A 122121-nucleotide genomic window follows, 5' to 3' on the forward strand; every position below is an offset into this window, starting at 1 on the left:
ATTCTTCCTGTAACAGTCTTAGGAATATACCCAAAAGATGCCCCACCGTGCCACAGGGCACGTGTTACACTAATGTTCATAGTGGCCTTATTTGTGATAACCAGAAGCTGGAAACAACCCAGATGTCCCATGACAAAAGAATGGATACAGAAAATGTGGTTCATCTATACAATGGAATACTACTCAGCTATTAAGAACGAGGACATCCTGAGTTTTGCAGGCAAATGGATGGAACTAGAAAATACCATCCTGAGTGAGGCAACTCAGACTCAAAAAGATATGCCCGGTATGTTCTCACTAATAAGTTGATATTAGTGGGGATTTGGGGGAGTACAGAATACCCAACTTCACAGAGCTCAAAAAGGTCAACAAGCTGAAGGGCCCAAGTGAGGATGCCTCAGTCCCACTTGGGAGGGAGAAGAAAGCAACCAAAACGGGGAGGGAGGGAGGGAGGGAGGGAGGGAGGGAGGGAAGGACCTTGAAGGGAAAGGGGACAGGGAGAGGGGAAGAGAGGGGAACATGATCTTGTATTGGGTGGGGGAAAAGGACTGAAGCCCTGAGGGCCAGCAGGAAGAATGGAAACAGGCAACCTCAGGACATAGGAGGTTCAGAGAGCCCTCTAGAATGTATCAGAGACCTGGGAGGAGTGAGACTCTCAGGACTCAAAGGGAGGGACCCTAGATGAAATGCCTGACAGTGGGGAGAGGGATCTTGTAGAACCCACCTCCAGCAGAAAGACAGGGCATCAAGTGAGGGATGGGGTTACTATCCCACAGTCAAAACTCTGACCCATGATTGTTCCTATCTCAAAGAATGGCAAGAATGGAAATGGAGAAGAATCTAAGGAAAAGAAGGTCCAGGGACAGGCCCAAAGTGGGATCCAGCTCAAGGGAAGGCCCCAAGACCTGACACCATTACTGAAGTTATGGGTGCTCACAAAAAGGAACCTATCATGACTGCCCTCCGAAAAACCCAGCAAGCAGCTGTAGGAGTCAAATGTAGATATTTACACCCAACCAATGAACAGAAACTGCTGACCACTGTGTAGGGAAAAGCTGGAAGAAGCTGAGGAGGAGGGTGACCCTGTAGGAGAACCTGTAGTCTCAATTAACCTGGACCTCCGAGATCTCTCAGACACCAGATCACCAACCAGGCAACATACACCAGCTGTTATGAGGCCCCCAACACATATACAGCAGAAGACTGCCAGGACTGGGTTCAGTCAGAGAAGATACACCTAACCCTCAAGAGACTGGAGGTGCCAGGGAGTTTAGAAGTCTGGAGGAGTCGGGGGCATCCTTGTGGAGATGGGGGGCTGCGAGAGTGCGGGGAGGAGGTATGGGATGTGGATCAGTCAGAGGGTGGACTGGGAGGGGAATAAAATCTGGAGTGTAAAAAAAAGAAAGAAAAAGAAATTTTATTGTTGTTGTTGTTAATTATAAAAGAAAATAAATTTATAGGCTAGAGATATGGTTCAGTGTTTAAGAGCACTGACTCCTTTTCCAGAGGTCCTGAGTTCAATTCGCAGCAACCACATGGTTGCTCACAATCATCTGTAATGGGATCCAATGTCCTCTTCTGGTGTGTCTGAAGACAGGAACAGTGTACTCACATATATAAAATAAATAAATCTTTAAAAAGACAAGAGCAAAAACCAACTTATAAAAAATAAATTTTATTTACATATACTGTATCTATACATTTCTTATTCTTGGAGGTCCTGTTCCTTTCTCAGGATCTCTCTCTCTCTTTCTCTCTCTCTCTCTCTCTCTCTCTCTCTCTCTCTCTCTCTCTGTTTTTTTCTCTCTCACCTTCTCTTCCTCCATTCTCCCTGTGAATGTGTGTGAACAGTACTGCCCCTGGGTAGGTGGTCCTGGCTTTGTATAAGAAAGCAGGCTGGTATTTCATTCTTGGGCATATACCTAGAGCAGTGGTTCTCAACCTATGGGCTATGACCCCCTTGGGTTCACAAATTAGATATCTTGCATATCAGATATTCACATTATGATTCATAACAGTAGCAAAATTACAGTTATGAAGTAGCAACAAAAATAATTATATGGTTGTGGGTCCCCACAACAAGAGGAACTGTACTAAAAGGTTGCAGCATTAGGAAGATTGAGAGTCATTGACCTAGAGGATGCATCATCCTACTATGGAAACACTTGCTCAACCATGTTTATTGTTGTTCTTTTATAATATTCAGATACTGGAAACAATCTATATGGATATGGTCATCAGTGAATAAATGAACAATGAAAGTACATTTACACATGGAATATTACTCAGCTGTTAAAAATTGAAATCATGAAATCCATAAGCAAACAAGTGGACCTAGAAAATATGTCATTCTGAATGAGGTAATTTAGAGAAAGACAAATATGGTATGTATTCATTAATATGTGGCTATTAGCTATTAAGACATTGATTGACAAGTTACAACCCATAGAACCACAAAGGTTAAGTAAGGAGTAAGGGGCTATGGAGGAGGGATGGATCTCCCTAGGAAGAGGAAACAGAACAGATAGTTATGGAAGGGGGCTGGAAAGGGAAACTCAAGCGATGGGGGGGGGTAGAAATGGGGGAAGGGAGGGAATTTGAAGACAGACAGATAAAACTAAAGGTCATTTGCGGAGCTGTATTAGAAGTTTCCTAAAATATATGCATATATGAAAGTGATCTAAATGAAATCACCAAATAACTGGGGAGACAGATGTTCATCTAGAAATTCCTTGTCGCCAGATGAAGCTTCCAGTATAGGGAATGCAATGTATCTAATCAGGTGGCTGGCCAAGGAGGTCCTGTGGGAATCTACAAACAACCCAGGCCATTGACCAGGCTGATGTCTCCACGAACTGGCAGTAATGGCCCTGTTGTTGAAGACAAAATCTACTCGACCCATTGAACAGGAAGAAGTCTAGCTGGTGTCTACTTAGAGTCTTCACTCCTTTGGACTAGTTAGTGTTCATGGTCCTGGAAGCCACTGTCTAGGAAACAGGTAAACAGCAACCAGCTACAAACCCTTTGATCTACAGTGGCGATCTACCTGTAGGATGCACCAGTGAAGTACGGGCAAGGAGTTCAGAGGAGTACTCAACCAATGGCTGATTTAACTTAAGGCCCACTCAGTGAGATGGAACCCACACCTGACAGTGCTTGGGTATCCAAGAACCCGAGATCAGACAAGCCAGCAACACAGTGGTGGGGGGTGGGGAGACAGACTAAACGCTACTATGCTGCTGAAGGAACACAGCATTAAAGTGACTCCTGATGAGATTCTGTTATACTCAGACCTCCGTGTCTTGTTTGGCCATCATCAGAAAAGCTTCCTCAGCAGATGGGAATATATACAAAGACCCACAGACAGACAAGATGCAGAGAGTGAGAGATCGCAGAATACTCATCCCTAATTGGGACGTCTTCATCAAATCCCTTCCCTCAGGACTCAGGGAACTCTGCAGAAGAGGAGGCTGAAAGAGTGTAAGGGCCAGAGGGGATGGAGGGCACCAGGGAAACAAGGTCTTCTAAATACAGCAGGATCCACACACATAAGAACTCACAGGGACTGTGGTAGCGCGCACACGGCCTGTTCAGGTCTGCACTAGATGAGGTCCTAGAGCTGAGAGGAGAGATGGACACATGTCCACCCCGAACTCTAAAGCTATCTCCAATTGATGACCACTTGCAAATAAAAAAAAAGGTTTTCTTCACTGGGGAAATGAACCTCTCTTAAGAGTAGTCTTGCTTGAGGGCACTGCTTGTTCAGCAATAAATGCACAACACAAAGAACTAAAATGGCTTCCTTGGAGGTTCTTTGTCTCATAATGTTCTGTCAGGAATTTTTTTCAAATCTTACAGTTCTTTGCATATACATCATGGCTTCTGGTTTTGTGTTTTTATGGGATTCCTATGTGTATGTACTTGTGTCTATATGTGCTTCCTGTGCTTTTTTGGGGGGGGGGGGCTCCTTTTCCTTCAACTTCCCTTTGTTTTATCTTATGCTATTTCATTATTATTCCTTAGCCTCCTATCTATTTTCTGAGAAGAGACAGGGTACAGCTCTGGATGGGAAGGGAAGTAGGGAGGAGCAGAGAGGAGTCAGGGGAGGGAGAGGAGTCAGGGGAGGGGAGACCAACCATAATCAGAATATATTACACGACAACAATCTAATTCTCAACAAAATAAAATATTTAAAAAAAAAGAAAGAAGGAAGGGAAAGAAAGGGAAGGGTAAGGTAGGGAGGGGAAGAGAGGAGAGGGGAGGGAAGAGAAGGGAAGGGAGGAAAGGGAAGGGAGGGAAGGGAAGGAAGCTGAGTTGTTAGGGGGAAAAGTGATTCAGCAGCCGTCCTCCGTGGACTCTGCTTCGGTGTCTGCCTTGGCTTCCTTAAGTAGGAACAGAAACCCCTCTGACAGCAGTCCAATGTAACAGTTATTAGCTCTAGTCGCTGTCTTAGGCAGTAGGTCTCTTGAATTCATCTTATACAGCTGGGAGTTTTTTTTTTTTTAAAGAAAGTTTCATTTATTTTTTAATATGTGTATTACAGGAAACAAAACACAAGAGGGCAAGAACAAAGTCACCCAGTCACAAGCAGCTCATACAGCTGGGAGTTTAATCCTTACACCAACATCTTCCCAATCCCTGCTCCAGAACCCCCAGGCGCCATCATTTTCCTCTCTGCTTCTATGAGTTCAGCTTCTTTATGCTCTTTGATTATTTGTCACAGGGTTGGAACTCAAACTCGGGGCCTTGTATACATTAGGAAATGCCCTACCATACAGCTGTAGTATGAATCGTATCTATAAAATGTCATGTGGGCTTTGTGCTTGTTGAGTGTAGATTCTGGGAGCAAGGAGATGCAGTCATTGAAGACTTGATTTTGTTTATTTCAACCGTCCTCCAAAATTTCCTGTACTTATTCAGGCTGGCTCCTTGGCTCTGTAACAGAGAGGGGGGAAACTCCATTAAAAACACTGTGCCCGGGGCTGGGGATTTAGCTCAGTGGTAGAGCGCTTACCTAGGAAGTGCAAGGCCCTGGGTTCGGTCCCCAGCTCCGAAAAAAAGAACCAAAAAAAAAAAAAAAAAAAAAAAAAAAAAAAAAAAACCACTGTGCCCTTGGGAACAGTTAGAGGGGCAATCCTTTTTTAACAAACATCATTTTTGTACATCCCATAATATTAAAATGATTTAGTGGGAACAAGGGGACAATGGAGAGACCACTGTGCTTGGCCAGAATTCTATTACAATTCATTTTACTGTCCTGGAGAGTATGCCCAGGACCTCACTTATGCCAGGCAAAACCCTGCTACTCAACTGTGTCTCCAGTTCCCATTTCGTTATACAAGATTCTTTTATATGCTTTCATGTTTCCATGTATTTTCTGAGTTTGGTCTTCCATCACTACCACCACCACCACCACCACCACCACACACACACACACACACACACACACACACACACACACACACACACACACACACACAGAGGGGGGGGAGAGAGAGGGAGAGGGAGAAAGAGAATTTTATGGGGTTTTTGTTTTTGTTTCTTTGTTGTTTGTTTTTTAAAATTCTGCTGTTGAGCTTGAAGCACAACCTAAGCTCCTTTGTACTTGGGTTACAAAAAGCAGTGAATTCTGGATGAATGTCTGGTGCCTTTAAAATGACAATAAAGACTTCTAGGTAAATTTCTAATTTAAGGAGTCAGGTCCGTGATCTGGTTTCTAAATGAGTTTTCTTTAGCCTGAATGAACACCTGTAGCATTCCAAGCTACCCAAAATATAAACATGTTAATACAACTGGACCGATCAGCCAGCCAGCCAAGGGACTAGTTTGAATCAGACATCTTAGGAAGGCAAGTTCACCTTGTACCACCCTGAAGAGACAGGAGGAATAATGATCTCATTAATGAGATACTGTCTCTTTTCTTTTCAGAATTTTCACTCAGTTGCTACAGACCCACCATGAGTTTCTACGGGGGTTGCCTGCTTTCTGAGTACTGATGCTTTCCTTTCTTCTTTCTGTTTTCTAAATAAACATGCCTTCCTTAACACATGGCCTTCACACTTTCTCTAACCCTACCATGTTGGCTGCTTGTCTTCCATGAGCTGACCTACATGCCTACCTAATTCAAGCAATATGCTTCCTCCTCCCCCTCCTCCTCCTCTCTCTTCTTCCTCCTCTTCCTCCTCATCTTCTCTTCTTCCTCCTCTTCCTCTTCTTCCTCCTCACCTTTGTTCTTTTCTATCTTCCGTTCTCTATCTCCCTTCAGGCAGCTACCGATTTATAATTTGCCTACCTTGGGGAGTTTTTTCTTTTAAATTCTAAGGAAACTGTGGCTGAGCTAAAACAAAACAAAACCAACAAACAAACAAACAAATGCAGCAAGGCATGATTACACACTCCCTGCAGTGGTGAGGAGAGGGAGCAGGGACAGGATTGCTAACAGCTCAATGCTTACCTAGTTATATGTTCAGTGAGAATATATGTCTCAAGGCAGTAAGGCAGAGAGTGATACAGTGGGTGATACTGCCCAACACCCTCCTCGGGCCCCTGTGTGCATAGGAATGCACACCGGCATGAGCACATGTATGTGCACGCATACATTCACACACAAAGAAAAAGAACTCTCTCATGGTTTAGTCAGTAAAGTGCTCGTCGTGCAAGCATCAGAAGCCAAGTTAGGCTTTTCCCACATCCACATAAAATGGCAGCACAGAGCTGTACCCGTAATCCTAGCACCGGAGTGGTGGAGACAGAGGATCTTTAGAGTTTGTGGCCAGTCTGTGTAGCTGAATCCGTGAGCTTCAGTTTCAGTGAGAGATGAGAGATTCTGTCTCAAAAACTAAAATGCATAGGCAATGGAAGACGTCACTACTGTTGACCTGCGACCCAAGCGATCACATCTTTCCTCAAATTTAAGAAATTTCAACGACCCTTGTTCCCAATAAGCTTCTGCTCTAATCCATGTTCTCCATAAAATGCTAGACTGATGATGCTCGTGTCTTAATGGTGTACCGTGACTCTAAGTTTTCTTCATTCCTTTACATTTATTGTTTTTTATTTTGACCATATTTTTTTTCTCTAAACTAGAGGTCAAGGTCTACAGGTCAAGGTTGATGAAGAAGTCAGAGTCAAGGCCTAAAGCACAGGCAGCCATGGACGAACCACAGTACTAGGTCCGGGGAAGTAACGAAACCAAGGATTTACACAGGAATCTCTGTTGCTATATTGGTGGCGCTATACCAAGTGTTATCTTCTGAAACAGCTGAGGAGCCCAAGGCTGGAGTGTGGCGTTGTCAATGGTAATTAATATAAACACACACAGTAAACTACTACTGTTCTTCTTTATCCTAGCTAACTCCCCAAACAGAGAGACCAAGGTTTATTTTGAAGCTTTAGTCCAGTACCTGGGCATTTTTTATCTGTTTTAATCCTCTAGGCCAATCTGGCTACCTCCCTGTCAAAATCCTCGTAATGCTTGCATTCAGGGCTTTCCCTGCTCCAGCTGACCTCTTATAATGTTTCCTCTCTTCTCCCATGGCTGAATCTGTCTTACTCCTCTCTCTCTCTCTCTCTCTTCCCCTTCCCTGACTGGCAGAAGTTCCAACACAAAGCAGAGAATAAATGGTAAGCATTATTTACACAACCTTGTATCAGGAGACACAAGCATTACAATGTGGAGTCCCATTGAAACAAGATACAGGAGCAGAGAAGTCAGCATATAAATAGCACAAGGACAATATTTACACAGTACACAAAACACTGTGCCTACAGTGTGGGCATGTGTGGAGCTCACTGGTTTCAGGATGTAGGCCATGAGATAGAGCTTCTTGGCAGCTGAGCTGGTCACTAAAGCATGAATGGAGACAGAATAATCTGGATTCTGGATCCCAGGGTGTGGATTCATTTACTGTGGTGTTTGAAGGTGTGGGTGCAGGAGGACCAACCTCAGAGCTGGAGTCTAGAACAGCGACATTAACTTTTCTATAGCAGTCCTGGTGTCCAGGACGTGGTCTAACTCCCTGTGGTGGCTGTACTGGTGTCTAGAGCACTGGTCCTTGCAGAGCTATACTGGCTGTGCTCTGGATACAGAACATCTGTCTACAGTGATGGTTAGAGAATGAGCCCTGGGCACACAACGTTCTGCCTCAGAGCTAAGGTCCAGAGCATGGGTGTGTGTAAAGGCACACAGACTCCAGGGATTGGGAACCAGCTATCTCTCTGTGGTGGTTTAGCTGGTATCTTGAGAAGATCCTACTGACAGACAGCTGGGTCAGGGCCTCAAGGTGAGAACTAGATTACAATGGCTTTAGCATCTGAGGTGAGGACACTTGCAGAGCAGCTCCAGCATGGAGGTCCAGGCTACACAGGGCCTTGTGGGAAGTAGTGACCTTGGTGCCAGTCCAGGGATGATGGTACAAGCAGTTGTTCCTTGTATGTGCGTGGGGTGGGGGCTATAAAGTTGTGTCTTCTTTTCCAGGGCTGTGCAGAAGGAATCATGGTCAGTTACCTCAGTGGGAAACAATGCCAATGTTTACCTCAGTGGGAAACAATGCCAATGTCTTTTGTAGACAATGGGGCCACCAAGGGGACAATGGGGCCACCAAAGGCACTGAGGCCCATGGCTGATGGTGAACACCTCAGCCTTTCCTCTCATTTCTATGTGCCCCAGGCATCACCTCTCATTTTCTCTGGGTATGTAACCTCTGTTGTCTTGTTCCACCGTGATCCTGAGGAGTTTTACATGAGCCTTTGTGCCCTCCCCAGGGCTGTGCTGATCTGTGGATAGATGTCTGTACTGGGGGGATGATGTCAGAAAGTACAAAGTCTAGAATTTTATGCCCTACCATCTTTCCTGTCTAGAAAATTCTCTGCATTTCTAATACTGCCATTCAATATCATCTACTCTCCATAGACATCTATTTTTTGGTAGAAAACGGGCACATTTGCAGTAGGAATCTGTTCTTATACAAAGCTTCCTCCCTCGTGCCTGACTGAGAGTCTTCTTTTAATGGAGCAGAGTATGAGCTAGCACCGCCTACAACATGCTCAGCACTCTGCATGGTATTATTCCGAACACTGAGAATATATAATTAATTGCCCTAACATTCCCATGCTTGGGGACTGTTATCCTTCTTCATTCACACGGCTGAGGAGACTGAGTCACGAACAAGTCAGTAGCTTACCTCATACAGTTGGTTATCAAGGGAGGCAGGCAGGCAGTCTGGCTCTAGGGTGTGGACTCTAAATCCTAGTGTCACAAAACCTCAGAGTTGCCCCATTCTTTTTCTTAGTTGGCTTCCCTTATTCATCCATGGACATTCTTCATGACCACCTCCTTAAAAAGCCATTCTTTTTTTTTTCACTAATGTCTTTTTTTATTGGATATATTTCTTTATTTACATTTCAAATGTTATCCCCTTACCCGGTTTCAGGTCCATAAACCCCCTATCCCCTCCCCCTCCCCCATAAAGGTGTCCCCCCCCACCCACTCCCACTTACCCCTCCCCCCCAACATTCCCCTGCACTGGAGTCCAACCTTGGCAGGACCAAGGGCTTCCCCTTCCACTGGTGCCCCAAAAAGGCTTTTCTCTACTACATAAGCAGTCGGAGCCCTGGGTCAGTCTGTGTATAGTCTTTGGGTAGTGTAACAGCCTTTCTACCTTAACTGTGTATTCGAGTCTTTGCCTTGGTCCTAAATCCCGGAGATGGAAAGCAGCTTCACACATTCCTTAATTCATGTTTACCTTTCGAATTTTTCCCAGATTCTATCATCCCCAATTTCGAACCTATCCTTGAGATGTCTGTGCAGAAACTGTAACAATCCTAGAGAGAGTGAAAAAAAATAATAGCCAACACTGTTAACCAGAATTCAAAAGGATAAAGTGTGAGGTTTCTTTTCCAACTCGATACAGAACATTTAGTTTTTTTACTTTATTGCCCACCAGGAAAGTAGCCATGACTAGCGACATTTTTGGAACACCTACTGTGTGTCTGCTCTTATGTCAAGCCCTCTCCTTGTATCAGTCTCTGTAATTTCACAAAGCTCTGTGAGGTAAGACCCATCATTATCATCCTGATTAGCAATTGAGGAGGTAGTGTAGAGAATCGAATTCATTTAGTTTTTAGTTTATTAATTAATTAGCCCAATAGATGACTACAAACGGAGTAAGAACAGGTCTGAAGAAGTTTAAATGTATGGACCAAATCCTAACTACTGCACTAACAGAATGCATGGCCCCACATGCTACACTCTCCACGAGAAAAGAAATACTAGCCCTTCCCGTTTTTACGGAGGCAGGGTCTGCTTACCTAGCCATTCTTGCCTAGAACTCAGAACCCTCCTCTATCCATCGCTCGACTTCCGGGATTACAGGCAGGTGCCACCACACCTTTCTATCCTTCCTCTTTTGACGTGAGAGACAGAGTTCTCAGATCGCCCATGCCTGCTCTATATATCACTTCAAAACCATTTCCAGCAATAGTCCCCAAGTGTTAGAAACGCTCCCTGGATTTTCCCTTTTCTATCTGCTTAGGTTTTTTTTTTATTTTTACTTCTATTTTCTGCCTTGTCCCCTCAGAAGTCTACTGGAATCTTAAAACATTCTTTGGCATCTCCATTAACTGGAATTTACAGAGGGAACTTGTGACGAGTACAAAGCAGGTCTTCCAAACCTTACGACCTTACATTGGAACTCATATCATAATCAAAGGAAACCTGACCCCTGGGTGCATGGGTCCTGTTCCTGCCTTGCTCAGTCTGGGATGGCCAGGCATGATTCACACCTGCGCCTGTCTCCAGACAGTCTCCTGTGGAAGGGTTGACCTACTGGCCCCCTGGCAGCCGCTCCTTGGAAACTGCCAACTCTGCTCTGCAGTATCAACAGTCTAACATCAGGGGAAAGGCCGTGATAAATTTCTGGAAAGCGAATAGGAAGTTGTTTTGCAAGGCAGCCTGACACCAAGGGGAGGCAGCAAAAGTATAAGAAGTGTGGCTTGGCCAGAGGGAAGAAAGCCAGACGGGTCGGAGAGGACATGGTAAGTTTGTTTTTCTCTGTATCGGAATTAGAGGAGTCGAAGTGGTTTGTGGCTGAAGCAGACAGAAGAAAGGTTCAGAAAGTAAGGACCAGCATTAGCCCTGGGGCTTTGTGTTGAATGGCCTAGGTAGAATTTGCAGGCATTTTCCCCTCTCTTTTTGAAATGGGGTCTCGTTACCTTGACTCATTAAATGTACTATCCTCCTGCCTCAGCTTCCCAGGTAGCCAAGGCTTGTAGGTGCACAGCATCATGGTTAGTTTGTAAGCATTTTTAAAAGCCGGCTGATCATTTTGATTCTTCCAAAGTTCTTAGAAGTTTGAATAACTTCCATTTGACAAATAGAACCATTGTGGCTTACAGAGGGCAGGCATTTAACCACACTCTTTAAACTTGATGATGTTGCTATCATTCTCTGTCTACACCGCGGCTGCTTTTCCACTGGAACTTGCAGGAACTCCTTGGAGCAGATCTTGGCAAGGATGTCACCTCTTCGCTAAGTCTGCCTTTCTCTCTGGGATGAATGGAAGGCTGAGAAAGGGCCTTGGGGCATATCTACCACGGAACAGCTTCTAACTCTCATCCTTCCTAACCCATTCTCTAAATACTGGTAGTTTTCTAGGACCAATCCAGACTATCCACATGGTTCTGATCTAAATGTCTATCTTTCGTGTTACTAACCCAGTTTCCCCATATGCAAATGGGATGTAATGATAATATTCTTATACACCACCATAGTAAAGATTAAATAAGGTTGCACTGAAGAGCATTTATATCTGAGGCTGGTGTGTAAGTGATTAGCAAATTCTAACTACTGCTTTAAGAAAGAGAAAACTCCAGAGGTATAGTGAGGTCAGGGATTGAGGGGAGATCCTAAGATAACCAGGTATTTTGAACTCGGGACAGTGACTTTGGATAAAACATGCATAGTTGGGGTACTATCATGTGTATTTTTAATGTACTAGGAGTGTCTCACATAGTCTCAGAATCTGAAATCTTCTAGTCTGTACTTAAGGAGGTAGCAGAAGGGTATTGATTTTTAGACACCTTTATACAGCACTGCAAAAGAAAGCCATGCTTACCTCATGATTCTATCACTCCTCTCCCTCTCACCTCACTGCAACACACCCTTGCAGTACTTAAAGGGAAGAGATCACCCCTCACCAGTGTGCCAGTGTGTGTGTGTGTGTGTGTGTGTGTGTGTGTGTGTGTGTGTGTGTGTGTCTGGTTAGTAAAATAGAGACCCAGGATGACATTTGAGCCTGCACTCTTTCAATCACTATGGCAAAAAAAATAGGATTCCTTGTGTTTTTTAGCATGTCATTCTTCTGAATTGGTTGACATAAGCAAACGAGCCATCAATCTCTTCCTTCTATTCTTTTTGGCATCCTTTTCTAGTTCAAAGACATGGTGGCATAGATGGTGGCATTGTTCAGGATTCTGATGAAAGCTGCAGTTCCTGACCTAGATGAAAATATCCATATAAGCTGACCTTCATAGACAACTGTGCAAAGGTTCCTGGACTTGTGTGGCTTCCAGGAGACCCTTAAGATTTCCCTCCTGTGTGTTATACTCAGGAGTTCCTCGGCTCTATCTGGAACGTAGTCTAGGCTCTGCCGTGAAGTGTTAAGGACCCAGCCCAGCATTGATTGTAATAATTCAGATTCCTTCCTCCCCGAGCACATTTGTCTCTTAGGATTCAGGAAGCTCAGTCTGTCTGTGTGAAATCTGCTTCATATTTAGATAGCGGCTTCACTTCGGACCCAAGAGAATGAAGTTAAGGGGTATCATGTGGGACATTTTCAGCCAGCTCACAGGGAACGGCCCCTGCTTAGGGATTTACAGTTACATTATCCTGATTTCTGTCAAGGCTTTTGCAGGCCAAGGAACAGCTCAGGATCATGTCATGTAAACAGTTAACTACTTTAGGCTCCGCCTTCCAGTTTCTACAGTTCCTTCTACTTTATCGGCTCCATGTTGTTCTAGGCTGGCAATCAGCTCTTAGAATATGCATCTTTAAAGTTCTGAACAGAAATGATTACTAGTCACATCACCAAAAGCAAAAAACAAACAAAACACACACACACACACACACACACACACACACACACACACACACACACACGTGACTTTTGGCATAGGAGGCAGTACTGAGCAAAGCCCACGGGGAGGCTGGTTTTTATGATGACAGCCACTACCTTGTCTAATGTCTCTGCTGGAAAAGCAAGTCAGATGCTTTACAATGTCGAATGCAAAGAAAACACAGGGATGCAACTCAGCTAAGATCTTGTAGTGTTTTAAAAACTGTGTTTTATTTTAATGTTACTATTTCGTTTAACATAATGTCATGACTGGTCTAACTTAAGTGCTTAGATTCTGAGTGGTCGGATCATGGGACGCATCTTGTATTTATTTGAAATCTGCTCGACTTAGAGACAAGCCGTTTTCTGTGTGTTATTTGATGGGGGAGGGTGGGTGACTGCTAGGATCTTGGCCCTCTACCATTACCATCCAGGAACTCTGGGGCGCTAGGATCGGAACTGTTACAATGTTGCAATGCCTTGTGACATATGCCTTGGTCCTATGGCCTGACGTTGTTCTTATCTTCCTTCCCTTCTCCATTCCCATTGACTCCAGCACATCAATTCTTCTTTAACTTCCTTCAGGGACACAGTTAACAAGAGTTGCTTTTTGTAGCCTAGGGTTCTTGTCTCCACTCAACAACACTGCTAGATACATCTTTTCACTGGTCTGCTCTATTCAGGGCCCTGAAGGTGGCTCCCCTGTTGCTGACTGGCATTTGATACAAGACCTGGCCTCAAGCTACTTTTTCAATTACTCTCCAGGGCCCCTGTTTTTATTATCAGCCAGACCACATCATACTTCTTTTAAAGTTGCCCACTGACCTCTTCCCACACTCAGAATAGGATCTCATCCCTTGCTTTGTCTCCCAGACCTAGCTTTATCTTTCAACTCCTTTCCTATCACAGCCACCTGCCCTTTACGCTGTCCATTCTAGCTCATTTCTTTCTTTACAATGTTTGGCATTACCTGTGTTAAAGGCTTCCGTGTTCTCCTCCCTGCTTCCTACTTGACAGTTTCCCCTGATCATTTTGCTATTGGATTAGATGTCACTTTCCTGCAGAGGGCTGCCTTGAAGTCCCTGTCTGACATAGCTCATGGTCAGTCTGTCACACAGTCTTCCTTTAATTCTTCCCTGAGCAACTACTGCCCTGCATTTTCATATCTGTTTAGTGCTATGATACATGTCCATTCTATGAGGATAGAAACTGAATCTAGTTTCATGATTTTAACTCTTCTCCCTGGAAATGTGCCTGAGGTATTTTAGGAATTTAGTCATTGTTAAAACAACCAATGGGGAAAAACCCAGAGAGAATAACTAGGGAGTGGTTGTTTGGTATGGAGAAGGAAGTGGTCTTGATAGCAAAGTTCCTTTAAGGAAAAAAATTAAGAACTCAGGGAGTTGGGTTGACACACATGGGTACTGTTGGTGTAAAAACATAGGGAAAAAACAATGCATTTCAGAAATTAAAACATCTTATAGTGTTATCAAAAGGATGTGGGTGGCTGAGAAGTAAGGTCAGGAGAGAATCATCAAGCAGGAGGGAGCCATGTTTTCAAGGGTCTTCTTGGTGCATCTTGAAGAGTTTGAATGTGTTGCTTAGAGACGCGGAAACATTTAAAGATCTTTAAGTCATAGAGCAATGTGGCCATATTATGTTACAAATATCATTCTTGCTGGGGATATACCTCAACATCAGGAATTTGCCTAGCATTCACAAGGTCCTGTGTTTGATCCCAGCACTGAAAGAAAGAGAGAGGGGGGGGGGAGAGAGAGAGAGAGAGAGAGAGAGAGAGAGAGTAGAAGACTTGTTTTGATTGCATTTTAGAGAGTTAGCAATAGGTAATCTTCAGGAAAAGAGGCTAATCAAAGCTGATTTCTCAGCTCCAGAAAAGAAATAATAACATTTAAGCCAGCCCTATGACAATTCAAGTGAAAGTTTGGTGAGTGTCCAGGTTTCTGACCAGATGGAAAAGTCATTAGGATTTGATGGTAGGTTGTTATAAAGGGTTCAGAAAAGGTAAAGATTCTTGGTCCCTCCTTTCTGCTCCTACTTGATGGGAGAGTTCAGGTCACCATGGTGATGTAGGTCAATGTAACTGTTTGACTATAAGAATTGGCATTGGTTGTATGAACTTCCTTCAGTGCCAGAGCCTTTCAGAGTCACTTGTAAACCGGAAAGTTACATTGAAACTTGCTTTTCTTTGAATTAGTGGTTGCTATTTCCTATCCTCTAGGGTTCTTGAGGCACACCACCTATGGGACATCCCCACAGCTCCCTGCTTCTCCCCTTACTCCTACAACAAATCTACACGGAGTTAAGAGAGTCAGTCAATCTCCTCTGGGGATGCAGGAGACGGGCCATCCTGCTCTTGTTTCTCTCACATCAAAGAGCATGATGGAAAGTGTCAGGGATACATATTTGATTTCCTCCATTATTTTTTTAATTTAGCACACGTCTACCTTATTTCCAGTCACTCTCTTAGCATTGTCACTTTATTTATATTGGTTCATTTAGTTTACTTCAAATGTCATTATTCATTCATGTGTATAGAGTAATCCATAATTCACTTTTTAAAAATGAATTTTATTGTGGGTATTTAAAGTATACAGCACGATGTAATGGGATACATACAAATGGTCAAATAATTGCTGTATGAAGCAGATTTTTTTTTCCATTATCTCACACAGTTGCTCAATTTTATTTTATTATTTTTTTATGTGGTAAGAACAGCTAATGTCTCACTTAACACATATAATCCACAGGTAGTATATTTTTATTACCTATATGTTCATGTTGCATATTAGGTTCCTAGAGATGTCTCTCAATAAATCTGCTACTGTCAGGAGTAGATTAAATAAGAATATTGGGGGCTGGAGAGATGGCTCAGCTGTTAAAGGCCAGGCTTACAATCAAAAATATTGGTTTTTGTTTTTTTTTCCAGAGCTGAGGACTGAACCCAGGCCTTGCACTTGCTAGGCAAGCGCTCTACCACTAAGCTAAATCCCCAGCCCCAATATTGGGTTTTTTATGTCTTCCTCAAAGTCTATAACATTTTGACTAAGACACAATCTCTATTGCCATCATCGGTACTAAATTATGGTTATTACTCATTTACTATTTTAACAGGTTCTGTCTTTCAGGTAGGCATCTCCTGGTCATTATTATTTCACGCACTCATCCAACTGTTAGTTGGATGTCAGTCATTAAGTATTTGCTTTTCCATGGCCAGGGATTCAGACTTACTTGTGAATAGCTCTCGCCCTTGGGTATCCCCACTAGTGTGTCACCTTAAATGAAAACAAGGACATGATGGCTCCAAGGTATGGTTGAGGAAGATGTTTTTATTGTAGATATGAGGGAGAATACAGCCAGATTGAATTAGAAAGCAGCCAGATTGAACTGGGCCATGAGAGGAAAGGTTCGAGGAGCAAGAGAAGAAAAGAAGGGAAAGGAAGGGAAAGGAAGGGAAGGGAAGGAAAGGGAAGGGAAGGGAAGGGAAGGGAAGGGAAGGGAAGGGAAGGGAAGGGAAGGGAAGGGAAGATAAAAGTCCAGAAAGCAAAGAGGACTAGAACAAGCAAAGAGAGGAGCCGAGAGAGAGAGAGAGAGAGAGAGAGAGAGAGAGAGAGAGAGAGAGAGAGAGAGAGGCAGAGAGAGAGAAACAGAGACAGAGAGAGAAACAGAGACAGAGAGACAGAGAGAACCAAGAACACAAGGTTGTAATGGCAGGTTTTTATAGGAACCAGAACAGAAGCTGGGGAAGAGGGCCTGGTGAGGAGAGCTGAGAGGAGCCACAGGCACTTTGTTATGCTAATAGGCACCACAGTTAGCTGTTTGTTTCAGATGCTGCCATAGTCTCTTTGGGACATGGTGATGTGCATGGTCCCCTGTCTACTCAGTATTCATGCTGGGAGCCTCATATTCTAGAGCAAGGCCAGAAATGGAGATGCTGATTGGGGACCTATGCAAAAAGATGACCCTGAGGTCTAGCAAAAGAAGAAGGTAGAACCATGGAAGCTGGAATTCACCAAGGGCAGAGTTGAGGAAGAGTCAAAGAAACACTCAGAAAAATTGCTCAAGACATTAGAGAAACAGTATGTTAAGCAAAACGGGTTGGTCTGCAGCAAATCCTGCTCTACAGAGTTCAAGAGAGATAAAGAGAGAAAGCTTTGTTTAAATGGGTGATTTGCAAGTTCATGATAAGGTTCAGAAGAGCAGTTTGATAAGTAGGTGGAAACTGTGGCCTGAAAACAAAGGGAGTTGAAAACCTTTGGCTACAGAGGAAGCAGAGAAAGCCAAGGGTATCTGGACAGGCAGTCAGAGGCCAAGAAGGCACATCGCCTCTAACTGCAGAGCCGTGCTCCTCTCTCTGTGGACAGCTCTGCACACCACCTGCAAGCCATGGGACTCCGGCATGCTGCTGCCTCTTCCTGCAAACGGGAGGCCAGAGGGCAAAGATTCTTCTCCCACTCTCTCTGCTCTCTCCTTTTTCTCCACAGCCACTATCAGACATCAGATAGCCAGGATGCTTATACAAAATCTATGCAGTCACAGGATGTTATTCAAATGACCCCGTCCTAGAGTCCTTTCCAGCCACTTCCAGTTTGAAGCAGGCTGCCAGGCAATGTTAAAGATTAGCAGAGAACATGGCTGCTTTTCCTGAGAGGCATTTCCTCCTGTTTCAACACTCGCTTAGTCAGATATGCAGAGTCCTTAACTCTTCATCATCCTAGGTCCAATACTGTCCTTAAAACTGTGCTGTGGGACAGGATCGGATATAAAAAGCCACCGCCACCCTAAGGGCATTTAGAAAGAAAATTATTTCTAAGTAAGACTTTGAAACACCACCATACCCACGTAGACAGTTATGTCACTTACCATTAAATCAAGGGGCAACCTGACTGCTGGCACGTAGGTTTGACTTTGGGGTGCAGTAAGTATGGTCAGAGTGAGGAGAGCCACCAGAGCATCCTGGTTTAATCCTGGCACTTGGCAGATGGAGGCAGGAGACTGAGGAACTGACTGTTATCACAAATTTAAAGTTAGCCTGTACTACCTGAGAATTACCACCCCCCCCAAAAAAAGATACATGGATCTATGAGCCTTTTGGAGTCTGATCTCTCCAAATCAACATCTTCTTCACTGTTTCTGAAGTCCGTGGGCCTGCGAGACTAATGTGCATTTGGCTAGTCAACTTGGGCAAATCACTTAAACTCACTGGCGGGAAGGGGTGACCATCGGACAGGTCTAGGGTTGGCTAGAACGCCTATAGAGGTGCCTGCGAAGCACTGAATTGATTTGGTCGTAAACCTTGCTTCTCTGACAGGACCGTATTAGCCCAGGAAGATGAATCGTGGGTGATTTTTTGAAGAACAGATGTTGAGACAGGGTGCAAAGATTGGATGTTGTGACTTGATGAGAGCACCTACCTTTTTTTTCTTTATACCATGCATTGCTTCAAACCAAACTTCTACACACACACACACACACACACACACACACACACACACACACACTCACACACACACACGTACAGTAGAAAATTAGTTGGGGGAATTTTAGTTTAAACAAGGTTTTGCTTAAAAGTTTATACAAATAAACAGACAACTCAGAATAGGAAGTACCTCCATTGGGGATTGTGTTTAAACAAAAGCTTATTTAAAAGTTTAGGTAAAGGGGTTGGGGATTTAGCTCAGTGGTAGAGCGCTTGCCTAGCAAGCGCAAGGCCCTGGGTTTGGTCCCCAGCTCCGAAAAAAAGAAAAGAAAAAAAAAAGTTTAGCTAAGTGAATACAGAAAACAATGAGTACACATATGCCTGATGATAAAAAGTCAGTTAGGAGCCTCATCAACTCACTCTCCTCGTACCCTCGTTTAGGTGTATCCCAGGGACCCCCAAATGCTTATAAATGTCATTGGTGGGACATTCCCAAGGGCACAGGTACAACAGCAAATGATGTAAAACTGTCATGATCCTCAGAGTGGGAACCCAGCCCAGTGTCAAAGTCAACACTGGGTCCCTGCATCAGACCGCATTGCTGTGTTCATCAATAATACATTTTTCACATCTCCAATTTTTTTTGAAAACTGTGTAATTTCCCTTCCCTTTTAGGCAGAGAGATAAGGATCTTCTTCATAAATTTTAAAATTATAATTGGATTTCTAGAATAATATAAGCATAGCTCTTTAGAAAGCTGTTGTATTCTTTCTTAACGTTCGACAAAAGTAACTAAATATTAGAGTGAGCCGGTAACACAAACCACAAGCAACGTTTAATAACAAGAACATTTCTACTATTCACTTTCTCTCCTGAAATCCCAAGTCCCATTCTATACTTCCTCTACAAAATGTTAACCTCATATATATGTAAGTATATGCATATATATAGATATATATGGACACACACACACACACACATATATATAAAATAAAAAATATCTTTAATTATCTGGAACCATAAATTTCTGCAGATCAATTTTTTAATGTCATCAGTACTACAATTATTTTTAGCACACAATTAAGCTATGACAAATATACTACAAATTATGGGTTGGAGAGTTGATTATCCATAAGTTAGCTGGGCAATGTTCTGATTTAGGAAAATACTACATATATTTACAAAATCCAGAATTCAGAAACATCAAAGTAGGAAGGTCCAAGCTTGCAAAGCCAACCACCACTGTCCAAAAGACTGGCTTTGATCTGAGTTGTGCACATCTTGGTATCTGGTCAGGCTATGGTCAGCAGCGTACGTCATACGTCACTGTACAGTGTGCCAGGTATCATCCATTACAGCAGTGTGCTCTGTGGCAATTCAGAATTTCTCTACAATAATGGTTTTAGGTGGTTATTTCTCCTAAGGAGTAGAAACACCACATTTAAATACAAAGTCCCGGTTTTAAATTGGTGATAATGTGAGAGTTGCTTTGGATGGCTATTGGAAGCCCTGCTCACCTTGGTATGCCTCACACTCTGCACCCCCAAAGGTAATTCAGTATGAATTTGAAATGTTAGAGGTGTTTGCAAGTAAGAATGTCAGGTAGACAGCTCATGGGTCAAAATCTGCAGCTGTCATTCGTAAGATGTCATTTGGACGTCTCACAAGTTCGTATTACTGTGTGCAATAAGAACTCAGACAAGATGATCATTTCTAGAACTTACCTGCCCCCCAAAAAATCTTTAAAAGCCAATAGGTTTGATACGATCTTCACAGCCTTTTTAGAATAGGATTCAGGAGAGTGATGAGAAATCAGAAGGAAGTAGAAGGTTTCTAACGCCCTCCTGCTGGGAATCAGAATTACCCTAGTGATCATCAACCGAATTTCTACCATTTCATTGGTTGTTCATAGATACTAAAGGGACGTTTTCTTTTTTGTTTCAGGCCGGCTGCCCAAAAGGTTCTTGGAAGCCAAGACTCCGGAGTGTGGTCCTGGGAGCCGCTCAGCTTGTCTGGCTCAGTGCTTTGATCTCTGGTAAATGCTAGGTTCACTCTTCACCTGATCCTGAGTAATTAGGAGAGATCCCAAGGCCAAGTAAGACTAGTTTAGGGCAGTAGCCTGCTGGGAGGCATGGGGAAACTTTTCCCACCCAGAGTCCTGACAGGAAAACACCCTGACACCACTGCACTGGTCTACAAGGCTTCAGAACCCACAAGCTTTTGCATCCAGCATCAACATCCTCATTTGGAAAGGCAGACACAGGCCCTCTGCATTCTCAGTGATTCGCAAAAACATTTGCATTTCTTGAAACATAATTTTGGAGGCTGGAAAGATGATTCAACCATTAAGGGCACTTGCTGTTTTCCCAGAAGACCCAGGTTTAGTTTCCAGCACCTAGATCAAGTGGTTTACAACCTCCTATAACTCCAGTTCCCAGAGACCTGACACTCTCCTGCTTTGGCTACTATCTGTACACAAGGAGAGCACATAAGCATACATGGGCGCGCGCACACACACACACACACACACACACACACACACACAAAATCTTTTTGAAAAACAAAAGTAACTTTTTTCAAAGTCAAAGTAAGTGATTTGATATATGATATTGATACGTTCATCACAGGAAGCTTTTGGGTAGCAGACTTGAAACAAGTTGATTAAACAGTAGTGCAATGCAGGCTATGTCAAAATAATTCCTCCTCCTCCTCCTCCTCTTCCTCCTCCTCCTCCTCCTCCTCCTCCTCCTCCTCATCCTCCTCCTCCTCCTCCTCCTCCTCCTCCTCCATTTTGGATAGGTCAGGCCATGTAGATCAGACTGGCCTCAAACTTGTGACTTTTCTGCTTCAGCCTCTTAAGCACTGAGGTTGCAGCTGTGTACGTCATGCCTGCTTGCCTCCAGAGGAAAGCCTCAAGGCAAAAACAACACCACAGGTACTAGTGAGGAAGGTGGAAATATGGCCGGTCCTCAAGGGGTAGTGGAGGGGAGAGTCAAATAGAAACAGAACTCTGTAAACAGGAAAGGAGTTTTTTTCCAAGACTGATTGCTGGCATTGTCCACCTCTTCTGGCAAACTGGCCTCTCTGCCCTGTGAGCTCCTTCCGGCTCCCATAACAGCCTCTGTATCAGAGGGAACACATTTTATTTATCTCATTTGATAGCATAAGCACTTACCAAAAAAGAGTCCATTTAAATGCCTGAATACGTAGATTTGGAGGAGATAATTTATCAAGGAGAAACAGCTAAGAGATGTAAAATGTGGGGCTGTGAATTGGGAAATGTTTCTAACGCTAACCCTGCCAAAGCCCTACAGCAACTCACTAACTCACCAGGCATCTACTGAATGGCTGTTTAGGGTCAAACACTGTGATTCATGATAAAGAAGGACCCACAATCAACTGGATTCAGAGTGCTGGGTATGGGTCACATTATAGAAACACAATACACCACAGGGAAATAAGAAAGGGGGAAGCCTAAAAGGAGAAAGACAAAGTTTACCTGAAGCCAAAAAGAAAAGCAGAAGATGAGAAATTTAACAGGGATGAAGGGGAAGGTCACCAACATAGTAGGAAGGCCACAAAGGCAAGGCAAGGAAGTCACCAGGCTCGGTGGTGCATGCTTGGGATTCCAGTACTTGGGAGGTGGAGGCAGAGTTCCAGGCCAGCCCCAGCTGTGCTGTAAGACGTGACTCAACAAACCCAGATAAACAAAGAAGTAGGTGTTCTATCAGGAAGAAAGTAAACATGGCGGCCCTGAGACCGAGCCATCAGGAGGTTCTAGATCACAGACAAGCACCTCACTGTCCACGGCCAGGAGCAGGAATAATTCATGTGCTGTTCTATATGAGCTTTTGGACAAACAACTCGTATGTCTTCTTTGTTTTTTAAAATGAGAGTAGACTGGATGGCCTTTAAGTTAATTCTCTTCTGTTTCCAATATCTTGGGATCCCAAATTTTTTTAACATCCACAATCTTTTTTTTTTTTAAGATTTATTTATTGTATGTATATGAATACACTTTTGTGGTCTTCAGACACAACAGAAAAGAGCATCAGACCCATTATAGATGGCTGTGAGCCACCACGTAGCTGCTGGGAATTGAACTCAGGACCTCTGGAAGAGCAGTCAGTCCTCTTAACTGCAGAGCCATTCCTCCAACACCCAAAATCTTTTAGAAGAGAGTGCTTTCTTGTTCTGGCTTTGTGTTCACTTTTAAGTGAAAAATAGAAAACACTGAGAAGTTTCCCCCTAAAATTAAATCAGGCAGAAAATAACCTTGTTCTTGATATCCATCTTCTGGTGAGCTATTCATCTATCTTATCTGCGAAAGTAAGCTTAGGATTAGACTCTGCCCAGTGAATGATACTAACCTGGTGCCCATTTCCGACCTCCAGAGCTTGTAAATCAGAAGGAAGTGGCCGCGTGGACCTATAACTACAGCACGAAAGCATACTCATGGAATAACTCACGGGCATTCTGCAAGAGGCACTTCACAGACTTAGTGGCCATCCAGAACAAGAATGAAATCGCTCACCTCAATGACGTCATCCCATACGTCAACTCTTACTACTGGATTGGTATCCGAAAGATCAACAATAAGTGGACCTGGGTGGGAACCAATAAGACTCTCACGGCGGAGGCTGAGAACTGGGCAGACAACGAGCCCAACAACAAGAGGAACAACCAGGACTGTGTGGAGATCTACATCAAGAGTAATTCGGCCCCTGGCAAGTGGAATGATGAGCCCTGCTTTAAACGAAAGCGGGCCCTGTGCTACACAGGTGAGACCTCCCCTGAGCCGACGCCGTCTCTTAAAAACATGCCTTTCCTGGATGAGGAGTGTAACCACTGAGTCAGGAACATGGGAGCACAAAGTCGGGCATGAGAAAGTGCAGAGCTACTCAGTATTACTGAGCACCTTGAAGAACATAAGATCAGGATTAGCGAAAAACCACCTACTTGAAACTAGAAGGGTCTTTAGTATCGCCCAGCCCACCCTCCTTATTACTGATGACGCTGTGCTCAGGAAAGGTTTATCAAGACCCTGATTTCAAAAAAAAGGTTACAAGATATAAAATACATCAAGAATTACTAACATTGTGGTGCTTTTTCTGTACCAGGCAACAAGGTGCAATTTTCCAAAACGCTGATATGATCCATGCTAAACAACACATAATTCCAGACAGTGACTGACACTTTGTACCCTAAGATGTATAGAAGCTCCCCGTGGGAGAGACATGATGACAGGTAGACAGGAATATTGCAATGAGATATTAAGTTTGCTTGCTTTGATCATGAGAAGATTTATTCTTCCAGTCTCTGTTGATCTCCTCCCTGGAGACATGTTGTTAAATGTCCTGGAAACAGTGTGTGGCCACCCCACCAGTGACACCACCAAATCTTGGAGTAAAAATTGGCCTCAGGGCATAGATAGTTTTGGTTAGAAAACTACAACCCATTTTGCTTGATTGACATGAGTAAGTTCCTCTGTCCACACATCTATTTGTGACTGCCCTTGTGGCTCTGGGTCTACACACAGTTGTGCCCTTGTTTGGGAATTCTAAATATGTCATCCATCAGGAGCCTTGTAGTACTTCTGTGATGATCTTAGGACTAGAAACCAGTCTTCTAAATTTTACACCTAGAACTTTTCTACACCAGGATGCATTAGCATAAGAAGATACAGATTGAGATAAAAATCATCCCCCAAGAGACACCATTGTAATGAATACCTACTAGTACTGAATGTCAATTGCATCTAGGGTCACTTTATGTAATTCCATTTGTGTCACTTTGTTTATTTAGCATTAGTCACATTGTCAGCCGGGCCCTTCCATTGCTGTTTGCCTTGCGATGCCCATCATGGGACATGGGTGGACCCTCTACATGGCTCCTGAGAGGTTGGCATCTGTGTCTCGTTTCCTGTGAATGTCTGTGGTTCTGACCTTTCTTGTATCCACGCAGCCTCCTGCCAGGACATGTCTTGCAACAGCCAAGGGGAGTGCATCGAGACCATTGGGAGCTACACCTGCTCCTGCTACCCGGGCTTCTATGGGCCAGAGTGTGAATACGGTGAGGCTGAAACCTGGGCGGTGTTATTTCAGAGTAAGGCTGCTCTCACGTGAGAGACGATGCCAGAAAGTAAATTATGATGGAGTCTCTCTAGCAAGTAAAGATAAGAGCCCCAATGCTGACTGCCCGTTCATACGATCGTCTCCAAACATTTGGGATAAAATCACTTTATTCTTGAAGAGAACATTCACTCATGATATTTCAGGGAGTAAACAAGAAATAGAAAGACAGGAAGCCTTAGGGCTGGAGAGATGGCTCAGCAGCTAAGAGCACTGGCTGCTCTTCCAGAGGACCCAGGTTCAATTCCCAGCATCCACATGGCAGGCAGCTCACATCTGCCTGTAACTCCAGTTCCAGAAGACCCGACACCTTCACCTGGACACACATGCGGGCAAAACACCAGTGCACATAAAATAAAAATAAACATTGAAAAATGCTAAATGAAAGCCTTAAAGTTAGTTTTACATAGTCAAATAAAAAATGTTGAGTGAATTGAGCCATCAAAAAAAAGTGACTATTTTCTAAGATGCTAGCAGTACAAAGGAACTAGACTAGGATGGAGGGCTGGGGCTAGCAGCCTAAGAAGAGAAGGTAAGGAGAGTTACAGCTCACTGTAAATATAGCGGAGTGGGGCTACAATAAGAAAAGAAAATATCACCATTTTGTTCCTTACAGTCCAAGAGTGTGGAAAATTCGACATCCCGCAACACGTTCTCATGAACTGCAGCCACCCTCTGGGGGACTTCTCCTTCAGCTCACAGTGCACCTTCAGCTGTCCTGAGGGCTATGACCTGAACGGACCCAGTGAGATGCAATGTTTGGCCTCTGGAATCTGGACAAATAATCCCCCGCAGTGTAAAGGTACATCAACCTTACTTTTTCCATCCATACTAAATAATTAGAACCTGGGAGATCATTAATGGGGATGGTGGCCTTTCTGTTAAAAACTTGAGAAATAGGGACTGAAAAGGTGTCTCCATGGTTAAGAACCCTGGTTGCTCTTCCAGAGGATCCAGGTTCATTTCCCGGCACCTCCATGGCGATTCACAGACATTTATAACTCCAGTTCCAGGGAATCCATTGCCCTCTTTTGGCCTCTTGCAGGGACCAGGCAGACACGTAGTATACTGATACACATGTGGGCAAAACACCCATACACATGAAATCTTTTAAAGTAAGATAAAAGATAAAACCTCAAGAAATATTAAGTTCTGCATTAGATGGAAATTCAAGTTACCACAGTTATTAGCCAAGCAGGCTAACCTGAATTTTCTTTTTCACAATGCTTCTCCTTCCTTGCCTAGAGGTGGTGGTTAATTTTTTTTAATCCCTAGGGGAAAACATTGCAAAGGAACTCCTTTCCTTTTGGTACTTGTAAAGCATGGGCATTTGGGTTCTACTTAACCAACCAAGAATGACCTTAACTGACACTTTGAGAAAGTATAAGTGCCACAGAATCCTAACACATCCTAAGTCTGGATAAAACTTGTCCTAGAGTGAACGTCACAGCTCTATGCATATTCTTGGCCTCCTTATGCTCATCCCTGAGCAGCCCTGAAGGAGGAAGCCTGGTTATAAAACAGTCCTGCAAGAACACTCATTCTAGCACTGGTCTAGCTGTAGCTTCATTGGGAAGAGAGAGACTTGTTTAATATGGCCAGAGATGAAACAACGGAACACCTGGGGTGGGGAGAGTCCCAGGTCCTGAGTATCAAAGCAAGTGTCAGGACATTGGAATATACAAGATCCTATCCCCGACCCCCCACATCTTAGTTGTAGCATCAATGAAACTTGGCCATCTTGGAGAGAAGCCAACCTGAATTGTCAATTTTAAGTTTCCTTCCACCAGTTCCGAGCTAGGTGGTATAAATCTGGAAAACGGGATCAGTCAGTGGAAAAGCAAAGGGCTTATTTTGCTATGACCAAAATAGAAAGATCTACTCTTTCCCTATCTCCTCATCCCCAGGTTCAGAATGGTGCCATTCATACATCTCATATAAGAGATGTATATCAATCCATAGACCTTCAGGAACAGACATAATGCATCATTCAGATGTTTTATCTAAGATGGCAAATGCATCAGTGCACAGATACTAAATGAACTTCAGGGTCAGACTTGTAATGCAGAAAGCATAAAGAGTGCTAAGAGCTTGGAGGACTTTTTTTTTCTGTTTTCTTTTTTCTTTTTTTCGGAGCTAGGGACCGAACCCAGGGCCTTGCGCTTGCTAGGCAAGTGCTCTACCACTGAGCTAAATCCCCAACCCCTTGGAGGACTTTTTAACAAGGTTCAGGTCACTCTGAGATCTGGTACCCCATGTCTGGACATCTGCCCCGCTCCATCTAGTTTCCATAGGCCGAGCCATGCTGTTCTCTGTGCAAATGGCTTCTGTCCACCTGGATTGTTTTTCCATTTCTTTCTCGTTGGTTTTTCTGTTTAGCTGTGCAGTGCCAGAGCCTGGAAGCCCCTCTCCATGGAACCATGGACTGTACACACCCATTGGCTGCCTTTGCCTATGACTCCAGCTGTAAATTTGAGTGCCAGCCTGGATATCGGATGAGGGGCTCTGACATACTCCACTGCACTGACTCTGGTCAGTGGAGTGAACCATTGCCAACCTGTGAAGGTAAGATTACTTTTTACAGCTTTCAATATGACCCAGAAAGCGTCTTACCATGGTAGAACGACCAGGGACTCTTAATGTCAAGGCAACCTTCTCTAGAATTGTATTTGTTCAACCTCTGAATGCTGTGAGATTTCTTATCTGCAAAACGGGGCTAAGAGTAGCCAGGTGCATTGCAAGAATTAAGCACAGGAAATGCACACAATGGAATAGCAAGTAGGAGCAGGACATGGTGCCACATGGATGTAATCTCAGCACTTGAGAGCCCAAGACAGGAGGATTTCTGCAAATTAAACGTCAGCCTGGATTGCACCATAAGTTGGGGGCTAGCTTGGACTAAATAATGACACCCTGTCTAAAGGAAAAATTAAAGACAAAGAAGAGAAAGAATGGTAAGTGTACAACACAGGGATAGCCTTGGGCATTTGCTTATTTCAGGTTCTGCCTGCATTAATCACATCCCCTCCCCCATCCCACCGGCTGTGCCTCTGCAGGGCAATAGCCTATGCTTGAGAAGAAGTTAAAGCAGTAGCTACGGGGATGATGAGAGATCTGGGGTCAGAAGCTTTGGAAGGAGGCTCTGCAAAGGAATAAGAGAACCTGCATTGTAGAATAGCTGTGGGGATAGAATACATGGAGATTGAGTGGTGTTTGGACACTTTGTCCCCTCATCTTATAGGGTAGGGATGGGGGAGAGAGTAGAAGATTGAAGCCTGGATTCCTAAACTCCCAGAACCTGGATTTACAAGCCAGGCTCAAACACCATTAGCTGGGAGACTTCTGGGAGAGGCTAGGGCAATGGTTCAATGGGTAAAGTAGTTGCTGTTCAAGCATGAGTCCCTGAATTTGTACTTCAGAATCAGCACGAAACCAGGAGTGGTGGCATGAGCCTGTAACCTCGGCATTTGAGCAGGGGAACTAGAGACGAGAAGATCCCTTGAGTTCTCTGGCCACTGGCTGCAACAGCAAACCCCGTGCTCAATAAGAGACTCTATCTCAGAAATGAGGTGGAGAACAGACATCCAACATCAACCTCTGGCCTCCACACCAACACACATGGACAGCTGAACACACACACACACACACACACACACACACACACACACACACACACAAGCACAAGCACAGGCATGTATACCTGTCAACACATAGACTTTGGGAGATCATGTGAGATTTCTGACTCTCATTTTTTTTTACTATAAAGCAAAAGAAGAGACCAGAAGATTGAACCCTTATGTGCTCTGATAATGTAAAACCTAGAGGTCAGGGTGAAAGAGTGGTATCCGTGCTCTGCAAGTCTGCAGACATCTAGAGATGTAACACCTGCCCAGAAAGGTGCCAGGAAGCTAGACTTTGTCAGAACTATGGTCATACAGAGCATAGCAGTGTGCAGAAACTCACTTTGAGCTGCACTACCTTGGCAAACAATGTCTGACTAGCATCCTGTGTTCTAGGGACTCATCATACAACACTAGGTCATGGCATGTACAACAAAGCCACACCATTTCATCTGCTTCCTCATAAGCCTATTTTTTCTATATCTGTTCTTTTAGAATCCAGTAAACATTTAATGAGCACCCAGACCTTACCAGAGTACTGGGCTCCAAGATACAGTTTTGAATGACTACTACAGCATCAAAGAGACTGGTGTGAAAGGAAGAATTACATCAATGCATAAACAGCACAGTGCAGGGGCTGGGAGAGCCCACACAGGAGTCTTACCCCTCAGTTAGGGTGGACAGGGATGCCTTCTGAAGGAAAGTAACATTAAAACTGCGATCTGAAGAAGGGCAGGCAAAGGGGGACATAGGAAGGGTAGTTTTCCTTTTCGACAAAGAAAGATTTAAGGTTTTGATTGTGTGACGATATGGGCAGGATCTTGCAGGAGACTCTTCTAAAAAAGACTTCGTATCTGCCATTTCCCCTTCAGCCATTGCATGCGAACCGCTGGAGAGCCCCCTCCATGGGAGCATGGACTGCTTCCCATCCACAGGAGCATTCGGGTACAACAGCAGCTGCACTTTTCGCTGCACAGAGGGATTCGTGCTGATGGGAAATGATGCCATTCATTGTGCTGACTTGGGGCAGTGGACAGCCCCAGCCCCAGTCTGTGAAGGTACTGCGATATTGAATCATTCCTCAGCCATTCCTTGGAGCCTCTCAGGCACTATGCACACTTGACACTACCATTCGCTTATCTGTCAGACGTTCATTCACAGACAGCTTGAGATATGCTGGGCTCTTTGTGTTTAGTGCCAAGGATCAAACAGTGGGCAAAGCATCTTTTAAGTGCAGTGTTCAGGACAGCATAGTTAAGGCAAGACATGCTTTGGCTCACGCGCCAGGAGTGGGCTGAGGAGATCGACACTGAGGAAAAGGGTGATGAGTGAGGAACAGAAGGAGATGGTAGAAGAGGAACGGACAAGGCCTAGTTCTCTGGGTTGTTATGTTGTTGTTGTCAGCAAGCTTTTAGGCTCTCTGGGTTCTGTGACTTCTATTAAAATGAGACACTAGTAAAACTTTACCTACTGTGTCACCAATAGTGGAGAGTCAATGGGTTTTATTTTTTTTGGTTCTTTTTTTTTTTTCGGAGCTGGGGACCGAACCCAGGGCCTTGCGCTTCCTAGGTAAGCGCTCTACCACTGAGCTAAATCCCCAGCCCCGTCAATGGGTTTTAAAGCCATTGACTCTGCTCTGCGTGGTCTCATGTGACAAAGGGACCCTCTTTTAGTATTCTGTGTTTTCGATGTTTTGCTCTAAGATAGAAACTGAGTCACAAGGAGGTCACTGGGATTGCCTTCTTTGACAAAGGATAGCCGTACAGAACCAAGTTCCAGAAGTGCACGGCAGCAACCTGGGTCGCCATTTACTGGTGCTCTTCAACAACTGTGTGAATCCCAGATCTGTGGGCGCCCTCATTCTGAATTGAGGGTTCTGTTGGTTCTCCAGAGACTTCCAAGTACTTGAAGAGATATGTGTCTATTCAGCTCCATAGTAGCACTATTCAAATAATAAAATGTGGAAGAAAGTGAACATCAGCAGATGAATGGATAAAGAAAATATGGTATCCATATATAATAGAATACTATTCAACTTTAGAAAAGGAATTTCAACATAGGCTCCAATATAGATAGACTATAAAGAGTGGTGATGATTAAATGTGCTGGTGTGTATTGTCCAGGAGACATAGAGATGCTAAGCCCTGAGACACTCTAAAAAGATCCCAAGGAATCGCTCCAGCCACTTTGTCTTCAGACAAGTAAATATCAAATAATCCAGAACGGATAGTTGGATATTTTCTTAAGCATCTCGAATCGAAGTCTCCTTTTATAGTCCTTGCTACTGTTTCTACACCAATTGTCACCAACAGTCAGGGTCTACGGCTGCTGCACAGCCTCCGGTGTCTGCCAGTGCCTCTGCAAATGCTTCTGGGCTGGTAGCCAAGGTTTATTGAGCAGTTCCTGTAATCTCAGACAGTCTGATGCCGAGAGAGTGAAAGCTATTATTCATATTTTAGGTGTGAAAAAATAGAAAATAAGTGTGTTTCCTCCATATAGGACTATCTTATATATTTAAAGATTGTAGTATAGGAGAAGGACCAGCTAGGACAATGGGAAAGAAAATGAATAAGGTACAATCATATGTGGCTGTGTGAATATGTGTGTGCGTGCGTGCGTGTGTGCGTGTGTGTGTGTGTGTGTGTGTGTGTGTGTGTGTGTGTATACATATACAATATCATAATGAAGCCCATCACTTTGTATGCTAACACTGTTCTATAAAAAAAAATCAGTTTGACCAGGACCATAATTTTTATTCTGCTTTTCCACTGAATGTTGTATAGACATACACCTCCAAAATCTTTTGCAAGTAAAACACATAAAATTTAAGAGCCATGAGTATTCCTTTTGTGAATCCATAATTTACTTTCAGCCCCATTTATGGTTGTTTTGTTCTTACAACATCTTAACAAAAATCCGTGAGTTGATTTTTGTTATGCTTCTTGGTTTTAGGCTTTGTGGAGATGTTTGAGTCCAAGAAATGATAGCTTAAGATCTGTTGGTACACACTACTAAACTTTCCTACCCTGACTCGGCCAACACTGGCCCAAACGTTTTTCCTTGTAAAAATCCATCGAGCAACATTGACATTAAATGTCAACCTATTTAACTTCCAAGTTAAACAAGCCCAACTCGTGAATCCTTAAAGACAATGTTCAGTGAACTGAGTCATCTAGAAATCAAGTAATCTATGATCCTACCTATATATGCTATTTAAAGCAATAAAATCATGGAGGCAGAGAGTCAAATGGTAGAATGGAGGGAAAGAGGACTTACTGTTAGTGAGAGTGGAGTTCAGCCTGAGGCCATGAAGAGTCCTAGAGATGAGGGCTGGTGAAGACAGTATGAAGATTCAAATGCAAAGACACCGAACCAGACATGAACAGGGCTGAGGCCAAGGTCAACAACACTTCTCTAGGGCTCTTCTCTTACGCCCTGCCTTCCTCACCCCTTAGCGTTGCAATGTCAGGAGTTTCCGGTCCCAAGTAAAGCCCAGGTGAGCTGCTCGGACCCCTTCGGGACCTTGAAGTACCAGTCAGCCTGCAGCTTTTCCTGTGATGAAGGCTCACTCTTGGTGGGAGCAAGTGTGATAAGATGCTTGGCTACTGGACACTGGAGTGAGGCCCCTCCTGAATGTCAAGGTAAGAATGTATTCACCCCCATTCTTTTCAGCGGTAAGTTGGAGGCAACACTCTTAAAGAATATTTAGTGAGTTCGTGAGTGCTATCTGTCACTAACTCCTTCATCCTCTACCCCCAAGACCCCGAGAAACAAATGCTATCAGAGACTAAGCAAATATAGTGAGTGTCAGGATATTTGGCAATGGATACTAGAATGTGAGGACCTAGGCACTGTCTTAACCAGAGTCTACACCAGGACTTGCAGGCTCCTATCACAAGTGGTATGCCCTGGAGGAATGAGAAAGGTAGAATTACAGGATCTAGTAGTAAGCATTCTCTGTGTAACACTGGAGAAACATACTTAGTCTGGGAGCAATGGGGAGAATACATGCTGTGAACTGGAGGATAGATAAAGCATTCTCGGAAGAAAGCCAGGTGTAGCCTCATTAGGACAATGTGTATCTGTGTTAGACTTAGTGTTAGGAAGCCAGCATGTCCTGGGGGCACCATAACATCCTGTGTGAGGCAGAGCTGTTCTAGTCACTGACTTTATGAATGTGTGATTTTCATATTTTCCTATTTCTTTCTCTTTCGGTGTACCTAATAGCTTTAGCCAGGTGTATGACAAACACTTTTAACAAAACAAGATTTCTGATTTCAAAAAAAAAAACTACAAATAGATAAGAAAACAGAGAAATTAAAATATCCTCTTAAATATCAACCAGCCAAAGTAAATACTTCTAGCATTCTAGGATGAAGTACTTCTAATATGTTCTCACCCAATATTTTTGTAATAGTATTTTTATCGTGTATATTCAGTTTATCAGCATACTTCATATGTTCAATATGAAATATTTCTGTATTATTTTACTTTGTATGGGCTTTCAATATCTGAGTAAAAGCAAGCAGGTAATGTTTTCCATGAAGAGGAAAATACTTGCTATTCAGGTCACACAAGGGTACACACACACACACACACACACACACACACACACGCCATTGTAAAGCAAACATTTCATGTATGAATAACTAGTTAGTTGATCAACAGCACAGTAGGATATCCTTCATGCCATGCTTCAGAACCTAAGTCAGGTTCTGAGTTGGGGTTGGGAATGAAGAACTGGGTGTCCATAGAACACAGTGAGCCTTGTCCCTCACTCTTATCCTTACTCCGCTGAAATCTAGACAGCTTTGAAGAATTGCTCTGAATTCCTCAGCAAGGTTATCGGAGGGATCAGACCCTTCCAGGAAAGCTACCCATTGCTCCACAGTCCTGCCCAGGGGTGTTCACAGCCAGGGGGTTGCCACTCACCCCAGCTTCCTGTGACCTTCCAGTTCCCTTCTGCTTTTAGCCCTTTGTTTACTCTGAGGGAACTTTCTCCTCTTCTTACTGGGTGCACATCAAGTGAAATACCCACATGTGGTTAAGGCAGGAAGGTGCCACAAGGCCTGAAATCCACAAGCTATTGTGACACTTCCGAGGGAGAGAGTGTTATCAGATAATTTCCCTTGTCGCTGTCCCCACAGCCCTCTACACTCATCCTTGCAAAGTCACAGGAGAGTTGGAAATGACTCCACCATGACTTCACCAAACCAAGGACCCACACCCTTTTCCCCTTTGCATTTCCAGCTTACAGCCCTCCCCATCACACAACACACACACACACACACACACACAAACATACAAACACACACACACACACACACACAAAACACAGGAAGACTTTGCAAGTGGCAGACAGTGTCTCAGTCTCTGTACAAGTTGATAGATTCAGAAGAGTGTTGCTAGGGAGGGTATGAAAGGAAGAGACAAGAAAGGTACAGACAGCACCTTAAAACTTTAAGCTGTTGAGTTATCTGACCTAGGGCTGCTGTCCCACTTCCTCTAATTTAAAGCCATACACTGCATAACCAAGACAAGGAGCAAAGAAGTCCCTGAGACCTTGTTTACACTTAGTCCTTCCCTTCCGAGTGTCAGCACGATTCATCTGGCCTTCGTTGCTCAGTGAATCCAGAGAGGTCAGTCTTGATAGCTACTGATGTTGGCACTGAGAATCTATTCACTCTTCATCTGACTAAGTCATTTTAAGATCTTGAGGTTCAGAGAGGTGAAGCGACTTGCCCAAAGTCACAAAGTGTCAGTACCCATCCAAGTCAGTCTCCAAGCACCTCACACTCGTGCCTATATATGCTGCCAAATAACTGTGAGACCTGATTTCATTTTTACTGGAAATTGACTTTGGTGGGTCATTTATGCCTGGTGCTGTAGGGTGAGCTTTCTGGGAAGGGGTGGAAATTGGCATATACAGTCAACCAATGAAATAGGCATGCATTTTATTCCCTTTTACATTTAATCTTCAGGCATGGCTTCAGTGACTTGCTATATAGCTAAAAAGAACTATGAGGCAAGAGTTACCATTTTCATACATTGAGAATAAATCAGCCAACTTTGCATAGGGTCACCATGCACAACATAAGCTAAGATGTGGACCCAGATTCTCTCACCACTTGCTGGGGAAAGGGGAAAAAATCACCCCCACTTTCACCTCTAAGTTCTTGGCATTGTTTGCTGGAAATAGCATCCGGTTTATTTCTCAAGAAGACATCAAGGGAGCAATTTTCCCTGAGGTCTAGGGGCACCAACATGAACCACGCTACTATCTCTCTAAGGGGCAGCAAGTCCTTTCAGAATCGCTTCTGAAACCCTGAGTGGGTGAGGTCTCAGAATGACAGTCAACCGTAGGCTGTAGCAGTCACCCAGCTCCTGCTCCCTGGTGTCTTAAAGAGAAAAAGTCAGAAATGCAAACAAAATGATCACCTTTAACTAAATGCAGAGAAAGGCATAAAGCAGTCACATGCAGTGTTATGCACACACACACACACACACACACACACAGAGAGAGAGAGAGAGAGAGAGAGAGAGAGAGAGAGAGAGAGAGAGAGAGGCGATGGGTTTGAAATGCCAAGCTCTAACACAAGCTCCCCTCTCCTGCTTTGTCTCTCCTCACGGCAGCTGTCTCCTGCACCCCTTTGCTCAGCCCTGAGAATGGAACCATGACGTGTATCCAGCCTCTTGGGCATTCCAACTACAAATCCACATGCCAGTTCATGTGTGACGAAGGATTTTATCTATCTGGACCAGAAAGATTGGACTGTTCTCCATCTGGACACTGGACAGGCAGCCCTCCAATGTGTGAAGGTAGGCACGTGGGTCTGTCCTTTCTTGTGACTTCTCAGATACCATCAGAGAGGAAAGACCCACACAGAGGTGAAGCTGTGCCTGAGTCAACAACAGGCATGAGGATCTAGACCAAAAAATCTCTCTCTTTCTGAATAACCTTGGAAAAAACTGAGTAAAGCACTTCACACTTAATGCTTTCGCATCGTCATAGGACATGAGATCAGCATTCTAGAGTAGCAAGGGAAGTCAGCCTTATCCCCATGCTGTAGATGAGAAAGAAGCACAGGCTTCTGAGGTGACATGGTCTGAGGGCATCACCATTCACAAACGATGGCTCTCAGCTATACACTGAAGCACTTATTTTCTTCTAAGCACTCTTGCTCTCTTTCTACCACACTCTCCAACCATCTGCTTCTACACCAACCTTTACCCACCCCATTATGTCTCAGAGTAGTAGCTTATTTGGGAATGGGTGTGGTCTAAACTTCTCTAGCTCTTGCTTTTCTTTCTACCTCTTTATGGGCTTTACACTCAATGGTAGCAGAAACTCTGCCTACTCCATCATGTGTGTGTGTGTGTGTGTGTGTGTGTGTGTGTGTGTGCATTCATATGTATGTGTAATATATGTGCATGCCTGTGTGTGCACACGCATGCATGTTTGTATAATATGTGCATGCCTGTGTGGTGTGTGCACATGCATGTGTGCCTATGTGTGTATAATATGTGTGCATGCCTGTGTAGTGTGTATGTGTATGTGTGTGTGCAGGAGTTGTATGCATATGGTCACAAAAATATGATATTAGAAGACTTCCATCACTGCTTTTGACCTTTTCTTTAAGACACATGGTCTCTCACTGAACCCAGCCCTCACACCAGATAGCTATGCTGACCAGCCAGCAAGCTCCAGGTATCCACCCGTCTAAACACCCTCAGTGCTAGGATTATAGATGTGTGTGATCATGGCTTTTACACAGGGCCCCAAGGTCTGATCTAGGTCCTCAGGCTTGCCTGGCAGGTCCTTTACCCCCAGAACCATCTCCTCAATCCCTCCTTAATCTTTATGTTGCCTGCCATAGTAAATGGAATCCAAATGACTATGTAACAAACACCAGTTGAACTGAAGCTAACCAGGTAACACTCACTCAAGTGCAACAGGCTGACAGTGTGAACTGCTGGAACCTCAAAAACAGGGTGGGCCTCCTGTCTTTAGTTTCCTGGTAGTACCCAGCAGGCACAATGTATCGCATATGGTACAAACATATAGTATGCTCTAAAACAGAAGTGCACTCTGTTGGTTAATCTATGGTTCCTGTTTGGTGTCAAAGGGGTCACTTCCTATTTAGCATTCAATGTAGTCAGAGTTAGTAATAATGAGAGAAACACTTCACATAGATTTTCTTATTCAGTCTACACAAACCACTTCTAAAGAAGCTATTGTTATCTCCTTCTGAAAGGTGACAAAAACGGGGCATTAAGAGAATGACTGTCAATAGGCACATTGTAAGATGGGCAGAATGGCTGAACACAGGATGTTTCCAGAGAACCACACTGCCACCTAGTGGCAGGGATTCTAAGTCCTGGGTCCAGGCACAGACGCAGGGGTAAATTCTGAAGCAGGCCTTAGAACTGTGACCAGTGATTAGACGAGAGCATTTAAAATGTGTTAAAATTGTGGGAAAGACAGCTAAAATATTATTCATTCATCCCTACATTGCTATCCCAAGACGCTTTACTAAAGGGCACAAACACTACCACCTGCTGTCAAAAAGATATACTACAGGCCCTAAGGAACCAAGGCCATGTGAGGAGAATTTACACCTGTGTTTGCTGCCTGTTTATTTATCGCTCACCTTTTATTTCATTCGTCCTAGTAACTTGTTCATTCACTATATTCTCCAGAGTGTATTTTATGGGCAAAACCGGTCAAATTTCATTTATATATTCCATTAAACGTTTAAATTTTTTATGTAGCCAGTTTGGTTGCTAACCCTGTGATCTCACAGTCACTTCCCTTTATTCTTTCCCAGTCCTCTTTTCTCCTCAGGAGGAAGCATGTGCCTCCTCCTCCTCCTCCTCCTCCTCCTCCTCCTCCTCCTCCTCCTCCTCCTCCTCCTCTTCCTCCTCCCTGTGAGCCCCGAATCCCCCCTTGAATAGCGCCTCTAACAAATGGTCCTCAGTCTGGTCAAGCTTCTCTAATCCTAATTTTAAAGATATTTGTATCTCTGCTCTTGATTCATTATCAACATTTATATGGTATATTTAGGAAAGTGATTCCTTTTCATTTTCCAACCAAGCTTTAACAATTTGGCCCCTAATGCTGCCTTGGAACCCTGGTTATCATGCAATATTTTTTTTTTCAGAAGTGACCAGCTGTTTCTCTTTTCACTATGCAGCAGGGTTTCCATTTGATGAGAGAGGGCTGTGTTTCTACAAGTATTTCCATTATGGGAATGACACGGGTTCTCTGGGCCCCTTGGGACTTGAGATCTGCCTATGTTGTCCTGTCTCCTCCTGCCCTTAGCCCTCAGAGGACATGAGATCTTCCCCATCAGCCTAGCAACGACTTAGACACTTCTAATTTTCATGATGCTGCCTGTGATCTGGATTGCTTATGTCCAGTTGCTGTGTCCCTCCTGTCCCCACCCGTAGATCACTTCCCTGACACATACCATTGCTGTCCTCATCATTTACAAGGTTCCTCACTCACTGTCCCTCTGGAGATCATGTCTGGCTACTTAATTCAGCCCCTGATGCCCCTCATATGTCGATGAGCTCCGGGAAAGCCATTCAGACTGTGGGCGACTGCCAAGAGCATCAGGGAGGGTGCACTGGGCCCGCCTCCTGGGGAGTGGGTGGGATTTAGTAACGGACAGAAACGGGGGTCACTGTGAACCAAGAGTCAAGGCAAATGCAGCATCAGCTAGAAATGCCCGAGATAAGATACAGGCAGTAGCCAGTAACTATTTGTCAACTATTCAGTGAATAAACTTTGTGGAACTTTCTCATTTGATCCTCCAGCCATCAAGTGCCCAGAAATCTTTGCCCCAGAACAAGGCAGCTTGGACTGCTCTCATGTTCATGGAGAATTCAGTGTCGGCTCCACCTGTCACTTCTCCTGCAACGAGGAGTTTGAGCTCCTGGGATCTCGAAATGTGGAGTGCACAGTGTCTGGAAGATGGTCAGCGCCTCCACCAACCTGCAAAGGTAATGACATACCCGGGAAGTTGCGCTGGGAGGCATTTTCCCCACAGTGGTAACACGAAGCCCCTCTCTGTGACAAGTACAAATTACACTGTTAGTGCGGTCAGCACAGTCGTAGGTTTTAAGGACCTTCCAGGATTCCACAGGACTTTTCTGTCCAGGAATAAAAGATGCCCCGATTTTTACGAAGAAAATTTCGTTCATGTCTTCTAAGCCTATTTATCTCGAAGGTCTCTGTTGAACAGGGTGGCACTTTGTCCGTCACTGCTGACAAGGCTGGGTGGCAGTTAGGGGCCCAGCCGCTTCAAACAAGGAATCAAGATGCAGAGAGATCAAGCATCTGCAGTCCTGTCACATTGAAAGTTTATGGCCAAGAAATAATACATCTCCCAACCAAGCTGGGGGCATTTGCCCATGTTTAGTGTGGCTTTCTGTTGAGTGGCTAGATCTCTGTGGCAGCTCTCCTGCTGACACCTTTTAAAGACTATTAGTAATGACTCTGCCTGCTTCTTCTTACAGTCAGGACAATGGCTTCTCACGGGCTCTTTTTAATGCTACTTTTTATTTGCATGTGGTGTGTGCACACATGTGTGAGCAGGTATGAGTGTCTGTGTGCACACATGCAGAGGCCAGAGGAAGCCAGCAGGTGTCTTCCTCTGTTACTCATTTCCCACCTTATTTTCTGAAATGAGGTCTCTCACTGAGCCAGAAGCTCACCTTTTTGGCTAGGATGACTGGTCACCAAGTTCCCAGACTCTAGCTTTCTCTGACTGCCAACACTGGGGTTTTAGGTACACACTTGGTCATCCTTGGCTGCTATATGTATGTTGTGCATTTTGCTGAGGTCCTCTTGCTTTCAAAACAAGTGCTTTCACCCAGCAAACCATCTTTCCGGCCCTTAAAGAATTTCCCTCACCTCGTTTTCCGAACCTGAGATTAATAGATTTTCAGAGCTTCCTTGTATAAATTGACAGAGATATCTCACTACAGGAGAAGTGAGAGGCAGCTATTTCACGACAGTATTAATTCAGGCACCATCCTTTTGCCCACAAACTTAATGAACTGAATATTTTAAATTATTTTTCTCATGACAGGTGTAACATCACTTCCTGTCCCATCGGTTCGATGCCCCGCCCTCACTACTCCTGGACAGGGCACAATGTCCTGTCGACACCACCTGGAAAGCTTTGGTCCGAACACCACTTGTTACTTTGGGTGCAAAACTGGATTTACACTCAGAGGAGCCAACTCTCTCCGCTGCGGGGCTTCAGGACAATGGACAGCAGTGACGCCCGTGTGCAGAGGTAAGTAGGAGGGGCGGGGGACTCTGGGTGAGTAGGAGGGGCGGGGGACTCTGGAGCTATCTTCCTTGAGTTAGTGATGGTGCCTGTTTAAATTCCGCCCAGCCCTGACAACCACTGCAAACACCCACCCATCTCTGAAATCCACAGCAATCCCAAGTCAAAGCAACGTGCAGCAGCTGCTTCAACATTGCCCTTCCCCCAACCCCTGCCAAGTGCCCTGGTACTGATGTCTCCATATATTAGAGCTGAAAGTGTGCAAATGTAAAACCAGCTCAATGAACCGCGAAGTATAAATTGCAACGTTATTAATTAGGTGGCAGTATAATCCTTCAGTGTTTTCGTCATGACCAGACCTAAGATGTATGTCCTGAGTGGCATTTCTTAAGGACCTACCACGCCATTCACAAAGCATGGGGTCCCCAATCTCCTTTGTCTTGCTATCTCCCACCAAGCATGGCGTTGGGCTTTACAAATGTCATGACTGCTCTATTACATTTAATTTGAATTAAATCAGATTTCTTAAGGTTTATTTGCTAGTCACAATTTACAGAGAATAATCAACGTATCTCTTGAAAGAATGGCTTAAAGAGAATCGTGGTGTCTCCTTCCAAACTTCTGGTGTCCAGCTGTGCGGAATGCTAAATAAGTATTTAATTAGTCACACGCTAGCATAGCCGGTTACTTGATAGTAACACATAGAAACAGATTCAGTGGCGTTTCTGAAGGGCAAATTTTGTAAAGAGACTGTTTGGAGGCAAGACCAGTGCATTTGCAGGTATTTATTATATGACACCACAGGTCATCCTTGTTCTCTGGCTAGTATTATTTCAGTGGATGCTTTGGAGAGGTGCTATTTTAAGAGCTGCTGTGCATGACTCGTGGTTATGGCTGACCTCCATCATGACACTTCTCATCTACTCCATCGATTGACAATTCCAGTCGAGTTCAAAGCAAGCCACAATCCTCCCTTCATCACATCGGTTTTTCAGGCATTCTTCATTCTCCCCTCACAGCCGTCAAATGCTCAGAATTGCACATGGACACAGCAGTCGCGATGAACTGTTCCAACCCCTGGGGAAACTTTAGCTACGGATCAACCTGTGCCTTCCACTGTCCAGAGGGGCAGTCACTGAATGGCTCTGCCAGGACAACCTGCCGAGAGGACGGTCACTGGTCAGATGCCATGCCAACCTGCCAAGGTACAGGTTTTTGACATGGTCTAGAAGATTGCTTGACTTGGAAGACTCCTCTTTCTTTCTTGAACATGTCTCATGGTAGATTTCCTTCCCTTTGCTGGCTCCCCTTGCATGAGCCACAAAAGGTCCCTTGACTTTATACGGAGCCCTAGGGACAAAGCCAGTGCCTGTGTGGATCTCCACATTCCTTGTCATTGCTTAGACTTGTGATATTAATTTCCCCACTTCTTATAGTCTCTGCTTAACGCACATTGACACTTCAAAATAAGCTAACCAAGGACTTTCATACAGACTCCTGGTTTCTTATCTCTGACCTTTATTTACCATCTACCTCTGAAAACATCTCCACTTTTAATTGTACTCCATCTGTTTACCCCTCACTTCTGAGACCCCGCTTCTCCTCACTTTCCTTAGCCGTTGAGATGAATTTTTATTACAAATCCACATCTTTGACTGAGAAAGAGAAATTACTCCAACATGTATTTTGTTTACCCAAATACCATACACAGGCTTTTTGTAATTTGGTATCTGCTACTGAATCCCTTTCAGGGGATCTTTACCTTGTCTACTTTAGAAATTACAATTTTGGACCTAAATTAATCCAAGCAATTAGTCAAGCAATTGGGTCCTGCTTTCTGTTCTGGTGCAGTGGATTTCTGACTTTGAGATCTTTCCTACAAGCTTATCGGCCTTGGAGAATCCTGCTGGCAGCCCCCCTCCCAGTCCTTGGCACACTCAGGAAGGACGACTGCTCCATGCACACCACACTCACGCCTTGCACATGTGTTTTTTCTGTTAGCAGGGACGCTGACGATCCAGGAAGCTCTGACTTACTTGGGTGGCGCCTTGGCTTCTACAACAGGCCTGGCAGTGGGCGGGACGCTACTGGCTCTGCTAAGAAAGCGTCTCAGAAAGAAAGGTGAGTAAAAGCAAAAAAGGAGCCTTCTTCTTCTTTGACAAAGATTTTGGAGTGAAGTGAGAAAGCCAGTAGCCTCTGTTTAGAAACAGTTTGTTAAAGAAAATAAAATGGAAGTTTATGATCTCAAGCTCTGACTGTCTATCAGAATCACCTGTAGGAATGCATGAAAATACAGAAATACTGGGTTTTTCTGTCTCTCTGTCTTTCTGTCTCTGTCTCTGTCTTTGACTCTGTCTCTGTGTCGCTGTGTGAGTGTGTGTGTATGTATATGTGTGTATGTGTGTGTATGTGCATATATGTGTATGTATCTGTGTGTATGTGTGTGTTGTATGTGTGTATGTGTGTGTATGTGTACCTTTTGCATACTAAGCCAGTGCTGTGGCACCGGTCATTTTATAATTTTTCCAAAGCCTTCTCTTATAATTCTGTTGGAGCATCTGAGGGCTTCTGGAGTCACCGAAGTTAACTGTAAACACGCTGTGCTCCTTTCCCTCGCTCACCCCATGTGCTAGCCATTTGCAAACCAGCCTTTCAGACAGCTGAACAGATAGTGAATGTACCTGAGGTGGGGGAAGATACAGTCCTGTAGGAGAGACAGATAACTTCAACAGTATGCATACCGATGGGTGCTAAGTCTGTAAGAACAAAACCGTAGCACAGATATTGCCAGAACATCACGAATGGTCCTTAGATCAGACTGATGCATCGTAAAGGATTTCTCAAGCTTATAAGGCTCTGCAGTTAAGGGACCTGGCCCAGCTGGGGAGGTGAAATGGAGTTCTAGCAGAGAAAGTTGCACAAGAAACCCAGGAGAGTGCTAGACAGAAGAAAGTGAGAGAGACAATCAGTGTGTTTAGAGAGTGTCTGAATCTACTGCACTCACACACCAGTCGGGAGGAGAGGCTGAGTCCTAAGAAGTCACTGCTTCAGTGGAGTCCTGAAAACATACTTAATTATTCTCTTCTGCAAATTGTGGGGCTGGTGAAGCTATGAGCGTGAGAATGACCAAACGGAGGAAGACTCTACCGGAGACATTTTACCAGCCTGCTGTCAGAAAGAGAGCTTAGGCTGGGCATGAAAGAAAAAAAAATGCTTGGTTCTTAGACTTGAGAACATCTTTTCTCAATCTGCTGTGCTGTGATGTGTAGCCTGCCCACGGGCTTCCTGGCGTCACAAACATTTCTCTATAAACCAATGAGGCTCTTACTGTTCTTCCTTGTAGAAAGTAAGTAGGGCACTGAGAACCAGCTGAGGCGCAAACCCAGATAACTGGACCAGGCTGTGCTAAATTATCCCGATCCTCCCATTCCACTGAGGCGGTCCAATAGCTAATCTCAATTGCTCACAGCTGGCAATGTCCTGCACCCCTCCTCTTATCACTCTCCACACAAAGCCACCATTGCACGGACTGTGTTTCTACAACACTCCTGGGCACTTCTGGTAGCCTCCCATTGCTCTAAAGCTCCAACAATAAATAAATCTATGAGGAGTTGTGGGAGGGGAGGGGGGAGGGTGGCATCTTCTGGGCTCATCCCAATTTAGTTTCCAGTGTTAAAATAGTCTATTGTCAAACTAGAGGCCAGTGCTGTAGCCATGGCTAAAGATTTCACCATCAGACTCTGTTGTTTGGATTAAGACAGGAGACTCCTACATTATGGGAGAGGGGAAAAATTACAGCGTCCTCCGTAGTGCTGTCATGGGCTGATTTATAAAGCTAGCACACCAGGTGAGGACCAAGGGACTAAAAACCCAGATCAACAATAGAGAGCTCCCATGGACCAAGGCTGGAGACCTCCCAGACACAAGGTCAAGGTAGTGAGTGGTTTGGTTTGGTTTTGTAGAAAGTTAAAAAGGGAAAAAAAGGCAAGAGGAGTTTGTATTTAAATATTACAGTATTCTCATTCAGCCTAAAACAAGTCCTTCAGGTCAGGTAGTTCCTCGCACTCTGCATATAACAAACGTTTGTGAAAACGAGTCTCCTAGCTTTTCTCGATCCTTTCTGGCAATGGTGACCTCTCACCTCACTGTTTTCTTTTCTTCTCTTTTTATTTCAGATGATGGAAAATGCCCCCTGAACCCTCACAGGTAAGCTGGAAATTTTCTCAGTATGTCTTTCTAACTTGCTATGTCAGAGGGAGCATGTGTGCCCCTTCCTCCTCTCCATAATAAACCTTCTTCCACATCTTTCCTGTCCTGAGGAAAAGCATGCGGTTCATATATGCCAGCTAAACATAGTGTTTTAAAAATCAACACACAGGCATTTTTCAGGCTCCTGAGCCACCACCCCCACCCTCACCCCCCACCTCCACCCCTATCCCCATCCCTGCTTTTCACTAATAAGTCTTTCTCTGAGGGCTTGCTTGGGGTGTGTGCACACTTCGCTGCCTTACTGGTTAAAAACAATCAATATATACCCTCATTGTACTGTGAAAAAGAAATACAGTAGCAAGTGATTTACAATAGAAACTCCATGCTGAAACCCAGGTGCTACACTAGTAAATGTTTGGAGACCACTGGAAGTTTGTTCATCTCTATGGCTCAGGAAGAGACAGTGGATTGTCTCCTGGGAAAATACTGTGTCAGTGCAATTCACAGAGCAAGGACATCTTAAAAGATGAAAAACCCACTTAGCATTTCTATGTGAGGCCATTAAGGTCCAGGCAGTCCTGGAGCCTGAATAGTGCTGTTCAAAGCAGCACAGGATTTAGGGCAATCCTTTTGTATCTTGTTTTGGTGTCTGTAACATTTCTGACCTCTGTCTGCTACAGGTCAGTCCTCACCTTCAGCATGAAAATCCAAAAACTATCCCTAGAGGGCAGTACTATAATTCTGTCAAAACCTTCGCTCAAGCAAGGCTCTTAGCAAGGCTCAGAACTTTGTAACTCTGTCTTCTTATCAAGAAGAGTCTGCAATCCCTTACAGGCTAAATCTGGTTTCCTGCACAGAAAACAATAGTGTGGGTAGGTAGGGCTGCGGACATGGCTTGATGGTAAAGCACTCGTCCAGCATGCATGAAACTCTGGGTTCCCTTCCTAGCACTGGGAAAAAGTGTGAGTGTCAAGTGCAAATCAAATTACCCAGAGTTCTCAATGCCACCTTAAAACTTCTTGCTTTCCCATTTGCTTTTCTTTTTAAAATAGAATTCCAGGGTAGGGGGCAATCTGTTGTTTCTAAATATACCGTGTGCTGGCTATTAGGAGGACTAGCTTTTATTTCATCGCAGATCATCTTTTGTTTCTGTTCCTCAGCCACCTAGGAACATATGGAGTCTTCACGAACGCTGCATATGACCCAACCCCTTAAGGTGAGTTCCCCATGAGGATAGCTCTGAAGAAAATAGAACAGTAGGTGAGAGGGCAAGAATATCAGTCTTGAATTTTCTTTATATCATATGTATCGGATTTTAAGCATGTATTAAAATGTTAAGCCATGGGGTTGGGGATTTAGCTCAGTGGTAGAGCGCTTGCCTAACAAGCGCAAGGCCCTGGGTTCGGTCCCCAGCTCCAAAAAAAAAGAAAAGATAAAAAAAAAAAAATCTTAAGCCATGATAAAACCATATTATCGACAAGCACGTGTGACCAAGTGGGGACAATAGAATTTATCCCAGGATTTCCATTCCCGCCCAGAGGAGGGGTTCTAGCAGCATAGAACTTGTTCCAGGGCGTGAGAGATCCCATTGCTGCCAAGGAAGTGATGTTGACAGTGTGGGCTCGCCTCAAACTACCCTGTACTACCCGAACAGAAATCACCCGAAACCATCTTTTCAAGCAGTGTAGTCAAAAGCCCCCTTTCCTGCCAGTACACAGTATAGAACCTAGAAAGAGGCAATTGTCTCGGGCATCGGGGTAAGCGAAGTAAAAGATTTCTTTATTTTTGAAGGAAGCAGTTGTTTAATTAGTTTGTTTCTTTTTCAGAGGCCTGGCCTCCCGATGTCAATTGGATCTCTCAGGATTCCGCATGCAGATAACAAGTTTCCTGGTCGACTTGACTGTCACTCCCCAGCATTTGCTGCGGTTCTTTGTGGTAAATAATTGGACAGGAACCAAACGAAAGGACGATGTGCTCCGCCCACCCCTTCCTGCTCCGCCCCTCACCTTCCTCGGGCTCAGCCACAGAAACAGGAGCAAATGTTTCTGCTGTGGTCTGTGGCTTGATGTTACTTTGCTGTTACTGAAAACCCGAGTTAGTCCAAGGCACTGGAGCATCTGCCTCACCAGGTGACCAGGCTGTGGAAAACCGGAAGTCTGTCTGCTTTCTCTTGGGATTGAAGAATGGCGATGTTGGTGGGCAGGCAGACCTCTCGTTTAAGGGAACGCCTGCTTTAAGATCTCCTGGGTCTTCCGTGTTTCTTATCTCTGAGGTTGTTTACACCTCTGCTGCTGAGACTTTCAGATGGTACTAGGGGACACAGAAGATCGGGAACAGAGCATGGACACCACATCTGACTGCAGACTTTCCGTCCACCAAAGCACCCAAAGGCCATTGTTTGACTGTAGAGTTCAACTCCCCCAGCTATCAAGCTCTTCACGTTTTGTTCAGTGAGGTCTGTGTATCTCACTTTGTCTACCACCAATGTGGTCACAGTTACACTCCTCCAAATGACAGCTGGACCCTCCAGTGAGCCCACAAATATATGTTGTATGTCGCCTGTCCACAGAGAGAAAAATCAGAGGAGCAGGAAAGGTCCTCTTTTCGTTATTTTGTTCTGCAGGAAAGAACAGTTATGTTTTATACGTAACTTAATTCACATATTTAATAAATAAGTCACTGAAAATTACATATGGCTTGTCTGTGATTGATGCAAACAGTAAGGAGTCAAACACTGCAGTTGCCTTGCTAAGCTGTGGTGAAGCCCAGTGATCACCATGTAGCCTGGATACACATGAGCAGTTAGGCAGGCAACAGGAGGAAAGTGGTCCTTTGAAAAGTTGCAAGGTTTGAGAGGAAAAGAAAAGAAAAGAGAGTAATTTAGAGACTTGCTGTTTTTTCCTTATATACATAATCGATAGCATCTAATTTGTGTGTGTGAGGGGGGAGAGACAGGCAGATAGACAGACAGACAGACAGACAGACAGACAGACACTAGGCTAGGCATTACAGGACCCTAGCTCTCAACCATATCTCTCATGTCAGAGCTTGCATTTTGGGAACCCCTGGAACTGTGAATCAGGAGTGTAAGACATGGTCCCTGCTTTTGAATAGATCATAATCTAGCTTCGGACACAAGGGAATCTTGAAAAACTAATAAAAGGTTATCAAAAGGAGTATACCATCTGAATAGATTAAGTTCATTAAACAGAAACATCAGCTTGAACCCAGAGTCAGAGGCAATGGCAGAGAACCTGACTTTAAAGAGCAGGAAAGCCGAGAGGGAAGGACTTGCCTGTGGGCTCTTTTTTTTGAAGTAGTGATGTATCCACACTTCTGCTAGTTAATTACTTTTTGGTCCAGGGTCTCCCTCAAACTCACATTCTCCTGCTTCCCTTGTGCGCTGGGATTACAGGCACGTGCCATCACGCCTGACTTGAGAAGAGGCATTCTAAAATGACTGAATAAATATCAGCAAAAGACAGAAGCCCGAGTTGGGGGGAGGGGGAGGCTGTGGCCAAACTGGATGGCACCAGATTACAATTTGCTGGAAGTCTAGAGCATGAGCAGAGACAGGGCTCTGGAGAACTCAGGACGAGCATCCTGCGGATTCAGATACGTTTCTCAGCTTCTCCACCAAAATAAACTAAAATCTAAAACATGCCAAGGATCCTTCCAAACATGGAACCTTGGAGCAGTAGAACAAGCGTAGACAAGATCATACACTGTAGCAGCCTAGGCACTGGGGGTGGGGTGGGGGCGCCCAGCTTACTACAGTTTGTCCCCTCCCAATAATCAGATCAAGGAAAATTAGAATTGCCATCCGTATTTTACAGTCGTCAAAAGTGCTCTGGAAACGTAGTTGGCCCCCGACCACACAGCTCCAATGAGTTCTCTAAGCCCTGTTCTCCGCTTCACTAGAGCCCTTACCTGGCGGTCTGTCCTAAGTGATTCAGAACGCTAACCTGTTGGTGGACTTGTCCTGAGGCTGTTTTCTGTTCCTAGTTACCGCACAGTGCCAATTTCCTGGGATCAGCCAATGGGTGTTGGGTCTTACTGAGGCTTGCAGAAATCTGACAAGGCTGACAAGCCTAAACTTTGACCCCTACCCCCAACCCCGCAGGTTAAGTGGAATTGCTGCTCCCACCTATGGTGAAGTGGGGAAAGACTGCTTTGTGATGGAGCGGAGACTCTTGGGGCACTGTTCCTGAGTCACAACCTCCAGCAGGCTTGCCCTTCCTTTCCCTCTAAATTCCTTGTCTGGCATTCTCTCTAATAAATGCCTCTGGCCACAGGGGGGAGGGACCTCACCAAGCCCCTGCCTACACTAGGCATAGAGGGGAAGGGAGGTAGAGTGATACAGCCACCACTGGGGACAGGGACACTCACTGCGCCCAACAGCTTCTTAGTCCTCCAGGGAGTCAGGACAGCGCGCAGCAGGGACAGAGCACTGAGCACTGTCAGCCGTGGCAGCGCGCGCGGCAGGACAAGGGCCATGTTCCTAGTCTGCCCGCGCTTCTTCCTCCTGGTGGTTCTGGGCACCCGATGGGCGGGCTGGGGCAGCCACCAGGCAGAGGCCGCGCAGCTAAGGCAGTTCTATGTGGCTGCTCAAGGCATCCTCTGGAACTACCATCCTGAGTCCGCAGATCCAAGGTAACTCGGGGTGAAATCCAGGTGGGCTTCTCCGAGGAAGAAAATCCGTTATAATTGTAAGGTTTTAAATTCGGGGGTGGGGATGGGGGGATGGGGGTGGAGGTTGGGAGGAGGAGGGAAGGGAGAGGGGGAGGGGAGAAGAAGGGGAGAGGGAGAGAGAGAGAGGAGAGAGAGAGAATAATGTATGGGTGCTAATTTTGTCTCTATTGACATAATTTATCGTTATGAGAATGTGGAAATTTCAATGTGAATAGTTAGCCGTGACTTTCTTTCCAGGTGCAACCCCCAGTCTGTTTTCACCCACGTTTGTTAGTTTAGTGTATCGATGTGTTGAAATGACTCACCTCCACAAGCCCTCTTAGCCCTTCCTGCACATTTGGTTCCAGCCTTTTAACAGTCTGCTTTTAAAACAAAGGAACTCCTAGTTACACAATATTTACTCCTGGTAGTCGTAGGTTGATCATCTATTTTTTTCCTTTTTTCGGAGCTGGGGACCGAACCCCAGCGCTCTACCGCTGAGCTAAATCCCCAACCCCTGTAGGTTGATCTTCTAAAGAAAAAGATGTCACCGTGTACTTCATTATAAGGAGATAATTTAGTGACTCTTGCCTTCATTTTGTCACCTTCAATGTCGGTTCATGGGGAAAACACACTTGTATCTTTGCTTTTCCTAGACTTATTCCTGGCTACCTAATGTGGCTTCATTTTTTTTCCTCTCACTTTCAATTATGGCTGGATTATTCACTAGAATATGACTTATCCTGGATATTTTGGTCTTCCCTGAATTTTAATTACCCACGTTAGTGACCCTGTAAGGTGGCCATTCAAAGGCGTGTGTAACTAAGAGTAAGCTTAAATAATATCACATCTATCTTTGAGTTGCGGAATATATTTTGCTAATTGGAAGGTTCAATGCAAACCTTCCTGCAGTTACTCAAATCATAGTTTCTACTTAGTGCTTACGACCACTAGTGCTTTTATTTTAAACAGTAAGCCTAGCGTTTTACTTGACTCATATTTTCCCTTTCAGTTGACATCAAAGTTTTAGCGATTGTGAAAGATGTGTTCCTCTTTTACAATTGCAAAACCAAAGCAATCAGCCAAAAGAAATAATGTAACATCTTAAAAGCACAGTGTAAGGTTTTAGTATAAATGAATAATCAGCCTTTGAGTTTGCTGTTGTTCGAACTGGGTTATTTGGGAAGGCATTGGGATCTTGGTATTATGCTAATGAGAAATATCACATTAAAATGATTTTAAAGGTTGCATTTTCAGAGTGATAATCTAAGCCACACTCACACTCTTAGGAAACTGCCATTAACTGAAGCCCCAAAGAAAATAACATTATTTCCAGCATCAATTTTCCTGATTAGGGGTAGAAAACAGACTTGGTGACTGCATTCAGTCTGGGGTTGGGCACAGGTAGTTGTAAGTTAGAGGATGAACACATTCAGACCAAATGTATAACACGAGGACTCTAGCTAATAATCCTGCCGTGTGGGTAGGTCTTCTCCCTGATAAGGACAGAAACGTAGGTAAATCACTGGTAGGGAAAACGGCTAGAGGAAACTCTTCCTCCAAGGTCTTCCCTGTGAAATATGGAGTTATCAAGAAGCTTGACCTTGTTGACCCTAGAAATAGAGAATGGAACTGATGCCTCCTGGGTCCGGCTAAGGCTGAGAAAATGGTTTAACCCTCCTGGATCTCGGGCTGTGATGTTTATCATCTGTGTCTTCTTAGGAAACGCCTTCATATTTCCGATGAGGGTTTTTGGTTAGTTTGTAATACGAATCCCAGAGTTTTGCCCTATTGCTGTCTCTGTCCTCTCAATTAGAAGCAGGCTCCGTCAAATGGACTCCAATTTGCCAAATCTTCCAGCTGTTTGGAATCATACAATGAAAGTGGAATATGTTTCTGAATTATATCTGATTCATTGGTTGAAAAGCAGCTCACATATCTACTTCTCAATGACTTATATTTTTAATTTAGACCTGAGGTTAGAGTTTGTACGCTGACCTTCACTTCCTGTACAGAGAACAATTGAGTCTGCAGAGTAGAACTAGAGAAACATTAGGCTTGTGTTCATGGAAGCAGAACACTGAGGCAGAACTTCTTAGAGAGGATCCATGATTATTCCATTGGTTTCACTTGTGGTCCAAATTTACAAAACCGTGGGCTTTGGGGATACAGTAGAATACTGTCACTCTGCTCTTACACAAAATTAGCCACAAAGGCACCTCTCTTTCTGGATTGGGAATGGTTTCTACTTGTGACTGTCAAGTTAGTTTTTGTACTTTATTTCCAGTTTGAATTCTATACCTTCCTTCAAGAAAATTGTCTACAGAGAGTATGAGCCATATTTTAAGAAAGAAAAGCCACGATCTAGCAACTCAGGTAAGCCTGACAATATTCTTTTAATTATTATTATATTGGGGTTTGAACCTACAGTCTAATGAATACTAAGAAAAAAAAAAACCTGTACCATTGAACTATATCCCTGGTCTACATTTAGATTTTTATTCTGAGATAAGGTCTCTGGTCTTTAAACTTGATCTATAGTCCAGAAAGACTATGAATTGTGATTTTTTTTTCTGTCTCAGCTTCCCAACTAGCTGGGATTACAGGCCTGTGCCACCAGACACAGCCTGGTATTTTTTATTTTAAATAAATTTTTTTCATGGAAATATTGTATTCTTTATACTTAAAATACCTACATTGTGAATTGGCCAGATAGCTCAGTGGCTTAAGGATATTGCTACAAAGCCTGCAGACCCATGTTCCATCCCCAGGCCCCACACGGCAGAAGGAAAGAACTTATTCTCTCAAGTTGGCCTCTGACCTCCACCCGTGTACCGTGATGCATGCACACAGCCCAAAGTAAATAACTAAATGTTCACTTAGTTACCTTCTGCTATAAGATGTGTGATGTTTTTATCAAACACTGGCCATAAAATATGTGTGCCCAGACCCAGTGAGAATGTGGGGCTCCTTCTTCAAATTACTAGGGATTACATAGATGGTAAAATTTAAACCAAACTGGGGTTCTTCTGTGCATGGGGTAGTGTGGAATTGAAGAGTTCACAGGTTACACAGCCAGCCACGTCCTCAGCCTTGGTCAATAAAGCCAAACAAAAAGTTTCGGGCTTTCACTCGGTGTTTATTCATCTAGCAAACCACAGGTGAGCGCCTTCTGCGGGCTTGCCGTTGAATGAGGCACTAAGAACACAAGAGTAGACAAAGTTGGCTTAGACTTTCCTAGGCTTGTGATCTAGTTGTCTGGGCACAGGTTGTCCTAACAGAATGAATTTGGTGTTGTTTCTATCCAGCTTCCTGCACCCATTCACAGGAGCTACGTATGTTTAGCTTTTCCAATAGCTATGGCATTTGGAGAAAACCTCTCTTTTTCCTTTCTTTTCTTTTCCTTCCCTTCTTCCTCCCTCCCTCCCTCCCTTCCCTTCCTTTCACTTCCCTTTCCTTCCCTTCCCCTCCCTTCTCTTTCCTTCCTTCTTTCCTTCCTTCCTTCCTTCCTTCCTTTCTTCTTTCCTTCTGTCCTCCCTTCCTTCTGTGCTTCCTTAATCAAAGACTACCCTCTGAGGATTCTGAGATCTTAACTATATAAACACATCTCACCAGAATAACAGAGACATTCTCCAGCGAGAGCATCTTCCAGTTGAGGCCTTTGCCACCGGCTTGCTCACCTTCCCCCGCCTGGTGATGATCCATCATTTTTCCCGCCTGGCGATGATCCATCATTTTTCCTAGGCCCATCACCTGCCTCTTCTCCTGGACACACCTCCCACCTCACTTCCTGCTTTGCCCTGTGTCCACTGGTCCCTTTTACTCAATTCTTCCTCAATTTGAGTCTTTTCCTTCAGTACAGAAAGAAAGAAAGGAAGGGAGAAAGAAAGAAAGAAAGAAAGAAAGAAAGAAAGAAAGAAAGAAAGAAAGAAAGAAAGAGAAAGAATCAACAGAATAATTTTCAGATAAATCTTATGTAGAAAAGTGAAAATACCTTTCCTCCTTGCCATTTCCTGCCCTTCCCTTCTCTTTCCTTCCTTCCTTCTTTCCTGATTCCCTGCCTGAGAAGCCGATGCCATTCTCTATCTTCTTCCTTCCTCACCCCTTCAGTCACCTCTCCAGCGTGACTCCGGTCAACTGCTGCCTCGGAGAGGGCTGCACTCCTCATTTCTTTCTGGCTCTTTCGCCATTTCTAGGCTGCTTGACACATTCCCTTTTGAAACTCCTCATCTAGTTGTCCTCATTTTCCTCTGAGTCCCTTTACCACTTCTTCTTATGTCTCCACTCTTCTCTTCTTCTCCAAAGTGACCACAACCGTAGCTTTCACAGCTACCTCCCCGGGAGCCATATCCTTTAGGACATAACTTGGATTCCTACCCTTGCCTAGCATAAGTACCTTTTCTCTCTTCCGTATACTCCCAGCACCTGAACTTTCCTCCCCCCTTTTAGAGATGCGGTGAGGTTTAATGAATACAAAGTACTTATAATATGCTCAGACCTGACAAGGCTTAACAGAAGTTAGCTACATTATTGTTATTGCTGCTACTCCTGTTACGAATTAGGTCTCCATTAGAGCATGCATATCATAACATTGTTAATATGTCAACACAAAAATATTTTTGCTCGTTTTATATTCTTGTGCCTTATAATTTGTATATTTATTTGCTTTTAAACAGAGACAGTTAAATATTGTTAGTGATCTCAACCAAAGAATACCATATTTGAGGCTCTATAAAGGTGAATTCTGGTGCCAGGTGGTGGTGGCTTCATGCCTTTAATACCAGCACTTGGGAAGCAGAGGCAGGTGGATCTCTTGAGTTTGAGGTCAGTCTGGTCTACAGGGAGAGTTCTAGAATGGCCAGTGCTACACAGAAAAACCCTGTCTCAAACAAATAAAGGTGGACTCTGACTTTCAATCATTTGCCAGCTGGTAGAGGTGACTCAGAATGGAATGTTAGAGCACAGTGTTAAGGAAGAACAATACTGAAGAGTCTCCAGTTCAGTGGTGAGGAGAGAGAGAAAGACGAGTTTTGGAAAGCCAAACAGTGGGTGCGGGTGAGGGTATAAAGATGCAATTTAGAGCAAAAAGTGGAGAACATGAGGGTTTAGATCAAAGGTTCTTCTCAACCTCTGGGTTGGAACCCTTGGGGGGCTGAATGACCCTTTCACAGGGGTCGCCAAAGACCATTGGAAAGCACACATATTTACATTATGATTTATGACATCAAAATTACAGTTACAAAATCAAAATGAAAATAATTTTATGGCCGGGGGAGGGGGAGAGAGTCACCACAACATGCCGAACTACAATGAAAGGTGAAAGCTTTGTCTGGAGGGAAGGAGAGGGACACTGAGATGATTTAAGTGGGAGAGAGACGGACCCAGATTTGCCCTTCAGGCACCGACTTCAATGTCGCTCTATGGGGGTGAGCCAAGTGCAGTGCCACACGTGTATGAAAACGCCATTGTTCCCCACGCTAACTAGAAATTAATAAAAAGTTTTGCTCTCTCCAAATCTGGAAGCTGGATTAGAGAATAGCAAGTCCACAGGCAGAGAAAATGGTAATGTGGCTTTGGTGCCAATCCAGGAAATAAGACAGCGGGGAAGCCAGGGTGGAGAAAATTAAATGGATTCCAAAGATACTTAGGAGCTAAAAAATCAAATAAACAGGTAGTTAATTGGATGAAGACAAGGGAAGAGGATTATAATTGACATCAAATTTTCTGGACTGAGTAGTAGAATGTTAACTGTACCATGTACAATGTAGAACGAGCCATTCAATAAGATAGAAAACTGAAGAAAAAAAGGATGCTGGTTTGGGAAGATAATGAGGTCAGACTTGGAGTCTGGGGTGTCTGTAGAATGTCTACCTAGTGCTAGCAAGGAGCAGGTGGCTACAGGAGCTTTGCTCTTAGGTGGGAGAACTGAGCTGGACAGGAGACATCACAACCAGGTTACTAATGAAGCTCTGGAGGGACACAAGATCACCTAAGGAAAATATAATGAGGAGAGAAGGCTGTAGACAGAGTCCAAGGGATAAGACAAGAAAGCAAGGGTCACCAAAAAGCTTGAGAATCTTCTGAGGGCTGAGGAGAGCTAGAGGGTCTCAGAGACACAGAGACAAATGGCACCAAGAGAAATTAGTACTCTAGTACTAATTAGTACAACTAGTAGTCCAGAAAGCCTGCTCTCTTCAGTAGTGGTGGGGTAAGAAGTGGTGATAGGGCTTTGGGAAGTGAATGGCAGGTGAGGAAATAGAAGCAGACAGAAAGAATAATTCTTCCTGAACTGTGGGTCCGGCTAGGAAGAAGACAAGGATGTTCTGGAGATCCATGTGAGGTTCAAGGACATTTGGGAGCAGCACAGGAATGTAATGTTTATTAATTCAGTAGAAAAGCTACCTGGGGGATAATGGATGGATCCAGAAACAGAAGAGCAGGAAGTGCTAGCATTAAAAGCCGTTCCTGGTTCAGCCTTAAATGGAAAGGCTACTGTCCTTGCTGGGAGTCCCAGGGTGGGGCATTAAGGTCATACTCCAGTTCAGAGTTGAGCGTGTTCAATAGATTGATAAGAACTATGTAACTTGTAAGTAAATGGGAACATATTTACCAGGCGAAGAAGAGAAGGCAAGTATTCAAAGCTGAACGCTCTGTGGCTTTTGCCAGGTTCACCAAACACTGATGTCATTGCTAGGCAACCCCTTGTGCTGGATGCACAGTGACAGAAAGGGCCCTGACCAGGCTGAAGACTTGAACTGACAGAGGGAGCCACCAGTAGTTTTTCAAGAGGGAGACCACTGTGACAGACGTCCTGTCAGATGTCTTTTGTAGTGACCTCAGGAGACTCTTGTTAGTCAGAAGTAGACTTCAAAGGTTTGTGTTTAAGCCCTTTCACTTTAAATGTTAGCTTCCTGTCAGAGTCTGTGAGTAGCAGAATATATTTAATGTGGGGAAACTGGGGAATTGAAACATCTCCTTTTTATGCAGTCCCTTCTTAAACTCCCAAGGATGCAGTGCTGGTGAGAAAGGGAAGCCTGGAGAATCTGGCCGAGGTCTCCAGAACGAAATGTTAGTTCGCACTGCCTAGATCTAGTTTTGTGTTATTTTACCTTCGCTGTGTTTTCTTTTCCAAACACTTGGGGTGTGTTTCTAGCTGAGCTCAAACAAGTCATGATTCATCAGCCCTACAGTGTCAGGAGCCCAGACTTAGTTTACTAAATTGAGAACAGAGGAAGTTGTTTGGGGTACAGTCTGAAGGCGGCATCCTAATGAGGTTTGTGGATACTTAGACAGTTGGGGAGACCAGATGCAGTTTTAGGAATCCAACTTGGGCTTCAGAGTTTTGAATCTCCACGTTTTTCTAGTGGAGGTTATGAAATTCTTGTCCCCCCAGTGAGCTTGAACTGCTAACTGTGGCTGTCTTGTGGGATGTAACTCTTCGTTTGGCTGAGAGCAGGGGGTCTGATTAGCCCATCTACTGTGGTCTTTCCAATTCTCCACCTAAATGAGACTGGCTACTTTCTCTACAGTCTTCTCGAACCCTAAGGTGCATCACTCCTTCTCCTAACCTTCCTTCTCTCCCATCAAACCATCAGTAGAAAGGGCTTAGACTATATGGCTGGGATAAAAGGAAATACTTAACCTTGGGTCTGCTACATGCACTAAGGTATTTGAGTCACAGTTATGAAAACATCCTTTGGTTGGGCCTTAATTCTAAAGAAGCAGGAAGGGAGTTGAATGAATAGCCCCAACTGTCAAAGTGCCCATTGAAGTAAGAGGTCTTACTCGGTCAAATAACCTAGGAAAGTTTTTCTTGGCAGCTGGCATTTGTAGCCATGTGACAACAACAAACAAATAACCATGCAAGAGAGTCAGGACAACCAAATACCGTGACAGTGCTGCTGGTAAGTACTGGACTGTGGGCAGCCTGGACAGGTTGTGCTTCCCTGGTAAGCTAGACGAAAGGTAACACTCAGAAGACAGGGTCAGCCAATGAAGCAGATAACGTCAGAAGCCAACAGAACCATCTGGACTATTCGAGGAAGGCAAGGGTCTTACCCTGCACTAAAGAATCAGGGAAATATTTTTCTTGGGATCTCCAAGACCGGGATTCTAGTCTCAGCGATGCCAGGGAGCCACTGACTGATCTTGGGCAAGCCAACCCCCACACTCGATCCTTTTCTCCACACACATAGCCAAATTTTGTCAACCACCTCTAAATTGAGACATGAGGAAGGGGACTTCCACGATTCTGTCCAGAGTAAACGGAAAAACAAACAAAAGGCTCCTGGCATAGAAACAATATAAATTCCAAGATGGATGCTTCCACAAAAGGAACAGGACAAGAGTGGCCAGGAAGATAGGAGCAGAGAAGGCAGGGACAGGATGACAGTGGCTAGAGAGATAGCAATGGAGAAGGCAGGGACAGGATGACAGTGGCTAGAGAGATAGCAATGGAGAAGGCAGGGACAGGATGGCACTGGGTAGAAAAATAGGCAGAGAATGGAGAGACAGAGTAGAGTGATGGGAGCGGACCAGGGGAGGCAGGACCTCTGTTGAGCTGTGACAAATTACCACACATTTAGTGCTTTGGAGAAAGAATGAACCATCCAGATGGCCTGGCAAACATCTTTGGGAAGCAGAACAATGAGGTCACGAGTGCCACAAGGCCAGCTCAGGCTACATGACAAGCCCCTGCCTCAAAACATGAGTTATTTTTCCTTCTGTTGGCAGTTAGAGTTCTGGATGTGGAGGATCAGAGTGGGGTTCACCAGGGTTAAATAGAGGTGTTGGCAGAGCTCTGTCTCTTCTGGAAACCCCAGAGAAGTCACTTCCTAGCTTTTTCTTTAATTAGAGCCGCCTGTGTTCGTTGACATGTTTCCCCCTTCTGCCATTTTCAGAGCTGGCCGAGTGGCATCTTCTAATGTCCTTCTCAAGCTTCTCCTGTGACCCTTTAGTGTGTAACTCTGTGACTGCATAAGACTTACCTGTGATCCAGGAACATCTCGGACTCCCACAGTTAACCATTAATTTAACCATATGTATAGTCCCTCTTATCATGCAAGGCACGTGACATGGGAGGGGAGACCATTGCTCTGCCCACCACACACACTGAAAGAATCATCGTATGGCATCTTACATCCTACAGCCTGTCACCATCTACCCAGCCCCCAGGCAGACCCTTGCTGGCACTGTAACACCTTGTCGGCCCCGCCCCTTAGTCCACAGCCAATACCATCTAAAACTCAGAGGTTTCATCCCCAGCATCTATGTCTGGCCTTTTCTTTGCTGAAGACTTCCACTGTGTCCTTCATCTCACCAATGTCTTTTTCAGAGCCTTCCGTCGGCTTCTACCCCAGTTTCTCCCCCAGGTCATTTTTAAGAAATAGACAGCACTTAAATATCAACATCTGGAAGGAAAGGAAGGAGAGAGAGGGGGGAGGAGGAGAGGGAGAGGAAGAGAGAGAGAGAGAGAGACTTAAATGGAAAGCAAAAGAAAAATTAAAGAACCAAAAAAAAAAAAAACCATTAAAAAGTCTGGGTCATGTTGTATCCTACAGAAAAACAAAACAAACAAACAAACAAAAAAAAACCCAACAACATCCTCACTATTATCAGATGAAAACCCAAATTCCAAATGTTCTATCTGGCCCTGAGTGATTGGTTCCAAGACAATGATGCCTTTCAGTGCCTTGCTTTCTTACCTACTAAGTGCTTCAGGAGCCCTCGACTGCTTTCTCAGTAGGCCAAGGTTTCTGCTGTCTTAGAGGCTTTGCACTTGCTGGTCTCACTTGCCCATCTCTGTGTTCCTCCATCCTTGCTCCTCATAGAAAGCATCGCTTCCTCAGGAAAGTGCTGGGCAGCCCTGATCCGCTCCCCATTCACAAGCCTGGAACAGACTTCTCTACACAGCGCTCGATGGCAGCAGTTCCCCCGTCAGCTAGAGCTGCCTGTGTTCACTGTCCTCCATCGCCACTCGTCTGAGTGGCCTCTCCTTTGATGCTCTTCCAGTTCATAATTAAATACGTGTGTGATTATTTATTAGAATATTTCCCTTGGTATTTCTCAACTCATCTCGTCTAATTCTCATCTGTGTCAACCACAGTAACTGACGTATAAGACATGAGTACTTAGCATCTGATGAATAGATGGATGGATGGATGGATGGATGGATGGATGGATGGATGGATGGATGGATAGATGTATGGATGGATGATGTATGTATGTATGTATGTATGTATGTGTAGATGTATGGATGGATGGACAGATGGATGGACGGATGACTAAATGAATGCAAGGTGTGAGGTACTATGTAAAAAGGTGGCTTAAAACTCAGTACCTAGAGTCTGGTAGATTTAAGTTGAAATCACAGCTTTGCCTTTTGTTGTTTGTGTGGTTGAGAATCTGGGGCAAACAATCTCTCGACTCTTTGCAGTTGCTTTGGCTTGAGGCTAAGGATTTGCCTTTCAGTTCTTACACGGTAAGCCATAATGGTGATGGGATAGCAAAGATGCAAAGCTCAGAAGGTCAAGTCCAAGAGAAGCAGGCGGAGATCCGGAGGAGTGACAAAAATCATGTCGGGGCCTTTCTATATGTTCCTCTATATGTCTTTCATGATCTTGAATATAAACAATTTCAAACCTATCCTTCCTTAGGACTTCTCGGACCAACTTTATATGCTGAAGTTGGCGACACCATCAAGGTTCACTTTAGAAACAAAGCAGACAAACCTCTAAGCATCCACCCTCAAGGAATTAGATACAGCAAATTTTCAGAAGGTAAGATGAACCTATTATCTCTCTGACAGGAGAAGAGGTAGATCACCTTAATATCGTTGCTAAATATTAAGGCCGGGATTGTTAGCCACACACTCTTAGAGAAAAGCCTTTCCCTGAAAATCGTAGTCATAAAAAGTGAACCTGCTTTTGGTTTCAGAGATGAGAACGAGTGGTTTTAGAATCATCTAAACACTGAGATTCTGTTAGGCTCCTGTTCCTGGTAAGGTGGGTGGGAAAATTGCCTCGATTCCGTAGGTTAATCTTAAAGTGGAGATAACAATACAATTCTCAGATGGTTTAAGGCAAAAACGAGTGGACGTTTCTACGGTAAGTACAAGCAAGACTCATCAGCAGGCAGATAAATGTAGGGCAAATGGAGTCCGCTTGAACTCCATGACTCCTTCCCTGCTCTATGCTTCCCTTCCCTGCTTCTGTGACTTCTAATAGCAAACATAAGCAAACCCCATGGTAAGGAAGGCGAGCAAACATTCTTTTAAAGCCAGCTACTAAATAAATTAATGCATTCAGTTTTGCAGGCAATAAGATTCAGGCTATCTGGAAAGAGGAGGTTTCACTCGCGGAGTTACCTTCCTTATATTTGCTCCTGAACCTGTTCATGGAGCATTTTCTTGACTGTTAATTGGTTTGGGAGGTTCCGGCTCACGGTGTATGGTACTATCCCTGGGCAGTGAGTCTGGGCTGTATAAAGAAAGGCAGCAGAGCAAGCCAGGACAACGAATTCACGAGCAGACTTCTGGTGGTCTCTGCTCTGGCTTCTGCCTTGAGTTTCTGCTGTGGCTTCCCTCGATAATGGACGGTAGCCTGTAATCTGGGCGACACTCCCTCTCCAAGTTGCTTTGGGTCGGCGTTTTGTCACAGCAACAAAGAAATTGGGACACTTGGCAAGTTCCTGAATGAGATGGGGTGCCCAGGGGTCTCTTCTACGTTTCCCAGATTCATACAGAGACGAGCCCACTTATTGGGTTTCTTTAACTGGAGTCCAGCAATGCAGAGCAGGGAAGGAGAGCATGGCGAGCCGGTCCCTTTCAAACTCCCAGCGTGGGGGAGGAAGGGCTGTGGACTCTGCCCCTCAGCTCAGCTGTTTGCGGAGGAGGAAATGGACTTTGCAGCACCATTCATCCTCCTTCGATGTTTATTTGACCCTCCCTCACTCAGTCAGCAAGCATTGGTGAGACAAAATTACTGAAAATGCCCTGACACATCTATTCTAGCTCATAGATCACAGCGCTGTATACGCGCGCGCGCCTGTAGTCCTGTAAGATCAAAATAACACGGTAAATACAGATACATGGGGTGGGGGTGAAGGGGGAGTCCCTAGAAGACAAGACGTAATCTTAGTACACAGTTCCCTTAATGTAGAGAGACATCTATTGTGTCATACCCCTCTGGGTTAAAATACAGTATCTCCTCCCTCGTCTGTGTCTAACCTTAACCCTCACCTATTGTCTACCTGTATAATTATTTTTGTGAGGATAAATATGGTGAACCAGCTCTGTGGAAGCAATTCTTTCTTCCAGGAGCAAATGTTCACTAGGCAGACAGTGGGGGGCAGAGATAAGAGGCATAGGTTTGAGAATCCATTGTTGCAGGTAGGTTGAAAAGGCGACCCCTACCCTCCTTCCCCCAACCCCCACTCCCCCCTTCCTCCCACCCCCACCCTCGGTTTGACAATTCCTTTCTAATGGGATTGACAATTCCAAACTTTGCATTGAGTCTGGAAAAACAGATCTGCGCGTACAAGTGCTTACTCAACAAACTTGAGGGCACAAGTTCAAATTTCCAGACCTCCCATAAGAAGCACCCATAATATTCATGCTTGGGCACGGGGATGGAGACAGAGACCTGTAGGCTTGCTGGTCACCAACTGAGCTTCGTCTTCACTAAGAAGCTCTGTCTCAAGGGACTAAGAGCAAGAATGATCGGGTCACCACTCACACACACATGCACACACACACACACACACACACACACACACACACACACCCCACTCACAGACACACACCATTTAAAACACCCAAATTTTCTATCACTAAAATAATTTTAATCAAAATGAAATTAATTTTAATTTCCAAAAAGTCTGTAAGTAGCACTCATTGCACTAAGGTTAAGGTCATGAAAGCTTTTTGTGGTCCAAAGACTTTCAAATTTTGAGTGATTATTTTGAGAAAGTATGTTTCACGATAAATCTTGATACTGTTATTGTTCTTTCTTCTCACTATCTTTCTGTCTGTCTCCCTCTCCTTCCCTCTATGTCTCGGTGTGTCTCTCTCTGTGTCTGTGTTTCTGTGTGTCTGTGTGTGTGTGTGTGTATCTGTGTGTGTGTGCATGTGTGTGTATGTATCTGTGTGTGTATCTGTGTGTGTCTGTGTGTGTATCTGTGTGTGTGTCTGTGTGTGTGTGTCTGTGTGTGTATCTCTGTGTATCTCTGTGTTTGTGTGTGTGTATGTATCTGTGTGTGTGTATCTGTGTGTGTATCTGTGTGTGTATCTGTGTGTGTATCTGTGTGTGTATCTCTGTGTGTGTGTGTCTGTGTGTGTGTCTATGTATCTGTGTGTATATCTGTGTGTGTGTATCTGTGTGTGTGTCTGTGTGTATCTCTGTGTGTGTGTGTGTCTGTGTGTACTGAGGATCAGACCCAGCATCTCAAAAACGCTAGGTGAGCGCTACGTCCCACTGAACTCCACTCCCAGACCCTTGACATTATTCTTTCATTTGATTTATATTCTTGTATTTATCTGTAAAGTTGCTTTGTATTGTTCTTAGAGTTATATAAAATGTACTAAATTATATTTAATATTAAATTTTCATTACATTTAGCCACCTGCTAGTAAACTAGAGTCCTGAATTTTAAAAATCCAAGAGATTGTATTGTGCATCTAAGTGCTGCAAAATTCTGTATATGAAAAGTAATTCCTCTAGAGTTTTCATAACATTCTAATTCTTAACACAGTTTATTTATTTTTTTTGCCAAGTATGAAACAAATTGTAATGATTGGTATAAAAATTCTCATAAAGCACAAAAGCTGCATTTTCCATTTTAAAAAACTCTCTTATGTCTATGCAGTGGAGTCAAATTCATTATACAAAACTGGTGTTAATTTGCCCATTGTCTAATTTATAGCTTCTAACTGAACATTCTGATTCTCTGCATGCACAGAGCCATTCACTGTGTGTCATAAACAGGAGGAAAAATTCTTACAAAAAACAATAACAAGGGGAGAGTTAATAAATGAGCAGCCTTAAGGGTAACAGAACTTTACAGAACTTCACTTTGCCCCAAAGCTTGCATGCACCATTTAATGTTTAAAAACACACTGGGGCCTCTTTGAAATTAATTCCTACATCACGACGGGTCAACTCGTTATAAAGTTGACTGTGGACTGCGCAGAAACTGAACAGAACTGAGTAAGTACGAAATGAAGGAGAACTCTCGTGTAAGATGTTTACTCTGCCATAGGATGAACAAGGACTTGTGTGTCCCTATCACAACCTGTCCTGTCCATTTCTCTTCTTTTCAATTTAGAATTTTAACTTTATTTGGATTACAAAGTCAAAATAAGATTTATCAGAACTTCACAAATGCTTCCTCTCAATAGCTGTTTCTATTGTCTTTTACACTGTATTGATTACAGCATGACAAATATAACACTTGTTTTTTAAAGATTTATTTAATTATTTACTTTATATATGTAAGTACACCGTCGCTGTCTTCAGACACTCCAGAAGAGGGCATCAGATCCCATTACAGATGGTTGTGAGCCACCATGTGGTTGCTGGGATTTGAACTTAGGACCTGGGGAAGAACAGTCAGTGCTCTTAACCACTGAGCCATCTCTCCAGCCCCGACACTCGTGTTTTATTCTAGAGGTAAACTAATGTGCAATGAAAAGAATAAAAACATTGATTAAATTCTCTTCTAATACTTTTTGTGGTGGCCCTGTGTGTACTCACAGGATACACTCCATGTACAAATCCATATTGTTCACTGTTTATTTCCTGGTTCCCCGTGATTCACCTTTTAAACAATTAAAATTAGCACTCAAGTATACAAAATACTATCTTACGTCAAAATGAGAAACGAAGCTTTTCTTTCGGACATCCATTTGGGTTGCCATTAGCAACCCTTTCAGTACCTGCCTGCGTGTCACAGAATCCTGTTCTGTACCGGTTCTAAAACCCAATGGGGGTTAAGCTTGAGTGTAAGCCACTAAACTTTCACAAATAAAATTGATGACACTAGGAAAGTCAGGCGAGCACCTAGAAGGGAGTTCTTACATAGGCTTTTCTTCAGGACAGGCAGCATAGCATGTTCTGATTATGGCCTCCGCATTGAAGGGCCGTGGGTCAAAGCCATCACAACCACAGCACCATCGTGTGCTTTCCCTGGTCCCCTTCGCCTCTGCACCTGGCACAGAGCCCAGGATGCTCTGGGTGGTGGTGAGAGCCATGGCAATCACTGTTGGGCTACACTGAAGGACTGATGACTTATAAGAAACAAGGACACTGTATCGCCCTCCCTTTGCTCAGAAATGTATTAGTTTTGTCAGTGAGTATAAGCAGTTATCTTGTCTTATTACCAATTTCCCTCACCTTAAAATAGATACATTCCTGATATAGAGTCCATGTTTGTGTTTTATAAATTTCATATGCTGAAAACCTGATCCTTGATGAGACCAGATCAGGCCTTTGGGAGGGACTCGAGTCATGGAGCCCCAACCTTCATGATGGGTTTTGGACCCTTAGAAATGGAACTTCCGGTGGAGCTCCTTCATCCTTCAGCCTCTGTGTGCCTCCTGAGAACAAGATGAAATGATATCCCTCTGTACCAAGGAGGGCCTCATGAGAGCACCATCATGCTGAAACCATGTCTAGCCTTAAGATACATAAAGAATGGCTGTGCTTAGATGCCACCCAGGCTGTGGGACTCTATAGCAACCTAGGACCAACCCAATCTAGTCTTTCTCAGATGTGTTAGAACACAAGAGTACTAAGATATTTTTCATCTAAATATAGGGTCAGTTCTGTAATGCTCACATTCGAGAAGCTGAGTGGAAGGACTCTCTCTCTCTCTCTCTCTCTCTCTCTCTCTCTCTCTCTCTCTCTCTGTGTGTGTGTGTGTGTGTGTGTGTGTGTGTGTGTGTGTGTGTGAGAGAGAGAGAGAGAGAGCCTTCATATCCCATAAAAATGTATCTCTAGAAAAGGAATTATTTTAATTTAAGATAAAGGGCTTTAAAAGACTATTAAGGGCCCTTTCCAAGTTCACATGAGTATAACCCAAAAGTTTTAATTCTGATGTCAAGGTTTGTGAGCCTTCTACCTCAACCTAGCAGGAAAAGGTATCATGATTCATACAATCTAACAAATATTTAATCATAAATTGTGATAGGAATTGGCCCAATGTGTAAAAATGGTTATTATGCAAGTGTGAGGACACGAGTTTGGATCCCCAGCAGGGGATGTGGCTGTGGAGGCCCTCCTGTAATCCCGGGGCTTAGGAAGTTTAGAAGATAGAGACCATTGAGGAAGATACCTGATGTCAACATCAGTCTCTACATGCACATGGACACACGTGCAATCATACACATATGCCTATGTATTGCATATACAAATATATGAAAACAATCATATAATTTTAAAAAGACTATCATCTCCATGTAACATAGAAGTCAGAGAAGGAGTGAGCTGTACTTAATCAGACATCTAAAAGATAAGCAGACATTTTATCAGGCAACCTCTTACCCCACAAAGTAGGCCACTTTCTGCTTTTGGAGGGTCTAAAAAGACAGAAGGAAGACGCTACTTCCTACTATCGGAATCCTCTGTGGGTTGCAGCAGCTAAAACAGTGGAAGCTTCAGTTCAGCAAACACCATGTCTTAACCCATGAGGCTGTGGAGGAAGACTCACTTAGTAAAGGCCAGCATCCATGCCTCATGTAGGGCAAACAGCTCAAGGAACCAAATGCCTACCAGTTGTCGCACAAAGCCAGAACTGGGAGGGTGTGACCCACCTTATCAGTCCTGTTTGTGTTTGCTTCAGAGCCTTCAGAGATAAAGCTCCCCATTTGTCCTCTGAGATTCTTCCTCAGAGACTTCTCTACTGCAAATGTTATGGTAGTAACCCAACCACCTCCTGATTAGAAATGGACAGAAACCCAAGACTAGACCCTAGTTATTCATGGACCCTGAATAACTACTATTATTCTGCCAAAGGAACGCAGCAATAGATGACTCCCCATGACCTTCTGCTACGACATAGACTAGCCTCGCTCATCCAGCATCAGAGAGGCTCCTTCTTACAGTAGATGGGAACTAGTGCAGAGACTCACAATACACAACGTGCAGAGAGTGAGAATGCACAGTTCAGAGAAGACAGATTCCCAGCACTGAGATGGGAAATGGACACAAGGTCTCACCCTTCATCTGGAAGCTCTTTGTGACTGGTACCTGCTAGGGAAGAGAAATTTAATTTTCTCCAATAGAGTGACACTGGGTATATGAATTCCACTCTAAGGTGTGCCCCATGCCCAGGAGTAGTGAGTTCATGCAACATGGGCTCCATATTTTGGGTGAGTATTTTTGTTGTTGTTCTGGGGGGGGGGGGGAGAGACAGAGACAGAGAGACAGACAGAGAGACAGAGAGACAGAGAGAAAGAGAATATGTTCTTTGGTTTTGATTATTTTTGTCTTGTTGACTTTTCTTTTTATTAGTCAGGGTTTTTTGTTTGTTTGTTTTGATTTTCATTTTCCTGGTTATTTTTTCAGAGGGAGAGGCAGGGGGAGGGAGAGAGAGAGGGAAAAGGAGAAGGAGAGGGATAATAAAGTTGAATGGGTAGGGAAGTAGATAGGATATGGGAGGAGTTGAAGGAGAAGAAAGAATATGTTTAAAACAGTATGAAAATTTTAATGAAAAGAGAAGGAATTGACAAAGCTGAGAAGTAGAAACAGGAAGAAAACTGCATCAGAGCAGAGCATGACCACATGATCAAAAACTAATGATGGAACAAAACTATTCAACGTAGTCAGAAAAAGAGATCCCATACACGGGGAGGAGCAGACCTCTCACTCTGGAGTTAGTGTAAGTTACATGACAGTGAGGGACATCCTTAAAATGTTGTGCTAGGATATACATGAGTTATAGGACGTGAGGAAATCAAGCTGGTACTGACCCGGAAGCTCCTTCTGTACTGGTTAGACTTCATAGTACTGGGAGATTCTATGCATGCTACTGGGGAAAGAACATAATCACCAATCTTACCCAGCTATGAACTCTGGGAGCTTCGATAATAGCCTGTGAGGTATTGTCTTAACTGGTGATTGATGTGAGAAGGCCCAGCCCATTGTGGGTGGTGTCATCCCTGGACTGGTAGTCATGGTTGCTATGAGAAAGTAGGCTGAGCAAGCCAAGGAGAGCAAACCAGTAAGAAGCACCCCTTTTTTTCTGCATAAAACCCTGCCTTCAGGTTCCTGCCTTGTTTGAGTTCCTGCTCCGATTTCCTCAGCAAGTGGCTTAGGGTGTTTTATCACAGCACTAGGAGCTACCAAACATAAACCAAAAATAATGTATTATACTATTTATATGACATTATATAAAAAACAAAGTTTTAGTACAAGAAAGCAGATAAATAATTTCTTGGGCCTGGGTAGGAGAGGGTATTGATTACAGGTAACATAAGGATACTTTGAGCGAAGGAGCTATTCTCTACATTCACTGACTAGTTATAATGACTATACGCATTGGTTAAAACTCACCAAATATTATACTTAAATTTGATGAACCTTATCATATATCAATCAATGCAATGAAAAGTGGGAGGCAGAAGAGGACAGGGATAGAGAAAGAAGGAAGAAAGGAAGGAAAGAGAGAAGGAAAGAAAGAAAGAAAGAAAGAAAGAAAGAAAGAAAGGGAGGGAGGAAGGAAGGAAGAAAGCAGGCTAGAAAGACCTAGTATTTCTCTTTTCAAAAGTGCAATCCCTTCAGGAAAAAATAGTTCCCACTGGCCCTTTGCCCATAATGTGAAACACTTCAGGATTGTTTCCCTATACTCTGATGGTCTCACCTTGCGCCAAACGAAGGCAACTTCATCCCAAAGAGGAACCTTGGCACCAACTGATGATAGAGAAAGCTTCACCTGTTGAGTGAAGAGTGCCTCTGGCAAAGAGGAAGCCGGTCCCTGTCGATTGCCTAGGACCCTGACCTCTCCCCTTCCTGCTCTTGCTTGCTCCATCGTTACTACCTCTCAACCCTCCAGACTCCTTTTAATCTAGGTTCTTCTTCCAAAACGGAAGACTGGTTTCTACGTCACCCCTCTACTCCTGGAGGGAGTGCCCGGTGTTCATAGGTTGTCAATGGGTCTTTACACAATGAAGCGAGGCATCTTCACCCTGGGACAGACTGGCTTCATGTGCCCAAGGAGTAGGCTGCATGCAGGAGCTGGATGTGGAGACCGCAGGGGTGGGGAAGAGCCAGAAAGGTCCAGTGGCAAGGACTAAAAACAAAAACAAAAAAACAGGACTGAGGATGACTGCCTCGGGAAAGAAGACATAGTTTTTTCAGAGCCAAACAAAACAACACGCAAACAGCACACACATCCGATGCTAACAGTAAACTAGCATGACGTGTGGAGAACTCTGAAGAAAACATACTGATTCTCGTATTATGAGGTGGTCTATCGATGAAATGTATGTGAGTCTCTGATTACATATAAACAGTTTTTCTGATACCCTGGAAACTAACTTGGTCAGCCTTAACTAATAACAGCTTTTGCTAATAACATTTACTCCTCAGGGCACTGTGGAGTGTAAATATGGGATAGAGGTTGGTGTGTGCAGTGTGTATGACTCCTCTGAGTGTAAAAGTTGCTGTGAAAGGCAGGTGATCTGCACAGAGCTAGCGCATCACCCTTTCTCCACACTGGCGAGTGGTGGAAAACTCTGGATGTCTTTGTGGCGGTCACTTCTCCAGGGGCTTCTTACCTGGACCACACATCCCCGGCTGAGAGGAAGGACGATGCTGTGGCTGCTGGAGAGGAATACACCTATGAATGGTTCATCGGTGAGGACAGCGGGCCCACACCTGATGACCCACCATGCCTCACCCACATCTACTACTCCTATGAAAACCTGACCCAGGATTTCAACTCAGGCCTGATTGGGCCTCTGCTCATCTGCAAGGAAGGTAAGACCAATACCAGCAGAACCAATTACAGCAAAGCCGCTGGGCTGGCTGGGAGATTCTATTGGGCTGAAGTGTGGGGGAACCTCGATACCTTCCTGTAGGTGATGCAGCAGGGAATGGAGATCAGATCATGGCTAAGAGAAAGTGGCACTTGGTACTGGCTTCCCCCTATTTCTTCTAAAACCTCCCTTCATCTCAGTCAATGGCAACTTGCTTCAAGTCTGTTCTTGACATCCTGCCTGCATACTTGTATGACCAGTACCTCAAAGCCAGGCCTATTCATTTCGAAGTGTACAACACCCTAGTAACTGAGAGAGTTCCTGGAAATGACAGTGGCTGGCACAACTGACATAGCTGGAGTCTGTGTTGGTGGTTTGGTTTATAAGCATAGGCAACTCCAGCTTTCTCTTCTGTGGTTATTTGGTTGAAGGTGGATTGGTTGGTTGGTTGGTTGTTTTAGTAGAAAGGGCCTTGAACTTATAGTGATATTTCGCCCCTTGTTTCCCTAGTTAGTGGAGGATCACAGGTGTGAGTCACCACCCCCAGGTCAGCTTGGCTTCTTAATAATGAGTTGAACAGTTTAGGTGTGGTCCACAGATTTTGTGAGCACTGACTTTTGTCATCCTATGCAGATCTGTGTCTGGGAGACTAGGGATTTGAGGTCTTTGAAGAATGAATGGACTGCAGTCTAATGCTCTAGACAAGTTTACTTCAGTTTCAGTGTACGTTTTACATTAATGAAGCAAAGCAGTGATCCAAGGAAGGATGTTTGAATGCAGGAAAACATGTAAATACATGCTGTAAGCCCATACTAAATATTGACAGAGCGGCCCTTTTCCAGAACTTTCTCAGGACAGACCAATTTAAGCACAGTTGCCTGGTACACACTATAGATTGTCTCTGAAAATGGATACAAGCAAGGCGGAAGGCCATAGGCAGACTTGGAGCACAACTGACCAGATCGGGTTCTATAGCTGTGTTCTGACATCCAACAAGAATAACATGCTTTATAAATTGAATGTGTTTGTCACCAGAAACATAAAACCATGTCCAAGAACAATCCAGGGAACAAAACGCACCTGAAGTAAAAGGCCCTCTGCCTTTTTCCCCCCTGGAGACTTGCACACAGTTCCCCAAGACATTGTTCACCATGGCTCATCCTTCTGACGGTGCCCCAACAGTCAGGAATCCCATTAGCTGTGCTTCTTAGAAATGCATTTGACATTCTCCTTTCTTCCTCCTCTTACTCTAAGAGACCTCAACCCATCGTTCATTAAAACAACCAAAGAGCCACAACCAACTGTACCATGGAGATAATGTCATTTATACCTGTACACAGATCAGGTACCCAGCCCTCCCATTCATCATGCAAATATATATTTAAATTTCCTGACATTTAAAGGATATGTGATTGCATTGAAAAGACTGTTAATCTTATAAAAGGCATTTTCATTTTATCACTATTTTTGCTCGTATAAATATGGATTCATCTTGATAGAACCATTTCTCTAGTCTCGTGTCCCAGCTTGAGAAAGCTTCATTCAACACTGGGTATGTGTTCTGGTCTAGAAGGCTGGAAGAAATGGGGTTTTTCATTGTTGATGATGTTAGTTTTTGATTTTTTTGAGGTAAACTTTTAATAGTCCAGAATGGATTTGAACTCCCTATGTAGACCAGCTATCCTCTAACTCATGATCCTCCTGACTCAGCTTCCTGTGTACTGGGGTTATAAGAATAAGATCTGGCTGGGAATGTATGATTCAAATTTATACCAACATTATTTGTTTCTAACCTCAAATTCAGGTGTATGGGAATGCTAAAAGTGCTCTTCGATCTGTAACTGGATAGAAGCATGTCTCTTCTTTTTCAGGCACCCTGACTGAGGATGGGACTCAGAAGATGTTTGACAAGCAACACGTGCTTCTGTTTGCTGTATTTGATGAAAGCAAGAGCTGGAGCCAGTCACCAGCCCTCATGTACACAGTCAACGGCTTTGTGAATAGGACAATGCCAGGTAATACAGGGGCCATGCACCACTCAGCAGTGGCAGTGACCCACTTGTCCTACATTGGTCCCGTTCTCTCTTTAAGGTAGAGACTACCATGTTCACTGGTCCCCAGTGCCTAGTGGTGAAGTATCACAATCTTGTGCAATGATTCAGTGATTTTCATGATGTTATCATCATTTCTGTCTTACCCAGGAAGTACAACAGATAAGTCAGGAGGTTAACAAGGAGCCTTATTAGGTACAGTACTCGGAGCATATCAATGTCTACAGAGTCGCTCTGTAACAGTATACTGCACCATACAAATGTATTATTAGCAGTTCAAAAGTCTATTGATGAACAATATCCAATGGCATGTGGAAGGTTTTCTCATAGAATTTTATTAGAAAGTAAAATCATACTAGCTGTTAAGTGTGTGTATGTGTGTGTGTGTGTGTGTGTAAATGACTTCCACTGTACTAGTCAATTTTATGTTGCTATAACAAAATATTGAATGCTGCCTATTATATAAAGAAAAAGATATTTTAAAAGAATTCAGTTTCAGAAGCAGAAAGATCTAGACTGGCAGCTCATCAGCTCAGCCTTCCATGAGGGGCCACTTGTCTGTATCACAGTAGGGCGATGAAGCAAAAAGGGAAATGGCTACATGTAGAAGAGTCTAAGAACAGGGCTGGGGCTTGCATCATAATAACTTTATGATAACTTGCTCTTGTGAGAGTTAGCCAAGATCCCATGAGAACTAACTATATTAATCCCTTCCAGAGACCTAACCACCTTCCACTAGGCTCTATGGTTCTAGGTTCTGCCACCGGAAATTCATCACACAGAGCCTTTGAGGAGACATTGTAACCATAGCAAACACCTACACCACTTCTTCTCTGTCTTTCTACTAGAACTGACTTAGAATGAAGCCTCCAGTCCTAGTAGAAAGACAGAGAAAAGTGGTATGGAAGGTTGCTATGGTTACAGTTTATCTCTTTTCTTTAATGGGTGCAATTTTTAATGTCTTTTTAATTGAATTTTTAAATTTTATTTACATTTCAAATGTTATCCTTTTTCCCGGTTTCCCACCCATAAACCCCTATCCCATCCTCCCCTTCTTTTGTGAGGGTGTTCACCCACCCATCCGCCCACCCCTTACTGCCTCCCTGCCCTGACATTCCCCTACACTGGGGACCCAGCCTTGGCAGGACCAAGGGCTTCTCCTCCCATTGGTGCCCAACAAGGCCATCCTCTACTACACATACATTTGGAGTCATGGGTCTGTCCATGTGTACTCTTTGGATGGTGGTTTAGTCCCTGAGAGCTCTGGTTGGTAGGTATTGTTGTTCTTATGGGGTTGCTAACCGTTTCAGCTCCTTCAATTTTTTCTCTAACTCCTTCAATGGGGACCACGTTCTCAGTTCAATGGTTGGCTGTGAGAGTCATACTTTGGCAGAGCCTCTCAGGAGACAGCTATATCAGGCTCCTGTCAGCATGCACCTCTTGGCATCCCCAATAGTGACTGAGTTTGGTGGCTGTATGTATGTGGGCTGGATCCCCAGGTGGGGCAGGCTCTGAATGGCCATTCATTTAGTCTCTGCTCCATATCTCCTCCTATGAATATTTTTGTTCCCCCTTCTAAGAAGGACTGAAGCATCTGCACTTTGGTCGTCCTTCTTCTTTAGCTTCATGTGGTCTGTGGATTGTATCTTGGGTAATTCTAGCTCTGGGGCAAATATCCATTTAACAGTATATCCCTAAAGGAGGAAAGCCTAGATTTACTCTTTTTTTGTTCTCCTGGTGATTGGGAAACTGTTTATTTCTCTATGGGAGATTCTAATCTTGACTTCTATTCCAGATTAACATTTCAAATTTCAAATTTACAATCACCAGATACAATATAAAGAGCTAAGAATCGGTCCCTTAATATGTATGTGTATATTTTTTTGTGTGTATAAACACAGATACAGATATATCCCATAATATATGTATAGATATATACCATAATTAATAGATAGTATTTATTTATGTTCAGTTTAGGAAAAAATGACAATATTTCTCTATTAAAAGTTCCTCGGGCTGGTGAGATAGTGTACCAGGTGCGAGTGCTTTTCTGCATGTCTGATGATCCGAGTTGGATCTCTAAGATCCTCATGGTGGAAAGAGAAAACCAACTTTCACAGGTCGTCCTCTGACCTACACATACGAATCATGGCATTTGTGCCCATGCCCATACACAAAATAAATAAATAATTGTGAACAAAAGCAAAAATTCTAAACTTCGTCATGTATCAATATCACCAATGGCTTCTCTTACAGAAAAACCATCATTGTCAAGAGTCAGGGTCTAATATTGCTTTAAATTTTTATTGTATTCCATTTGGCGCCATCTTCTGATGGGCTCATGCAGCTCTGAGTATTAATTGGGTTTCAAAACTAGGCTCCTGAAAACATGAGACTGCGCTAATTGACCTTGGAAGATCTGAATCCATATCTCATTCCTTTCCCTGCCTCTGGGTGGTCCTTACCAACCAGGAGTCTCAATATGCTGTTCCCGGAAATGGAATCAACAATCCCTCTGTCTGTATCCTGACACGGACATAATCCATGTAAATACATGAAAGCTGAACTAGTGGACTGTGTGTGCAAAGAATAGAAACAACTTGATTGGGAAATAAAGATTATAAATTTGTACTTGAAAAGAAAGAGTACCTTCAAATAAGTGCAAAAGAGCAAGAAAAGGGGGAAAATCATTAGTAGACATAATACTTAATGCCGGTAAAGCTCCCAGTCTTCTAGAGTAACATGCACTGAGTAGGCATGACAATACCGTGTGGGCTGTTTCTGAATGGGATAAATGCACCCACAGGTATGCATACCTTCGTGTTACCTCCCAGCTTCCTGTTTGCAAGGCTTTCAGAAAGGACAAGTGCCTCCAAGAATAAGAAACTAAATCCCATAGCATCCTTCTCTTATCTAGTGAATATAGATCTGAGTAGGATCCAAGACTGGACTCTCTCCCAGGCAAATAAGCATTTTCTCAATCACTGTGGCAACCAAGAAAGCAAAACTGGGCTTTCTCCTTGGTTTTCTTCCTCGGCTGTTAGTGATCCGTGCACAAAAAGTCTCGCAGTGTCTCAGTCTCAGTGAGGACACCAGTAGCAACCAAGTTACTAACATAATTTAAAAGAGGGTAAAGAGGCAATAGAAATTTCTTCAGCAATCTTCACACTTTCTTCTACTTTGACAGAGCTTGACCTCTGTTTGCAGAAGAGGATTAGGTCCTGACACTCAGGCCTGTTGGAGGGACTGAGGACTTCTTCCAAGTAAGGCCAGATGGATGTGAATAGTCACTCCATTTTGTCCAAGACTTTATCACTTCGTACACTGGGAGCCCTGTGTCCTGACAGACCTCTCAATCCTGCACAAACCAGGATGGTTCATCCCATAGTTAGCTGCCCCATAGCCTTTGTCCCTTAGCTGTCCCTGCAGCTCTGAAGGAGTGGCCCCCATTCTAACCTCTACCCCCGCTTTGTGCTGCTACTTGGTACATGAGTGGTGATTCCCTGCTTCCCATCTCTGTGTTTGGATGTTGTCTCTCCCTCAGATGTAACAGTCTGTGCCTACGATCATGTCAGCTGGCATCTGATTGGGATGAGCTCGGGACCAGAATTGTTTTCTATTCACTTCAACGGCCAAGTCCTAGAGCAGAACCAACATAAAGTGTCCACCGTGACTCTGGTCAGTGCGACATCTACAACTGCCAACATGACTATGAGCCCAGAAGGAAAATGGATTGTTTCTTCTCTCATCCCAAAGCATTATCAAGGCAAGAAACCTGTCTTATTGTGGTTAAAATTAATTGGGGAGGGGGGTGGTTCTACTCCACCTTGGATCATTTAATTCCCAGGTAGAAGACACAAAGCCTTTATATTTATAATAAGCCTTAATAGCACTCGAGCTGGGCTGATGTCAATGCTCTAAGCTATTTTGTCTACTTCCCTATCAATAACTCTGAGATTTGACTTGCCATGTTCTGCCCGGACCGCTCTCACTCCAACTGGCCAGCCCACGTGGCCATGTTCTCCTATTTCATCTATCCCATGGTGTGTTCTCCTCCCTCTTCATCCCCCTGCTCTCCTCCTCACGCTCTCTGCCCCAGACTCCAAGCCTGGCAACCAAATCCCTGCCGACCTCTCTTCTGCCCAGCTGCAGACTGTAGGCATCTTTATCCGACCAATAGCTTTAAATACTGTGCAAGGTTACATAGCATCCCGTGGTGAGGATCTCCTTGTCCCTTGGGCAACCAGAGCTGGTATGTAGCATTACAACACACAGCCCAAACCTCGACACTTCCCGACAGTGCGGAGTGAGCACCATTGCTTCCCAGGTTACTAACCTGTTTCTTCTCCTTTAACCTTTTAGGCAACCCCACCTAGACACGTGCATCCTGGTTCCTAAGGCACCATTAGACATTTTGCTGTTAGACTTAAAACCCACTAACTGGGGATGAAGGAGGTGCAGGCATTGAAAAGACCTTTTAATGTAAAACAAAAGCTTAAGAGGTCTCCACTTCCACAAAGGAGGAAGAAAATTAATGTCTATGTGAATGCGTTTTTGGAATTTTTTCATATGTAGGCAAAGGAAAGGACCTAGAAACTAGGACAGGTGAAGGGAAATAGCCACACATTTATAGAGGTACAGAGCTACCAAGACTGACCAGACCAAAGATGATAATGTACTCTGGTGCAATGAGGTGGACACCATATTCCGGCACAGAAAAGAACCCAATCAGTGTGTGTTGAACAGACCACAAATGATATGTGGTCTGATTGTTGATATAGAGTCTTACGCTATAATGCAAGCGTTCCTAAAACTTATCATAAGTTCTTAGCTGGCTTGAAATCATGGCAAGTCTCCAGTCTCAGCCTCCCCAATGTGGGAATTAAAGTCATTAGCCATCACACTAACTAGAAATGACTCCAGAGAACATCAGTGAATTCTGGGGGGTGGGGATGAAGTGCCCAGCAGTAGTCATGTGGTACCATAGATATGAGACATCTGTCATATTACACATTTTTGCTTTTAGACTATTGAGAGGAACATTCATGTTGCTAGAGAAGCAAATCTGTTACCATAGGAAACCATTTGTCACAACCAGGTATGCAGGCTCTTGAGAAATGAATAAACACTGTGTGAGAACATTTCTTTTTCATTCTGAGCAATCGAAACTACAGTGAAGTCATGACCCCAAGTAAACTATCACTCTTGTGTAGATAATAATAGAAATAAAACAAAAATAAAACTAAGTATGATGAAGTGATGACCCAGATAAGCTATCACTCTCATGTAGTTACTAATAGAAATAAAACAAAAAATAAAACTAAAATTAAGGTCAATTGTTATTATGAATTATTATTTAACAATCACACTAAGTATACCTTTTGATGGTCTTCATTTAACAAGGGGATAACAGGAAAAATAATTAAAGTGATTTCTTGTTTTATATGTATTTATTTTGTAGGGGGAGGGGAGGAGAGGAGAGGGGAGGAGAGGGGAGGGGAGGGGAGGAGAGGAGGGGAGGGGAGGAGAGGAGAGGAGAGGAGAGGAGAGCAGAGCTGTGCTAAGGATCAAACTGAGAGCCATCTATACGCTGAGTCCACTTCACCACAGAGCAATACCCCAGCCCTCTGCCCAGGGTTTCAAGCTTGTTCCTGCTGCAGGTGAAACACAGAGAGCCTCATCAACCTTTCCCTTTGACCCTCTCCTCTCCTCCTCTCTCCTCTTGCTTCCTTCCAAGACCCATTAAAGAGTTCAGGCTGGAACAGCTGAAGACGGTCTGAGCATTGTTCTTGCTGCTGTCATTTGTTTCTGTGAATTGATTGTTTAACACACATTTCAGATGGATAATTGTTTCTCTGGAATTCTACGACTGTCTTTGTATTCTAATCCAGCTGGGATGCAGGCTTATATTGACATTAAAAACTGCCCAAAGAAAACCAGGAGCTCCAAGACGCTCACCCGAGAGCAGCGGCGGCACATGAAGAGGTGGGAGTACTTCATCGCCGCAGAGGAAGTCATTTGGAACTACGCACCTGTGATACCCGCAAACATGGACAAGTGAGCTGGGGTTCAGACCACCACGAAAAGGTCAAAAACATGGCCCACGGGGTCCTCAGTGTGTGGGTCTGAATTATGATGTCATGAGCGGCCTGCTCTCAAGGGATGTGTGCGTCGGTTTCCAACCAGGCATTCTTATCCACTAAGTCCCATGGGAATGTGGCCTGATGATAGTAACAGGAACAATGGCAGTAGAATGCTAGCTACTGTTAACCCTTGTAGTAGGTGTTTGCTAAGGCTGTCACATCAGTTCTACAAGCTAGGTGCTATTCTTGTGTTCTTGTATCTAAGGGAAGGTGCCAGAAAATCGGAAGCTCTAGTAGTTCGCCATATGCCATTTCTAGTAAGGAAAATGAGCGTGAACTTTTCCCTGGAATGCTATTCTGTACCTGTCAGATGGGCAGGTTCATATCCCACCATCTGCTGTTGAGGCTGTAGAGAGCGAAACCTATCACACATTCTGGAGACCCAGTGTGCTGCTAAAGCCATTCTCTGGGATAGTTTGACAAAATGTGCAAGAATGGTAAGCCCCAGGCACCGTGCTCTTGGAATTGAATGATATAAAAGTATTCTTGTCCACAGCTCAGGAGACTGTCTGAAAAGGGTGCTCGCTGGTGCCATGTTGCTAGGGACAAAAGATTAGAGTTAACTCCGAAGGTCCTTCAGTTGGAAGAGTATCAAGTTATAGCATATCCATGCAGTGGAATACTATTAATCCCATAAAATAAATAAATAAGTAAATGAGGGTACAGAGTGCTCTGTCCCAGTAGCTGCTTCTCATCAGTTATGTATTGCTTGTCCAATAGTAGAGGGGATGACTTACGATGGCTACACAGAGGGCATCGGGATGCAGAGTACACTGAGTCTTCTCAGAAGTAGCATTTTAGCTGACCCCAAAGCAGCATTTGCGTGCCCAAGGGTTTCCCTCTCGTACATCGTACTCAACTCGCTGCTTAAAGTATTCTAACTTTTGTTTCCTTTCACTTTAAGACTATACAAGTCTCTGCATTTGGATAACTTCTCAAACCAAATTGGAAAACATTACAAGAAAGTCATTTACAGAGAATATAAAGATGAGACCTTCACCAAACGCATCGAGAATCAAAGTAGCAGACAAAGCGGGATTTTGGGCCCTATTATTAAAGCCCAGGTCAGGGACACACTCAAGGTAAGTAACAGAAACATGGAAGAGGGAAGAATTCAACAGGGAAAGACAGATCAAGGAACTGGCAGTTTTAATATATTTAAGTGTAGTCATATAATTTTAAAGTCAAACATAGCTTTCAGTTTTATTTAGTACTTATATCCTACTTAATAATACAAAGGATCTGGGATAGATAATCAAAGTAGAAAAGAATAGAGGGAATAAAACAAAGTCAGTGTCCTTAGAGGAGTGAAGAATATTCTATGGAAACTAAGCCCATGAGGCCACAAATAAGCGTAATGAAACACACGCAGACAATCCCAAGGTTGTCTGCAAAGTTTATCCTACCTCTTATAGCAAAGTAAATATGCCTGGACAAGATGTACACACCACTGAATGCAGCACAGCTCCCTTCAGGTAGAGAGCCGGGAGAACTTTGTTGCCCTGAGTTTTCAAGTCAGTGTGCTTGACAAAAGCCTCACAACTGTTGTAATACAGAAGGCTTGAGTGGCTTTGACAACGACATTGCTCGTTACCATTGTGAACATCTGAGTCAGCACAACAGAGGAAAAAATAATTCTTCGCTACAGTCCAAGTGTGTGGCTCTAATGACTGGTCTCCGGTTACAACCGCTTTCATACATGTACAAGACCCTCTGGCTGGCAAGATGACTCAGTGCATAAAACCATTTGATGCCAAACCTGAGTTCATTACCCAAGGCCTTGGTGGGAAGAGAGAATCAACTCCCACAGGTTGTCTTCTGAACACACACACACACACACACACACACACACACACACACAGAGAGAGAGAGAGAGAGAGAGAGAGAGAGAGAGAGAGAGAGAGAGAGAAACAATTGCTTTAAAGCCTAAAGTTTTCTTCAAATAATTACCTTGAACATTATGTCACATCACACACAGAGCTGGGTAGGGACACAGACAATTGAAGTTTGCAATGATTAGCCAGGCCCTAGGATGTAGGGCCTTCACTATTGGGGATGATTCAAAGGCTTTGGCAGCAAACTGAGAAGAAGATAAGGTTAAGGTTGTCCGTTGAAGATTAACAGACAAATTAGGACGTCTATGAAACTCATGCCCTAGACAAATCCCATTTTGTTCATCTGAAAGTAAACAAAGCCTTCCTTCCCTCTGATCCATCCCTCATTTTTGCCTCTACTGGGGTGCATTGGATTTCAATGTAAGCATCTTCTCTCTAGAACTTGGGGTCTGGCTACTGGGGCCATTCAGGAAGTTAACCTCACTAGCAATGATCTCAGGGAGTCTGGCAAGCAGGAAAGCATCGTGGTTTAGAGGAGAAAAGGCATAGAGGAGACGTGCAGAGATGTGGTGCAATCTGGAAGAATAGGGAAAGGATGTGGAGACCAGTTGGGAGAGGGTGAGGTGCTATGAGGGGTAACAAGGGGATAAACGGAACTGATTTTCCCACTGCTTGCCTGCACATCCGTGTGTGCACACCTGCCCATACACGCACACACAAGATGCTGCCCTCCTCTTGTCTGAGATAGTTCTTACGAGTGACCTTCAACACAGAAATAATAACAATGACTTAACTTTGTAGATCGTGTTCAAAAACATGGCCAGCCGACCGTACAGCATTTACCCGCATGGGGTGACCTTCTCTCCTTACGAAGATGGAGTCAATTCTTCCTCCACCTCAGGTGGGAACCTTTCACTTCTTGGAGACTCTCAATCTCCGAGAGGCTTCCAGAGTTTCCTCGTGTCCGATTTGCTCAGTGGTTATGACAAATGCGGTCAGTAATGTGGAAGGGTATCCCTCCTTTCCGAGTGTCATTGGCGACATCTAGCGGAGAAACATTGAACAGCTACATGCTATCTGTTGTCAAGAGTTTAATACAAGAAGAATATTTCTTTCTTCATATTAATCACGCTAGATAAAAGCTAAGGGAGATATTTATTATGATGAAATAATTTTTCTAAAAATTAATAGCGTATATTTTCTTCCAGGCAGTCACACCATGATCAAACCAGTTCAACCAGGAGAAACCTTCACTTACAAATGGAACATTCTAGAGTTTGACGAACCCACGGAAAATGACGCCCAGTGCTTAACAAGGCCATACTACAGTGATGTGGATGTTACAAGGGACATTGCCTCTGGACTGATAGGGCTCCTTCTAATTTGTAAGAGCAGGTCCCTGGACCAGAGAGGCATACAGGTATTTATCCATAATGAAACCAAAATAAGAGAGGAAAAAAAAAAAGGCTGGAGAGATGGCTCATCTGTTAAGAGCACTGACTGCCCTTCCAGAGGCAGTCAAATCCTAGCAACCCCATGGTGGCTCACAACCATCTGTAATGGAATCTGATGCCCTCTTCTGGTGTGTCTGAAGATAGCTTCAGTGTGCTCATAAATAAAGTAAATAAATCTTTAAGAAGGAAAGAAAGAAAGGAAGAAAGAAAGAAAGAAAGAAAGGAAGGAAGGAAGGAAGGAAGGAAGGAAGGAAGGAAGGAAGGAAGGAAGAAAGAAAGAAACTAAGAAGCCCCCCCCCAAAAAAAAAGAAAGAAAAGAGGAATTTCTCCTCACTGGCACAGATTAAGTCTCCCTACTGGATGGGAGGGTTTCCGTTCTAAAATACAGCAATCATTAGTCTTCTTTATCAGCAGTGTGGGGATCTTTATCGTCAGAATCATCTCGTATTCTCTCATTGCTGCTCCGCCTCTTTTCCTCTGGACTCTGGCTGCAGAAAAGCACATCCCGCTAGATCGTGTTTTAGATTCAAACCTGTGGACCGTGTGATGAAGGAGCCATCTGGACTCCTTTAATCCCTTCCTCTGGTTAAGTAGGCAACACTGTCCTGCCTAGAAATGTGTTTACAGAGTGGCTTGGGAGCTCAGTGTGAACTCGGTACCAATCTCTGCTGTTTTCTGAGGCAAGCAGCAGAGACAGAAGAGAGCCCCCGAGAGCTAGGACCTTTGCAGCCATAGTTTTAGTGAAGTTTGAGCCTGCCAAAAGTCCTTCTGTGATAGAACTTAGTTATAGCAAAGAATGTGATCAAAGAGACTAGATTTCTGAGTCTGTTTTTATTTTGAGACATGACCTCACACTCACTATTATAGCCCAGGATAGCCTTGGACTTTTTAAAGATTTTCTTTCCTTCCTTTTCTTTTCTTTTTAAACTTTAGGTTTGTTTTATTTTATGTGTATGGGTGTCTTGCCTGCATGCAGTGTGTATACCTGGTGCCCATATTAGACAGAAGAAGGTGTTAGTTAGGTCCCCTGTAACTATGGTTATAGATGGCTGTGAACCCCTGGTGCTCTGGGAGATATGCCAGGGCTCTTGACCACTTGAGCCCCACCCCCTTGTTTTATTTTTTTATTTTTTTGTTGGTGGTGTTTGCTGGTTTGCTTTTGTTTATGTCCCGAGACAGATTTCTCTTGTTAATTCAGGCAGGCCTCAAACTGGTTTTTTAGTGGAGGATAACCTTGAGCTTGGGTGCCTCCTGAGTTCCAGGATTAGAGACAAACGCTACCACACCTGGTTTACTGTGGTACTGGGGATCGAACCCAGGGCTTTATGCATGCCAAGCAAACACTTCAGCAACTGAACTACATCGGCAGCAGCCTGAGTTTATCTTCATTGACAGTGAGGTCTCCTTTTATTTCCAGTTAGGTTCACTCATTAGGCCAAGGAATAGTGGACGAGGCCTTATCCAAAGGCATGCAAAATAGGCAGATGTCCTGATTTATGGAAGTAGGAAACAACCCAGGGAAGGAAGGGCGTGGGCTGTCCTGCGGCAGCCTTCTGCCTGGCCATCCTTTCTGCCCGCCCATTTAGAACACAGCCATCCATTCACTCTGAAAAGTTTTGGATCACACACACACACTGACTTGCCGGTGCTGTACTGGCCAGAATTTTCCCCCTGGGTATTTTTGACCGAATTCTCTGACTCCCTCTGTTTGTGTTCACATATTAGCTTTATCTTTGATAAGTGTTTGGTAAATAATGGGCTCATAGGTGCCTGACACGTGGCTTCTCCGGACCCCACGACCATGGGGAAATAGGCAGCCAACGGGAGCTGTGATCACTGCCCTTTCCCCTGCAGAGGGTAGCAGACATGGAGCAGGAGGTCGTGTTTGCTATGTTTGATGAGAACAAGAGCTGGTACATCGAGGACAACATCAACAAGTTTTGTGAGAATCCCGATGAGGTGAAGCGTGATGACCCCAAGTTTTATGAATCAAACATCATGAACAGTAAGTCAGACCCCTGTTTCCATCCATCTTTTCCACCCTGGCGGTCGCAGTGTGTCTGTACCCAGAGGCAGAAATGTGATGATGGGCGTAATCCTCTCTAGTCACCCTCTCCTCTCCTCACTCACAGCTCAAGGACTTGTTGACTGGACAAGATGGCAGCCAAAGCCTATAGTCTGTTAGGAAAAGGCTCAAAGCCTGGTGATCCTATAAGTCAGGATGGCATCCTACTTCCAAAGTGCGTTGGGAGGGGGTGGGGTAGTGGTATACGATGTGGTGTGTGATATGTGTATGTGTGTAGTATGGTTATGTGTATGGGTGTGATTGTGTGTGTAGTTTGTGGTGTGTGATGTGTGTGTGTGGTATGATTATATGTGTATGATTGTGATGTGTGTGTGTGAGATTGTGTATGTTGTAGTATGGTTATTTGTGTGTGATTGTGTGTGTAGTTGTCTGTGGTGTGTGATATGTGTGTGTGTGGTATGATTATATGTGTATGATTGTGATGTGTGTGTGTGAGATTGTGTATGTTGTAGTATGGTTATTTGTGTGTGATTGTGTGTGTAGTTGTCTGTGGTGTGTGATATGTGTGTGTGTATGTGTAGTATGATTATATGTGTATGATTGTGATGTGTGTGTGTGAGATTGTGTATGTTGTAGTATGGTTATTTGTGTGTGATTGTGTGTGTAGTTGTCTGTGGTGTGTGATATGTGTGTGTGGTATGATTATGTGTGTATGATTGTGGTGTGTGTGTGAGATTGTGTAAGTGGTCATCTGTGGTGTGTGATATGTGTATGTGGTGTGATTGTGGTATTGTGTGATTATGTGAGTAGTATGTGGGGTAGTATGTATGTTGTATGTGGCATGTACGCGTGTGGTTGTTTGTGGTGTGTATATGGTGTGTTTGTATGTGGTATGTATGTGTGTTTTGGTGTATTGTGTATGATGTATATGCCTGGCGGGTGGGTGGGTGTGATTGTGTGGTGTGTGTATGTGTGTTTAACTGTACATGCTTTAGGCAGTGAGGAAGCTTTGGGGGAAGGCACTGAGGGCTTTGGTCAGTGGAACCTGAGGATTTTAGCAACGTTCATAATGAACACTCTGTAGTTGACACCAGGACAGAAATGAGATGTTTTTAGAGAATGCTGCTTTGTGAAGTCAAGCAAAGTGACTCTGGGAATCCAGAAGAAAGGCAGCGTGTGCGGAGGTCGAAGGGAAAGTGAGTCATGAGGAGTTGAGAGCGGAGGGCAATCTCTCTGAGCCACAGTTCTGACACTTGCTGTGATTCCAAAGTTCATTGTCATGAGAAATCTGAGGTGAATTTTACTGTGGGGTCTGCAAGCAAATCTCCCCACAACCGCTAGCGCCCTCCCCACTGTCCCTCAAAGTAAAGAGCCTCCTCCACAGTGTTTTCTGACAGACAATCCCCTCCAGGTGGGTGGCTCTCCCAGGGTCTGGGCACGGAGCTCCAGGACTGACATTCAGCTTTCTTCACATAATTTCCTTTCAGCAATGGATCTGTGATAGCTCTGGGCCAGGACTGCCCACAAAATCACATGTGAGTCACTCACATAAAGTTTTCTGGGAAAGTTGAAAACTAAAGAGAAATAGATAAAATTAATTAGAATAATGTTTTACTCGGCTCAGTATATTCTGGTTACTGCCTTTCTGTTGCTGTTGTTTGAGACAAGGTCTACTCTGTAGAGACATCATAATTTTTAAATATAATAGAAAATGAGGTTTGTCTTATTACTGATTTTTGCAGTAGAATGTGTATTTATTTGATCCTTAAAGCTCATGTCAGTGAAGTCCACCTATATCTTAGTAGCCACTTGTAGCCAGTCCATCACATTAGACCATTAAAAAAAAGCATCTGGGGTGATGTGGAAACGAGTCACACACACCTTCAGCAACTCTACCAGTATTCGGTACAGAGTCTCATAGAATCTTTGTCTTAGTACCAAGCATCATACTAGAATTGTCACAGTGATGACCTGTGTGTATAGATTGGGCCTTTAAATAAATCATATCGTAATTGGATCACCACACTCACTACCCATGCACATTAAAATGTTACCTAAATTGATCTTCCTTTAGAGAAAATTAAAATATATGAACTCAATACATGAATGGAAACTGTTAGGTCCACCATGAGTTACAGACAATAAGTCTCAATGACAATGTGCTGTGAGCTTCTTTTTGTGACATTCATTTCACTCATAACTACTATGTCAAGAAGATAGAGTTCTCGTACATAGACCTGTCTTCCCAGCAGATGCATCTCAGACAATTTAAATCAATTGTGAGAATATATTAATGGCACATCATAAAGTAGCATTTTATATTTGCTTGGTGAGTGAGTGGCTAAATCGACCTGCGTGAAAGGCTCTGTCTCTATCCTGACTTTTCTCATTCGGCTAACTCAGGAGCATCAGCCATCACTTGCAAAGCTGAATGTGGTCTATGACCTACTCACGCATTATTAGACCTTATAAAGCTTATCTTTAATAATCACCATTCTGATGCAGACAACTAGACGTAGGGACCTGGGGATAATTAGACATGGGTCCTCTTGTTGGGCAGACCTGGCATTTGACAGCTTTTCCTCTTTCAGCTATCAATGGGTACGTGCCTGAGAGCATATCCACCCTAGGATTCTGTTTTGATGATGCCGTACAGTGGCACTTCTGCAGTGTGGGAACTCATGATGACATTCTGACCGTCCACTTCACTGGGCACTCATTCATCTATGGGAGGAGGCACGAGGACACCTTGACCCTGTTCCCCATGAGTGGTGAATCTGTGACTGTCGTGATGGATAATATTGGTGAGTAAGAGTGTGGAGAGCTCCTGAGATCTCAGATGGAAAAGGTCTGCTGAAGTCTCCAAATTACCACCATCCCTGGTGTGTCTGCAGGATGCCTACACTGTTTCTTGTGGTTTATAATTGGGAGATTAACTTGCACATCCCTGGAACAACGGCACAGTAAAGACATACCATGTCAGCAAGATAAATGTAACTATGAAGAAGCAGCATAAAGATATTAGCCATGAAAACAACCTTTGATGCCCTTCCTTGTCCACCTTTAAATGAAGTACTGGCATAGGATTTGCCAACTTGGATATATATAGTAACTGTCGAGGGAGCCCAAGGACACACCTATGTCTACTTCCCTGAAGCTGTTTGTCTGTTTAGATTTATTTATTTATTTATGTGAATATTCTGTTGCTGTCTTCAGACACACCAGAAGAGGGCATCAGATCCCATTACAGATTACTGTGAGCCATCGTGTGGTTGCTGGGAATTGAACTCATGACCAAGCCAGCTCAGTCAGTCAACAGGTTATCCAGGGCAGGAGTGAGAATTAAGAAGAGAAAAAGATAATCAGACAACATTTAACATGACTCTAGCCAGTTCTGAGGCTGAAGCAGCTTTACTTTTTCTCAGTCTGCTTTTGTATCAATCTAGATACATTTAAAGAATATGGTCAGTGCTCAGATCAAAGACAAAGTGATCAAGCAAGGTAAAAATCAAAGAGACCATACCAGGTAGCAATCAAACAAAGCAGTAAGGTCCCCAGAGTCCCTGGGTCTGGGGGCTTAATAGGATTATTAAGACAAAAGGGACGTCACACATTCCTTGGCTGTGTTTACCTTGATCCTTGCATTAGCCCAAATGTGAATCTTCTTATCTGAGCCTTCTTCCTTGAGCCCAGTGACAGGTACTTGCCAAAATTTCTATGAACAGCACCAAGAGCTCTCCACAAACTCAGGACCAAACTCAGGACCCCGTAAGAACAGTCAACGCTCTTAAATGCTGAGCCATCTCTCAAGCCTCGTCCACCCCACCTCCGCCCCTGGAACTGTTTTTACAAACATGGGCTACCATGTCTAACTTTTTAGAAAAACAAAAAACAAAACAAGAACAAACAAACACACAAAAACACGAATTCTGGGGAATCAAACTTAGGTACTTGTGGCAGCTGAACCATCTCCCCAGACCCACTTTTCAGTTCTTAGCAGAGACCATCCCACCATCCAGGGAACAATCATTAGATAAGCCTTAGAGGCTGTCTCAGAGACCACATCGGCATATAAGACCCAAGTTCAAACCATGCTCTGCCACTTGGTGTTTTTGTAACTTGAGACAGCTTACTCACCCTCACTAAGCTTTAAGTCACTCATCCTAAAAGCAGAACAGTGCTTTACAGAGTTTCATCAGCTCCTAGCTGTAAGATATGCAAAAAGATATGCCTAGCACTCCACACATGGCTCCCACTGGACATGTCCCAGGTCATCCTTAGTGTGTCAGTAATTCACTTTCAATGTGACTCGAACTTACTTTGTCCTCACATACATCATTTCCTAGAAATACCTAAATATCCTTTTTTTTTTTTTTGGGTGGGGGGGAAGAAACAATCTCATCATCTCCCAAACTCCAAGTCTTAGACAAAATGTACAACTAAGAAGATATTAATGATTTTCAAGGTCCATTTTATCATCAATCCCTGCACCCTTTTTCTTGATATATTCTAAAAGTGACTCTTAAAAAAATCCAAACTGGGGGCTGGGGATTTAGCTCAGTGGTAGAGCGCTTACCTAGGAAGCGCAAGGCCCTGGGTTCGGTCCCCAGCTCCGAAAAAAAGAAAAAAAAATCCAAACTGAAGGTCTATTTTTCTCCTTAATTTCCACAGATCATAACTACCCTAGCCTACAAGTACATTGACCTTGTGATTAGATTCCAAAACAAAGTCAAGTTACGTTTTTTTAAAACTTCCTAAATATCTTATTCCTGGTTTTTTCTTTTTATGTCACCATGACTCAGTAACTCACCATTCACTAGAAATTTTTTTCCCCAACAGATCCTCCTGTTTCAGTAACTTTTCGTGAGCTTTCAGCCTTCTCTTCTCTGTCTTTTATGAAGGAACTTGGATGTTGACCACCATGAGTTCCAATCCAAGACGCAGAAACCTAAGATTGAGATTCAGGGATGTTAAGTGTAACCGGAATGATGATGACGATGAAGACTCATATGAGATTTATCAACCTCTTGAACCTACATCCATGACAACTCGGAAAATTCATGATTCTGTGGAAAATGACTTTGGCATAGAAAACGAAGATGATGATTACCAGTACGAACTGGCGTCAACACTAGGAATTAGGTCATTCAGAAAGTCATTGTTGAATCCGAAGGAAGACGAGTTCAATCTCACTGCTCTCGCTCTAGAAAACAGCTCTGAATTCATATCTCTAAGCACAGACGGAGTTGTTGACTCAAAATCCTCAAGAAACCTTAGTAAGATCACCAATAATAACCTCAACGACTCTCAAAGAACACTTTCTGGCTCAGGAGCCACCATAGCTGGTATCCTACTTGGAAACCTTACTGGCTTAGGTAAGAACTCCGTCCTCAACCCTTCAACAGAATATCATTCCAGCTCATATTATGAAAATGATATGGAAGACCCACAGTCGAACATCACAGTGGTATACCTACTTCCTCTTGGTGCAAAAGGATCAGGGAGTCGAGAACAGACTAAACCTAAAACAATCAAGACAGGAAGACCCCACAGGATGAAGCACAGGTTCTCCTGGATGAAAGCTCCAGCCGGAAAAACTGGGAGGCATTCAAATCCAAAGAATACTTCTTCCAGAATGAAGTCTGAGGAGGACATTCCTAGTGATTTGTTACTCTTAAAACAAAAGGTCGCATCCAAACTTTTGAACAGACAGTGGCATATGGCTTCTGAAAAGGGTAGTTATGAAATAATACCAGCAAATGGTGAAAACACAGATATTGATAAGCTGACAAACAGTCCTCAAAATCAGAATATCTCAACGCCTTGGGGAGCTAGCACCTCTCGCATAAACACGACAGGGAAGCCAAGTAACCTCCCAACATTTTCTAGATTTAGGCATAAATCTCCACATGTAAGACAGGAGGAGGAAAGCGGTGACTTTAAGAAAAGACAGTTGTTCATCAGGACACGGAAGAAGAAGAAGAACAGGAAGTTTGCACTACACAGTCCTCTGTCTCCAAGGGGCTTTTACCATCCGAGAAGAGAAGACCATCCTCCACTTTTAGATAGAAGACTACTCAATCATTCATTACTACTCCACAAATCCAATGAAACAGCTCTTTCCACAGATCTGAATCAGACCTCCCCTCCAGTGAGTACTGACAGGTCACTTCCTGACTATAATCAGAACCCTTCAAATGATACTGAGCAGATGAGCTCTTCTTTAGACCTTTTTCAGTCAGTGCCACCAGAGGAACACTCTCCAACATTTCCTACCCAAGATCCTAATCAAACACACTCTACCACAGATCCTAGCTACAGATCCTCTCCTCCAGAGCCCAGTCAAGGGATCGATTATGACCTAAGCCATGAATTTTATTCTGATGACATTAGTCAAACATCTTTCTTTCCAGACCAAAGTCAAAAGTCACCTCTCACTTCAGATGATGGCCAAGCAATCCCTTCCTCAGACTTAAATCTCTTTACCATCTCTCCAGAATTGGATCAAACAATTATTTACCCAGACCTGGATCAGTTGTTCCTTTCTCCAGATGACATCCAGAAGACCTCCTCCCAAGACCTGGGTCAGGTGACCCTTTCTCCAGATGAAAACCAAGAGACCTCCTCCCAAGACCTGGGTCAGGTGACCCTTTCTCCAAATGAAAACCAAGAGACCTCCTCCCAAGACCTGGGTCAGGTGACCCTTTCTCCAGATGACATCCAGGAGACCTCCTCCCAAGACCTGGGTCAGGTGACCCTTTCTCCAGATGAAAACCAAGAGACCTCCTCCCCAGACCTGGGTCAGGTGCCCCTTACCCCAGATGACAACCAGAAGACTTCCCCAGACCTAGGTCAGGTGCTCCTTTCTCTAGATGACAAGCAGAAGACTTACTTCCTAGACCCAGGTCAGGTACCCATCTCCTCAGACCAAAGCTGGGAGACCTCCTCCACTGACCTTAGCCTACTGACTCTCTCTCCGAAATTTGGTCAGACAGTCATTTCCCCAGACTTGGATAAGATGCCCCTCTCTTCAGACAACAGTCAAGTTACCCTTTCCCCAGACCTCAGCCTCTTGACCCTCTCACCAGATTTTAATGAGATAATACTATCCCCAGACATTGATCAGGTGACCCTCTCTCCAGACCTCATCCAGACAAGCCCTGCTCTTAATCACAGGCACAAAACATCCTCTGCAGACCCTGGTCAAGCATCCTACCCCCCAGATTCTGGTCAGTCTTCACCTCTTCCAGAACTGAATCAGACTCTTCCTCATCCAGACCTCATTCACATGCAGCCTCCTTTACTATCTCCCACACCTAATGACACTTCTTTGTCAAAGACATTTAACCCCCTTGTTGTAGTAGGTCTCAGTAGAGTTGATGGAGACGATGTTGAGATGATTCCAAGTGAGGAGCTAGAGAGCATTGACGAAGATTATCCTGAGGATGACTATGTAACCTACAATGACCCCTACAAAACAGACACCAGGGCAAATGTCAACTCCTCCAGAAACCCTGACACTATTGCAGCATGGTATCTCCGTAGCTTCGGTGGGAACAAAAAATTCTACTATATTGCTGCTGAAGAAATATCCTGGGATTATTCAAAATTTGCACCAAGGTTTGACTAGTTTTCTCTTTACACTCTCATTCTTTGTCACCACTGCTATGAAAATCACCTACATTTCTTTGGGGATAATTTTGAACAAATGATACTTCATATAATCTGAGTCTCCAGTGATAGTTCCTTTGTCATTTCCAATATTAGCTTCTACATTTTAGGTGACACCCAAGCAAAACAAGAGCCATTACTATGGAAGTCTGTGGTATCCCATCTGTCCATTTATATTTTGTTACCTGTATCTTGAGGATCCTATCATGAGAATCCTTGCTCAGACCAGTGTCTAAAAACTTAGGGATAATTATGCTTTAGCAAAATCAAAACTCAGAATGTCCACTCTTAAGGTAAAGGACACTTATCCATAGACTTTTTATACATACTGTAGAAATACTATACTATAGGACTATTATAGGAATTTGCTGTCTAGACTATAGTAATACTATGTAAGTTTAATAAATGAGATTTGACATAGCCCAAAAGATCCTAGGAAGTCTTACCTAAGAAAATATATTTGAGCAGGGAATTAGGATATATGTAATCACCTGTGTTTCAATTACATATATTTACTAGCTCATAGATGGAATGGTCATTAAATATTCTATGCTAGTTACCAGATTATTTCTTAAGTTCTTTTCAATTTTTTAATTTTTATTTTATATGTATTTTGGATACCGGCATGTATGTATGTGAGCCATGTGTGTGCCTGGCACCCTCAAATGCCAGAACATCCATTATATTATATTATATTATATTATATTATATTATATTATATTATATATTTATTTTATGTTATATATTAATATATATTAATAACTAGAACTGGAGTTACAAGTGGTTGTAAGCGTCCCAAAGTAGGTGCTGGGAACCAAACTTGGATACCCTTAACAATTGAACTATTTCTTCTTTTAAATGGATACTATTGCTGTCATTTTAGTGAAATGGACAATGAAGAAACAGACAACACTCCAAAGGACACCACATACAAGAAAGTTGTTTTCAGAAAATACCTTGATAGTACTTTCACAAGCCGTGATCCTCAGGGGGAATATGAGGAGCACCTTGGCATTCTTGGCCCTGTAATACGTGCTGAAGTGGATGATGTGATCCAAGTAAGTCTCATGTGAACCTCCTAGATCCTCAGGAAACTTACCACAAGCACCAAAACATTGCTAAGGTATCAGCAACCTGGGAAGTGATTGGCTTCCCAGAATTAACAAATAACAGCATTCTTTCCTCACAAAGACAGCCTGGCTATTTGACAATTTTTGAACTACAGAAAAGATCTTACCCTTCTTAACAGTGAAAATGATTTAATCTGGAAGAAATAGCACTGAGATTTCTAGCTGAAGCCAGCCTGTCTTGAACTAACCTGGAAAATGGCTGAAGTAGGGATGGCAATAGCATTGATTTATAAATATGTCCCAATACTTTCTTAAGAGACAAGATAAATGAAAAGGAAACTAGGAATCAGAGAAAAGATGTCTCTCCACCATAAATGAGTGAGCAAGTTTCTTAAGTATCTTACCAGATTTAGTCATTGATTGCTTTCAAAATCCTGTATCTAGTTCCCAGACAGTAGCTTATTTTTATTGTTGTAGGGTATCTGGGCAGCCAGAATTCAAATTGGGAGTCTTTATTAAGCAAGCTAGCGACTGCCTGGTGAGAAACACTTTCAGAGAGCAGCCCCGCAGAATGCATATTTTAGGGAGTTGTTAAAGACAAAGAGCATAGAAAAGCTACATCCTGATTGGCAGTTGCAGAAGGAAGCAAGCAAGCAGTTTAACAGAAGCCAAGCACATGCAGTTAGCTGGGTTTCTACAACAGTGTTGGATGCTTTCCCACATGACTTTTCAGGGTATGCCTTAGAAACCAAAGATGACTTCAGCTGAGACAAGATGGAGAAACCTTTACCCTGTTACATTGTAACAGAGTTTAGCTCCCCCGTACTTCCTCGCCTCTCACATATCAAACAAAACAAATTAATAATAATAACAATAAACAAACAAAACACACGAGAAAATGCTGTGGATCTAAAGTAAACCATTCTGTGTCCAAAGACATAACATTTTATTGGTGTGAATATTTGCCAAATTGTCAATGGCCATTTGCTCTTTTCCAAAGGGCACACAGAGGGTGGGGGAGATGACTCAGTAGGTAAAGAGTAACCACTCAGCATGTGATACGCAAGACCCTGTCCTTGAACTCCAACACATCAAGACCAATCAATCATAAAAGATAATGGGAATCTGTTTTAGTCAGCTTTCTGTTGCTGTGGTAAAACTCAAGATAACCCAAAGGAGGAAAAACTTTTATCCCATGATTTCATCCATGATTGCTTGACTCCTTTACTTTGGGTCCTCCACTGAGGCTGGACAAGATGGCTGCTTACCTCATGGTGGCTAGAACTTAAAGAGAAAGAAAGGGATGTGCCACTGCCCTGAGATTGCTTCAGGGCATGCTCCAGGTAGCCTGTCTTCTTTCTTTCTTTCTTTCTTTCTTTCTTTCTTTCTTTCTTTCTTTCTTTCCTTCTTTCTTTCTTTCTTTCTTTCTTTTTTTTATTCCTTTCTTTCTTTCTTTCTTCCTTTCTTTCTTTCTTTGACCCAATTGATAAGATATAATTGCCCACCTTAACATACAAAGCCCAGTACACATCCATCCTTTAAGAACATTAATAACAACCTGTAAATACATAGAGTGGAATCTTTACGTCAGCTTCCATTTTTCTCTCTGCCGTGATTAACCTCTCTGTCCCTCCTGTCTCCTCTTTCTGTTCCAGTCTCCTCCTCTTCCTTCAAACTTTTCTCCTGCCTATCCTTCCTTCTCATCCAATGACAGGCCTCCTTCTAACCTGTACCTGCCCTCACCTGTATTTTACAAATTAAATGGGGAGAAGGGGTGAAGTCACCTGAGACCTGAGTACGTGACTAGGCAGCCGTCCTTGAGCAATGGAATCAGCATCAAGATATAGATAACTCCAGGGCAAATCACAACACCTCCCCCTTTTTATCCAGTTAAAAGGCCTTTTCACTTATATGAAAATTGAGTACAATTATTACCATTCTACAATTTATAAAACACACTCAACACCCAGCCCATCAATTTTATCCATTAACTAAAGCACCTTGTCACCTATCCTAAAAGACTATAATTCTATACCTGACTTATATCTTGGTTTGAGATCGTATGCCATCTGAAAAACCACCCTTTCAAATGTATTATCCTTCTCAATGCTAAACAGCTTGGGTTGTCTACAAGACTACCAGTTTTCAACCACATCAGAAATCTTTGAATGACCAAATATCTATACACATAGAAAGTCTAACACAGCTTGCAGAACTGAGAGGTTGTAGAGACAAATCTCCACTAGCACAGTCCTCTGTTAGCAACATGTGAGTGCAAGTCTTTGTCCTTCTGGCCCCAAATCAACTGACAGACTCTTGAAATGCTGAGTTTTGAAGGGTTGATCACCTTGTCTTGGCAGAGCTTATCAGTCAACTATTCTGCATAATGTGTCCTTTTCTGGACAGCATTAGTCTGCAGATGAAATAGGCAGTTTTGTTCAATGGCTTCCTAGCCACAAAGTATTGCCTCACCTGGAGATAGAGATGTGCAAATTCTTCATTAAATCTGCCAAAGGGGAACTGTTAGGAGCAGCTACGTCTCAACAAAAGATAAATAACTTTAAGTCTCAAATTTTGTGGATTTCTGACATTTTTGAAAACCATCTATATAAGACAATCTGGACTGTTGTCTTTATATCTTAATATTATCTTGAAAGTACTCTCACAAAGTCAGAGCCATGAATTTGCTATTTGGCCCTTAACTCACATGTGTAATCAACTCAGAAGTTTGTAATGACATCACAGAAGGACTGGCTCTAAACCTTGTACTTTTAAACTTTTTTGATGAATAAATTCTATACCAAAGCAAAGATGTGATTTTAGCTTAGTTACCAAATGAGATTATGACTGTACAATTCAATCTTGCTAATTCCTCTCTGTTAAAGTACAACCAATTTTAAATTCCTAATAAAGACAACTTTAGAATAACTGCTTTCAGCCCCCCCCAAAAGTCCAGGGAATTGGAGTGATGACTCCTCCATAACTTCTTCAAGCTGTACATGGGCGTTGAGATATCCTTAAGGGTATGGGTTAGGGAAAATGAAGCAAATGCTGTAGCCGCTGTGTCCTGACTGGATCCAGCTGAAAGTCCTTGAGACCAGGAATCCAAGTAGGCACACTCTGCAAATTGTAAATACACAGAGTGGAATCTTTACATCAGCTTCCATTTTCTCTCTGTCGTGGCTGATCTCCCCTGTCTTCTTTTATTAAGCACATGGCCTCACATGCTAAAGGTTTTACCTCCCAAAAGTGTCACAGGCTGGTAACTAAGCCATTGTCAACACATGGTTTGGGGGGGGGGGACAAAACAGTAATAGGACTCTTAATAGTTCTATACATCCCCTGAAAACATACGGAGCTTTCTGTCAAGTGATTGGTCACTAGAAATTACAGAGGAAAATGACCAGAAGATTCCCCCATGAGCCTGATGACTCTATGCCTAGTCTCAGCTGTCATTTTCTAACCTCATTTGTCACCAGGGGCTTAGTCTATCTGTGCATTTCCCAACCTAGCCACAGACAGGCTTTCCCTGCAGACATCTTTCTGCTCTTCTGGGAATCTAAAATGACCATGTTCTGATTTGTTCGTTTTACAAGGGCCAATCCCATTTTTCTTAAGAACCTTTCCATCGTTCTTCCAAATTCTCCTAAACATTCAGCTGTGTTTCCAAGGCAGCACCCTCCCAAACCCATTTACACTCTATGCACAGCATCTGTTATATCCAGATTCGTGCTTTGGGTTCACTCACGTCTCTCTCTTCACTAGTAATACAAAAGCTTATTACGATCAAGAGCCATGCTTTATTCAGGTTCAAATCTCACTTGTGGATACGTTAGGTTTTGTTGCTGTGACAAAATATACAGGGGAAACGATTTTAAACGGTAAGATTTCTTTTGGCTTAGGGGATTGAGTGCTTTCAGTTTATAGTTACCTGCCCACCATCTCTGTGGGACTGGGTTAAGGCACAGAGTATCATGGTAGGAGGCATGTGGCGAAATGTAGCTGTGGAGTCCTGGAAGCAGACAAGAAAAAGAAGGGACCAGGCAGATGATAGATATGTCAAGAGTGTGCCCCAACGAGCCTCTTCCTACCTAGGTTCAACCTCCTGGTTTTCACCACCTTCCAATAATATAATCAAATTATGAATCTGCCATCCTATTTATCTGTTGGCCAGAGCCCTCATGGTATAATCACTATCCTGAAGTCCCAAACAAGCTCTCAACACATGAGTCTGGAACAGACAGTTCAAGTCATTAGAGAAGTAACTTAGGATTGAACTGTAGCTTGAGCCTAAGAGCACATTTTTGTGTTTTGAAGGTAAGTTGGTCAGGGCCTAACTCATGTGATCATTGGTAAAATAGATCAAATAATATGCATTAATTAGGTTGCAATTATAGGCACCCAGTATACCCTAGCTCTGATATCGTAACTGCCTGTCACAGCCTGTATCGTTGTGGTTTTAGTTTGGTGTTGCTTGCTATGTTAATACATTTGTAGGTCACTCTTCTCTCTCTCTCTCTCTCTCTCTCTAGGTTCGATTTAAAAATTTAGCATCCAGACCATATTCTCTTCATGCCCATGGACTTTCCTATGAAAAGTCCTCAGAGGGAAAGAATTACGAAGATGACTCTCCTAAATGGTTTCAGGAAGATGATGCTGTCCAGCCCAATAGCAGTTACACATATGTATGGCATGCCACTGAGCGCGCGGGACCAGAGAACCCCGGTTCTGCCTGCCGGGCTTGGGTCTACTATTCTGCAGTGGATGTGGTAGGTTTCAGTTCTGACCTCTCCCTCATCATATAGCCCCAGTTCACCTTTTCTTGTTAAAAGTCTCTCCTGTGAGGTGTGCGGTGGGGACACATGCCTTTAATCTCAGCACTCAGGAGGCAGAGGCAGGTGGATGTGAGTTTGAAGACAGCCTGGTCTACAGAGTGATTTTCAGGACAGCCAGGGCTACACAGGGAAACCCTGTCTTGAAACCTAACACCTCCCATGACCAAAAAAAGAGCCTCTCCTGCTCGTTATGGGGCACAAGAAAGGGCTACCATCCACAGTGTGCCTACCATGGCCTCAGATTCTCCCGACAGTTCATCAGAAATGGCACAGAGAAAAGCGTTCATCCGCGGATGTTATGGGGATTGCATAAATGAGGTGTGTACACAGAGAAACGTGCTCTTTAACAATTTGAAAGTAGTTTAGTCTTAAGTCAGGCTTTTGGAGACTGCAGGGAGTCAGGAGACAAGGAAAGTATTGAGCCAACCGTGTGGGCACAGATCACAGGCTGGCTTTGGGAGTTTAAGGAGCAATGTTTTTCCCTGCTCCAATTAAGCCAGGAGGAGATTCAATTTGTTACTTAATGAATACCCTTTGCTAATAAAGAATTTTTTTTTGTATTTTGATAATAAGTCAACCCCATTCTGAGTTAAATAAGGACACAGGGAGTAGACTGCTGTGTTCCCAGAAAAATAATCCAGGCACATTCCACCCGGAACAGCTCCCACAGGAAGGTAGGAGTCACTGGCTTCTCTAGATGAACTGTGCTGACCGTGGTAAGCTGTGCCAAGCCCCTGTCCTCTTGGCTGGCCTTGGGCACCTAGGAGAGCCAGAGGGATGCCAGCATCCATGCAGTGCCTTCTGCACGCTCAGCTGCCTTCTTTCTCCTTGACCGTGAGACAGAGAGACAGACCTTTGCACAGTAAGAAACCCAGACAAGAGGTGGCTGAGGACTCTTCCCAGGTTCACAGCCAAACAAAACACAGAGCCCTCTACCTGGCAAAGGGCAGCCGCGGTTCCAGTTTGCCCTCAAACACAGATTTCTTTGCTAAGACAAGGTATCTGGGGTTCCCTTTTGTCCCTGGACCAGTGGTTTGGGCTGATTTCTACCAGGGTCGGGGAAGTCAAAGATGTATACTTTGTGGAAGCAAGTGAAGGGGTCAAGGACATCACAGGCCTAGTGTTGACCCCACCTCTTATGAAAGTTCCCAAGGAGCCTCCTGAACTTAGTGCCACAAGAAAAACTATGCTGGTCTCTGACCATGTGGGACCTCCCTGAACACCATGCTCCCGGGGAAAGGCACCCATCATGAAACCCAGGGCAGCCAGGTGGGTGTGTTGTAATGACTCATCTGTACCACAACACAGCAAGGCTCAGTTAGTCTCAGGCAAGGCTGAGGGGAACAAGGCCTGGCCACCTGACTCCTGCACCACTCTGTCATGGAGGAAGCAATTTCCCACTTATTGTACCACACACATACCCAGCCCTCTGGGCACAGCCGGATGGTTTGACGTTCTTTTTGAGCTTTTAGAAGGTGTTCACTGGAAATTTAAGGGTCTTCACTTATCATTCCGTAATATATACAGTGTTCAAAACCACATGCTACATGTAGTAAATGCACATGTGCTTTTTAGCATATTTAGTGAGAGAGAGAGAAACAGAGGGGGGAGGGACAGAGAGAAGGGGGAGGGAGAAAGAGGGAGGGAAGGGGGAGAGAGAGGGGGGTAGAGAGAGGGGGTAGGGAGGGGGGAAGAGAAGGGGGAGGGAGAGAGACGGGGGAAGGGAGGGGGAGGGAGGGTGGGGAGAGAGAGAGAGAGAGACAGAGAGACAGAGAGAGACAGAGAGAGAGAGAGAAGCACATAGACTCAGTTTCTTATTGATTTGTTGATGATGTTTGGTGATTTTTTTCAATGCTGAGCACCAAACCCAGGGTCTCCTCTAAACTCATCAAATATTCATCACCGCAGCCCCAAACGTCTGTGGGAGTGTTCTTCTAGGCTTAGGTGTAAAATACCCATTCTCATCCCTACAGGGACACTAGGAAAGCAATTTACCCTTTCATAACTGCAGGTTCTTTTTTTTTTTTTTCTCTATTCTTTTTTTTTTTTTCCGGAGCTGGGAACCGAACCCAGGGCCTTGCGCTTGCTAGGCAAGTGCTCTACCACTGAGTCAAATCCCCAACCCCAACTGCAGGTTCTAAAATTGTGCGTGGTGGCCAAGATCTGCGATTCCAGATACTCAGGAGGCTGTGCAATTGGCTCAGGGTGTGAGCAAGGATGGCCTGAGCAGTTTAGTGAGATCCAATCTTGAAAATTAAAAAGAGGCTGGGAATGGAAATCAGTTCAGTTCCTGGTTCCAAAATATAGAGGGAGAGAAAGATGGAGGGAGAGGGAGCGGGGGGGGGGGGGCGGGGGGAGGAGAGAAATTAGTCAATTCATGTCCAATGAACGTATTTACATTTGCCATTCAGGATGGTTATCAGGATTAAATAAGATACTACGGACAAAGCCTTTAACACAGTCTAGTGGCTCAATAAACTGTATTCATTTGGTTGTCAATGTTATTATTGTTCCTCAGATAAAGGATAACTACCCAGTTTTATTACTGATCTTCAAGTTTGGAGCCTCCGAGATGAGATTTTCTGTTATGTAAGAGCTGTGATTGTCAGAGGAGGAAGAGAAAAATCCAGGTGAAAGGAAAGTGTTTTCAGCTTTCTGTTCTTTTCCTCCAGGAGCGAGACATCCACTCAGGCTTGATCGGCCCCCTTCTGATCTGCCGGAAAGGAACACTTGACAGGGCGAGCAACCTGCCTCTGGACATGAGAGAGTTTGTCTTGCTCTTCATGGTCTTTGATGAGAAGAAGAGCTGGTACTATGAAAAGTCCAAAGGGTCATGGAGAATTGAATCTCCAGAAGCGAAAAATTCGCACGAGTTTTACGGTATTTTCCCTCTGTCCTTGATCTACTCTCTGATTAAAGCTCACCAGGTCACAGCGCTTCCTGCCCTTAGGTCTTCCCAAGATTAGACCTTAGGTGTTCCTGAGGAGTCAGGAGCATCGATTAAACCTGACTGGGCATCCTAAAGAGGATTTGGCTGCTAGGAAATCTTGCTAAAGACCATTGAGGGAGTGCAGGATAGCACACATGGGCTACTGCCAGACAAAGCAACAAGAAAAAGGGCACTGTGCCCCAGACAGCAGCGTACATTGGAGTGAGCGTGGTGTCACTGTTTATGACACTACTGACCTTGTTTCTTGTTCTCTAAAAATGTAAGTATCCATGCTAAGACATGATCACACATGTGTCTCTTCTGAAATCAGAGTGGTTCTGGGAGGTTCATCTCTTTGCAGTTGCAGGAAGCACCTATGCCAGGCAGCCTGAGGAACTAGGAAGTTAAGCAGTCAGATGATGGGACACAATGCAGCCCGCACTTAGGTCACACTGGGAAAGTATCTCTGTTCAGAAGTCCTTTGACCGGCCCCCTTCTGACCTGCCTGTGGCCTGTAAATTGGCAGATAAATTACAAAATGGTTTAGGAAAGAGGCCAAATGAAGGGCTTAGTGCACAGCCAAAATGACAACAGCTAGAAATCAGAATTAAATAAAGACCTTGTATGCTAAGATGACTCAGTAAAGAATAATACTTGCTTCCAAACCTGAGGGCCACTCACCCAAACTAATTCCCCATTTGGACACACACACACACACACACACACACACACACACACACATACATACACACACACACACACACACAAAGTAAATGAAAGATAACTAAGTTAACAGTTTGGAAATGGAGGTGGTTGTCGTGAAATTCCTGATTACTGAGGACGTGTGCTGCAGGTAATGAGTCTGTCAGAATGTTGGGAGAGAAGAAACTTACATGTGCCTAAAATCTGCCCAATATTCTGGAAGCTGAGGTAGGAGGATTGACAGTTGGAGACAAGCCTGAGCTCCCCGATGAGATCTCTCAAAGAATAAACAAACAAACAAACAAACAAGCAAGCAAATAAACATAGGTCAAGATATTTTGTTTTGTTTTGTTTTGTTTTCCTTTTTTTTTTTGTCTCAAGGTTTATTCAGTACAATGACAAGAATCAGTCCACAGCACACGCATGAGGTACCTGACTCAGAAGCAAGTCAGAAGCAGAGAGGCTCACAGGCCAGGTTCACAATCTGTCTGTCCCTCAGCGTGTCTTGGGTGGTGGCTCCTTCCTCTGGATCCTCTATCTCGATGCAGCCAGGGGCAGCAGTAAGTTATCCTCTGGTCAGAAAGCAAGACAGCACAAGGGTAGGTCAAGATATTTTTATAACATGCTATTAGATACCACCTCTAGCCAGCCATTGAGGCTAGGTAGCCCTGTATCAGTAACACATTCAAGACACAGTTCTTCTATATTTGACTCTACTTCAAGGAGTTCAATGACACCTGTGAAAATACTTTGAGATACAAGCAGTCAAACAATTATTTGTTGCAAAAATCCCACCCACAAAGGATAAAATCTGCTTTTCATGAAAACATTTAAAGATTTTAAAAATTCAAGTGTCAAAAAATTCTGTTAAATAGAATACAGTTGATTCACACAGCTATTGGACAGACTGTAAATAATGTTCCTTGTTCCTCCCCTTCCCTCCCCTCCCCTCCCCTCCCCTCCCCTCCCCTTCCCTTCACTTCCCTTCCCTTCTTTCCAGGCCTCTCAGACCTTGCACTCGCTCACATGAGCAGGAAGTTCACTCTTTAGAAGTCCCCTCAGCCTAGTAAGAACAGGCTGCAGAGTCAGACAGACTGTCTCTCAGCTATGCCCTTTGCTTAAGGAGCACCCTCCAAGAAATACTTCCTGGTTCCCTCAAACAGTACAGCTTCATGATGCATAATTTGTAGACACTATGTAATCCCAACTTGTAGTATTTATCAGGCTGTGTGACAAAAAGATCTCGAGTCCCCAGCCCCTGCCTGGCTTTTGTAGCATGTGCTCAGGAATATATGAAATAGTATGTAAGTGAGCAAATCTTATCTCTCAGCTCCATCTATCAAATGCTCATTGAGTCCTCACTCCCATATCCTGGTGCAGCCACCTAACAATGCCGACACAATTATCACCTCAATGCCCTTCACTCTTACAACATCTAATTCTTTAACAGAAACTGAAACATGGGGGTGAGGGCTGGTGCCCAGGTATGTAGCTAGGCGTTCCCATACTTGGTATGATTTCACAAGTGCCAAAATAATTTCAACTCCTTTCCTTCCAAAAGTTGTCTTGACTGTTTTCCAAAATCCTACAGCAATCCATTGAAGAAGAGAATTCTTCCCTTGCTTATGTTCCAGTTAAGTATTTGGTAGCAACAAGATTTATCATTAACCTTTTTGTGTTATATTTTTAAGGTGATTAAGATTGTATCAGGTGCTTTAAATATACACAAACACACAGACATACAACACACACACATACATAAACATACACACACATACACAGGCATATACCACATATGCACACACAAACACATACATACATAACACAGACATATACCACACACACAAACATACCTCATACACACAGACACACACACACACAGGCATACACAGCACATGCACACACACACACACACACCACATACACGCAGACATATACAACATACACACACATACATATCATATATATACACATACACCACACACACACATACACAGACACACACACAGATATACACCACACACATATACAGGCACACAATGGTAGTGTGTCCAAGGATAAGTCAAGAAGGCCTCGAGCTCAAGGTCACTTTGGGCTAAAGAGTGAGTTCCAGGCTGGCATGAGGTATATACCAAGACCCCATCTCAAAACAAAATGAAACAAAATAAAATCCTCCGATTTCACTAAAGAAGTGTAGATCCAGTGCGGCAATCTTGGACTCTAACCTGAGAGGTAGGTAGAGGAGCAGTCTCTACAAGGACAGTGTGACACACGAACCTGTTATTTACCCTCACCGTGGGGCTTTGCATTGCCTGCCCTTTCTTGTTTTTCTGCAGCAAAGGAACATTTATACTATCCACGTGGAGGACCAATGGGCAAAACCTTAAGCAGGACAAAATCTAGGGAAAAGAGAGACAAAAACTGTTTAAAATGGAGCTGGTTCGTACTTTGGTGCTTATGAAGTAACCCAAGGATTTGGAAGTTCTAATTCAGCCTCTTACTGGTTCTGTGGAACTTCCAAGAACACTTTCTTTTTTTTAAGTTTTTTATTAGATATATTTCTTTACTTACATTTCAAATGTTATTCCCCTTCCCGGTTTCCTGTCCATAGGCCCCCATCCCCTCCCCTGCTCCTTCCCCATATGGGTATTCCCCCATACATTCCCCTTACTGCCACCCCATATTCCCCTGACTGGGGTCCAACCTTGGCAGAACCAAGGGCTTCCCCTTCCACTGGTGCCCCAACAAGGCTATGCAGTTGGAGTCCTGGGTCAGTCCATGTATAGTCTTTCGGTAGTGGCTTAGTCCCTGGAAGCTCTGGTTGATTGGCATTGTTGTTTTTATGGGGTTGCAAGCTCCTTCAACTCTTTCAATCCTTCCTTTAATTCCCCCCAAGGGGGTCCTGCTGAAAACACTTTCTACATCTGAATAGACTTAGGAATGTCCAGCAATGAGGAAGAAAGGTAGTGAGTCGAGGAAGACTCCCTGACTCCTCCTTGTGTCTACAAGTTTTTAATTGATTACAACTCTCTCTCCTTTCAGCAATTAATGGGATGATTTACAACCTGCCCGGCCTGAGAATGTATGAGCAAGAGTGGGTGAGGCTGTACCTGCTGAACATGGGCGGCCCCCAAGATATTCACGTGGTTCACTTCCATGGCCAGATCCTGCTGGATAATAGGACCAAACAGCACCACTTAGGGGTCTGGCCCCTCTTGCCTGGTAAAGATCTGAGATGGGAGAGGTCCTTGCTAAGAAATAGCAAGATGGGGCATCTGTAGTTGGCTCTCTTTCTCTCCTTGTACATCTACCATTTGAGGAATCAGGAGAGAAGATGCTAATCTAAATCCCAAGGCAAACAGACCTCCTATGAGCTGTATGTAGGCACCTCACAGGACATATTTGCAAGCCCACTTGGTTCTTCAGAGATTCTGTGTCTCATGCAGTTTCTCCTGGACCTCTGTGTGTCATAAGAATTAGATTTCAGTCCATGACAAGATAAGTCACCAAGGCACAGGGAAAGAGAAATGGTTGCTGTTCAGAGGTTCATTAGAAACTTACCTGAGCTCTTCTGGATTCTTGACATCTACTTCTGAAACCTACGCCCTGACCTTTCTGAGGAAGTGACTCTGGGAATCATAATCTTGAACAAATTCATGACTCTGGAGGGAAAGATCCTTTTAATGACCGTAAGAGCTGATGGCAGGATTTAGAGCTTTGCACATGAAAGTGCGAGGGTTGGTGTAGATCTAGACAAACTGCAGTCATCAGTGAAGGTTTTGTTGTTTCCAGGGAGATCTGCTAGTGAGAGGAGTTATGAGGGAGAGATGCCACTGAAGACCAGCGCACTGGCTGCGATGCACATCTACTGAGACTTCACTCTCAGACACTTTGGATAAGCATAGGTCTTAGGGAGGAGAGCCAGGATTCTGCATCTCTTCCAAGGTCCGAGGAACTAGTGAAAGGCAATTCTATTATTACAGGAGTTAAGGTTAGGAAGTCACCGTGTGAATAGGTCTCATATGTGGACAGGGAGGAAGTCATTGTGTGAATTGGCCTCATATGTGGACAAGGAGGAAGTCATTGTGTGAATCGTCTCATATGTGGACATGGAGAAAGTCATTGTGTGAATTGGTCTCATATATGGACATGGGAAGTCATTGTGTAAATTGGCCTCATGTGGACATAGAGGAAGTCATTGTGTGAATTGGTCTCATATGTGGACATGGAGATAGTCACTGTATAAATTAGTCTCATATATGGACATGGGAAAAGTCACTACGTGAATTGGTCTCATATATGGACATGGAGGAAGTCGTTGTGTAAATTAGCCTTATATGTGAAAATGGGAGTCCAGATGGGTCTGTTTTACTAAGAAGATGGAGAAATGGCTTCCTGTTTGGTTCTCTCCTGCCACTCTCAAGAAATATAGAAAGTGATGTTTTGTTTAACTTCAGAGACAGGATGAACCACCAAACTCAGCCCTTATTTTCAGCAGAAAATAACATAAGAAGGCTTATTCACTGTGTTTGAGGTGGATAGCTATCAGTTATTAATTTTTACTCAGAATCAGGGACATGGTCCTAAATTATAGTCAACAGAATCTAAACATAGGGTCAATTGGCAGAGTAGGCATTGAGTATCAGTATGGATAAACAGATGTTTTAGAAACCCTTTCATTTATTATGAAACAATTTATATACAATGTTATTCCACTGTGTACACATTTAAGAGCATTTGAAACAATAAAAAAGAATATTTGTGGGGTTGGGGATTTAGCTCAGTGGTAGAGCACTTGCCTAGGAAGCGCAAGGCCCTGGGTTCGGTCCCCAGCTCCAAAAAAAAAAAAAGAACAAAAAAAAAAGAATATTTGTATTCTTTACATATTAAGAAAAAGAAAAACAGAGAAAGAAAACACATTTTATAGCCATAAAGCTGAGTCATTCAAAGCCATTCTGAAGCTTGAAACTGTGTATTTGAATTATGTGTGGGCTAACTTGTAACAGTACATTTAGATAAGTGAAAATTCCTTTTTAAGGGGAGCTGGTAGTTTTTTTTTTTTTTAATGACGGAGTGATTTAATTTTAGCAAATTTTTTCTTATTTGTCTGATGGTTTATTTGCTCAAAATCGTCTCGTGTGTCCCCATCCAATGGACTTGAACTCCTGATCCTTCTGCCTCCTCCTTATGAGCACCTTGATTAGCAGCATACACTGAGGTGCCCAGTTCTTCGTCAAAGTCAGGACTTTGTAAATTCTAAGCAAGCATTCTCCTTGTTTTGTGGATTTGTGGGTGCTGTAGCTGCTGTTGGATTCATTTCATGTGTAAGGGCCTCAAGAGAAACGCATCACTCTTAATTAACATCTCTGCAGCTTTGGGCAGGGACTTCAAGACTCATAGAGAGCTCCGTCACAACATTAACTTGCAAATCATTGTTCGTAATTTTGCCCTTCACTCTCTATTTTAGGTTCATTTAAAACTCTTGAAATGAAGGCATCCAAGCCTGGCTGGTGGCTCCTAGACACAGCGGTTGGAGAAAACCAGATAGCTGGCATGCAAACACCATTCCTTATCATAGACAAAGGTATCACCCGCATGGTGTTTACTGGCGAGGGAGTGCCTGATAATAGACTATTTCCAACTTCCAGATTGCAGATAATCTGATTCCCACCATTCAGTTGTGAAAATGTCAAAACAGGCTCCCCCCCGCCCCCTGCCATTAAAAACATAACAATTAGGGGTTGGGGATTTAGCTCAGTGGTACAGCGTTTGCCTAGCAAGCACAAGGCCCTGGGTTTGGTCCCCAGCTCCGAAAAAAAGAAAAAAGAAGAAGAAAAAAAAAAACATAACAATTATCTATACAGCTCTAACAAGCAGGTCAAATATTCTATGACTGGGGAACTAATAGAAAGTACCCTTCCTCATAATTTGTGATCCATGGGAAAGTATACATAAGAAAACCTCAAAGCTCCTTAGAGTAGAACAGAAAGAGTAATCAGAATTCTGCCGTAGCAGGTAGTAATCTATCCGTTCATAATCAGTTCTTGCCAAGTATCTGTCAATTACCAAATACAGTGCTCACATCCAGGTGCCCATTATCTGGTATTTCTTTCCTTGAGCAAGATGTAAATAACCTTGTACTCTCCAGGTCAGTGACTAAGAGTGCAGTCTTAATGTAAATAGTTTGCTTTGGAATCCAACCAGATGGGCATCACCTTAAATATATTTTTTGGACTCCGGTGTTTTCTGCTCTGGTAGTTACTATTCTGATAAGCACCAGTCTTCCTAAGTGTTTATCTCTTTCTAATCAGGCATATTAGATGGTAAATGAAAATAAACTCTAGCCATAGGTTTTACTTGTTATATGTACTTTCTTTTCTAAGCAAAAAAAAAAAGCATTTATTTTTGTTTTTGTCGTTTCATAGAGTGCAAGATGCCAATGGGTCTAAGTACTGGTGCCATATCTGACTCACAGATCAAGGCTTCAGAATATCTGAGTAAGTATGGACATCATAGCCTGTGACTGGCCATGCCTACTGTCACAGTATGCGACTCATAAAGCTATGCATGACAGCCCTCTATGGGCCAATTCTGCCATAGCTTAATGAAACAACCCCATCTGTGGCACTCCTCTGGTAGAGGAAGAAGTGTTTCAGGAAGAAAGATCCTATTCTTACATTTATCGTTTCCACTTCCTGTGCTGTGTATTGCTTCCAAGAGGCCTCTTCTAGGAAACATCAAGAACTCGGCTTTGCTGATCTCTCTACCTAGGCAGCCCAGTAGCTCTACAGGGAATCAACGGAATAATAGCCTTACCTTATGACCTTGTAATCATTTTCCGAACTCTAGTTATCTTGCCTACATTGGCTCACACACATAACCTACAGCCAGATTCAAAGGTTCTATATCATCCAAGGAAGATGGTCCCAATATATATGCTAGCCATTCATCTAGTCAAGAAATGTTATGCTCAAACTATCTCTTCAATTTTTTCATTCCGCCTCAACGTCCTTCCTGATTTCTAGAGGCTGTTTCCAAAAGAATGATGAGGTTCCCAAGTGTTCCTCCCAGGTCTTCCTGTTTGGTAGGCACATTCACAGTAGCCATATCAACATAACTGAGAAAACACAAACATGACCTATGTGCAAGAGAGGGTGGATGATGGTTTACAACTGACTAAACATGGCCTGAGGCCAAGGTTTCGTCATTGAGGAGTGGCTTGGCAGCCAATGTTCACGTCACCTGCCTGGTCTCCTAACTATAGCATAAACCCTCCAAGGATCTGGTTCTCTGCTGTACTAAACTAATTTGAGAAATTGGTAGTTTTCTACTGAAAAAAAAAAAAGACTACTTCAAGCCAGACATGGTAGTATGTGGCTGAGTCAGAAAGACGGCGAACTTTAGTCCTGCCTGGGCTATTATAACAAGACTTTCTTTCAAAAATAAATCAATTCACAAATTCCTTTTTTTCTTCTTCTTTTGAATTTAGCTTATTGGGAGCCCAGATTAGCACGATTAAACAATGGCGGCTCATATAATGCTTGGAGTATAGAAAAATCTGCATTAGATTTTCCCATTAAACCTTGGATCCAGGTACGTCTAACTAACCTGATAATATTGGTTGCCATTATGACAATGCCGACAGTGGGTTTAGTTGTTTCTTGAAATGGCAATTAGGGAAACAACCATGAGTAGACACAGTTACTCTTCTCCACAATTGCTTTCCCACAATCGACCCTGAGAGGTAGGTCATGTCATTTTCAATCTAAGAAAGAAAACCCCCAACAAAGGTATCAACTACTTTCCCAAAGTAAAGCGCAGCTGGTCGGTCCTCATACTGACATGCAAGTTCAGGGGTGCTTTGCTCAACAGTGGGTTGTCCCTCACAATTTTATGAATTTGCTAAGACCTTGGACATTGTCTAATGCTAAAGAAAGCTGATTATGTCTTGAGCTATGGTATGGTATGACTCACTAACAAGGATGGTTCTGTGTTACTGTATTGCAGGTGGACATGGAGAAGGAAGTTGTAGTCACCGGGATACAAACCCAAGGTGCTAAATACTACCTCAAGTCTTGCTTTACCACGGAATTCCAAGTGGCTTACAGCTCTGACCGAACCAACTGGCAGATCTTCAGAGGGAACAGCATGAAAAGCGTGATGGTTTGAGCACATGTTTCTAGCTAAACCTTAAGGCTCACCCTGGGCTTTCCATACCAGTAGCCTCTCAAATTACGTTTTGGGGAGTTAGAAAAGTGAATGGTTTTCTAAAGGTCTTAGGAAGTAAAATCTGATATTATTATGATGGGTCTGTAAAATAAAGGGATACGAGGAGCTACTAAAACGTCTCATCTCCAGGGAAGTTGAAAGGAAGAAGCAGACTTGAGCAAACGCCACTTCAAAACAGATTGGCAGATAGTGTACAGCGCAGTGTCCACCCTTGTTCAACACAGAACCTAGGCTGGAAGCTGCCTGCAACGAGCTTTGATTTATTATCATATTTTACTTTGTTCTTTATCTCACATACCTTGATTTATGGTGATTGTGGTCACCCAGTGTTGCTCTGAGGCACTGTGTTTCTCAGGCTGCCTTGGAGGACATGCTAGAGGACTGACAGACCCTGTCTGGTACTCCATGAGCCCAGACAAGATTCCTAGATCATTCCTCATTCCCAGGCTCCTCCCCAAAGAAAAATATTCAAATGCAGAGAGCCTGTCTGTCATCATTGTGCAAACCACCTTGAGTCTGTTTCTCTTGGTACTTTATGTAAGTCACTTTACCGTGAGCTGCTCTTTTGCTGTCTTGACTATTTCTAATAATGACATATTTGTAATGCAGCTAAGATAAAAATCACTAAAAGTCTTAAATTATGGTGCTTATAAACCAGTAAGGGGAGAAAAAACTCCATAGCAGTCAAAATCATACCTTAAAGATTTTCACATCCATGTTTATGCGGGACTCGGGCATGTAGTTTGGTGGCTTTGTGGTTTGATTGCCTCAAACTTTAATGCCACAGTAACAGAAGACATGCAGAGTAAACCAGGAAGTATTCTCTTCTGTGTTCTGGGTGAGATTTCTGAAGTCTGTGTTAATGCCTTCATTTGGCAGAGATCATCCATAAATCTATCGGGACCTGAAAAGCTCTCTGTGGGAATTTTAAATTCAATTTCTTTCATTAACAGATAGCCTACTTCATATTAGGTGATTTACGGTACTTTGTGTGGCATGTAAAATACGATTTGCCCTCTTCCTTCAAGCTGTTGGTCATGTGTGTAGTAGGGTCTAGAATTAGTTGTCCTCCGAAATCCTCCTGACATCGGCAGAGTCTGTAGCAACATGGCTTATGCAATCTCTGATATCATCATTTTTCTCTTCTTTTACTTTTAGGTCGGGCCTGCTATAGATTTGTCAGTTTGTTTTTCTATCTTTTCCAAACGCCAGTTCCTTTATTCACTTCCTTCTGCCGTTTAATTGTGCTCAGTCTTACGGATACCTACTCTTCCCTTCTGTTTGAACTGGACACTTTATGATACTTGTCTGTGAGGGAAAGGGAGGTGGGGCACAACCTGGTGACTGACAGGAAGGGGTCAGAGTCCAGGCTCTCCCTGAGCACCTTAGGAGGCGTTGTTTTCCTTGGCTGCTAAGTAGATACAGAGTTCCACACTGGTTTCTCCTGACACAGCTGAGGGCTTCTTATTGGAAAAAGTCTGGCGCTCCTAGGGTGGTTCTTGAACCACTTCAGTCCCAGGAGCCTCAAAGTCTAACCCTTTATTATAGCCATTGCCTCTATGCTTGGCTTGTGTCTGGTGTCTGTTTGCTTTTCTGTGGTAGTTGGATGGTTTACAACGGTTCTCTAATGAGATTTCTGTCTTCACCAATGAGCCTGGAACTTACAAACTAAGCAAAAAGCTCCCCTGGGGGACAGTTCCATGTTTTTCTTTGATTCCTGAGAAGCTTAGATAACATGTTTTCTTCACACCAATCTTTCCATCTTTTTCTTTCTTTCTTTCTTTCTTTCTTTCTTTCTTTCTTCCTTCCTTCCTTCCTTCCTTCCTTTCTCCTCCTCTTCCCCCTCTTCCTCTTCCTCCTCTTCCTCCTCCTCCTCCTTTGCATAGTGAAGGGTTTCTACATAGCAGGAAGAACAGGAGAAAGTGTACCAGCATCCTCTGAGTAGAAGTATCCGCACTCAGTTTTTCAAACCAAATCACACTGATCCCACTTCCATAAAAGAACCTAACAAAACTTCTTAGATGGGGTTTGTTCATTTGTTTGTTTTTAAATATGGTCAGTTTTTAGAGAATTGTTATTAATAGTTTCCTCTCTCCCTCTAGTCTTTTGCTGGCAATTCAGATGCCTCTACGATAAAAGAGAATCGATTTGACCCACCTATTGTGGCTAGATACATTAGGATACATCCCACGAAATCCTATAACAGACCCACCCTTCGGTTGGAGCTGTTGGGCTGTGAGGTGAACGGTAAGGGACAAGACGCACAACCTTCTCTCAGACACCCCGAGGCTTAAGATTCGGGTGGTGTGGGGAAGTAGAATTTAGATACCTTCAAGGCCTTAGGCTCCAGAAAAATCTTTGCAAGACAAGTTCCAATAGGGATATTCTCAGTGTGAACTCAGAGACAGAGTCTGGTTCCAGTAGTCTGGGGGTGGGGGTAGGGTGAGAACAGCACCTCACACCTCCGTGTGTCACTGAAACTGTCTCTCAGTCCATTTTTAGTGAGAGCCACCTGACTCTCAAAGTCCCCCAGGCCACTCAGACTTCAGTGAAGGAACTGTGTCACTGTCATAGTTTTTGGTACTCAGTAAGCGCTTTTGAATCTGAACCTGGCTTTCAATTTCCGAAACCGTGAGTGAGCTCTGTATTCTGTTTTGGACCCTATATACGTACTCAAGTCTTTCCAAGCTTTCTTTTTTTCAGGGGGTGAAATTTGTCTTGTGATCTAACAAATCTAGGTCACAATCAGCAGTCATAATAGTCCACGGACAAGTCTTGCTTTTTTTAGCAAGGCTTTCCAGTTCTGTTTTAATCATTTATTTATTTTTTTATTTTATGCACGTTGGTGTTTTGGCTGCATATGTGTCTGTGTGAAGGTGTTGGGTCCTGGAGTTACAGACGTTAGTAAGCCGCCATGTAGTTGCTGGGGACTGAACCCAGATCCTCTGGAAGAGCAGTCAGTGCTCTTAACGGCTGAGCCGTCTCTCCAGACGAACTTTCCAGTATCTTTAACTCTCAAGCACCTACGGGAAATACTATCCTCATCCAGGCATTCTGGAATAAAGACAAGGGCTTGGCTCACACAGACCTTAGGTGACTGTTGTAGACTGGAGTAGGTGAAGGGGTGTAGCATCACATGCTGTGTCATGCCCTGGGAAGCTACCTGATCTTCCTCTGAGGTAGGCAAGGAAGGCCCAACTCACAGAAGAAAGTACCTGAACTTTGGAATCAGTCTTTGACCAAAGCAGACAATGCCGTCCTTGACATTCGTGAGAGATATGGGTGTGGACATATACCAGTATCTGGATACCAGCAGTGTAGAAAACTGATTTGTGCCCACACAGAATGCAAATTTTGTGTAGGCAGAATTACCAAGTGAAACAGATCTGAAAGTCATGGGGGATTTATTTCCATAATCACAGTGTCAGTGGGAGCTTAGGTCAATCATGTAGTGTAACTAACCTAAAATGTGAGGTTCAAGTCTGTTAATTTACAGAAAAAAGATTCCTTTTCTTTTCTTTTTTTTTTTTTTTTGGTTCATTTTTTCGGAGCTGGGGACTGAACCCAGGGCCTTGCGCTTCCTAGGTAAGCGCTCTACCACTGAGCTAAATCCCCAGCCCCAAAAGATTCCTTTTCTACATAAGAAGCATGAATTTTTTTTTCTCTTCACTTTTTGGAACTTACATAGCAAGCAGGTGCATGTTTCTTTCGGGATTTTTTTTGGTGGGGGGAGGGACATAGAGAAAGCAAGCTATTGCTTCAAGAAAATGTCCCTTTTGTTCCCCCACCCCAAGGAAAAACAAAGTAGCACTTAGGTCAATAGTCAGCAGCCTTCACTCACTCGGTAGGTTTCCTATGCCAATAGGTCAGCTTTGCTTACCTAGAATGCTCAAAATTATGCCCAGGCAAAGTCCTATAGAGTGTGTGTGTTCAAAATGTTGACAGGGAAAACAGAGAAGGTGGCTACCAAAGTCACACTACATCTCCACAGCTTCTGTTGGAAGAAACTCTCCTTTCAGTACAGCCGTGCATAGCTTAACCACGGGGATCCGTTCTTAGAAATGCATCTTTAGGCTATGTTGTTGGTTACCGTGCAAACGTCACAGACTGTGTTTACAGCGTACGGGCCAGTCACTCAGTGTGGTCTCTTAATAGAATCAAGAGACGGGGTTGGTGAGCTAATTTCTTGTAAGTAGAAGGCACATGTTCAAAGATAACAATAAGAAGTGTGGTCAGGGGCTGGAGAGATGGCTCAGCGGTTAAGAGCCCTGACTGCTCTTCCAGAGGTCCTGAGTTCAATTCCTGGCAACCACATGGTGGCTCACAACCATCTGTAATGGAACCCGATCTTCCGGTGTGACTGAAGACAATGACAGTGTACCATGTACTTACATAAAACAAACAAATAAATCTTAAAAAAAAAAGTGTGGTCAATACACAAAGCAGTTATGTCGTAGTTTATTATTGAATATTATGAATATTATGAATATTATGTACATAGCTATGTGCACCGTACTTCTACACGTGTCTCAGCCCAGTAGTCTGATTTATATGGACGCCATCAACCACAGAGGCTATGTGTTACTTATGACATCTATGATGTCACAACAGCCCCACAGCCTAATGGGACCACTAGTATTTGTGTAGTCTGTTATTAACTGAAATGTCATTATGTGCAACAAGATGGTACGTATTGTTCAGAACCACCATCTATCTTAGCAAAGACTTGAGCTTTCATGGCTGTCTGAAGAAGGGAGAACCACACTTAAGATACTGGGCTGGGTGGGATACTGGCTTTAAGTTCAGTTTTCTGTTCCAGCAGTCTTGTGCTGGGCAAGTCCTTGTGTCTTGCTGTACTCTGTGTCCACTTCCGTCAAATGGATGTTTGAGCATTGAATAGTGTATTAGTAGCACCAGAGTAGTATTTGGACTTGAACTGAACAAATGTTCTTTCTTTGGCTGTTCCCTGGTAGAGATATTTCTTGCCTACTGTGTTGCAAAATGCAATGCGGGGACCATTAGTGCTGTGTAATTAATCATATTGCTTCGCTCTTGACAGGATGCTCCACACCACTGGGCCTGGAAGATGGAAGGATACAAAACAAGCAAATTACTGCATCTTCATTTAAAAAGTCATGGTGGGGAAGCTACTGGGAGCCTTCCCTTGCCCGCCTGAATGCCCAGGGCCGAGTGAATGCCTGGCAAGCCAAGGTGACATCAGCCATATAAATGGAGTTCTCTCACTTTCCAGAAATAAACAATAGCCACCACCACAGGGGACGGGAGGGTGGCTGGGAACTGCGGTGTGAGGCTCTGAAGTTCCAGGTCTGAGAATCTAGGATGACTTGCGGAATCAACAACTCTGAGCCCTAACCATGACTCAGAGAAAAGTCGTACATCTTCCCTGTAGTTCTTGGTAGCTTTGATTTAAAACAGGAAGAGACAACAGCTTGCAAAGAACTAGACAGTAAATATTTTAGGCCAGTGGTTCTCCACCTTCCTAATGTTGTGAGTCTAATATAGTTCCTCATGGTGTGGCAACCCCCAAGCATAAAATTATTTTTGTTACGACTTTATAACTCTATTTTTGCTACATCTAAGAATCGTAATGTAAATGTCTGATCTACAGGGTAGGTGTCTGGCATGCAAGCCCTGTGACAGGGCCATTTGACCCCCACAAAGGTCGCTACCCGCAGGTTGAGAACCCTGTTTTAGGTCCATTTTTCTGTAGTTTTTGCATAGCAATGAGTATGTCCATATATAAATGAATGAGGGCAGCCATTGCTTATGAGTTCTTGGTTGAGACAATTTAACATTAATAATGAACAAATAATTATGGTTTATATAATATATCTCTCTTTTTTCATAATTTGCCACTTTAAAATTTGTCCTTCCCTTTCTTTATGAACTTTGTGACATTGTTCAAGACAGTTGGAGATGGCACAGTTATAAAACCAGGAGTATAAATCAGTGATCCAAGTTAAACAAACACCTTCCAGAAAGTTCCTTTGGTATTACTCCACTAAGCATTTCAGGTCATTTGATTTGAGGATAACTGTTAATAGCTGACTTATTTTTATTTCGTTTTTCATCTGATAGCAGATGATACCATAATAACTATGATGCCCTTCAGACAAGACAATCCCAGATCATTATTTAGTGTCTTCCCATCTCCCTCCTTTAAGATATATATTAATATATATGTAAATATATAAATAATATATAATATGTAAATATTTACATATGTAAATATATCTCAATTCCTCAGAATAGGTCACTACAAAGAAAAGTGAGGCACGTGAACCCCACATAGTGTCTTAGAAGCCAATCTCTGTGCTCTGAAACCCGTTCTAGTCTATTGTGGACTCACAGAGTGCTGGACTGACAGCAGTTGATAATGAAGCATCTCTCCAAATCTCTCCGTCCATAGATTAAATCATCTCAGCTTGATGCCCAGGCAGAATCTTGGCTAGAATTCTATCCTGGCTAAAACTCAGGCCAGTCCCCTGCGTCAAGCAGCCCAAACATTTCATTTTGCAATTTTGCAGAAGAAAACTGATCCTCAGAGAAATTAAAATAGTAACATTACACGACATGCTCACATAAAAATATAAATAATAAATAAAAGTGCCTTATAGTTATTCCCCAGACATCCCTTTAGACCTGTATGTGATAAATCTTGTCACCCTACACTCTATTCTACAGTCTTTAAAAGAAATCCTTTCTATATAGTTAGCTTTAATCACTGGGATTATAATTAAGACCCCCTCCAAATAAATGCTAACTTTGTTGTTTTTTTTTATGTCATTTTAAAATCTGAATTTCTCAGTCAGGAATTTCTGTTTGGTCTAACCTTCTCTTAGCACCAAATGTCTTTGTGATATTTAAAGAGGCGGAAAATCAAAGCCAGACACATGCAGGTGTGCATAGCCAATCTGTTCATGACCGAGTGTCTCTTACCTGATATATACAAAACCCCTCACCTGTACCTTGTATCATTGATACAGCCTTGATTTTAAGTCACTCTAAGATGATACACAGAGGGTCTCACAAAGTTAACAAAGTATTAATCCTTTAACTCAATCAATTTCCTTTTAAAAACTATATCATGTAAATATAATGTATTCATATACATACACATATGACCACATGAATATGAATGACAGTGAGGAACTATTATTTATTTCATCCATAATTGCTTGAGACATCTCCCAAAGGTGGGAATTCATTCCAGACAACTCCAGGTATTAGTCCTTCTGAACTCTCTTCCGAAGCATGTCACTGAACACGAGGAGACCTTTTGTGAGGCTAGACTGTGACACACCTCAGGCAGATACTCAATTTTTTCTCAGATATCCCTGAAACAATTTATATACTTAAACAAACTTCCTTAAGAAAACACTTTCAAATAATTTAGAAGTTTATTCTTTTTGTTCAAAGAAAAATTCATCTATTGGTAAGTATCCAGCAGCTACATATTAAACACCAACTCTGTACCTTGCATTGCTGTGAATACCAGGGGAAATAAAACTAAATAAGCCCTCATTCTATAGCAGCAAAAGACCTAAAGATGTAAATAATTACTGTATACGATATGGAATACATGAGTAGAAATTAAATCTTTTAAAGTTGGTATACAAAGCAATAGGTTTCTTTGTGGCGGCATTATACTTCATTCTCAATCATTTATTTTCCCTCAGCATTGCCTTCCCCAGTCAGGCATACTCCATTACTCTCTCTCTAATCCCCCTCCTGGTCATGATCCATAACGACAAACAAGAAATCACAGGGAAGTCTTCTAAAAGACAGCACATAAGGGCAGTGGTGGAAAAGCTTGACGCATTTTCTAACATTTTTTTTTCCGGAGCTGAGGACCGAACCCAGGGCCTTGCGCTGCGCTCTACCACTGAGCTAAACCCCCAACCCCAACATTTTGTTCTTAAGAAGAAAGATTAACATTGTTTCAGTGCTTCGTGTTGCTGTTTCCGTAGGCAAACAACAACAAGCAGTGGTTACAAATTGATCTGCTCAAAATCAAGAAGGTAACGGCCATCGTAACTCAGGGTTGCAAGTCTCTGTCCTCTGAGATGTATGTGAAGAGCTACAGCATCCTGTACAGTGACCAGGGTGTCTCCTGGAAACCCTACCGGCAGAAATCCTCCATGGTGGACAAGGTACAGGATGCTATGTTAGCGAAGGCTTTGAAAACTGTCTGGAAACTGTTTCCCGATGAGAAATAACAGTATCTTGCATTTGCTCGTGCTGATTATCAACCACTTCCCCAAGTGTTCTCAACCCCCACCCAACCCCCTTCTGCAGGTGGCTGGTCTTAGCAGAGACGGTTTGTATCGCTTTTCTGACTCAGCCGCCCATGAAACAGGGAGGACAAAGTACCAGGGGATTCTGTGGGGCTTTCATTATCTCTGACTTGGAAAGATGGTGGACCTATCCAGAAAACCTTTTCACTAAAGTGATAAAAACCCCTTTCTGCAGATAGACTTGCTGCTTGTAGCAAATCCGATGCCCTGGACCACAAGCCTCTGTATGCCACATTGCGACTAAACAGGAAATATTTGGGAAGACTTCCCTTCTTGTGAAATCAACTGCTCAATTATATTCCTAAATCCCTCTCCCTTTTACCACAGAAATCTGCTTAGTAATCCGGGAGTGGGAACGGGGCTAAAACTAGTAGGAAAGCAACACAGGGAGAGGATCTGAGCTTTACTGAATTCTACCCAAATGCTCACACAGCATGGAACGTGTTTGTGTTTTTTCTCATCTTTTAAACCGCCAGCGGTGGGTTTTATCTTGTTAAAGCAGGCTTTCCTCATCCCAGGGAACCTGCTGTCATAAAGACTCTGCTGTGTGTGTGTGTACATCTCAGGGAACTTCCTGAGAGTGAAAAGAAAACATGAGCACACACTCAAGGGGAAGAGGCATACAACGAAAAGGAGAAATTAAGAAAACCGCAGGGTCGTATTTGTCCTGAATGTTAATAATAGCAAGTTATTTATTGGTATCTGCTACACGGTGCTCACCAGGCACGTGCTGTGCACGGACACACACTTTCACATCTGTGCAGCTCGTCTGAGGTAGAGCTTTAATTCTCCTCACTCTGAGGATGAGTCAGAGGCGGGCAGAGGAACATAAGGATTTCCTCAAGGCCACACAGCGACCAAGAGGCTAACACACTCATGTCTGCTTTATTCATTTTTTCTAATTTGACACACACTATTGAGAAACGATTGTCTTTAAGGGGACATCTATCTGGCTTGTGATTTCCCAGTAGCCTGAGAATAGTTAAAGAAAAGACAAAGATGACTGACTTTGGTATAAGACGATAAATTAAGAGTAAAACGTGGATGCCCATGATGCAAATATTGACCATTTTTATCTTGTTCTCCTTTCAGATTTTTGAAGGGAATAGCAATACCAAAGGGCATATGAAGAACTTTTTCAACCCACCTATTATTTCCAGATTTATCCGAATCATTCCTAAAACATGGAACCAAAGTATTGCACTTCGCCTGGAACTCTTCGGCTGTGACATTTATTAGAATTAAATACAAAAGAAAAAAAAAGGAAAAGAGAATAAACACTGAAGAAACTCCTTCAGGCTTAAGTTATTTAGAGCAGGCAATATAGTACTGGTATTTTAAATGTTAACAAACTTTCTGCTATTTTTTCTAGTTGAGAATAAAGTTTATATGAGATGCTTTTATAATGTTCCTTTACCGCTGCCATCGAGACAGCGGCTATTATTTTTTTCACTGATTTGGTTATAAATGGGAAAATATTAAGACCCGGCAAGACTATGACTGTCTTTCACTCTGATTAAAGATATTATATAATGTAATAGTTAGATAATGAAATGTGATTCACTCTGGCTCTTTTAAATCCTGTAGACATTAGTGAAAGAGATATTGCTTTTGGAAACTTTTCATGAACCCAGAAAACCTTTATTTCTTTATTTTTCTTTTAAAAGCAAACTGTAATCTGTAAACAATGGAAACAAAAATAGTTGAGTTTTTTTTAATACTAGGGAAAAATATCTTGTTGTAATTAAGCAAGAACTTAAAATAGCCAGGGTTGGGCTGGCTGGGTGGGCAAAAGTGCTTGCTGCCAAAACAAAACAACAGCAAACACAAAACAAAACAAAACAAAGCAAAACAAAACAAAACAAAACAAAACAAACAACCCTGGACAACCTGAGTCCCAGTCCCAAAACCCACGGTGAAAGGAGAGAACATATTCCAGAAAGCGGCCCTCTGACTTCTGCATGCAGCTGTGGCACATGCGTGCCCCCACGCCCGTGTACAAGCTAACCGTAAATAAAATATTTTTAAAGCCTGTCTTTCGATGTTATCTCGAGTGTTCTGACTCTCCATGAGGAAAGAAACAATTGAGCATGCTTCTCACATTCCAGTTGGACTTGTGAATCTCTCTTGTTTGGGGCAGATAGCACATATCGACATCCTAGTGTACCAGCCATCAGATATTTAAAAAAAAGTCAATGATAACCTTGGGAGAACTGGTCATGTGCCTTGGCTGGATCGAAAAGCTGGCATGGTGTGGTATATTTCAAAACATGAGTTCACCTAAGGGAAGGCACTTAACTGTAAAGGAGACTATGGGGCTGTTGGCTCAAAGCTTCTAACAGTTCCTGTTAGAACTGCTCCAGGCGAGTGGGTAAAAAGTCTTTCTGTGTCTTTCTTTCTGCCTCTCCTCACTCAGCAGCTTCTCCTGTCAGCATGCTTTTCTCTGAAAACTTGGAATTTCTTGGTGCTGTATCACTTGCCAGTCTGTGGAACCTTTCAACATCCATAAAGTCATTTGGGATGGATGCTTTACACACACAAGATAGTCATTCAAATAGGGTTGAAACCATCAGGTTTTGTGAAGTAAACCACCCCAGTGCTTAAGCAAGAATTGTGCAAAATATACCCGCGGTGATAAGAAAGATGGCGTTAATTAATAATTTTACAGTGTGTACGTATATCAAAACATGCTTATATACCATATATATATGTATATATATGTATATATGTATATATATATGTATGTGTGTATATATATATATTATATATATATATATATTATATATATATATATAATATATATATATATTATATATATATATATATATATATATATATATATGTGGAGAGGTTGTGGCTTGGGAGTCCTTTCTACCTCTTGATGTTGTCTCAGCTCCAGTCCTCACTACCTGACTTCTACATGTGGTTTTCCAGCTCAGGGTCTCCAGTGATGGTTCAGGTGTCTCTAGGCAAATGCTCAAATGCTAGGATGGAATGACTCATTCTTTTTAAAGTCTAGGCTCACAGCAAAGGCAGAGTCTCATTTCTGCCACATTCTGTTGGTTGAAGGGAGAGGAGAATAGGGGAGGCAAGATTCACTGTAGGAGAAAATTATATGTGATGTGCACACAGAACCACTGTTGACTGGGAGTTTCTAAATTGCCACTTACTTAATGCATCTTCCTGAGAACCTTGCAAATATGTGTGAGAGCTTTCAACACCCACTGAGTAGTGACTTTCTAGAGGTGTTTATGTTTCCATCGCTACTTACGTCTCGTGATTCATGCTACTATCCTATCAAATTTTCTCTAAGATTTTCACTGTGTTAACAGCAACTGAGAATCTGACGTTTAAGAAAAACATCTCTGCCATTTCTAAGTCTGGTCTTATGGATACACAGTTGGAATACAAAGGGCTTAGGGCTTAGGTTACTACTCAGCCATTATCCTCTTAACACCTTTAATTTAAGGATAAGAATCTAATATTTTAATTTTTTAATAAGTCACACAATCTATAAAGCTAGTCCTTGGCATCTTTTCTATAGAATTAGGTGGGTTTCCATGTCTCCCTCTCCCTCCACCCCCCCTGCCTCTTTTCTCTATGTCTCACTCTTTTCTCTATGTTCCCTGTCTCCCTTGGAACTCAGTAGATCAGGCTGGTCACCCAATCTGGTTATCTTATCTATGAGACAAATAAGACTCCAAGGGAAAAGTGAATCAGAACTCTTACTTTGTTAGTGTCAGGGCTAAAACCAGACAAGCAGACAATCATAGAATAGCATGGAAATTAAATGAGTGTAGGCCACACCCCCTAGAGAGGTAGATATGAGTGTTAAATTAATAACTCATAATTGATCTGAAGAAAAAAGTATCAAAAATGTTTGGGCTATAAGTGACTTCGAAGCAAAACATAGTTCCACATTTCGTCCCTTCCTTTGAGGTTGTTAAGCTGAAAATACAGCTTCGGCTACCTGGTCTCTCCTCCCCTGATGTAAAACAATGCCCTGTTTGTTATCTCATAACTGGTTCCTATGGAAAGAAGTTGAGTGACTCATAGAAGAATTGGGGTTTGCAAAGAGAAACCAACAATTAAAATTCTAAACATTATTAGTCATTCTAATTGAAAGCTGATAAGAATAATTGAGCATAACCCATATATGAAAAGTGCTCAGTAAATGTGAAATCACTTTTTCTGAGGGATTTCAAGTTCTGTAGAAATACCATGCTACTTTTTATAATAAAATTGAACAAGGATCATTTTTCGTGATAAGGACCAGTATAACAACCTCAAGGGGAACTGTTTGCCATATGTGAAAAGGCCTGGCTGACAGATAAGATGACCATGGGGCACAGCTGGACAGTAGCAAGACCTTAACGTACTTACATAAAGGCCTTGTCTCTAGTCATCATTTAAATCACCTTCAAGTCATTTGCACTTTTATTATTATACTTTAAGGAAATGATAATTATTGGTTCTCCAGCCATTTGGTGACAGTAAACAGAAGACTGCATTCTGTGAAGTGTGGCGTCCCTGATTCTTCAGGTGTGCTTTCTAATCTAAGTAACTATCAATAGAGGCCAGGGGCCTTGGAGAGAATAATGGGGAATATGTAATTGTATAAAATCATCTTCCTTAGTCTAACTTCCTTCCTGCTATTTGAGAAAAGATTACCGTTCTATTTCGGCAATAGAATATCTTAATATTTCACACTCAGCCCCCTTACATCCTATCCACAACCTCTGATAGGGACATCAGCACCCAAGCACCCAAGCATTGTGAGCTTATATATATATATGTAAACCCACCATTCTTTTTCTAGGACACACTAACCATTTCTGAGGATCGATTTTTCTGAAAATGAATATAACATACATAGTCTTTCAACTCTGTAAGGAATATTTGTTATGAACAATCTCAAGAAAAGATACCCCAAAGGGTAGTTCTGGCAGCACCTTTAGTACTCAGAAACTTGTTTGAAATTCTCTAGCTTTTGTGTGGTATTTGCAATGAAACTCTAGGCCTTGTGCATGCCGGGCAAGCACTCTGCACTCAGGTCTACACTCAGCCATGCAGATGTCTAATTCCCAAGGCCTCGTTTTGCTAATTACACATTATTTTCCTCATAATGCTTTGCAGCACGCTGTTGTATTCCCAGCACAGATTCTAGATCAACAGCTTCTCCCAGATTGAAATCAGACCATAACCCAGATGTTGAAATACAAATATAAACTCGCTCCCCAAACACAGTGTTTGCTCTGGAGAAGTTATCATTCAACAAAATTAAAGCTTTGAGAAATAAGCCAGGTTTACCTTTAACCATCTCTCCCACCCTCTTTCCTAACATCCAATTCCCTTACACTTAACTCTCTCAGCACTTGCCAGGTAAACCCAAACCCTGCTTTCATTTTGAGAGACCCTCTTTTGAAATACTTTTCCTCCACAAGGTTCCATCTACAGCTAAGGAGCTAATGGTAATTAAAGTCTGCCTGGAGAGGAAATGAATGTTTTTTAAGGGTGTGGCCCTCGGTAGACAGAACATGCTTCAGTGGACCTCCACACACCCAAGAGTGTGTAGCCAGCGCAAGGAATTGGACTGGAAAGGGTTTTCAAAGATGAGAACTCCAAGTTAGATTCATATTAAATGAGGCGTAGATCTGAAGGAGTAAGGGGAGAGGGTAAATATAGTAAGACAATGTATGAAATGCTCGAAGAATTAATAACCTTAAAAAACACAGAAAAACAAATTAAATATAGAATTGTGGCTAAGATTGTAGTATTCCACTATCAAACTCAACCATAATTTAGTTTCAACAGATCAATATACCCCACCATGTTAAATTACTGTCAGTCATTTATTTTTTTTTTAAACATTTTTGTGACTCATTCTACCAAAACACATTTTGCCCCTGGTGTTTAGTCCGTAAAGTGCCGGCCTACTTAAAGCTTTCCTGATGAGAATCTGCAGGATTTTCGATCTAAAGTAATGTGGCTGTGGAGAGCTGTTCAATTACACCAGTGGTTCTTGCGTCTTCTATCAGTTGTGAGGAGAGTACTTTACTTTCCACTCTACCTCAGTGGCCAGTTCCCATGAGCAAGCCTAAACCTCGTGTCCTTGGCACAGGCCCAAGGGATGTTAAATCCAGCTGGCCAGAAACTTGTGAAGCATCTCAGCTCTGAAACGCCACCCACCTTCGGATCTCTTCATAATCCCGGAAAAACTTCACACTTCCGGGAGCACGACTTCCTTCCGCAAACACTATTTCCGCTTCCTGGCTTTACTTCCTCTATGATTCACTGATGCTTCTTGAATCCTTTGGACAGCTCTAGTCTGTCGGAACGACTTTTATCTGCCTTAACTCCTCCTAGAAGAAGGAGGTGAAGCTCCACTTTTTTTCACCAATACCAA

At 43.3% G+C, this 122121-nt stretch overlaps 2 protein-coding genes and 1 long non-coding RNA gene across 4 annotated transcripts; 2 read left to right on the forward strand and 1 right to left on the reverse strand.

Moving 5' to 3' along the window:
• Nucleotides 1-10882: 10882 nt before the first annotated feature.
• On the forward strand, nucleotides 10883-46498 carry Selp (selectin P). 2 transcript variants are annotated; one of them, XM_006250150.5, is made up of 16 exons: nucleotides 10883-11034; nucleotides 20494-20584; nucleotides 22944-23330; nucleotides 24514-24621; nucleotides 25297-25482; nucleotides 27060-27245; nucleotides 29173-29358; nucleotides 31756-31941; nucleotides 34934-35119; nucleotides 38120-38305; nucleotides 39397-39606; nucleotides 40620-40805; nucleotides 41605-41721; nucleotides 43776-43806; nucleotides 44970-45025; nucleotides 45636-46498. In XM_006250150.5, the coding sequence occupies exons 1-15, from the start codon at nucleotides 11032-11034 to the stop codon at nucleotides 45022-45024; spliced, it is 2304 nt and encodes a 767-aa protein (XP_006250212.1). In that variant the 5' UTR covers nucleotides 10883-11031; the 3' UTR covers nucleotide 45025; nucleotides 45636-46498. The 2 variants fall into 2 exon arrangements, with proteins under 2 accessions (XP_006250212.1, NP_037246.2); NM_013114.2 differs by having other exon boundaries at nucleotides 11015-11034; nucleotides 41602-41721; nucleotides 45636-46497.
• A 606-nt stretch (nucleotides 46499-47104) lies between these two features.
• On the reverse strand, nucleotides 47105-49421 carry LOC134481524 (uncharacterized). The gene is made up of 3 exons (XR_010057085.1): nucleotides 48807-49421; nucleotides 48199-48488; nucleotides 47105-47244 (listed from the first exon to the last, which is right to left on the reverse strand). It is a non-coding gene; the product is annotated as an uncharacterized LOC134481524 (long non-coding RNA).
• Nucleotides 48161-117751, forward strand: F5 (coagulation factor V). Its single transcript, NM_001419051.1, has 25 exons — nucleotides 48161-48462; nucleotides 50768-50856; nucleotides 59136-59258; nucleotides 68241-68453; nucleotides 70324-70467; nucleotides 74048-74269; nucleotides 76395-76560; nucleotides 77551-77728; nucleotides 79283-79382; nucleotides 79690-79901; nucleotides 81790-81940; nucleotides 84553-84765; nucleotides 86863-89581; nucleotides 90516-90690; nucleotides 95235-95471; nucleotides 98210-98417; nucleotides 102211-102390; nucleotides 104636-104752; nucleotides 105594-105665; nucleotides 106658-106761; nucleotides 107176-107331; nucleotides 109500-109644; nucleotides 112457-112608; nucleotides 115389-115571; nucleotides 116808-117751. The coding sequence occupies exons 1-25, from the start codon at nucleotides 48305-48307 to the stop codon at nucleotides 116952-116954; spliced, it is 6564 nt and encodes a 2187-aa protein (NP_001405980.1). The 5' UTR covers nucleotides 48161-48304; the 3' UTR covers nucleotides 116955-117751.
• Nucleotides 117752-122121: the final 4370 nt, after the last annotated feature.

The sequence above is a fragment of the Rattus norvegicus genome, chromosome 13 (assembly GCF_036323735.1).
Source record: "Rattus norvegicus strain BN/NHsdMcwi chromosome 13, GRCr8, whole genome shotgun sequence".
Classification (NCBI taxonomy): Eukaryota; Metazoa; Chordata; class Mammalia; order Rodentia; family Muridae; genus Rattus; species Rattus norvegicus.

Bases quoted from the DNA above. Each gene is read 5' to 3' on its own strand.
- F5 (NM_001419051.1), top strand. From the start codon at position 48,305: ATGTTCCTAGTCTGCCCGCGCTTCTTCCTCCTGGTGGTTCTGGGCACC. The intron at 76,561-77,550 runs GTGAGCTGGGGT...TTTCACTTTAAG, and splicing joins ATACCCGCAAACATGGACAA to ACTATACAAGTCTCTGCATT. The intron at 95,472-98,209 runs GTAGGTTTCAGT...CTTTTCCTCCAG, and splicing joins ACTATTCTGCAGTGGATGTG to GAGCGAGACATCCACTCAGG.
- Selp (NM_013114.2), top strand. The intron at 29,359-31,755 runs GTACTGCGATAT...CTCACCCCTTAG, and splicing joins CCCAGCCCCAGTCTGTGAAG to CGTTGCAATGTCAGGAGTTT. The intron at 43,807-44,969 runs GTAAGCTGGAAA...TCTGTTCCTCAG, and splicing joins TGCCCCCTGAACCCTCACAG to CCACCTAGGAACATATGGAG.